The sequence below is a fragment of the Delphinapterus leucas genome, chromosome 19, assembly GCF_059928025.1.
Source record: "Delphinapterus leucas isolate spDelLeu-1000000601 "Yukka" chromosome 19, BTC_Dleu_Yukka2, whole genome shotgun sequence".
Lineage (NCBI taxonomy): Eukaryota > Metazoa > Chordata > Mammalia > Artiodactyla > Monodontidae > Delphinapterus > Delphinapterus leucas.
Genome location: NC_143147.1, coordinates 62,749,322 through 62,889,575, shown reverse-complemented (window position 1 = coordinate 62,889,575; position 140,254 = coordinate 62,749,322). Strand labels below are relative to the sequence as shown.

General features: G+C 50.1%; 5 protein-coding genes and 1 pseudogene across 17 annotated transcripts; 3 read left to right on the top strand and 3 right to left on the bottom strand.

Moving 5' to 3' along the window:
- The first annotated feature begins 2,180 nt into the window (after positions 1 to 2,180).
- On the top strand, positions 2,181 to 5,238 carry GALR2 (galanin receptor 2). Its single transcript, XM_022589888.3, has 2 exons — positions 2,181 to 3,059; positions 4,330 to 5,238. Exons 1-2 carry the CDS (start codon positions 2,692 to 2,694, stop codon positions 5,153 to 5,155), a joined length of 1,194 nt encoding a protein of 397 aa, XP_022445596.2. The 5' UTR covers positions 2,181 to 2,691; the 3' UTR covers positions 5,156 to 5,238.
- A 1,162-nt stretch (positions 5,239 to 6,400) lies between these two features.
- On the top strand, positions 6,401 to 10,030 carry ZACN (zinc activated ion channel). The gene is given in 10 exon segments (XM_089901666.1): positions 6,401 to 6,509; positions 6,571 to 6,604; positions 6,606 to 6,695; positions 6,843 to 6,886; positions 7,004 to 7,111; positions 7,374 to 7,543; positions 8,319 to 8,443; positions 8,575 to 8,780; positions 8,885 to 9,048; positions 9,492 to 10,030. Coding segments are annotated over 10 exon segments (1,221 nt in total). The 5' UTR covers positions 6,401 to 6,417; the 3' UTR covers positions 9,680 to 10,030.
- A 579-nt stretch (positions 10,031 to 10,609) lies between these two features.
- Positions 10,610 to 28,506, bottom strand: EXOC7 (exocyst complex component 7). Of its 9 annotated transcripts, XM_022589532.2 has the most exons (20): positions 28,381 to 28,503; positions 28,112 to 28,177; positions 26,774 to 26,958; positions 26,483 to 26,588; positions 23,987 to 24,209; positions 21,855 to 22,022; positions 18,853 to 18,945; positions 17,896 to 17,964; positions 16,774 to 16,919; positions 16,354 to 16,506; positions 15,984 to 16,082; positions 15,523 to 15,585; positions 15,180 to 15,246; positions 13,056 to 13,121; positions 12,635 to 12,755; positions 12,325 to 12,420; positions 11,530 to 11,593; positions 11,270 to 11,311; positions 11,029 to 11,162; positions 10,610 to 10,783 (listed from the first exon to the last, which is right to left on the bottom strand). In XM_022589532.2, exons 1-20 carry the CDS (start codon positions 28,438 to 28,440, stop codon positions 10,681 to 10,683), a joined length of 2,124 nt encoding a protein of 707 aa, XP_022445240.1. In that variant the 5' UTR covers positions 28,441 to 28,503; the 3' UTR covers positions 10,610 to 10,680. The 9 variants fall into 9 exon arrangements, with proteins under 9 accessions (XP_022445240.1, XP_022445235.1, XP_022445244.1 ...); XM_022589527.2 differs by having other exon boundaries at positions 16,354 to 16,919; positions 28,381 to 28,504; XM_022589536.2 differs by lacking the exon at positions 18,853 to 18,945 and having other exon boundaries at positions 28,381 to 28,502.
- Positions 28,507 to 49,846: 21,340 nt separating this feature from the next.
- Positions 49,847 to 58,473, bottom strand: FOXJ1 (forkhead box J1). The gene is made up of 2 exons (XM_022589526.3): positions 53,603 to 58,473; positions 49,847 to 51,940 (listed from the first exon to the last, which is right to left on the bottom strand). The coding sequence occupies exons 1-2, from the start codon at positions 54,098 to 54,100 to the stop codon at positions 51,173 to 51,175; spliced, it is 1,266 nt and encodes a 421-aa protein (XP_022445234.2). The 5' UTR covers positions 54,101 to 58,473; the 3' UTR covers positions 49,847 to 51,172.
- A 119-nt stretch (positions 58,474 to 58,592) lies between these two features.
- RNF157 (ring finger protein 157) lies at positions 58,593 to 138,258 on the bottom strand. Of its 5 annotated transcripts, XR_002646837.3 has the most exons (20): positions 137,833 to 138,250; positions 115,531 to 115,649; positions 84,864 to 84,952; positions 79,407 to 79,553; positions 78,841 to 78,958; positions 78,309 to 78,375; positions 77,960 to 78,003; positions 77,326 to 77,373; positions 75,332 to 75,403; positions 74,675 to 74,834; positions 74,427 to 74,539; positions 72,070 to 72,308; positions 71,231 to 71,339; positions 68,823 to 68,934; positions 68,175 to 68,347; positions 67,817 to 67,888; positions 66,913 to 66,961; positions 64,710 to 64,820; positions 59,076 to 59,255; positions 58,861 to 58,969 (listed from the first exon to the last, which is right to left on the bottom strand). XR_002646837.3 is itself a non-coding variant. In XM_022589522.3 (19 exons), exons 1-19 carry the CDS (start codon positions 137,918 to 137,920, stop codon positions 58,848 to 58,850), a joined length of 2,052 nt encoding a protein of 683 aa, XP_022445230.1. In that variant the 5' UTR covers positions 137,921 to 138,236; the 3' UTR covers positions 58,593 to 58,847. The 5 variants fall into 5 exon arrangements, 4 of the variants coding, with proteins under 4 accessions (XP_022445230.1, XP_089757782.1, XP_089757781.1 ...); XM_022589522.3 differs by lacking the exon at positions 59,076 to 59,255 and having other exon boundaries at positions 58,593 to 58,969; positions 137,833 to 138,236; XM_089901655.1 differs by lacking the exons at positions 58,861 to 58,969; positions 59,076 to 59,255 and having other exon boundaries at positions 60,157 to 64,820; positions 137,833 to 138,252.
- On the top strand, positions 124,020 to 128,366 carry LOC111182845 (NHP2-like protein 1 pseudogene; annotated as a pseudogene).
- Positions 138,259 to 140,254: the final 1,996 nt, after the last annotated feature.

The window sequence follows — 140,254 nt, the reverse complement described above, 5'->3', positions numbered from 1 at the left end:
GGAATATTATTCAGCCTTAAAAGGGAAGGAAATTCTGACACATGCTACAACATGATTGAAGCTTGGAAATATTGTGCTAAGTAAGCCAGTTACGAAAAGATATGGTATGATTCCACTAATATAAGGTATCTAGTGTAGTCAAATTCATAGAAAGTAGAATGATTGGTTGCTGGGGGCTAAAGGCAGGGGAAATGGAGAGTTATTGTTTAATGGGTATAGGCTGTCAGTTTTGCAAGATCAAAAAGTTCTCGAGATTGGTTGCACACCAATGTGAATATACTTAACACTACTGAACTATACACTTAAAATGTTTAAGGTGGCAAACTGTGTTTTGTATATTTTACCAAAAATTAAAAATAATTTTTAAAAAAGTAAGTCTCCCAAATGTCTATCAACAAATGAATTTGATAAACAAAATGTGATTATCATACAATGGAATATTATTTGGCCATAAAAAGGAATGGAGTACTGATACATGCTACGTTGTCGATGAATCTTGAAATCATTAGGCTAAGTGAAAGAAGGTATACACAGAAGGCCACATATCGTATGACTCCATTTATATAAAATGTCCAGAATAGGCAAATCTATAGAGACAAAGAGTGGTTGTGTAGGGCTAGGGGTGGGAGGCAGGAACAAAAACATCCTAAAATCGATTGTGGTGATGGTTGCATAACTCTGTGAATATACTAAGAAACAAATGAACATTTTATGTGCGTAAATTGTATGGTATGTGAATTATATTTCAATAAAGCTTTTTTTAAAAAAGCAAGTCAGGTGATGTTAGTCCTCTAGTCAAAAGTCTGCAATGGCTCCTCTTTTTAGTCAGACTAGAAGACTTCCTTGCAATGGAAAAAAGTCCTACATGCTATGCCTCTCACCTTCTCTCGTGCCAATCTCCTTCTTGTTCATTCAGCTCAAGCCATACCACCCTCCTTGCTTAGGGACACGGGCACACTCCTGCTTTAGGGCCTTTGCACTGGCTGTTCTATCTGGAATGCACTTCCCTTGTCTATCTGATAGGCTAGCTCCTTCAACTCTTTGCTCAAATGTCACCTTCCTAATGAGGTCTGCTTGACCACCCCATTTAAAATTGCACCATCACCACCACTCCAGTACTCCCCATTCCCTCACCGTGATTTACTTTTCCTGCAAGTACTGGTAATTGATTGATAACTTGAGTTATATTTGTCTCTTCCCTGCTAGAAAGGAAGCTCATGAAGGGCCTTGATCTGTGTAGGGCTCACTGGTAAATCCCAAGGACCTAGAACAGTGCCTGGAAAGGAGTAGGTGCTTTATAAACGTGTATTCAATAAATGAATGGCAAGCATCTCAGAAACATGAATGGTTATTATCTTCCTATTCAGTGAATAAGCAGGCAGGGCAGAGCTGTGAATAAGGTTTCCTTACCAAGAGGAGCAGGTAGCTGGGCTCCTGAGGCTGAGATCCTGGAGGGGAAAGCGGAAAAAGAATGTTTTTGACTAGGACTCAAGGAACAGGGCAAGGAAAGGAGAAGCAGAGGTCAAGCTACAGAAGGTAGTGATGTTCAAACCCAGTTTTAAAATTATATAGAAACAGTGATGATTCTGGGTCACGGAAGTTTGATGCCTAGTATGTCAAAATCAGAAACAAATATTTAAGTTGTTTTTTTTGCAACCTAAACACCCTCCTGGCTATCTAGGAAAATGCTCCTGATGCATGGTCCTCTGCTGTTTTGTATTTCCTTTAAGTTTCCCCTTGTTGGATATCTGAATAGGGTAAGGAGAAAAAGAAGAAGAGTTGGATTCTTCCAGAGTCTACCAACTGGCCTCAGGTCTCTCACACACATCTCATTCCATTCTCACCAGAGCCCTCTGAGAAGGCGTTATTAGCCCATATTGTAATATTGGGGAAACCGAGCCACGGCGCCAGGAACAGAGCCTGACACACAGCAGATGCTCAATAAATTTTTACCGGACTGAATTGGAGGGGGAGACGCTCAGTGAGGGAAAGAAGGGAATGAAATCCTTCCACCATCCCCACCGCTGTTCCTGGGAATTAGAAGTGGGAAGAGGCGTGGGGCACATGGCAGGGCCGTCCCACTCTGCAGTTCTGGAAAACGGCAGCACTCCCATCCGCCTCCGCCCTTCATCACTCCCACCCCACGCTTTAGGGGCCACCTGGAACTCTATCGAGGACGCCCCCCAGCCTGCCCCAGGAGGTCTGGCGCGCCCGCCAGGCTGCAGGGAAGTGCCGAGGCGCACGGGGTAGCGGGCGAGCGCTCCCGGCAGGCGGTCCCTCCACCACTCCGGCGTCTGCCCCGGAGGTCGGTTCGCTGCTCAGCCCGGCACAGCCCGGAGTCGGAGGCTGGAGCGCGCCGACGACGCCGGAGGGCCGGGGAACAGACACTGGCGCGGCCCTCCGCCCCAAGGGTGGGCAGCCTGTGCCTTGGCCGGGGCGCGCCGAGACCACTGGACAGCCCTTCCCCCAGCGCGGCCGGCCGCCAGGGGGAACACCCCACCCTTCGGCTGCTCGCTCCTTCCCCTGTCCCCAGCGCACCCGCTTCTCCTGCCCCAGCCTCAGCGAGACTCACTCCGCCCGCAGCTCCGCCGAGTCGCTCTGGGCGCTGCAGCGGCTGAAGCCGCCGGAGCTGAGCGCTCGCCAGGACGCAGACGGCTGCAGAAGTCGGGGCAGCCCCGGTGCGGCGGCACTATGAATGGCTCGGGTGGCCTGGACACCGAGGACACGAACGAGGCGGGCGGCCGGGGTAGCTGGCAGCCTGAGGCGGTCATCGTGCCCATGCTATTTGCGCTCATCTTCCACGTGGGCACCATAGGCAACTCACTGGTGCTGGCCGTGCTGCTTCATGGTGGCCAGGCGGTCAGCACCACTAATCTGTTCATCCGCAACCTGGGCGTGGCCGACTTGTGTTTCATCGTGTGCTGCGTGCCCTTCCAGGCCACCATCCACACCCTGGACGACTGGGTGTTCGGCTCGCTGCTCTGCAAGGCGGTGTACGTCCTCATCTTCCTCACCATGCATGCCAGCAGCTTCACACTGGCTGCCGTCTCCCTGGACAGGTGAGCTGGCAGGCAGGCTGTGGCTGGAGAAGGGGGCTGGACTTGAGCGTCAAGGAGGGATGTGTAGAAAGTAGAAAAGAACACTAGGAAGGCAAGGGAAGCAGGAAGGAGTGAAAGACAAGCAGGCGTGTAAGAGGAAAAGGAAGAGTAAGAATGGGAGACCTCCGTGTCTCTCTGTTAGGTGCATCCTCAGGGGCTTCAGGCTGGAGACCTCAGCTCTCCAGCGCCACTGGCATCTGACAAAGCACAACGTTTCTGGGTGCAAAGCGTTTTTCCCCGGGCTGGGTCTCCTCTGAAGCTCAATGCCCCTGGGAGGCTGGGATGGGAGGGATTACTGTGCCCAATTTACAGACCAAACCGAGTTTGTAAGTGATTTGCTCAGAGTTGCCCATCCAGTAATCCTGTGCGTGAAGCCATTGGCCTGTCTCCTGGCGTCAAACTCGGGCGCCTCCACCTCGCTGGCCTCCAAGCCACAGTTTGTTCTGCACAGCCGACTCTGGTGCGGACTGCAGAATTTGGGTCCTTCGTGAGGGCCCATGCCAAACTCCGAGCAAGCATGCCCGAAGCTCCCTAGCTCGGTCCCACAACCTGACCAACAGGCCCGGGGGGAAGGGCAGGAGAGGAGCGGGCCCAAGGGTCCCCCTGGAAGCTGAAGCTTGAAAGGACACCTGGGGGATTCCTAGGGAGGGAATCCTGGTATCTCCCTGGCCCCCTCCGTCCCCACGTCCTCCCAACCTTCCCTGGACAGGCAGCGAGGTGAGGCCACATTCCCCATATACCTCCCAGTTCCACTGAATGCCAAGTGTGTTGGTTCCAAGAAGAGAGCACTGATGGGACCCATAGAACTTCGGCTTCCCTAAAGAATTCCCTCGCGGTACCTTGCCTGACAGTGTCTCCAGGCTGTCTCCTAGGGCCTCAAGGCGCCTGGGTCCTACCTCTCCGGTCACCGTCACTGGTGAGTAATCACAGCCTGCCGGAGCCCCAAAGTCGGTTTAATCTTCGGGGTGCCCTCCCGGGTGGAATCCGATTGTGGTCGTAGTCTCAGGAAGAGCAGATGAGTGGCCTTTCCTGCTGCCGGGTCCCGCCCCACATGTAGGCGCGGCTGAGGGTGTCCGGGATGCTCTGTGTCGCCCTCCGGGCTTGTGCGGTATTACCGTGCGCTACAGACATTTCTCGACTGTGAGCGTGGGGCTCGAGGTGGAGGGGTCCGGCCCTGCCTCCGCGAATCCGCCGGCACACCAGACGTCTCCCTTTCTGGCCTGACCCGCAGGTATCTGGCCATCCGCTACCCGCTGCACCCCCGCGAGCTGCACACGCCTCGCAACGCCCTGGCGGCCATCGGGCTCATCTGGGGGCTGTCGCTGCTCTTTTCCGGGCCGTACCTGAGTTACTACCGCCAGTCACGGTTAGCCAACCTGACCGTGTGCCACCCGGCGTGGAGCGCGCCTCGCCGCCGCGCCATGGACCTCTGCACCTTTGTCTTCAGCTACCTGCTGCCCGTGCTGGTGCTCGGCCTGACCTACGCGCGCACCCTGCGCTACCTCTGGCGCGCCGTCGACCCGGTGGCCGCCGGCTCGGGCGCCCGGCGCGCCAAGCGCAAGTTGACGCGTATGATCATCATCGTGGCCGCGCTCTTCTGCCTCTGTTGGATGCCTCACCACGCGCTTATCCTCTGCGTGTGGTTCGGCCGCTTCCCCCTTACGCGCGCTACCTACGCGCTGCGTATCCTCTCGCACCTTGTCTCCTACTCCAACTCCTGCGTCAATCGTATCGTCTACGCTCTCGTCTCCAAGAACTTCCGCAAGGGCTTCCGCAAGATCTGCGCGGGCCTGTTGCGCCGCGCCCCGCGCAGAGCCTCCGGCCGCGTGTGCGTCGCGGCCCAGGGCACCCACAACGGCAGCATGCTGGAGCGCGAGTCCACCGACGTAACGCACGTGAGCGAGGCAGCCGGGCCCTCTGCTCCTGCGCTGGCGCCTCTTAGCTGCCAGTACTCGAGCTCGGTTCCCAGCCTGTCCTGGCGGGACCAAAAGGCTCCCAAAGCCATCTTGACAGTTAATGTGACCCGAAGGCACTTAAGGAGTACACTTGGGTGTTGAAAGATTGGAGTCAGAGGTCGGGGGATCGTGGAGGGAGTTTCATCTGTTAATAAAACACGCAATCCATTCCGCGTGCATTGGCGCGCCGTGTCTCCGCATATCTCGCGAGGCTCTACGACTTCACAGGGGAGCTCCGGATAAATGAGGGCAGGGTGCCCTGCTTAGTTACAAGGAAAGAGGGCGGCCCGCACCGAAGGCGGCAGAGTTAAAGTCCGTGTAGAAATCCCTAACTGAGGCTGGGGAGCGCGGGACGACCGAAGGCTCTTTGCACGTGGCCATGCGGAAGCGCCAGGTGTATATAGATCGGGGAACCAGCAGCCGCCGGTGAGCGCGACAAAGGCGGGCTGAGTGTTTAAGCGCGCTCGATAAACCGGTCGATGACAGACTTGGACACTATGTGTGTTCCTAGTAGCGTTCGTGCGCCTGCGGGTGGCGAGTCCTTGCCTGTTCCCAGCTCCCTGGGATCCCTTGGAGTCATGCCAGCCAGAGCAGTGCCTACCCACCTTCAGCCTTTGGGTTTCCTTCCTTCACTGCAGCTATCTGGGATCTGGTCTCCAAGGGCTTGGTTTATCCTCAGGCCAGGAAAGTCACCCGCACACCCGTCAGTCCTGCTCTGGGGCGCACAGCAGCGGTTCTAAGGCACTGCTGGACCGGGGCAGGCTGAGAATCCCGCCCCGAACAAAAATGCCCCCGAGCTTTGGTCAGGAGCTAGCCTCTACCTGTCCCCAGGTTTGCCCCACTCCCGGAGTTCTTGAGCCAAGCTTTTTGCGTGAAATTAGTTCAGTGTTTGAGGAGAGGCAGGATAACCCAAGGGTGTGCCCACTTCAGGTCTTTGAGCACAGAGCACTTTGGTAAAGGTCTGGGTATTTAGCCAGGCGGTGCCCGCGGTGGAAACAGAGGCTGCACCTGGCCAGATTGGAAGGACAGTGTCAGAGAAAAGTGTGTGTGTGTTTGGGCAGGGGTCCCACGCTTCCCTGGTCTGCTTGATGGGTCTTGAGTGTGATGTTTGGTTCCAGGTGGTGGAAATGGAGCAGGACCGGGAAGCATATAGGCAGGTGCTAGGTGGGCGGGGCTGGGTCCTGAGCTTTGTCTTCAGGTGTTTGCTGAACCTGGGGTGGGGGTGTGCCAAGTCCAAGGCTCCAGGGCTGGTGCGCAGAACAGCTGCCTCCAGCCAACTGCCCAGTCGCGCAGAGAAGTGACTGAAGTGGAGGTCGTAGCTTGGCGCTGCTGCTCCGTCCAGCCCCTCCGAGCAGCTGCTGCCAATGGCCCTGCGGCTCCTGATCCATCTCACCTTCCTCAGGCTCAGAACCCCACTGTGGCTCCAGCGTGTCAGCGGTTGGCAGGTAGAAAGCGTAGGGTCTTGAGCTTTGGGATTTGGGCCCCAGGGCACTGGGTGACCTCGATCTCCATCCCTCAGACTGGCCATCCTTCTTCAACCTCAACTCAACCCCAGGAGGTTCAGGAAACCATCCAGATTCCGAACGGAAGCGCGCCCCTGCTTGTGGGCGTGCAGGTGTTTGTGTCAAACGTGTTTAACGTGGTAAGTGTCCTCAGGCTGTGGAGGACTCGGGGGCCCAAGCGCTGAGCTAGGAATGGGACAGGACTCAGCCTAGTGAGTGCTGGGGCCTCCTTCCTTCTTGTCACATAGTACCCACCCCCGAGGTGACCTGCTGCCCCCCTCCCCCAGGACATCCTGCGGTACACAGTGTCCTCCACGATGCTGCTTCACTGGTGAGCACCCACCACCAGTGTGGGGGCAGGGGTTGAGGAAGGGAGACCTCTGTAAGCCCAGCACAGAACCTGCCAAGCCCAGGGGCACGTATATACGGAGAGTGGGAGCCTTAGTAGCATCCTTGTGTCCCTAGTCCTGGCTGGACACTCGCCTGGCCACCGGCAGGGCAGAGTCACGCTGCCCCGGGACTCTCTCTGGACACCAGGACTCACTATCCGGGAAGTGTAAGTGAGGCGGGGGTTCTTGTCTCGGGAACTAGGCAGGCATAGCCCTCGCTATTCCCCATCTAGGGCCGGGAGGTCCTCTTAGTGAATATCCCCCTCCTGGTGGCCCTGCCAGACCGCTGGCACAACTCCCATGCCTTATGGTGCCCCTTCTGGAACCCCGAGAGCAGTGGATGGCAGCTGGGCATATGCTGGGGTCTCCCCCTCCTCCCCCTTCTGAGGAGGAGCTGGGCCTCTGGCTGTGGTACCTTTCCCTCTGCAGGCTCTGGGTGAACTGGCAGGGCCAGAGCCCACAGGCCCGAGTGGACCGGGATGGCCACATCGAGCTCTACCTGGCCCTCACCACGGAGACCAACTGTGACTTTGAGCTTTTCCACTTCCCCAGGGACCAGAGCGACTGCAGCCTCAGCTTCTTTGCTTTTGGCAACACTGGTGCTGACAGGACAGGAGCTGGGAGATGAAGGGAGAGGGGAGCCTCTGGCCTCCAGCGAACACCTGACACAGGGGTCCCGGGCCTGTGTTCACACCAGTCCACCCCCAGGCTTAGGGGAGCTGATCCTTCTGCTTTCACCGGGCACCTCCCACTCAAACAGCAGCCCCACCTCCTAGTCCTCCCCTGCTCTAGGCCGTAGCCCCCCTCCAGTCTTCTCTTCTCCCCCATCAGCTACCCCAGAGCAATGCCCCCAGCAGCCAGGGCCGAACTGCACACTTGTGTCAAGCCCAGAGGCTCAGGCTGCTGCGGGCTCATTCCTGGAAACATCCCGAAGGTGTAGCCACCCAGTGAATATCCCACAAGCTCAGCAGGTGACGTCCAGCTCGGCGGCGAAGTCCCATCCTTCCCTACATCCCTCCCCTCTGGGAAATACCACAGCTGCCGCCCCATGAATCCTAATTATTTCAGGTGTGAGATGATATACTGGTGAATGAGTCTGTGACCATGTCCCCCTCCATGAAGTGGTGCATTTATTTTTACAATGAAAATTCACCTGTGAATCTGATAAGGCCCTTCTTCTAACTGGAGAAAACTTGGGGTCTTGCGAAATCCGGTTTGGAAAGCCCTTGTACAGACCAGTTTCCAAGTCTGCCCCCAGCAACCAACACAGGGCTCCAGCATCCCTGGGCTCCAGCTTGTCCCTGCCCCTACTCGCAAGAGAGATGCGGGGGCAGGGGTATTTCTAGTTCACCGTTCTCACCCCCACCCCTTCAGTGATGGAGCTGGAGTTCCAGGCCCATGTGGTGAATGAGATGGTGAGTGTCAAGAGGGAATACGTAGTTCAGGATTTGAAAACCCAAGTCCCATCCCAGCAGCTGGTGCCCTGCTTCCAGGTGACGGTGAGTTGGGAGGTGGCTGCCGAGGGCTGATGGAGGCATCAAGGATGCACAGCCAGAGGCCGTGACATCACCCTTCTACCGCCCACCCCTGCGCAACCCCCACTGGAAAGTCCCGACCTTCGTCCTTCCAGTTGCGCCTGCAGAACACAGCGCTAAAGGCCATCATAGCGCTCTTGGTACCCGGGGAGGCACTGCTGTTGGCTGACCTGTGCGGGGCGCTGCTGCCCCTCCGGACGGCGCGCGTTGCCTACAAGGTGACCCTGCTGCTGGGCTACCTAGTCTTCCACTCCTCCCTGGTTCAGGCCCTGCCCAGCTTCTCCTCCTGCAACCCGCTGCTCAGTAAGGCCCACACCCTCGCCTGGCCGGGGGCAGGACCACCTTGTGCTGGGCCCACCTCATTCTGCCCGCACCTGCTGTCGCCCCCTCCCTGCCCACCTCCCCGGTTCACTACGTCACTGCCCTGCTGCTGCTGCTCTTCAGCACCACGGAGGCCGTGCTGCTGTCCGTGCTGCTGGCCCACAGCAACCTCAGGGCTGAGAGCAGCCCCGGCCCAGTCCTGAGCGGGGAGCGGCACGACTGTGGGAACCCAGGGCCCAATCCTGAAGGTGGGCAGGGCCTGGGGCCCGTTCCTTGGGGTCTGCTGAGGAAAGAGGCCTAGGGGCAGAGCTGGTGGGCTGGGATTGCGGGTTACCAGGCTGTTTAGAGGTTCCTGCATCCACTCTGCTGGCTCCACTGTCCCTGGGTTCCACCACGGCTGCCCTTGGAAGCAGCAGGTCTGGAGCAGGGAGCAGGGTTAGCCTCCCTAAAGGCCCGGGTGACTTCAGACTCCCTGGGATAACCCTCTGCCTTGCAGAGCCTCTCTTGTGGGACGTTTTTTCAACTCAAGATGACCTAGAATGGGCCAGACCCAAACATTCATTAGTTGTGACTCTAACGAAGGGAGAAATACAGACTGGCACCTCCCGGGATTCACCCTTCTGCTCCTGGAGAGCGTGCATGTCAGGTGAGCCCTGAAGTACACCTCCTTTTCCTGCCTCTCCCCACACAGAAGCCTCCAGAGGAGTAAAGGGGTCCAGGAGGAGCTGCACTGAAGCTGCTGACCACATCTTCCTGGTGTACGTGGCAGGGGTGCTGTGTAGCCAGTTCATCTTCGCTGTGCTCTGGACGTGGGCGACATGCAAGTCGGACCCAGCCCCTGGTGAGGCTGCACCCCACGGCGGGTGGCCCAGGCTGTAAGGGGCAGGGCCTGGGGCTACAGACCTGAGGAGTTGGGCTGTGACAGGGTCTCAGGAAAGAGGGGGGAGGGAGATCGATTCTCTTCCCTAAGCCTGGAGGACCCCAGGCCACCCTGAGCTCTCCCTTCTGTTAGCATGCAAGCAAAGAGTGTGGAATAAACCCATCATCCCAGTGCAAGGGCGCCTCAGGGGTCTGCCTTCACTGAGCTCAGCTGTTCACTCTTGTCAAAGGAGGTGGGGCCCATCTCATGCCCCCGACCCCCACTCTGCCCCAGATCGTCTCACGACTGTTCACTGGTCACCCAGTCCCCACATGCAGCCTAACTGCTCCTCTGCAACCACTGCTGCTTGGCTCCAGGCACGGGGTTGTCAGAACTCCTTCTGTGAAGTCCTGCGGAGCGCTGGCCCCCAGAGGGCAGGGGACAGAGCACTCCCGCTCCAGCCACCGGGGGGATGCCTCGGGGGCAGAACCCCCCCGACTGCAGGACTGCGGGGATGGGGAATGCGGTCTCTGCACTGAATCCGAGAGCGGGTCAACCCTGCTTGCCTTTCTCCAGGCCCTGTGGCTGCAGTGTGGCATGCTCCTCCAAGCCCAACCCTCACGCCGGGGCTGAAGGGGGTTCTCCATCCCCAAGTCGGAGCTGGTCCGGGGGTGGGCCTGCTCTGCTCTCCTGCTCCTGTCCACATAAGGCAGCTGAGGGCACAGACCTCTGTCTTCCTTCTCTGTCCTTCCTGCCTTGAAGCCGTCACGTGGCCCCTGTGGGCCGCAGTCAGGGTCATGAAACCCAAGGTGCGGAGGAACCCCAGAGTTCCGGGAGAGCGCTGCTTGTGTGGGGAATGGGGGCCGCGAGAGGAAGGGCAAACCAGGACCCGAGGGCTCAGGGACAGGGCTCCTGGTCGGGGTGGTGGAGAAAGATCCCAGGGCCCAGAGGCAAGTTAACACTGGTTTATCTGTCTGATAACATGGCTGGTCTGGCAGAGCCAGGCAGGGGTGGTGGCGGCTCAGGCGGAGGTGTCAAACAGGCGATCGATCATGTCGCCCACCTGCTCCACACGGTACTTGATGTACTTCTCAGGATTCTTGGTGAAGGGCACGCTGCCATACCTGACCAGGCGCTGAGGTCAGCGGGGATGCCTAGCCCCTCCCCAGCTCTGCCTCAGCCTAAGGCCCTCCCGATGGGGTGCCCCTGGGTGATGTCCGGGTCTGGCCCCACACCAAAGCCCTGGGCACTGGATCTGCCACCCAAACCCACCACCCTCTCCAGGTTTCCTTGAAGAAGAGAAGGGCCCAGTGGTCCAGCCGGGGCAACGGGGAGCGTGGGGCTGGGAGGGCAGAGACGGAGGGCTAACCTGTGCAGAAAGGCCCCGTAGGTCTCCTTAACAATGTTTTTCTGGGCTTGGCGGATCTTGTCCCTCTGCTCCGTGTCGGGAATAGCCCAGGCCTTCTGTATCTTGCACAATTCTTCCAGGCCATCGTTGAAGCCCTGGTCACCAAAACGGTGGAAACAGAAGTGACCCAGAGACAAAGGTTTGAGTCTGTGTTGCTACAGTAGCAGCAGCGATCAGTGGAGCGGGGAGGAGCCTGACTTACCTTAAAACGTTCCTTGATCACCTGCCGCTCCTTGTCCCGAAGCTGGGGGGCCAGGGGAGACGGCAGAGAAAGCGTCCCTCAGAGCAGGATCGTCCTGCCCCTGCTCCTTCCCCAAACCCCAAGCCCAGCCCTCTCCCCTGCTGCCCGGATGGCCACAGGCGTCCTTTGCTTTCTCATCCGTTGTCTGTTTTTTCCCAGAGACACAACAGAAAGCACCACATCTGCTAGACATCCCTTCCCAGCCCAGGCCTTCAGCCCACCTTGACTCCGGGTTGGAACACAGGTAGGTTCTTCTCAGCGATGTAGTCAGTCACCTTTAACCAACTGCCAGGCAGGGAGGGAAGCAGAGGGCAGAGGAGGGACAGCCTCAGGCAGCTGCTCCCTCCCTGGGGCTGGACTGCTTTGTTTTTTAAAAATCTCTTGATCTACTGGGGGAGAGGGTGAGGGCAGGGATCAGTGTGGGTCATAACTAAGCAAAACACAGCTGAGATCTTTTTCCTTGGGAATAAAAATGTTCAAGCTGCTCGCTTTTAAAATTAAGGACAGGAAACAGAACATTCAATAAATTGAACAAACACTGCCAACTACACTTCACGTTGATATCATGGCCAATTAAGATGGAGAAGCAGATGAGAAAAGAGGGAACGGAGGACAGATAAATGGGAAAGCAGAGGGAGGTACGGTCACGGGGAAGAAACACAAAGGGAGAGAGAGACGCACAAACTAAGAAACAGGAGGAGAGAGGCAGAGACAGCCCTGTAGAGTGAGGCTCAGCCAAGTTCAAGGGACCTTGTGAGCTTGCTCTTCACCTGGTCTAAACGTTACCCACATCTCTGACGGGCAGGCCTTCAACCATCTTAGTCGTCACCCTTGGCAACTACCCTTCTCCACCCCACGAGTGTGATTAAAAAACAAGTAGAGGATTGGGGTCCACAGGGTGGCAGTTCCCCGTCACTGAGCCCACTCTGACTGGGCCCGGCATCCAGAGGCTCTGAGAAGCAAGCGTTACTGGTGGGTACACAGGTCGGGGAGCAGGAGGGTGGGAGGAGGCCCACCTGCGCTGGTAAGTCTGGATCTGCTGCTCGATGTGCTCACGGTAGGAGCGCTCGGCAGTCTTCTGGGTCACGGCCACCAGCTGGATCAGCTCAGACCTGGGGTGGGAGCAGGCGAGAGAGGAGAGGACGATAGGAAGGCTGCCGGCCTCTGCAGCAACACCAGTGGGGCCTGCCTCCCACCTCCCTGGGTCCTGGGACTGTGAAGGGTAAAGCGGCATCCTCCCTGCCCTGGACACGAGGGGCACAGCCAGCCCCGGCAGGCCAGGCAGCGGCAGGTGAGAGCTGCAGACCAGCGCCCGCAGCCACTTACTTCTCCAGGGCCTTGAGGATGTAGTTGTAGCTGTTGTGCAAGAAGATGGCGCTCAGAGCCGGGTCCTCATACACCTTGGACTTGCTCAGCAAGTTCAGCTGCAGGTTGCCCAGGACTTTACCTGCACAGGGCAGGATGTGGTCACGCCTCCCGTGGCAGTCTGACCCAAGTGACCCAATCCTGGGGCCCACAGACCAACTCCCACCCGTCGCTCCTTGCTCCTCCCGGACTCTAGACCCCACCAGCCTTGGGAGCCTTTTGCCGAGCCCCCGCGGCCCCCCAACCAGAGGTCAGGCTGCGATTCTAAAAGTCGGGGCGCTGGTGCTCAGGAGCGGGACCGGGACTAGCAGGAGAGCACAGAGAGGAGACGGAAGGGAAGAGGCGGGAGGCAGGGAGGCTGCTGGCTGGCGGCCGCACTCACAGATGTAGGTGCTCAGGAGGCGCTTGCTGAACTCGGAGCTGTAGCTGGTGGCTGAGGAACTGGTCTCTGTGAGAGGAGGGGTCCTGTTACCACAGCAGTGGCAGCAGCCGAGACCCTCTCTGGCCTCCCCTAGGCCCGCGGAGCGGCTGAGGAAACCCTGGGAGGGGCCGAGCCTCCCGGGGACGTGCTGAGCTACAGGGCTCCCTTCCCGCTGCGGGGGGCGCTCCCTGGGACTCTTCCTGGAACCCAGGGCCGGCGCCTCCATGGTCTCGGCTGGGGGGGGTAATGAGCTGGCCCAGGGCCGGCAGGAAGGCTGGCAGGACAGGAACGGGACCGCCTCTGCAACCCAGCCCCCGACCCATGCTGGGGGTACCGACAAGGCCCACTTCTCCCATTTGTCAGCAACAGAGTCTTAGAATAGGCCCCCCATGGCCTCTCCCCCTTCACCCCCACTGCCCACAACCTCCTCTACCAGGCCCTTCTGAACAGAGACTTGCTGGCTGCACAGAGCAGAAAGCCAAGGGGGGAAGGGAGCGGATGGGGGAGGAAGGGGCAGGGAGGTGCTGGACCAGCTTGAAGGGTGCACTCAGGGTGCTGGACACAGCAGGATGCTGCCTGGAGAAACCCAGAGACAGAAAGTGGCCGTCAGGGAGCTGAGAGGGTTGGGAGCACCCGGAAGGAACCGTGTGCCCTCTGACCCCGCTCCTACTGGGGTCCCGAGTCTGTCCAGGTGCCTCTGTCCCCAGGGAACCTCACTCAGGGGGCTTCAGAGGGGAAGGATGGGGCTGCGGAGCCCTGCTGCTTACCTCGGGGGTCTAAAGGAATATTGTATGTGTCCCCAAGAACTACGCAGTGAGAGGCAGTGCGCACAGAGGGGAAGGGGGGAGAGACAAAGGAGGGAGAAAGATGCAAAGTGCAAAAACAGGTTAGAAACGGCCGCAACACCCGAGCCAAGCAGACCACTCCCCGCGACGCCAGAAACAGACAGCAGGACAGCCCAGGCTGGACCCCTGAAGGCCAGCGACACACTGGAAAGTGGACATCTGGAGAACCACAGGCCAGAGGCTGCACCTTGGCTCCTTGCCCCTAGACTGGGGGGAAAAGGGAAGGCCTGGGGCCCAACAAGCTGGGCTGGGTCTCAGTGCTCGGAAGCGCGCTCTTCCCCACGTGCTAACCTCCTGAGCCCCAGTCCCAGGACAGCAGTCACAGTCACGGGAAGACACCAGGCTGGCCCTGAGATGCCAGCTGTAAGGGGTCAGCTGTACTGGACTAATTAGGAGGAAAGGCAACACAAGAGGAGGTGGGGAAATGCAGGAGGGGTGGGGCTCGGAGGAAAGGCAACACAAGGGGAGGTGGGGAAATGCAGGAGGGGAGGGGCTAGGGGGAAAGGCAACACAAGGGGAGGTGGGGAAATGCAGGAGGGGTGGGGCTAGGAGGAAAGGCAACACAAGGGGAGGTGGGGAAATGCAGGAGGGGTGGGGCTAGGAGGAAAGGCAACACAAGGGGAGGTGGGGAAATGCAGGAGGGGTGGGGCTAGGAGGAAAGGCAACACAAGGGGAGGTGGGGAAATGCAGGAGGGGTGGGGCTAGGAGGAAAGGCAACACAAGGGGAGGTGGGGAAATGCAGGAGGGGTGGGGCTAGGAGGAAAGGCAACACAAGGGGAGGTGGGGAAATGCAGGAGGGGTGGGGCTAGGAGGAAAGGCAACACAAGAGGAGGTGGGGAAATGCAGGAGGGGTGGGGCTAGGAGGAAAGGCAACACAAGAGGAGGTGGGGAAATGCAGGAGGGGTGGGGCTAGGAGGAAAGGCAACACAAGAGGAGGTGGGGAAATGCAGGAGGGGCGGGGCGGGAAGGGCACCTCCAAACAAGTGAGTTCTGCTCTCCAGAGTGAGGACAGCGGAGGGAGCCGAGAGGGGATGGAGGCCAGGAAAGGTAGTCAAACCCCGGCTGCTTTCCTGATGCTGGGCCCAGATGGCCCAAGCAGCTTGGGGGTCCCACCACAGGCCACATCTCCTTCCCACTCCACAGGGCGGGGGAAATCTCCTCACCCAGAGGGGGCTAGCCCCACGTCTCCAGGCCAGAGGGAGGAGTGGGGCACGGGGCCCCGCTGGGAGGTGCCAAGTACCTTGGGAGGCCAGCATGGCGCCCGCCGTCTCCTGGAAGTCCAGGAGCTGCTGCAAGAAAAGGATGGCCTGCGTGGGGAGAAAACAGGTCCAGGAAGAAGGTCAAGGGCAGGACCCAAAGGTCGGATCACCTCCTACAGTTCAGTTCACCCCCTCTGACCATTCCAGGACAGGTACAGGGCCAGGGGCCTGCCCAGTGAAAAGGGTGGCTGCAAACTTCGTGCTTCACCCTGTGGGTTTGGCCTCCTGGGAAAGGCCGTGTCTGCTGGGGGCACTAAGCACCTTGCAGTCCATCCTGCCACCTGCGCCCCCTCCCCGCCCCAGGAGCCCCCGGGCAGCACCTACGTTGCTCGTGAGCTCGTGCACGGTGCCGTCCTTGGGCATGTTGTACTCCTTGTCCGGGTCGTTCTGTGGGAAGAACAGCCTGACTCCCTGAAGCAGCTCCCGGGGAGTCCCGCGCCCACCCCACACCCCAGTCTGCGGGTTCATGGCGCCACCTCCTGGCAGACAGGTGTCAGGATGCCCCTCGGGCACAAAGGTGAGCGGGACAGACATACGGACATGACTACATGGGAAAAGCGGGGCAGGAGCTTGACGCCTGGGGTGGGGGCCTCTGGAGCCCCTGGGGAAGAAAGGGGGGCCCGTGGGCACTGACAGGAGACTAGCGGCACGGCCGGCTTCCCCACAGGGCAGGCCCGCCCCTCTTGGAGGCCTGCTTTCAGAAAGAGTTTCCAAGCCAGGTCACCGGCGGCCCTGCCCACAGCCTCACGGGCCGTCCTGCACGGCAGCGGAGGGAGGGAGAGCACCTTGATGTTGTCAGCGAAGTCCTCCAGCGCTTTGGCTCCAACGGTCTCCATGGAGGTGATGAGGCTGGGCAGCTTGTTCTTGGTGCTGGCCGCCGTCCCCTGAGGAAGCACATGGCTGCACAGGGCGCAAGAACCCGGCTACAGGCTGTGCCTGGGGCCCTGCTCCTTCCCGGCCCCTCACCCCAGGGGACTGTCTCCCCTCTTCACTCACCCTGAGAGCACCTCCACATGCCCGGGGCCCCGAGGAAGCTGCTGCCATTCACCCTCGGAGCGGACCCGTGGGGGTAGAGAACACAGTTCTCCTGGGGGGCCGTGCCGGGCAGCAGGATTCCTCCTTCCGGGGTCCCCAAGGGCATCCTCACCCACATACCTGGAGCACCTGGTCAAACTCAGGCTTGGTCTGCTTGAGGTGCCGCAGGATGGGGAAGACGGTGAGCACAGCCGAGAAGTCGTGTCGGATGATGGCCTTCCGGGCAGCAGCCACGATGTTCTCCCCTTCAAGCATCAGCCCGTCCAGGGCATCCTGAGAGAGCGGGGCAGGGAGAGGGCTCAGGGGAGGGGGCAGACAGCCGGTTCCCAGGGACGGTGAGGGCACCTGGAGGGGCGTGGGGGAAGTATGCCCCCAATGGGGAGGTCCCGACCGGGACACGCCGCCCAGGACAGATCCCCAGGATGGGAGGTGGAGGTGGTGGCTGGAGTTGAGGGCTGTGGACCGCATGCCCGGACCGAACTCAAGCTTCTGCAGTGACAGCTCGTGCTGGGGCATCTGGTCAGGGCCCAGGGGCAGGACCTGTATCAAAGAGTCAAAGGTCTTTTTCTGATGGTGCTCAGGGATGACGTCCGTCAGCAGCTGGTACTCGCTCTGGGCCAGCTTGACAAAGGCACTGACGCAGTGAATGTAGGCGTCGGTCTCCACGTCCAGCATGTCATCTCTCCCTGGGGGGAAAGCAGTGCCCCTGAGCTACTGGTTTGGGGCAGACCCTCTCCCTGCTGGGGGGTGGGGCACGAGTCTCCCCAGTTCCTGGCCTGTAGCCAGACTAGCAGCAGATGGGGAAGACGACTGTGCTGGCAGAAAGCTGGGAGAACTCCAGCAGGCCCGGCAGGGTTCGCGAGGAAAACCGGGCTGAGTCCAGCCTTTGTTCCAGAATGTCAGGTACGAGAGGTGTTGGGGAGATGGATAAAAAGGATAAGATCCCCCAATCGACTTCCTGGATAAGACACGCCTGACCCCAAGACTGAGGATTCTGAATTGTACTGGGAAGAGGACACCCAGGGATGGGCAAGTGGCCGCGTCCACCTCAGGGAGGCAGGCACAGTGGTCGTCCATGTCCGAAAATGCTGGGCCTCTGGAGCCAGATACCAGCCCCGCCAGGCCTTCTGGAATGTATAAAGAGGCGGTGGGCTCTGGTCCATAAGGCTAGCTGGCATGGCGTCAAAGCTGGAGATGAGGCAATGTGAGCCTCAGAGGGGGAGGGCTCCTTGGTTGTCAGCTGCCCCAGCAGGAGACAGGATCCCGCTACTGCATTGCAGGCTGGGGCAGGGGTGCCCGCAGGCAACCTGGTCCTATGTGCCGAGGGACGGGCTCCGAGGAGTCAGAGCTTTGGAGCCATCGCTGCAGTCAGGTGTTGATGCTCCCTGCCCTCCAGGGGCCCGCCTGCCCTCTCTGCCCGCCTTCCGAGTGGCGGCAACTTCTGCCCTTGGCCCAGGCCCTGAGAGCCAGGCGTGCACTCCCACCTGGAGAGAGGCAAGGGGACCTAGTGCCCAAAAGAGAGACAGACCGGAGAGAGAGAGAGGCGAGTAGGCCGGGCTCATCCTTGGAGCGGAGCGGCCGGCTAGGCCAGGCCGGAGCAGGCCCTCTGGGGACGGCCGTGAATGCAGCGGCGGCTGCCCTCGGCTGGGCTGCAGTACTCACCGGCCAGTGGCCCGTGCTTGTCGTTCAGGGCCTCGGACAGGTGCTTAACTCGGAAATCATGCTCGTGACCTAGCGAGACGTCGGCCGCAAACACAAGCAGCGTTTATCCAGGGGCGGGGTGGCTGCCTCTCGGGGGACTGGGAAGAAGCCCTCGACCTCCGGGGGGGGATGTGAGATGGGGTGTAGGGGAAGGGGCATTGGAGAGGGCTCTGAGCCCCTCCTCTGCCTCAGACCACCTTGGGAACAGCCATTTCAAGCGTGACTTGCAGTGCCCCAGGCCATCCTCGGGAGCTGGTTTCCCCACGCCTGGAGGCTGAGAGAAAACCGGGTTTCTGAAGCGTTTCCAGCAGCTGCGGAAGGTCTGATGCTCAGCCCCAGGGGGTTTATCTCACCATATTTGGGGAGAGATCCAGTTAGAGAAATGTCACTGCCCAGTGAATGGGGACAGGCTTCTTTTCGCCCCCAGGGTCATTCTTTTGAAGGTGGATCTGGTCCACTAGGGCAGGGCTGTCCTTCCTCTGATGGGAGGGAGGCAGGGACATGGTGTACGGGCTGCCTGTCCCCTGTGGCACATGCTCGCCTTTCAGGTGGAGGGGGGCGGCCAGGAGGCCTCGGCCGCCTTGGTCCTGCCACTGCTGGTCTGAGCGTGAAAGGGCTGCCCGTGACAAAGAACTTTCTCTGAGTTCAAACAGGAGACAAGGACAGAGACAGGGAGGGGAGGGAGCGGGAAGCCTCCGGGAGGGCAGAGCCGCCGTCAGCCAGACAGGACCAGGCTGAGGGCCATGAAAGCTGCCCCCGAGCCAGCTGGGGTCAGAGGCCCAGGACCTCAGTTCCCACCCCTGGTCCCCTCTCAGGGTTGCGCCCGAGGCCCTCTGGGGGGTTGGAGGCTCTGCCCTACCACGTGAGTGGACACACGGTGGAAGAGGAGGGAAGAGGAGAGGAACACAGGATGATTACCTTCCAGAGGAATGAGGTTAGAGCCCCCCTTTTTCCCATCTAGACCATGCTGGGAATACTGTTTCAGAAGGTTCTGAGCCTTACGGATCGTCCCTGTCACCAGAGCCACACAGAGAGGAGATAAGAAGACCTAGGAAACGAGTGAGAGAAAACAGCAGCAGCCCTCCACCTACCCCCCAGGCCCACGCCCACCCCCAGCAGAGAGCACGCCCGGGTACCATCTCTCCCAGCAGGCCTCTTCCGGGCCCGCCGGAGGCCCCGCAGAAGGAGATGGAGGAACGGACACATTTCGTTCCCCCGGTGGAGCTCCTGATCCTGCCAGTGACCCTCATCGTTCCAGATCTGAGTTCATTTTAGGAAGTGCAGAGGGTGAAGGAGATGAGATGGGCAAAGATCCACCAGGAGACGCCAAATATAAAAAACAGTACTGAGTGGCACTTAACTCAGAAATAGACAAGGGCCTGGGATGGAGGAGCTAGCGATGGAGCCCTCACACCCAGAAGGCGAGACCAAGTGGCAGAGCCTGGGGGCACCTTGAAGCAGGCAGGCCCATGGCTCCTCCCCCAAAGGGCAGGCAGAGTTCTCCGGGCATGCTCAGTGCCGGGACGCGGCCAAACAGTAGCCAGAGGAAAGCAGCACCCAGGAGTTGGTGAAATGGGACTGAGCTTCCTGGGCTAGCAGCGCCCAAGACAGAAGGCTTGGAGACCCAGAGGCAGACTGACCCCATACACCAGGGGAGGGACCCAAACCACCAAAGCAATTGGGAAAAACTCAAAAGCCAAAAAGAAGTTAATAGGAGCCATCACACAGAGAGCAGGAGGGAGGGCAGCAGGAAAGGGCACATGCTCTTGGCATGGGGGGAAAAAACCAACAGTTAGTATCACAAGTGAGAACAATGGAAACAAAACTGCAGCGCCCACAGCCTCCAGGGTCAGCTGCCTCTGTGGGAACGAGACATCTCAGGGCAGAAAACGTGGGGAAATAAAACAGCATCTAAAACAGATGTGTACAGCTGCCCTGTTAATAAAATGTACTGGGGCAGGGGAGGCACCCATGAGCGTAGCTCCGTCCCTCTTCCCTGGGGACTCCCAGGTGCCCCCTCGCATCTCTGAGCGCAGCGAGGCTCCTTGGGGCCTGGCAGCTCCCCAGAAGGCTAGCGGAGAAGGGGCAGCGTCTGAGCGGCTCATCTCTTTCTGTTCGCACCAGCCGCAGTTAGTTACTAATAACCAAGTTTGGGGCCTGGGCTCAGCATCTGTCTGGCTGGGTTCTGCCCCTTCAGTGAGCAGCCCCGCTAATGAGCGAATCAGTGCCCGGCCCCGCAACCGACCAGGAGCAGGCGGGCCCGCCGCGCCTCCAGGAGCCTCGCCAGTATGCTCGCGTGGACGCAGGCTGGGGGCACTGATCCGGCAGCCGCCAAACCCACCAGGAGCACAATTACCACGAACGACGCTGAGGTCGGTGTTTCATTACCCACTGAGGCTTCCCTGCTCCTCTCCTCAAGAGCTGGGAACTGATGTCCCAGCGGCCTGATTCCCTAGTTCCTGACGTCAGTCCTGAGCCCCCCAGCTCCTGACAACTCTTGAAACCCCACAGAAACCAGAGGGACGCTCAGAGCCCGAGTTTTCCTCTTGGGGCTCTAAGCCAAGCTAGATTAGGTAAACTGGGGGCCCCGAGATCAGATCCCTGCTCCCTGCATGGCCAGCAGCACTCCTGGATGCAGTCTGGGTCCTGGGGCCTCCACTGGGCCCATCAGAGAAGAGACAGAGGGGAAGAGAGCACAGACTCGCCAAGGCCCAGGCAGCCTTGCAGCCTCCCGGAACCAAGGCACAGAGACGGACAGGCCCAGGTGCAGGCAGCTGCGGCCGCGCAGGCTGGCTTAGTAGAGTCACCGTTTGTGGCAGGTTCCCCAGGGGGTCAGCCAGGATATCCACACTGGAGGGGGGAGGACAGTGCTCTTCCTGCTGGGGCCACCCAGATTCCCTTATGCTCTACTCCCTTGCACCCCTGCGGGCACCCTCGGCTCCGCCATATCTCCAAAGCCTGAACAAAGGCCTGAGGAAGAGCAGGTGCTCGCGGCGAGTGTCAACAGGCCCCTCGTTCTCTGAGGGGCAGGCAAGGAAAACGCTGTCGTGAGGGGCGGGTCCCACCGGTGCGTGTGCCCACAGCAGCAGCTGGACAGGGAAGGCTAGGGTGGGAGCAGCCCCCAGCCTCACTGGCTCTCTCTCCCTGGGGCCTGCAGCAGCCCCTCACCCTGGAATACCCCAGCCTCTCGAGGGCCACACCTCTCAGCAGCCAGACACAGCCAGGCTTGCCAAGCAGAAGCTGACACACAGGAACACTGTTTACCTGGAGCATAGACTACAGGGGACATGATGACGGGAAGAAGGACAGACAGTGAGCTGTTCGCCCAGGACACCGACGTCCACGGCCCAGGCGTCTCCCACCTCAACACCCCTCCCTTGACTCTCCCACCGCAAGGCACTAACTTCGAGTGGAGCCCAAAAGCCGGATTAAGTTCTTTGGAGAGGAAGGCGTGGCATTATTTTCCTTTCTGGGTGACTGTGAAGGTGTAAACTCTCCCCTACCCACTTCTTCAAGCCACCCTGGCCTTCTGCAATGTGACAGCTGCAGTGCCTGCCCCTGTCCTGTCCACGGTTTTGGCGGCAGCAGCAGGCCTGGCCTCCTGATAGGACGACGCAGGGAGGAGAAGGGGGTCCAGCAAGGGGCTCTGCCCCGGCACCCCTGTCAGCCCACCTCTCCGTGCCTGTGACCCTCCACTCCAAGGACACTTATGTAGCCCCCAGACTCGGCTGGGTAGAGAGGAGCTCACTGGGTGGGGCCTTGCTAGGTGGGCAGACACCTGCTTTCTGTCCTGCGTACCTATAGTTGGGGGTCGCTGTGAGGTCAAGCTGTAGCGGCTGCTACCCCCAGGGTGGGCAAAGGCAACCCGGGTCCCACAGAGCTTCTGTCTGGTTCTGAGGTGGGCCAGGGTGGGGTCTCACCTGGCCGCTTGACCGGCTTCTTGGTAGGTGTGTCCTTCCTCTTGTTGGGGACAGCAGGGGAGTATGGGACCCCAGATGAAGAACTGCTCTTCCGGAAATGCTCCTTCAGGCCTTTGATGGAGCGGTCCAGCTGGCTGGAGCGGATCTGGTAGTAGACGTTCATGAAGTCTGAGGAGAGATGGGCGACAGCTGGGGTCCCTGCCTCTGCCTGGCCCCAGGGCCTCCCTCTCACTTCCAGACGCAGCTCCGCAGGGCAGCAGCAGTGCCCACCACTGTTCCGTGATAACCCTTCCCAGCGGCCTCCCACATGGCCTCGTCCGTCCCAAATCAAAGGCTTAAAAGGGAAAGTATCCCCCAACAGAACCAACAATTAGTTGTTATTTTTTATTTTATTTATTTATTTTTGGCCGCGCCATGTGGCTTGTGGGATCTTAGGTCTCCAGCCAGGGGTTGAACCCGGACCCCTGGCAGTGAAAGTGCCAAGTCCTAACTACTGAACTGCCAGGGAATTCCCTGTAAGGTTTTTCTTTTCTTTTTTTTTTTTTGGCCATGCCACGCGGCATCTTCCCTGACCAGGGATTGAACCCATGTCCCCTGTGCGGGAAGTGCAGAGTCTTGACCACTGGACTGCCAAGGAAGTCCACAGTAAGGTTTTTTTAGATAAAAAAAATGTAAAGTTTACATCCGGCTTCAACTTGCTAAGGGGTCAAAGGATGTGAGCAATTTATATGCGGTAAAGAGACAACAGATGTCACTGAATAAAAAAACACACCATTTCTTTAGCCATGAATGAAATGCAAATTTTAAAAAATTCGAGGATTGTGAAAGCCCTGTCAAAAAGCTAAGATAAATGAAGCTAATGAAGAACAAACAGCTGTGGGATTTTCGATGGGTCGGTCGACTGGCCCCACCTACCCGGAGAGGAACTCGAGATGGCAAGAAGGTTACAGATCCGTTCAGACAGTTCTGCCTGATAACTGTACCTTTGAGAAAACGTCTCAGAGAACTTCCTAAATAAGAAAAGCAAGCCGTACAACTGTGCTCATTGCAGCACTAACTGTCAGCACTGGAAAACTGGAAAATCCAAAAATGCAAGCGAGCAAGGAAAAAGATACGAATGCCGCGGTACACTTTAGCAGCTCCCAACAAGTGTGTCACCAATGTGAAAAATGGAACAGAGCACTGAGGCTCTGACTGAAGGGGACTGAGGGGTCTGGAGGCATCCACTGGCCTCCCGCTTATCCCAAGGGAGCCCCCGAAAAGCTCCTGCCGAGCCCTCGGCTCCCACAGTGCAGCTCATGAGCCACAGACGTGCCGCGCGGTCAGTACAGGCGGCCCTGAGACCTGGCACCACAGAGTCCTCGAGGGAAGGCAGGGACAGTGATAACGCACACTGACAACTTGGTATGTGTACAAACTAACAAAGAGACGAAGAGTGTGGAGGGCTAAAAAGCTTAAAATTGAATATTCATTACAGGTGGGTTTTTTTTTAATTTTTTGCTTAACTTGGGATTTAAAAAAAAATCCTGGGACTGGATTTAAAGAAATGATGGTACCAACATACCATGGAATATTATGCAGCTGCCAAAAAGAATGAAGCAAATATACATGTACTGATACGGAACACTCTCAAGACGTATTACTAAGTTGAAAGCAAAATAAAAAACAAAACAATCACAGGGGAGTGTTTAGTATGCTCCCTTCCACTTGGGAACGAGGAGCAGATACACACATATTTATTCTCTCTCTCTCTCACACACACGCAGTGGCATAAAGAATTTTTTGGAAGGGTATAAATAACCTTAACAGTACTCATCTTTGGGTTATGATACTGTAAGCATTAGGGAAGTGGGGAGATGGACTTTTGCTTTTCACCTAAGCCTTTCTGTGCTACTTGAAGTTTTTATAATTAGTCAAAAAAAGGAAAGAAACAGGAAGGTAAGGTATATAAAAAAAGCTTGAATTTAGCTAGATTCATAATTTGATACATAAGCTGTAGACTTATTCCTCATATTGTTTCCTACTAAACTCCTTTGTTTTAAAAGAAATGCAGGTGGATTAAAGAAACAAAGGGCAAAGTCCACTCCCTCTGGCCCTGCCGCCTGGGCCCCCGCCTCTCCAGGACACCTCACCTTGGTTGCGGCCATATTCCACCAGCCAGCGGGAGATGCGGATCACGTCCTGCAGCACACTCTCAGGCAGATGCTCTAGGGGCACCTCCTCCTGTACCTCCAGGTCGTCCTCACCGCTGATCAGATCCAGGATGAGCACAGGGGACACGACCTTGCTATGCCGGGTCATCAGGCTGCGGAACTCGGACTCCAGCGACTCCTTCCCCCGCTCGAACAGCAGCTTCTACAGGGAAGAAGGAAGGAAGGGGGGAGGGGAAGAAGAAAGAGGGCCCACCGGCTGTTCCAGCATTCAGCAGGCCCTCGCCTCCCCATCCCCTTCCTTTGCCTTCCTGATTCTGGGCCTCGGCCCTCCTCTGCCTTCACTTCCGTTTTCCCAGAGAATGAACAGTGAGAAGCTTTGCTTATTTCTTTCCCTTGTGTTCTCTCAAAATCTATGTTCATAGTGAAACCCAGAGTTTTACAAGAGGCAGGTGCTTCACAGATATCAGCTGATTATTTTCTCATTGTACCATTAATTTGTGTTCTTGTTAGAAAAGGGGCTGCAAAAGAAAAAAAATAGATAAACTGGACTACATCAAATTAAACACTTTTGTGCTGTAAACGATACCATCAAAAAAGTGAAAAGACAATTCACAGAATGAGAGGAAATACTTGCAAATCATGTATCTGATGAGCGAAAGGTATCCAGAGCAGACAAGAGAATTGAAAGCATATGTCCACACAAAAGTTCGTACACAAGGGTTCATAGCAACACTGTTCATAACAGCCAAAAAGTGGAGTCTCCATCAAGTGACGGATGGATAAACAAAATGTGGCAGATCCATACAATGCAATATTATTCAACCACACGATGGAAGGAAACACTTCCACACGCTACCACATAGATGAACCTTGAAAACATTATGCTAAGTGAAGGAAGCCAGGCACAAAAGGTCACATATTGTGTGATTCCATTTTCAGGAGAAGTCCAGAATAGGTAAATTTACAGAGACAGAAAATAGATGAGTGATTACCAGAGGCTGGGTGAATGGGGGAGGGAAGGGAAGAAGAGTGGCTGCCAATGGATTTCTTTTTTATAGGCGATGAAAATGTTATAAAATTTATTCCGGTGTTGTTGCACAACTCTGTAATTATACTAAAACTACTGCGTTTTATACTTTAAATGGGTAAATTTTATGGTATGTGAATTATATCTCAGTAAAGATGTTTTAAAAATAGAGAGAGGAGTTGGAGCATTTCTGCTTAAATGAAAAGTACGTCCTCTAGGGTAAACCTATAGCATATTCTTTGTATTCTCCTTCTCCAATCCACTCCCACACCCAAGTTCTAGCACAGAGCTCTTCACTCTGTGATCCAAACTTGGTAGAGACCCTCAAGAATCAAGTTCTCCAGCCCCTGGCACCCCAATCTCTGAGTCCACGCTGCCCACCCAAGGGCTGCAGTATTACGGTTTTACTGGTGTGTGCCCACTGCGTTACTGGTGTGCCAAGGTATTGATCTTGTCAGTCCTCCGGGTGGCCAGGTGGCGCTGTGCGCAGCCAGAGACCACTGGCTAGTTACCACTTTACCCCAGTGTGCCACACAAACATTCTCATTGCCGATGGGGCCACGATGGGAGAAAAGCTGGGAGGCCCTGTTCTAAGCAACAGCTTTCTGGGTGGGAGAAAAGCCAGTTTCCCATCTTTGTTCCTCAGCCCACCCCCTCTACTGGGTAAGACACACGCCTCAGGGCAAGAGCTGTGGTGCCACCCCAGGAAGGTGTGCCAGGTGACTGGGGGTCCAAGCTGGCCTGCCCTCTGATGTTCCTCAGTGGCTGGGACGTCTGGGCCTCTGCTCCCACCTTTTCTCCTGTCTGCATTCTCTCCTTTCCTCAATGCATTGAGTAAACCTCACTTCCCAGCCCTTCTCCATCTCCCTCTGGTGATCTAATAAAGACCCCAAAACTTAAACACAAAGATACGACACCAAAAAATTGAATATGAAAACATGAATGCAGGTCCCCTCACTAGTCAAATTCATTGAGTCAGAAAGTAGAGTGATGGTGGCCAGGGGTTGGTGGGGAGGAGAAAGGGGAGTTAGTGTTTAATGGGTACAGGGTTTCAGTCCGAGGTGATGAAAAGAATTCTGGAGATGGTTATACGACAGTGTGAACGTACTTAACGTCACTGAACTGTTCCCTTAAAGATGGTTAAAACGGCAAATTTTATATTATGTATTTTTTGCTACAATAAAAAAATACCCATGCATTTATAAAAATCAAATGTTAAACTTATACTTCATATTTAACTTATAATTTAGTTAAATTATTAAGATGCAATAAAAATGTATACCTGTGATTTCTGAGACAGGGATCTTAATGCCTACAGTATGTGTATGGTATTATATACTTCTGTTTATTCTACTGCATTCTCTTTTAAGCTGGTTCAGTGTCTCTCATGAGACCAGGGCCGTGACTGGTGTCGCCAAACCTCTCACATCACTCTGCTGGCCCCTTACCACTTTGTTGAGCTCTGGGCTGTCTGGGCTGTTGTCCTGGAAATACTCCACAGCCTTCTGAATCTTGGCCATGCTTCCCAGGTACTCTTCCAGCCTGCCTGTGGGGCTGGAAAGGAGAAAAGTCCTATTAGCATGGGCAGAAGGAAGGACCAAGAGAATGGTATTTGGAAAGGGGAGAAGAGAATTAACACAGGGGACTCTAGGCTCAAATATATTCTACTTCTTCCTTCCAAGGCCTACAGCCACGGGTCCGAGAGGCGTTAGGAATGTGACCTTCTGGCCCTAGCTCACCCCTCCCTGATGATCTTCTCAGTGTCACTGGCCACATGGTAGTAGCTGATAACGTGGTCCAGACAGGACAGAGTCTTCTCAACATTCTCCTGCAGCCGCTGCAGGTTCTCCGTCTGTTTGTGCACAGGGATGATGGAGTTCTCCAGCTTCATAAGGCGACTCTCAAAGGACGACAGGATAGACACCTGCGGGGGGAAGCTCCGTGCTCTCAGGCCTCGGGGCTGTCCCAGCACTGCTTCTGCCACCCACCAGGTCTTTGGCAATTGCTGTCTCTTCTCTGGTTTTCTAGACAATAAGCTCCATGAGGGAAGGGACGGGGTACACCTGTTCACCGCTGTATCCCCAGAACCTACCATCTGCCTGGCACATAGGAGGTGGCCCAAATAAACTGGCTGAAGTTTGATTTGAAGGCAAGTCAAGCATTAAATTAACTCCTCCTCAGATAATCACCTCAGGATGGCTTCCCTTCCACCCTTTGAAGCCAAATCTCAATCTCTATTCCCTCTGATGCTTTCCTGGACTGAACAGGAAGTAGTTTCATACAGGGTAGCCTCAAATGCATTGCTGGTACCTTCAAAACCCTTTCTCTCCAAGAGTGAATCTCATTAAGTAAGAACTAGCACCTGGTGACTGTGTTACTAAATACATACTCAAGTTTGTATCTGCTCGGTTTGTGCTTTTCCAGTCTTCTCTAGGAAAAAGGAAGGAAACTCTTATTTACTGAGGACCTATTGTATACCAGGTGCTATGCAAAATGCATCTCCATGCATTAGCTTCTATGACCTTCCCAGTTACACTGGAGGTTGGCATCGTCTGTTTTAGCAGAGGAAGTCACTGAGGCTCAGAGTTACCTGTCAGGGGCCACACACAAATAAGTGGAGGGGCGAGAACTAGACCCCAGATCTATCTCTCTGACTTCAGAGCTCATTTTACACCTCGAGCCCTCTGGGGTGAAGGCTGAGTCTTTTTCTGCCCTCAGTAATCCCAGAAGTGGTAACCCAGCCGTCCAACCCTCACTTGAATTGACGATGATGCATGGCCAGTACCCAGCCCACCTAAGTCAGTCTCACTAAATGTCTGCAGAAGGAGAGAAGGAAGAATGGAGAACTTAGGCAGAGAGCAGAAAGCCCAGGCCAGTGGGGGCTGCAGCATCCTCAGCGAAGGGGCGGACAAGGGGAAGGGAGTGTTAAGAGACGCGTCACACTGTTGCTAGAGAAACCCACAGCTTACCACCACCACTACCCAGACCAGCGCCCCCAGGCCTTAGGTACCGGAACTACCGGGTCGCAGGGTTCTCCTCCTGCGTCTGGGAGCCCTCCCAGCTGAGGGGTTACTCACCATGTTCTTGGTGAGCTGGTCGCTCTTCTCCAGGCTGTCTCGGATGAAGGACAGCGTCTCCTCCTCCTGGGGGGAGCGCAGGCAAGGACATCACCAGAAGCCGAAGGCTAAAGGAGACCACCGCGTCCTAGATCCACGGCCTCGCCCCTTACTAGGTCTCCTCGCAGGGAGGGCCCCCTCCCACTCCCGTCGCCTCCCCCAGTAGAGGCCCGGCCCGGATCTCGACCCCTCCCTCACCTCCTCCCCCGCCGCCCCAGCTCCAGCCCCACCTGCTTCAGCTTGTCCTCGATCTCCCGCCGCCGGGCGGACGCCTCCTGCGGGGGTATCATGACTTCGACCCTCCCAGTGGCTCTCACTGCCCAGTACCTCGCCTCCGGGTGCCCTCTCGGCTCCCGTCCCTGTCACACCCACTTCCGCCCGCGGCCCCGCCCCGGGGCGCGCTGATGTGCCATGTTAGGCGTGGCGAGCTGAGTGCGCCTGCGTGCAACTCAGTACCGGGGGACCGGGCAGGTGGCCATCTTGGGTGTGGCAGAGAACGGTGTTCGGGTTTGTCCTTGATGCGGGTTTCCACCCTCAACAGAGAAGGTTCTCTTGAGCGGCGTTTTGTCACAACAGTTGCAACTCACTTGCCGTCTTCGTGGGAAGGCTGACTCTTCTCACAAAGATCAATGACGAATTCGTTTCTCCAGATCGAAGTCTGGATCCAGGCATCGATGGCGCATTCCCCACAAAGCACAGCAAGCACAGCACACAGCAGGCGCCTAATATGTGTCCATTTAATGAACAAGGGGCCTGTGTATTCTTGTCCCCCTTCGGCTCAAAAGCTCATGTAACGAGCCCTGTGTGCAAGCCCTCGGCTGGGGACAGAGTGGTCGCCCATGGTCCCAGCGGCACCCATAACTACAATTCTGCCTTGTGGAGGGGCTCAGCCAAATTCCTGTGGCAGGAGTTCTCGGAGCGTCCATCCCAGGGATTTGGATGGGACGGGAGAGCAAGCCCCAAGCTCCACCGGAAGGTGTCTGTTTTGTAGAGAACTGTGTGGTTTTATTTGCTGGGGGTGAGGACCCCGCTGCGGGGAGGGCACGGGTGGGAGTGCTGAGGACCTGGGCGGGTAGAGAAGTGGCTTCAGCGGGGAGTTTTCCTACATTTGGAAACAGTGCAAGGGGAAGGGTGAAAGAGCCCAGACCTGTCTGAGGGGTTGGGGCCCAGGTGGTGGGGTCAGTTAAGGAGAGGTTGAGGCCTGCCTGCAGGTATTCAGACACACGGGGAGCATTGCTCACAGGGCCTTTGAGGAAATCAGAAAGGCTTGGAGAACTGCTAGGGCCCCTTCTGCAGGGTGCCAGAATGTCTCAGTTCCTCTGCCCAGACTCTCCTCTAAGTACAGCTCTGGGGCGGGAAGGGGGACCTGGATCAAGTTTCCTGCAGGGATGGATGTTCCGGATCCACCACCAGAGCCAGCTCCTGCAAAACCTAGTTACTCCCTCCTCCATCCCTTCCCTGCTCACCCTGTCTCTGCCCCCAGCCCTGGGGAAGTAAGTGGCCACACAGCTTTGTTCAGTTCGTCTGTGGACCCGACATCCAGGTACAGGTAGATAGACAATGAGGCATACGCTGGTGGGCACCAAGCCATAGGGTTCCCAAGGCCCTCCCAGGACCCAGTTCCACAAAGAGGAGAAAGAAGTGGGACGGAGAACCTGGAGGGGGATTAGGCAGCTCTTCTGGGGCAAGAGGACAATTTCAGATCTGGTGGGTGGCCGTGAAAGTGCTGATGAAGGAAATATCCAGGAGGTGCAGCCCTGTCGCAAATGAGGGAGATAAAAAGGCAGAGTCCTTGTGTAAGGATACCTACGATGATTTCGCTGAGGTGGTCCTTGTGCAGTCCTGAGAACTAAGTGAAGGGAGAAGTTTAAACTGCTAGGTGCAACAGTAAAGAATAAGTGGGCTAGAGGGCAGGAATTCCCTGGCGTCCAGTGGTTAGGACTTGACACTTTCCCTGCCACGGCCTGAGTTCAATCCCTGGTGGGGGAACTAAGATCCCACACGCCGTGTGGCACAGCCAAAAAACCAAAACAAGACAAAAAAACGCTCCAGAAAATATTGATAACATCTTGCTCTATAGGTCTCAGGAAGAAATCCTCTATGGGGCTTCCCTGGTGGCACAGTGGTTAAGAATCCACCTGCCAATGCAGGGGACAAGGGTTCAAGCCCTGGTCCGGGAAGATCCCACATGCCGCGGAGCAATGAAGCCCGCGCGCCACAACCACTGAGCCTGCGCTCTAGAGCCGCGAGCCACAACTACAGAAGCCTGCGTGCCTAGAGCCCATGCTCCGCAACAAGAAAAGCCACCGCAATGAGAAGCCCACACACCGCAACAAAGAGTAGCCCCCGCTCGCTGCAACTAGAGAAAGCACGTACGCAGCAAGGAAGACCCAACACAGCCAAAACTAAATAAATAAAATAAATAAAATAGTTAAAATAAAAATCCTCTATGGTTGTGAACAAATACTTTGAGCTTTGTACATTATCACCGCAATTTTGTAAATAAACTACATATGTGTGTGGGTTTTTGTATTTTCTCCAATTTCCTTCTCTAAGGGTAATTTGGTAGCCAACTCAATTGAGAGCCTTCTGTTTGCCCATCTCTGTTACAAGCCCCACCTTGTGTTATCTTGTCTAATGCTCACAATAAACTCACAAGTCAGGCAAAGCTATTGTCTCCCTTCTGCAGACGAGGAAGGTGAGGCTCAGAGAGGTCAGCTGCGCTGAGTCAACACAGCTGGCCAGGACACGGTACAGCTAAGGCTGTTCTCGGTCTCCCCATGCTGGGTAGCTCAGGAGTTCTGACTGTTGTTATGCAAAGCTGCCAGTCTGATTTTCAAGAAAATCCACTGTGAAAAGCAAGTTATTATATTTATAGCAACCATATCTAGTAAAGGGTAGACAGAATGAAAAGATGAGTTCCAATGATTCCCAACCCAATGTCAGGCCGATGTTGACAAGTGGACATTGACTCAGTAAAAGCTGTAATTCCCCAACTATGCTTAGCACAAGCTGCTTTAGCAAAAGGAGCAAGTGGTGTTTCAGCTGCAGCCTCAGGAGCTTGGCTTTCATTTGCAAACTTGTTCAGAACACAAAGGTGCAGGTCACCAGGGAGCCCTCAGCTGCCCACTCACAGAGATGCTCTTTCCACAGGGAGGGGGGAGGAAGAGCTTGCTCCCCAATAGCCTGTTCTTTTTTTTATATATATAAATTTATTTATTTTATTTATTTATTTTTGACTGCATTGGGTCTTCACTGCTGCGTGCGGGCTTTCTCTAGTTGCGGCGAGCAGGGGCTACTCTTCGTTGCGGTGCGCATGCTTCTCACTGCGGTGGCTTCTCTTGCTGTGGAGCATGGGCTCTAGATGCGTAGACTCCAGTAGTTGTGGCACACGGGCTCACTAGTTGTGGCTCATGGGTTTAGCTGCGGGCTCTAGAGTGCAGGCTCAATAGTTGTGGCTCATGGGTTTAGTTGCTCTGCTGCATGTGGGATCTTCCTGGACCAGGGATCGAACCCGTGTCCCCTGCACTGGCAGGCGGGTTCTTAACCACTGCACCACCAGGGAAGTCCCAACAGCCTTAGTTTGGTAACTTCCTAATTCCGGACTTTGTGCTCTTTCTGAGGAATTAGCTATATAATTCCTCCAAATTAATGTTTCCTGGCCCTGCAGCAATATTGAAAATGAATACGGTATGACATAACAGCCACAAAAGCAGATCACAAGCGTATATGTTCCCTGGGATGACAGCCATTTAAAATATGACAGATGCATTGCAAAAAAAAGTCAGGAAAACACCACAAAATACTAAAGGGGCAAGTAGAGGAGATGGATGATTCTTTTTCTCTAGTTTCTAAAGATGGTGAGTTTAAATTACCTTTCTATAAAAACACTTCTAAGAAAACAAATCTAGGGAATTCCCTGGCAGTCCAGTGGTTAGGACCCTGTACTTTCACTGCCAAGGGCTCAGGTTCAGTCCCTGGTCAGGGAACTAAGATCCCACATGGCCAAAAAAGAAAAACAAAAAAAGGAAGAAAACAAATCTTCATTTTTTCTGTAGTGATTAAAATTAGTCTCTTTTCCTCATTTAGAAACCACCAGCCAGCCATCAACAGTGCCATCTGACAGAGTGGTCAGGAGGGTTTTCTTTCTTTCTTTTTTTTCCTCTTGAAATCCTCTTATATATAAAATGAGAGAAAGGACCAGGGTGCCCAAAGCCCAGGGATGGGCAGCCTTTCTCATGCTCTCGTATAAGGCAGAGACAGCAAAGGAAATGCTTAGCGTCCTTCAAGCCACCTGTGGGCTCAAATCTGCAATTTGGGTTTAAAACTGCTCTTCAAATTAAGTGTAATACTTATTCAAGGTTAAAAATTCAAACTGTAAAGAAGGTATAAAGTGAAGAACAGAAAGTGTCCTCCTCCTCCTTGGCCCCAAGCACCTCTGTTCAAGAAATAACCGCAGTTATGACTTTCCAGATGTGTCCATACAAATCCAAGCCTATTATAAACAGAATAAGCTAATATCCTTAGAAAAAAAAAAAAAAGCCACAAATGCTATCTCATTAAACATACCATTCTTGTAGCCTGCATGTCCACTTAACAGTATACCTTGACCATCTTTCAATAATAGTGTGTATTCTTTGCATAGTCTTTGCATAGTATCTCACTGAATAGATATTATATATCGAAGCAGTCTCTATTATTGGACATTTAGGGTGTTCCCAGGTATCTTACTACTGCAAACTCTGCCCCCGTACGTACATACACTCTGCTCTCAGCCTTCTGAGAGTGGAATTGCTAAATCAAAATGTACACCCCTTTTACATTTGTATAGATACGTACAAATTGCCATCCAAAATGGTTGAACTAGTCTATATTTCCAATACCGATGTACAGATGTGCCTTACACTCCCTTAGACCGCCTTAACCCACACTAAATATCACCAAGCTTTAACATTTTGGCCAAAATCTGATAGATGAAAAACGGCATACCATGTTTAATTTTTTTTAATATTTATTTATTTGGCTGCTCTGGGTCTTAGTTACAGCACAGTGCCATGAGCGGGATCTTCATTGTGGCATGCGGGATCTTTAGCTGTGGCAATGTGGGCTGTTAGTTGTGGCATGCGGGCTCTAGTTCCCTGACCAGGGATCGAACCCGGGCCCCCTGCATTGGAAGTGTGGAGTCTTAACCGCTGAACCAGCAGGGAAGTCCCTCATGTTTAATTTTTGAACTAAATGGAAAGGAAAATAAAACTTATAAGAATGTGTGGGATGCAGTGAAAATAGTGCTTAGAGGGAGATTTATAACATTGAATAGATACATTAGAAAAGAAAGATCTAAAATCGGTAATCTAAGCTTCCACCTTAGGAAACAAGCATAATAAAAGCAAATTAAATCTGAAATAGGCAGAAGAAAAGAAATAGAAGACAGGAAGTTAGTAGAGAAAGTCAAGAAAATCAAAAGTTGGTTCTTTGAGGCAATTCCCTGGTCCAGTGGTTAGGACTCTGCGCTTTCACTGCCACATGGAGCGGCCAAAAAAAAAAAGAAAAAAAAAAAAGTTGGTTCTTTGAAAAAATGAATAAAATTGATAACCTAAAATTGATAACCTAGTCAGGCTAAACAAGACAAAAAGAAGACACAAACTACTAATATCAGAAATGAAATATAGGTCATCATTACTGATCCCGTGGGCTTTAAAAGGATAATAAAGGAATACAGTGAACAATCCTATGCCCCTAAATTTGATAACTTAGGTGAAATGGACCAATTTCTTGAAAGGCACAATCTCCCAAAACTCACACAAGGAGAAATAGATAATAGGTCTATATCTATTAAAGAAATTGAATCAGTCATTAATAAGCTTCCAAACTAGAAAGCACCAGGCCCAGATGGTTTTACTGGTGAATTCTACCAAACATTTAAAGAAGAAATGATACCAACTCTCTACAATCTCTTCCAGAAAATAGAAGCAGAGGGAATACTTCCAAACTTATTCTGTGAAGTCAGAATTACCCTAATGCTAATGTCTTTAACTAAGAGTGAAAGACATTACAAGAAAGAAAAACTATAGACTAATATCGCTCATGAATACAGATGCAAAAATACTCAAAATGTTAGCAAATAGAATCCAACAATGTATAAAAATAAATTATACAGCATGACTAAGTGGGATTAATTTCAGGTATGCGGGACTGGTTCAATATTTGAAAATCAATTAAGGTAATCCATCACATGAACAAGCTAAAGAAGAAAAATTATATGATCATATCAACAAATGTGAAAAACAAAAGAGCATTTGACAAAATCCAATATCCATTTGCAATAAAAATTCTCAGCAAACTAGGAATAGTGAATAACTTCCTCAATTTGATAAAAACATCTACAACAAACCTACAGTTAATATCATACTTAATAGTGAGAAACTAGATGCTTTCACTGTAACACTGGGAGCAAGGCAAGGATGTCCTCTTCTTACCACTCCTATTCAACATCATACTAGAAATCCTAGCTAATGCAATAAGAAAAGAAGGGGCATATGGGAACTCTGTACTTTCTGCACAATTTTTTTCTGTAAACATAAAACTTCACTAAAAATAAAGTCTATTAATAAAAAATCTTCCAATGGCATCTCATGTTCAATTTTTTTCTTCAATTAAAAGTAAGTTGAGGGACTTCCCTGGTGGCACAGTGGTTAAGAATCTGCCTGCCAATGCAGGGGACACGGGTTCAAGCCCTGGTCCGGGAAGATCCCACATGCCGCAGAGTGACTAAGCCCGTGTGCCACAATTACTGAGCCTGAGCTCTAGAGCTCAAGTGCCACAACTACTGAGCCCACGTGCCACAACTACTGAAGCCTGTGCGCCTAGAGCCTGTGCTCTGCAACAAGAGAAGCCACTGCAAGGAGAAGCCCGTGCACCACAACAAAGAGCAGCCCCTGCTCGCTGCAACTAGAGAAAGCCTGCGTACAGCAGTAAAGACCCAACGCAGCCAAAAATAAATAAATAAATAAAATCTTTTTTTAAAAAAGTAAGTTGAGGGACTTCCCTGGTGGTCCAATGGTAAAGAATTCACCTTACAATGCAGGAGACAGGGGTTCGTCCCTGTTCAGGGAACTAAGATCCCACATGCCGTGGGGCAACTAAGCCCATGTGCCACAACTACTGAGCTTGCGTGCCTCAACGAGAGAGGCTGCGTGCTGCAAACTACAGAGCCCATGTGCTCTGGAGCCCGTGCGCCACAACTAGAGAGCAGCCCGTGTGCCGCAACTAGAGAGAAACCCGCACGCTGCAACGAAGACCCAACACAGCCAAAAAATAAAATAAAATAAATAAATATTTAAAAAAATAAAAGTTGAGTATCTTTCTTGTTTAATGGCCATATTAGTGTTTCAGAATTCTTTATATATTAAAGAAATTAGCCTTTAACATTTATGTGGAAAATTTTTTTTCCTTTTTTGTTATTATGTGGCTTAGTTTTTTGTTGTTGCTGATTTTTTTCTATTAGAGTTTTAATTTTTTAATTTATTCATATTGATCAGACTTTTTATTTTATAACTTTTTGGTTTTGTGCCTTGCTTGGAAAGGCTTACCCTGGTCTAAGCTTTTTTCTTTTTTTATAAATTAATTTATTTATTTTTGGCTGCGTTGAGTCTTCGTTGCTGCACGCGGGCTTTTCTCTAGTTGCAGCGAGTGGGGGCTACTCTTCATTGCGATGCACGGGCTTCTCAAGGTGGTGGCTTCTCTTGTTCCAGAGCACAGGCTCTAGGCACGCGGGCTTCAGTAGTTGTGGCACGCAGGCTCAGTAGTTGTGGCTCACGGGCTCTAGGGTGCAGGCTCAGTAGTTGTGGTGCGTGGGCTTAGTTCCTCCGTGGCATGTGGGATCTTCCCGGACCAGGGCTCGAACGCTTGTCTCCTGCACTGGCAGGCGGATTCTTAACCACTGCGCCACCAAGGAAGCCCTTTCTTTCTTTTTTTTTTTTAAACGTTCCTGTTTTTTTCCTACTAATCTCTTCTTTTTTCTTCATCTGCTTTTTTTTTTAATGTTTACAACATTGAGCCATCTGCATATTTTCCTGGATGGATACCCAACTGTCCCAATATCATTTTTTTCAATAATTACTCAACCACTGGTTTGAAATGCCACCTATATCATAAATAACTCCCCATAGATATTTGGGGTATATTCTATTCAAATGAACTGCTTTTACCTAAGTCAGCACCAGTACCAAACCAGCTAAGGTAATGTAGCTTTATGACTTAATTATATTTAATTTAATTTTTGGTGGGCATACCCTTCCTTCTTGGCCTTTTTTTTTTAATCAATAAAAACTTCTTAGATATTCTAATTTTGTTTATTTTTTTCAGGTGAGCTTTAACATTATTTTCACAACTGCAAATTGAATGTCCCCAAAGTAAACTGGCTTGAATGAAGGTCCTCAAAAAGGCTGGGACATCACTTGGGGATCCATGCCTGCTTGAGGGACTGAGGCAAAGTGGGCTTGGAAAGGGAGGGCTGGAAGGCTGGACCACAGTCCTTCCAGCGGAGCCTGTTCAGTGGCCACGCCAAGAAGAAGGACCTCACAGGCAAGAGCTGGAGCGAGGAGTGGCCAGGACACGGGAGCCTTGCTGAAGGCAGATCAAAGGCAGGCATGAAGCAATCGTTCTTCACAGTTGAGTGACGAAAGCGAGAGGAGAGCTAGGTGACAGGAAGACCTTGGGCCAGCCTTCTAAAGGGCTGTCTCCAGCACCCAGCCTTGGCCTGACACAGAGAGGACGCCCAACCAATCTGTGAGGAACAAATAAGTGTGTGACAGCTAAATCCAGGAGGGCAAGGGAGGAGCAGGGGCCTGGAGGGAGGACCAAAAGGGTGAGAGAAACTGACGGGTATGTGTTCCAGAACGGGCAAGCAGGGGAAGGAGGGCAGGTGTACTGTTTTGAGGCAACCGTGAGACTACCTGCCCTGAGAATTACAGCAACACACTCAGGAGGAGCAGAAACACCCCACGGAGATGTGGCTGAAGAGAATCCCTGACCCTTCCAGTGACGCCCTCTGGGGACCCCCGCCCCAGCCTCCCACCCTCACTTGTCCCCTTACCCAGGGGAGGTGCCAGGAGAGGTCTGTGGAGCAGGTGGGGGTCTGGCTTTGGACACGTGTTCCCATAGGAGTGTGTTCCACGTGGTGGCTGACCCCTGTGGCAATCACAGCCAGGGTGATAACGGCACAGAGAGGGGGAGTGAGAACCAGGTGTGAGGTCAGATGGGGCTCATCTGCTCCCAGCCCTGCCACCCATGAGCCATGTGACTTCAGCCAAGGGAGCGTCCCTCTGAATAACATTTCACAGGAATTAAGTGACACAGCAAATATAAAGGGCCCGGCACACAGCAGGTGCTCAAGGGATGTTAACCAGTGCCTACCCCAGACCTTCCTTGGCTGGCCTTTCCAGCTATAGCTGGAGTATATTAGGAAGTAAATTGATTTCTGCATAGAAATTTTTTTTTGGCTGTGCTGTGCAACTTATGGGATCTTAACTCCCTGACCAGGGACTGAAACTGTGCCCCCTGCAGTGGAAGCGTAGAGCCCTCACCACTGAACTGCCAGGGAATTCCCCTAGAAATGTGTTCTGAGATCCAAATTGTTGATTTATCTAGCACCTTTGGAACCTCACCAACTCCTGCTGTCTGCCCCCCAAACAGTCCTGAGTCACCGACAGCATCCTGAGTGGCCTGGCCCTGGTCCCATCCACTGAGGTCATTCTTAAAGATCAAGGATGCACCCCAATGTTCACTGCAGCTCTATTTACAATAGCCAAGACATGGAAGTAACCTAAATGTTCATCGACAGATAAATGGATAAAGAAGATGTGGTATACATCTATTCTACATACAACAGAATATTACTCGGCCATAAAGAATGAAATAATGCCACTGCAGCAACATGGATGGACCTAGAGATTATCATACTAAGTGGAGTCAGAGAGAGAAAGACCAATGCCACATGATATCAGGTATATGTGGAATCTAAAATATGATACAAATGAACTTATTTACAAAACAGAAACAGACTCACAGACATAGAAAACAAACTCACGGTTGCCAAAGGGGAAAGGGGGGAGGGATAAATTAGCAGTTTGGGATGAACATATACACAATACTATACATAAAATAGATAACCAACAAGGACTTACTGTAGAGCACAGGGAACTCTACTCAGTATCTTGTAATAACCCATAAGGGAAAAGAATCTGAAAAAGAAAAAAAAAAAATATATATCTGAATCACTTTGCTGTACACCTGAAACGAACACAACATTGTAAATCAACTATACTTCAATTAAAGGAAAAAGGACGTAGTGAGAGCCAAATGCTGGTGGATTGTTTAAAGAGCGGAGGCCACAAGGCACTGGCTGAGGGGAACACACGAGTGACACTGACCACATTTTACAGACCAGGAAGTAAGCCTGAGGTATGAGCGCTACCATGTGCCGGCACCATGCTGAGCCTTTAAAATGGTCACCTCCCAGAATCCTCACAACCACCTGTGTGTCCTGCGGGGGGAGGTGAGTATTTTTGTTTTCATGGGAGCGGGAACCAAGGTGTACAGAAGTGTCTGGAAGGTGCCAGAGCCAGGAAGCAGATGCTCCATTTTTATCCTTCATCATGTGGCAGGCTGGCTCACACAGGTACATCAGAATGACCCTCCTGGGACGAGCTGGAACACTCTAGGCCCACAGCCACCATCCCACCTGGGGAGACCCTGAAGGACTCAGCCTTTCGGGTCCCAAAGAGAGAGTGTGGGTCAAGGAGGCACCCAGCTACTTCCCTGCTGCTGGAGTCTGCGTGTCACAGCCCTGCCGCTGTCCCTGGGCCTAGTGAGCCTTTCCCTCCAGGACATCAGGGATCCTGGTCGCCAGGCAAGAGGCTCTCCACTGTCTGGATTTGGAGGGGGACCGACACTTGAGGGAAAATTTCCCACTCGCTTTTTAAACTCTTTTAAAGCTCTCATCAGTGGGGCTTGGAGGACGGCAGGGATTTGCTTCTGATCCCGGGGTTAAGGCCTGGCAGGAGGCCGGCTGGGGAGGTCCAGTCCACCAAGGCCTGATGATTCCTCGTGGCTACTGCTCCCTCCCTGTCCCTTTACTCCTGGCTCGATTCCCCCACCTCTGTCCCTGTCCTAAAACACACGTTTCCCTCCATTTCAAACTGCAGACTTCCCAGCACATCCCTGTGCTAACTCTGGAAAAATGGGTGAAGAATTTTGAGACTTTTCTGAACTTATTTACAAAACAGAAACAGACTCACTGACAAACTTATGGTTACCAAAGGGGAAATGTGGGGCGGGGAGGGATAAATTAGGAGTTTGGGATTAACAGATACACACTACTGTACATAAAGTAGATCATCAACAAGGACCTCCTGTAGAGCACAGGGAACTCTATTCAATATTCTGTAATAAGCTACATGGGAAAAGAATTTGAAAAAGAATGGATATATGTATATGTATAAAGGAGTCACTCTGCTGTACACCTGAAACTAACACAACATTGTAAATCAAATATACTCTAATATCAAATAAAATTTTAAAAATTAAAAAAAAAAGAAAGCAAAACAAAAATTAAAAAACAAAACAAAACTGAGACTTTACTCTTCCTTCTACCTCAGCTAGGGACAAGTGGGCCGCGAGGGGGCGCCCGACGCCCACCGGTACCTTTCCACTGCGCCCCTCCCTCCGCACCTCCGAGAATGTCCGGGGGGTGCAAGGAAACGAGGAGACAGGTCTAAAGGCAGGTGGATGGATGGAAACAGAAAAGGCGGGAGCAAATGGGGCCCTGAAAAGGAGAGGAACGTGGAAAGCAAATAAATGAGGACAAAACTCGAGAGGACACGGAGAAGGGAACCTGAGGGAAGAGGGGCACTAACAGGGTGGCTGGGGCCGACGTTCGGGGCCCTTCTGCGGGCTCCCCTCCCCCCATTTCCCAAACGGGCCCCGGAAGGGGCGGGCCGGGCCGGCGGGCAGCGGTGACGCCAGGCGCTGGCACCCACCGCACTCCGGCCCCGAAACTCCTGGTAACCGAGGACGCCGGCGGCCGGGCTGCGGTTCTCGGGTAGCCGGGCGGCCCGCGCGCCCCCGCCGCTCCGGGCGCGCTCCCGCAGCCCCGCACACGCGGGCGGCCTGCGCGCCCCCGCACCCTGCAGCCCCGGGCGCACTCGCGTCCCCGCAGCCCGGTTCCCGGAAGGCCCCTCTCTCTGGGTGTCGCGTGCCCGGAACGTGACTCAGCGCTTTCTCTGCGCCTAGAGCGCCCTGACCCGTCTGGCCTTTCTGCGCCTAGAGCGCCCTGACCCGTCTGGCCTTGGGCTTGGGGGAGTGGAGACCCCAGCCTCAGGGATGGACTCACCCGCATCCTCCCTCTGCCTGCCGGCAGGGGCCTGGAAGCGCCCTTACATAGGCCCTCCTGCCAGGCAGGTGAATCTTTGTGGGGAGGGGCAGGTTCAATTGTTTTTTTCATTAACCCCAGGGGCTACTGTAGGCAGGGGGAGAAGGAGAGGGCAGCGTGTCTTAAGGGGCTCGCAGCCTGCGCAGGGTGCACTGGACCCCTTCTGCTGGCTTTTTAAAATTAATTTATTTAATCCAGTTTTATTGAGAAATAATTAACATACGTCACTGTATAAGGTGTTGGGACTTCCCTGGTGGTCGAGTGGTTAAGACTATGCACTTCCAATGCAGGGGGTGTGGTTCGATCCCTTGTGGAGCTAAGATCCCACATGCCCTCCGGTGCAGCCAAAAACACCCCAAAAAACAAAGGGTGTACAGCACGATGGTTTGATTTACACATACAGTTGATCCTTGGAACAACATGGGTTTGAACTCTGGGGGTCCACTTATACCTGGATTGTTTTCAATGAGTACATACTACGGTAGTACACAATAGTACTGTGGATAGGGAGGGCCAACTGTAAAGTTCTGTGTGAATTTTCCACTGCCCCAGGGTCAGTTCCTCTAACCCCTGCTGCTCAAGGGTCAACTGTATTGCGAAATGATTACCGCAGTAGGTTTAGCTGTCATCCATCATCTCAAATAGGATCAAAAGAAAAGAAAAAAAAAATTCTCCTTGCAATGAGAACTCAGGATCTACTCTGTTGACAACTTGCTTGTCTATCACATAGCGGTGTTAACTAGAGTCATCATGTTGTACGTTACATCCCTAGTTCTTTTTTTATTTTTTTTTTAACTTATTTGTGGGTCTTAGTTGTGGGATCCTGAGTTGCAGCATGTGGACTCTCAGTTGTAGCACATGGCATCTAGTTCCCCGACCAGGGATCAAACCCGGGCCCCCGGCAGTGGAAGTGCAGAGTCCTAACCACTGGACCTCCAGGGAAGTCCCCTGGTGCACTCTTGGGACCCACTTGCTCTGTGCATTTGGTCTTCTGTCGTGTGCTTGCCCTCCGCACCCAATGGAAGGGTCTTCCCATCTGTCTGAGATTTGTTGAATGAGTGAATGAGCACAGAGACCGGTGACGGGCAAATGCGGTTCTCAGTGTACACCACCGGCAGGGCACCACACACAATCACATCTTCAGCAAGGGCTTTTTAATAAGGCCAAGGAAGAGGGGTGAGCTGGGAGTCAAGGCCTGGGGTCCCTGAGGGCAGGGAAGACAGGCTGAGCTGCCTTTCCTCTGGCTCTCCACTGTCTGCCCAGGTCAGAGTGCTGGCTTCTGGATCTAAGTCACTGTGAGAAATGGGGCGTGCACTCCCACCCCCTCCATCCGTTCCGCCATGCTCTGTTGAGCACACACCATGTGCCACTCCCAACTCCTGGCAGGTGCCATGGAGAACCAGGCACTGCCTCTGCCTTCCTGGAGCTCCCAATCCAGCAGGAGAGGCCCATGCTGCCAACATGGTGAAATAAAGGGCACTGGAGGGCGGCAGTGGGTGGAGAGGCGGCAGATGTCCAGATGGGTCCCCCAGCCAGTAGCGCCCAGGAGAAGCCAACCTCATCTGTGCTGACATCCTCAGAGCTGGGTCCTCTCTCTTAGTTTCCTCTTCTGCAGACACCAGAAGTCTCCTAATACTGCCTGCAGATTAAGGTCTATGCCTCTGTGACTGAGGACCATTCCAGCTACCCCCTCGCTCCCGCAGAGGGAACAAACAGACCAGCGTTGCCCCTTCATCCCCCGGAGTCTGGGCTTGAAGATCCTGGGGTCTGCCAGAGGCCCAGCCAGCTGATGTGGTGGGCTCCTGGAGCTCAGGGCTCAGCCCAAGACTTTCCCCAACAAACTTGAATTCCAGACAGCAGCCAGGAGCCCCGAGTTGGGCAGTCTGTGCTGGCAGCAGGGGAAAGGCATGAGCACCAGGCAGGAGGAGGACAGAACCCCCAGAACTTGTCCTCTGACCTTGAGTCATGCAACAGACTGCTGGGGTGAAGAAGGAAAAGGGGTTGTAATGGAGGTCATCCCCCAAACTGAGTTCTAGGTCCACCAAATAAAAGGGTTCAGGGTCAAGAGCGGACCGTGGTGGGTGGGCTTTCCAGAGCTCTGGCCAGCTGGAGGCAGAGCCATTGGCTGGGGACACTGCTCCAGCCTGCCCCACCCTTCCGTGAGGATATGTCCCCGCTGGTGCTGTCCTCAATTCGGGTACCAGCCTGGGGACCCCAATATGTGTAACCAACTGCCTTCTCAAGCAGAAGTGCGGAAAGGGTTGGTGTGAGTTCTACCAGGATATTAGGGTCCTTCCAACTGGGGGACCACAGCTGGGGACTCATGATGGGACCCTGAAACTAGGTCCTGAAAAGTTACGTAGGTGAAGGGGGAGAGTGGGAGGGTGTTCGCGCAGGGCAGAGGGCAGGGGTAGGAGACAGAGGAAGGAAACAGTGATTCTGGGCGGTACATCAGTGTGACTGATCACGGAGGGAGGGGTAGGTGGGAAGATGAGTGGCGAGCAGGGGAGGATCCTGATGGTGTTTAGAGTCTTCTGTAGGCGAGGGAAGTCATTGTAGGGCTCTCAACAGATGAGTGACATGGCCAGAAGTGTACTTGAGAAGAGTCTCACGAACCCTCCCCTGCACTGAGCCAGCCAGCCGGGTGTCCACCTGCATGCCCTTTCCCACCTCCTCTCCTTCTGCCTGTAACTCCTGTCCTCTCTGCATCTTGCTGGATACCCCTGCTGACCCTTTTAAGAATCAACTCAGCATGGTCCAGTGAAGCATGGCAGCTGGGCCACACATGTTTATGTCTTCTCTTCCCAAGCGCCATTCAAATCAAAAGGCTTTTTTTTTAAAGCCCTACTACAAAAAAACCCTGAGACTTCTCTGGCGGTCCAGTGGTTAAGACTCCACACTTCCACTGCAGGGGGCCCAAGTTCGATCACTGGTCGGGGAACTAAGATCCCGCGTGCTGTGTGGTACAGCAAAAAAACCAAAACAACAACAAAAAAACCCCACAAAAAACCTTGTACAAGAATGTTCATAGCAGCTTCATCTACAATAGCCCCAAACTGGAAGCAGCCCAGGTATCCATCTAGTGGAGGATGGATAAACAAATTGCTCTAGTCATCTGATGGAATACTACTCAGCTGTGAAAAGGAACAAACTACTGATGCATGTGACAACGTAGTTAAATTTCAAAAATAATGTGTTCAGTGAAAGAAGCCAAACACAGAGTAAAAGTGTATGATGCCATTTATATGAAATTCTAGAATAGGAAAAACTGACCTATGGCGGAAGAAATGGAATTAGTGGTTGTTGCTTGCAGAGTGGAGGGGCCAGGAGGGGCTGACTGGGCTCTGCTCACACAGTGTGGTTCCTTTTCCAAGCTGAGTCTCCTAGAACCACCCTTCATTACCCAGAGGCCTCTCAGCCACCCCTCAACTGTGCCACGTGTGCTTCAAACTCTCTGTACCCCCAGCCTAACTACCCCCCCCCTTCCCTTCTCTTTCATGCTGCATTTCCCACTCAGGGGACGATGGCACCGCCGGCCACCAGTCCCCAGTCATCTCTTGTTGTGGCCTCTGAGCCCTGAGAAAAGCCCTCTGCCTGATCGTGGGAGTGAAATTGGAGAGTTGTCCTGGCAAGACCACGCCGCCACCCAGCTCAGTGGGTTGGGAAATCTCTCTAAGAACAGATCTCACCCATCTTTGTGTCCACGCAGACTCAGGTCCACAGGTGAAAGGAAACATTGACCAAGCAACCAGGTGATGACTGACCAGGGTTTCCAGCACCTGGGACCCTGGCCTTCCTCCCCGCAGCTGGGAATCCCCCTGAGTCCTGCCAGCTGGAGGCAGACGTGCCGGAAGGGCTGGCCCGTTGCAGAGTCTCAAGGGCCGAGGCTGGCCTCCCCTTGTTCCCGTTCCTCCTTTTCGTGTCCCTGGCTCCTGAGTGCCCTTCCATGTCCCTCCAGATCTCTCCTCCCTCCTTACTCCCATTGCGCTGCCCTCTAGCTGGAGCGGGAACCAGAGGTCCCCACAATCCTCTCGTGCCTCCCGGCACAGCCCCCGCCCCCTCTACTCCTCACCCCACTCCCGCCCTGCCACCTTCTTCTTCGCTCTGCAAGCAAGAGGCACTGCAGAGTGACCGCTGCCCTGGGCTGGGGCAGAGCTCACCCTTCCTACCTCCTCTGAGACCCTTTGCCTTGTGCTGCCACCAGAAGGGTCCATCCTTGCTCTCCCAGCATCCCGTCTCCCCAGCATATCTGCAATTCACCCTCTCCCCAGGCTAGCCCCTTCCTTCCTTCAAGCACACGCAGGTCACCCCATCTTAAAACAGCTTCCCTTGGTCCTGTCTTCACCACTGCCCGCCCTCTCCTTCCTTTCACCCTGATCTGAGCTCGGAGTTGGCAGCCTGCCCTCAGACTCTGGGTTCTACCCCTGTCCTGCTAATGAAATGCCCTGTGGGAGGCCACAGGCCTTCCCTGGGCGAACGCTGGCTGGCTTCCTTCCTTCCGGAGCCCACTCTGGCCTGTTGACTCTCACTGCAGGCTCCGTGGGGCGGGGCCAGCCAGGAACAGGTGCGTCCATGTAGGTGTGTGTAGGGGGCAAGGAGGGGGGGAGGGGTGGGGGAGGGGGCTCCCTCCTGCCCTAATGGTGGCCCTTCTCCAGGCTCCTTACTCTCTGCTCTCCTCTCTGGTCTCCCTTCTGGAAGAGTCTGTGCACCTGGGCTGCAGCCTTTACCTTCACCAGGTCCCTTGGGACTGTGTCCTAGTCCTGGCTGTATCTCCTTCCGGTTTTGAGCATCATATTTGTTCACCAACAGATTCCACCGTCTCCGCTGCATAACCTGGGGTGACCTCCACAGGACAGGACTAACGCCATTGTCATCTCCCCCCTCCCCCAAATGGCTCCACTCCGTTTACTAATTCACATGATTATTCGTGGCCTGTGAATTCAACAAATGTCTGTCACTCTCCACTACTTCACACTGCCCTCCATTTCTCTAGGTGGGATTCATTTTCATTTTGTAGCCACATCTTTGGTTGTCACTTATACCTGTCTCTTCCCAAGTCCCTTTGGAGGTCACCACGGGTCATCTTCGTGGAGGGGTCTGGGAGGCGACTTGTCCTTCAGATAAAAGCTTCCTGGGCCCAAGGGTGGCAGGGCCTTTGAGCTGAGCGTTTGGGTGGGGGGGCCAGGGTGGGGATTGCCCTCTCTTCGTGACCTACTTCTCCCTGCATGGAGGTCGTTGGGCCTAGTTGCTGTTTCTCTTCCTCTTTGCCTGGGAGACCCTTAATCCCCCTCGCAATAGAACCCACACATGAAATAGAGCCGGGGAATGTGGCTGGGGGTTGAGCCCCAGCCCCCTGTGAGGCCTGCCCGCCACACCTGGACACCCCACCCTTCTCTCCAAAACTGGCCTTGAACTGTGGGCCCAAGCCCACCCGGCCTTGTGGCACAGTGCCAGCTCTGGGCCCAGCCTCTCGGGCCATCTCCATCAGGCCAGGCTTCATCTTTAGCCAACCAGCAGGCAGCAGGGGCTCTCGGGCCCTTCACAGAGCTCCCAGCCCCAGCTTGGACCCTGAGTAGCTGGGCTCCACAGCTGTCGAGCTCAGTGGCCCCAGGGCCTGTCCTGGTGCACAGTGGGGCGGGCCCAGCAGGGACAGCTGAGCTGGGCACAGCTCTGACCTGGTGACCTTGTTGTCGGGTGCAAACATGTCAAAGGCCATTTGCTGACCCTGTGGACTTGCGTGGGGCAATAAAAGATATGTGTGTGAAGGGGTTGAATGTTGGTTTCACCACACCAACCCTGCATCTCGGGCCTCTGTGATCCTTATTCCCAGGGCCTGGGCTCCAGGAGAGTCTGGGACCAGAGGAGCAGGTGACAGTGAGACAGGCCAGGCCTCTCCCACTGCCCTCCGGCCCTTCCCTCTTGTCCTGTATCCCCTCTCCCTCCCCCCTCCCCTGGCTCGCACCAGCCACACGTCCCACTCAAGCTTCAGGTGGCACTCAGGGTCCTACTCCCTCTTTTATTACCTCACCCAAGCCCACAGAGTCAGCAAGGGGGGCCTCTTAATTGTTTCCAGAACAGGGCAGTATGGGGTTTCCTCAGAGGCCCCCCTGACTGAATGCTCTGCACCCCTGGGGGCATCAGGAAGCACCCCCGGGCCCGGGGATAGGGCTTGGTATGCAGAGTGAGGCAGGAGGGGGGGCGCGGGGCGGTCTGGGCAAGGGGGCAGAGCCACTGACAGAAGCGGGGTGGCTGGGTGAAGGGGAGAGAACAGTTGGCAGCCTCTCAGCCTCAGCTTAATTCCCTGGGCGAAGAGCAGCCCTGGGAGGGCTGCCGGCAATCCACTGCGGCTTCAAGGGTCTTGGGGGCCGTGGGTAGGGTGGGATGTATGCAAGCAGCCTGCGCTCCCCACTCCCTGGAACTCTTGCTTTCCTGGGAGCTCAGCGAGCTGCTTCCTTCAAGGAGAAAGGGGTCTGGGGCTCGGACCCAGGCTGCTGTCCTGCCCTCAGATCAGCGTCTGGGTGACAGGGCTCTGCTGGGAGCTGGAGTGGGGGGCAGCAGCGAGACCTGCGGCCCCGTCTCCCGCCTTGGTTAATGTGTACCCCGCCTCCCCTGCCCTGCCACTCAGCCTGGTTGGCTTCTGGGGGACCCGGCCCTTCAGCTGCTCCCTCCGGCTCCTGCACTCACAGGGAAAGCTCAGGCCCGAGCATTCCAGTCACGGTGCCTCTGACCTGTCCCACCTGGGTGCCTCAGAGTGGGCTGGACACACGTGCCCGAGGAGGAAGGTGACCCCCCAGGGCTTCCGTGCACCTCCCTGGCTCACACTGGCCCGCGCAGGCCCAGCCTGGGTGGCCTCAAAAAGCGCCCTCCCCTGTCCCAGTGCCTCCCCTCCCTTGTCACCTGTGTTTTCCTCTTCATCACACAAGAATGTCAGCGGGACCCGGGGCCACTCTCCCACCCCATTGTTAATGCAGCCCCTCTCCACAGCCCCACCCCTGACAGGCCCAGGCCTGCCCCGCAGGGCCAGCCCACTCCCCCCTGCCGGGAGTCCAAATACACCTGTTTACCTTTGGGCCTCAGCCCGGGATGGAAGCTCGCCTGACTCCTGACCATCTCCTCCCACCCGCCTTCACAGGCCTTCTTTCCTGCCCTCCAGCTCACCTGCCTCCTTCTGCAAGTCTGGGTCCCCAGTATGTTGAGGGGGGCAGAGGCGGGGAGAAGAGTGTTTCCTGCCCTCAGCTCAGCTCTTCAGGAAGCCTGGCGCGTTTGCTTCAGGCCAGCATGGAATCCCATCCCGGGGGCCTTCCAGTCACTGGAGCTGGGGGTGGCCTGTCCCGTGGAACAGGATGTACTCTGGGCAGACGGGGAGGGTCCCCAAAGTCTGAGTTCCTGCCCTTTCCCCCTCATCCCTTTCCTGGCTGGGGATACATGGAGGAGGGAGGGGAGGGAAGAGGTGGAAAGTTAGGAGACAGAAAGGTGGCTTCTTGCTCTGGGAAGGGACTGTACCACACCTGAGGGTGAAGTGGCTGAAGGGCTTCTCACCTCAGAAGTGGAGATCAAAGGAAATGCGAAACCTGCTCAGAGAGCTTGAGACAAGGGCTCAAAGCCACACAGTGCAAAAGAGAAAGGACAACTCAGTGCAACATGGGGTCCTGGATTGGGGTGTTGGAATGGAGAGGAGCATTACTGGGGTGATCTGCAAGATGTGAATGGGGTCTGCGGTTAGATGGGATTGGCAGGTCAATGTTAATTTCCAATGTTAATTGTGATGGTGGTACTAGGATTATGGAGGCGTGTCCTTGTTCTAAGGAAATACACGCTAAAGTATCGTGCTAATGGGGCATCCTGTCTGCAACTTACTGTTAATGGTGCAAAATATATATTGACTGGGATTACATTGAATTTATAAATAAATATGGAGTCACTGAACGTCTTTTTAAAAAAGCCACCCAGCCAAGGGCCAGAGCAGGGGTGAATAGGAGGGACAGGAGCCACTCACGCTTCCCACCCCCTCAACCGCCAACCCCCAAACGCTGCCTGCTGCAGGGGTGTGTGAAGCCCTGTGTTCCGGCCCCTGCGGAGCCCCCTCTTAGCTTTGGCTGCTTGTTGGCAGCATCCACGGACCCTTAAAAGTGCCAGTGTCTGGGTCCCACCCCCAGAGACGCTGGTCCCAGGCATAGGGATTTTCAGGAGCTCCTGGTGATTCTTCCTGGCAGCCAGAAGCTTCTTCAGCCTTTCCTTAGCTGGTAGGCAGTTCTGCCAGCCCCTGACCTTGCCCCTCCTCCCCAGCATGGGCCCAGGCAGAGGGTGAGGAGGGGGGACAGTGACAGGCCCCACCTGTCAATCCAGGGTATACCCCTTTTGGCGGGGGGCTGAAGGCTGATCCTGGGGACCAGTGGAGAGGCTGGAGCCCCCATGTTCCCCCAGTGCCGGTGGGTGGTGGGGAGAGGGAGGGAGCCGTTGCTTAGGGGGTGAAGGGAGTCTCAGAGGGAGGCTGGGGCAGCCTCCTCAGCGAGCGGTGGGAAGGGGATGGGCTGCCTCCTGAGCTCGGTAAGGCCCCAACCCGGCTGGCCCTGCAGTGTGTGCACCCTTCTGAAATATTTGGAATAATTAGCAAGTGAAAGCAGCAAGTTGGCGGGGGAATGCCAGGTTGGCCTGGAGCCAGCCTCCAGTGCAAGGAAAGAAAGGGGCTTCGGGAGAAAGGGGCCCCGTGGATGCTGGGCAGGATTGTGTAGGACAGTGCCTGTGTGTGTGTGTGTGTGTGTGTGTGTGTGTGTGTGTGTGTGTGTGTGTGTGTGTGCGTGCGTGAATGTTGGGGGAAGGGGCTGTGCACCACAAGGGCATGCTGGTGGGGCCAGGTGTGGGCTCAGGGGAGAGATGGGTTCCAGGCAAAGCTGGGGTGAGGGGGTTGAAAGATGCCTGCTGAGTGTCACATATTTGCTGTGCCTCAGTTTCCCCATCAGAACTCTGGTACGTTGGTTCCTCACAGGCTGGAGCTGTAGGGTCTAGGCACCCCGTCTTCCGTCTTCCCTGATGGCCTCCCTCAGCCCCAACCTGCATTGGAGGGAAGGTGCTGGGCGGGGTGAATGGGCCCCAGGGTGGCAAGTGGGGCCCCAGGGGCTGGGGCCCTCTGACCTCACACCCTGTCCCTTCAGGAAGGGACCAAGGGAGGGAGGAGCTGGACACGGGCCCAGGCGAGGACTGCAGGCGAGCCTGGGCAGGCCCTCGAGGTGGGCGAGGTGGGGGACGTGAGCCGAGCCCTGGGCAAGCTCGGCCTTTGTGAGTGCCCAGGGCCAGGGAGGGGGCTGTGCCTCCTTTGCCGCCTGCTCCTGGGGGCTGTGGGTACAGTCTCCCCGTTGCACAGATAGAGGTGCCGAGGCCCTGGCTGCAGGGGACCCCCGAAGACTGCCTCTCAGCCCCTTTCTCTCTGGGGACCCAGAGATCATGGGGAGTGCATCAGGGGGCACTCTGCAGGCCTTTGGTGCCTCCCATCTTCCTCCCAGCCATTCCCCCTTGGGCCTTGGCCTCTCCAAAACTGGCCCATGCTTTTCCCCAGAGAAAGTTGCAAGCAGGTTCATTTTGAGATTTTTTAAAACTTTATTTTTTAAAATTTTTTTATTGTAAATAACTTTCCATGAAAAAGGTTAAATTGCCCAATGGGGCAGGAGGGTGGATGTGGAATGCAGCCCAGGGGGCTTAGGGTGGAGCAAGATACTCCCCCACAGGAGTGCAGGCAAGGGCACAGGGCCATCCCCGCTTCCTGGTCCCAGTAGTTCTAGCAAGCACTGCGTCCCTCCCAGTTAAGCCTCCCCTATAGCTACACTCACTACATTAGCCTGTCTGTCCCCTTGCCCTCTGCAGCTTGGCTGCCGCAGCCCCTAGGGATGCCCCAGAACCCCAACCCCCCCAGCTCTCAGCCTCACGTTGGGCTCAAAGATTAGGGATATATACCCTCTGCCCCACCTCTAGGGATGAAGCCAGAAGACCCCAGAGGCCTTAGAAAATCTCCTGGCTCCACCCAGCACCCCGGCCTCATTTCTGTCTCCTCACTCTTCCGCACTCCCTGGAGCTGCACCTCACGTACTGCCGGCCCCAGCCCCAGGGAAGCTCTGCCAGGAGAGGCCTCTAGGGCGTTTAATTTGCAGTCACCTAGTCAGCATTTGTTGTACCTGGGAACTTTCTCTGGATAGAGACCTGGGGAGGAGAGCGGGAGAGAGAGAAGCTTCGAAGCTAAGATGCTCTGGGGCGGGACCTGTACTGATGCTTCCAGCTTGGCCAGGGCCCCTCCAAGCCGCAGCTCTCATAGCGCAGGGCCCTTAGTGTGTCCTTGGGGCAGGGAAGAAGTGGATCAATGAAACACTGTGTGTATGGGGGACTGGGCAGCGGAGGCAGCAATTTTGGTTCTGGGCCCCAATTCTCAGCCTGCTGGACTAGAATCTGAGGATGGCCTGGGCTGGGGGCCGTGTGGCCTCACGGGGTGACCGGGCCCAGCCCCTGCCTGGGCGGTAGGGTGTCCATGGGCCTGCACTGGTGGGGGGGGGGCAGTCTGGGCCCAGACTTGGGCGCTGTCTGGAGGTGGGGCAGGGCCTGGCTTCTTACAAGAAGGCGCCCATGCTGGCCCAGTCATGCAGGTCAGAGGCCAGGGTGGCATCCCCGGCCTCAAAGAGGGGCTCGGGGGGCAGGCAGCTACTGCCACTCTCGTCCCAGGGGTGCTGCAGGAAAGATGTGGCCAGGAAGGTCTCGTCGAAGTCCAGGCTGTTGGTAGCCTGCTCCACCGGAGGCCCCCAGGTAACAGGGCAGTCGATGTGGCGGCCGTGGACGGTGAGGTCCACGTCCCCGTGCAAGGCGGGGCTCAGCGGCGGGCTCAGCTCCAAGGCCTCCAGCGTGCCCAGCTCCCCGCCCAGCGTGCCGGCGTCGAAGATGGCCTCCCAGTCAAAGTTGCCCTTGAGGGGTTCCAGCTCGCCCTGCTCCTCCTGGGTCAGCAGCAGGGTGCTGGAGGGCCGCGGGACCTTGGCCACCCGCCTGGGCAGTGGCTGTTTACGCTTATGCCCCAGCCTGCCCTCGCCCGCCTCCCAGCCCGCCTCCCCAGTGGCCTCCTCGAACTCGCACAGAAGCTGCTGGGCCTCGGTGTTCACGGTCAGTGGCCCGGCCCACAGGGCGGCGCTGGGCTCGGGCGCGGCCTGGCGGGCAAAGGCTGGGTGGATTTGGACTGGGGGCAGCCGCCGCTTCTTGAAGGCCCCACTCAGGAGCCGCTCGGCGTACTGGGGGTCGATGCGCCAGAAGCCCCCCTTGCCTGGCTCGTCCTTCTCCCGAGGCACCTTGATGAAGCACTTGTTCAGGGACAGGTTGTGGCGGATGGAGTTCTGGACACAGGGAGACAGGAGAGAAGGAAGACAGCTGGGTGAGTAGGTGGGGTCAGTGATGGGGGGGTTCCTAGCGCCACTGCCAGTCCCGCCACCGCCTTCTCTCCGATGGGGGCAGGGGAGACAGAGGCGCTGTTCGGACCGGGAGGCTCTGGGACACCAGCCACAGGGCACCAGGAGCTGGGAGTGCTGTCGGGGGCTTTTGTTCCCTGTTGCCAGGATATCTGCCTGCTCAGTCATCCGAGCCCTGAGCCGCAGGGTGGCTCTCAGTGCCACCCTGTCCTGCCCTCCCTCCCTCACCCCGCCGCTTGCGGCCTCTGGCCAAAGGCCTTGGCTCCCCCAGGGCCTGGACGGCCATCTCCCTCTGCCTGGGCCTGGCTGGCCTTCTCTGTTTGTGAAATGAGTGAGTGGGTGTGAGGGTGTGTGTGGGTGGGGGGGGGATGAAGTGTGGGAGGATCTGATGACTTTCCTTGTTTGTAGAGCCGGCTGCTGGCCTGGGCCCTCACGCCCCATGTCCCCCTCCCCCCACCCCAGGCTCTGAGGCCTCAGTTGATTACTACCCAGCCAAGAGCATAGCGCTCATTCCTGGGGCCTCTCAGGCTTGGGGTAGGGTGGGGGGTGGTGGAGGGTCTCTGCTTTCTCACCAAGGTTACAAATGGTACCTGCCCCAGGGTCAGGGCCCAAGCAAACGTGGAATAGCTGTGACCACAGGAACTGTGGCCCTGTGCCGCAGGGAAGGATCTGTGCATCCTCAGGGTCTCTGTCCCCAAGTAGCCCCTGATTCTGATGGTCGAAGATGTTCAGGGCAGTGTGTGCCCAGCCTTGAATCACCATCCTGCCTTGTTCACGCCTGGGTGCACAGCCCAAACCACGCTGGGGCACAGGGGTCTGGGGCCTGGTCAGTGGGGCCGGCAGGTGAGTAGTGCCCCCTGGCAAGACTGGGATGTTTACACGGTGGCCTGGGCCCCCTGGCTGCTCTGTGCCAGGTTCCGGAGACTTGGAACATGAAGCCAGTGTGGGAGGCAGGAGCCCCTGTGGAAAGCACCTGGCTGAGGTAACTGTCCCCCCAGGGAGGTTGATGAGAAGAGGGGGAGGCATGTAGGCAGGAAACCAGGGAGGGGTTGGGGTGGGGGCTGGCACAGCAGCTTTAGGAAGGCCCCGTAGCCCTTCCACTGGGACACAGCTGGCCTTCACACCCCACAGCACACCCCTCTCCCCTCCCAGACCCCCTCCAGCCAACTGAAAGCAGGCAGGATGCAGAGCCCGGCGGGAACGATGCTCTGCTTCCAGTCAGGCCCTGACAAACTGACCTTGAGTAGGGTAGTGTCTAGGAATTCTAGGACCTGGGACAAAAATGTGTCCCTCAGTCCATCAACCTACCCTGGGGGGCTGTGTCCACGCATAGTTCGGCCCTGGTCTTTGGGCTGAGCCTGCTGGATGAGTGACAAGTTCTTTCCACTTGAACCTCTATGTCGGCACCCCTAAAGCCCTCTGAACATCCTCCCTCCTCCCTCTCTGAAGTCAAAGGGGCAGCAGTCCAAGCACTGGGCTCCCTTGAGGTCCTTCCTCGACGGCCTTCCTTCTCTCGGGGCCCTGGCCGTACCGCGCCTCCTTGGCCTGCGGATCGCGCGGGCATGGGGAGGGAGGGAGGGCCTCCCCTACCTGCCAGGTGGGGTCAGCGTGGCGGAAGTAGCAGAAGTTGTCCGTGATCCACTTGTAGATGGCCGACAGGGTGATCTTGGTGGCCTTGCTGGCCTGCATGGCCATGCAGATGAGCGTGGCATACGAGTAGGGCGGCTTCACGTTCGGGTTGGTGGCGTAGTCCACGTCGTCGGGAGGCGGGGCCTGCAGCCCCGAGGGGGCGCTCCGCGACGTGCACGACGACGTGGGCTTGCCGGGCGTGTGCGGCTGCCCCAGGCAGGCGGGGTCGGCCGCCAGGGGAGACCCCGGCGCGGCCGAGCCTGGCACCTGGTGGTAGCCGTGGGGGTCGGTGCCCCCCGAAGGCAGGGCGGGGGCCTTGGCGTTGAGAATAGAGAATTCCTGCAGCCACTGCAGGCTGGTCAGGCTGTCATCCAGGGCGTCGGACTCCTCCAGGCCGCCTTCCGGTCCGGCCTCCTCCGATGCCCCTGCTCCCGAGACGCGTAGCCAGCTCTCCGCCATATCTGCGGGGACTCTCCGAGGGGGCGGTCAACATCCACGAGCCGAGCCGAGGGTGGCCGCCGAGCTCTCCAGCCCGCTGACTCCCGCGGCTTCAGTTACACAGCCTCCCGGAAGCGTGCTTCCATCCCGCGATGCGGGGGTAGCCTCCTCCGAACTGAATGTGGTGCCTGCGGGGACCATAGCGGGAACTGAGCCCTCTTTCCCCACTCCCGAGGGGAGAGTGTGTGCGAGGCGGGGAGGCTCTTACTAAAATCGTTCCTGCAGCTGGGGAGGATCTTTTACTGCCGAGGTCTGGGAAACAGAAGCTGTGCCCGGGGGTCCGACCCACACGGGGGTTCGCCTCGCTCTTTTCCTCTTTGATCTTTTAGAGGAGGCTTAATTAGCCAAACGAGGGAATAGTGTAGGGGCATGCGAGGCCACCCCCTTCTCCCTCAAAGCGGGAAATTAACCCCCCTCTCTCCCTCCACAACAAATGGAAATGGGGCGAGAGAGTCCAGGAGGGCAGTACGACGGGGCGGGGGGCGGGGGAGGTCGTCTGATCTTTGAAAAGGGATAATAGGATGGGGATCAAGGGGAAGGAAGGAAACAAAACAGAGAGTTATAAGGGGGCGGGAAGTAAGTGTCCCCCAAACTCCTCTGATGTCAGTCCCCGGGCCCACCACTTCCGTCGGGGACGGATGGGAGAGCGGGCTGGTACCGACGCCCTCCCTTCCCACGGCCTGCAGCCCTCCCCGTCCCTTACCTGGCTCAGAGCGCAGCCCGGGCCAAAGGAAGGTTCTCGAAGAAATTCCTCCTACCGCCCACCCCCACCGCGGCTCTCTGACCCCAGCTCGAGGGCCCAGCCAGTAATCCTCGTCGCCCCCAACGCCCGACGGCGCCTGTCTGAACGCCAGCGGCCCGGGGACCGGCATTAAGTAGCCGCTCGGAAGGCTTCTCCTGCTGCCATGGCGACGCCCCGCCCATATAAACAGCTTCCGCTTCTGCCATTGGTCAGGGTGTCTCCAAGGAGACCGCGGGCTCTTACCACTCTCTCAGGCGGTAACTCTCTTCGAACTCCCTCCTGGCCGCCCTCTCCCGCGCCACCCAGCTCCCTACCCGCCACCGCGTCCCGGCTCCGCGCATTCCCGCCCGAGGGCCCCGCGCAGGGCTCGGAGAGGCGCGCGGCTCGGGGCTCCCGCAGAGGTCGCGGGAACTGTACTCCGCCCCACCCACTTCCCATCTGGGCTGATCAGAGGTGTCGACGGCTCCTGGGACGCAGCCTGTGGCGCGGGGGCCAAGGCTGGGTGCATGCTTGGGGGTTTCCTTTCCTCTCCTCTGGGCTGCGAGTGGCAATTCCTCACGTTTCTGCGGCCTGTCCCTGTCTCCCGACCGAGTGTCGTCTTGGTGCCCGCAAGCAGGTCTGACTCTCCGATGCCACCTGCCGCTCAGGTCCGCAGAAACCGCAGCCCCGGTCGCAGACACCCCAAGGTGGCTAGGGTAATCCAGTGTTTCCCGGTAAGCGCTCCCTCCCCGCCCCGGCCTCAGCAAGATTCCCAGAAGCTGACATTCCAGAGGCTTCTTCGGAAGTGCTCTCCCTCCTTTCCAGATAGCCGAGGAAGCAGAGCCGGTGGGTGAAACTCAGAAAAGCCGTGGACTTGCCAAATTCTCTTACTGGGGTCATTTGCCCCACTAATTTCACCAACCTTCAAGTGACGGACTAACGGTGGACTGTGGTCCTTCCTCCTCCCTTCCCCCAGCCTCCCTCCAGTCACCAGCATTCCTGCTCTTCAATTATTGAGGAGCTGCAGTTGGAAGTTCTCCGGTTGAAGGGGGTGGGGGTGAGGGCTCCTTATCAGGCCTCTGTGCAGGAGCTGTGCCCCGGGGGATGGTACACCAACTCCCACCCAGAAACATGTCTTTCCCTACCCCTTGCCCTCTCTCACTCCTCCATGTGCAGCTTGTCTTGAGTAAAAGCATTAAAAGCGTGCTGGAGAAACTTTCACAAATAAGCCAACTGCGCAGTTAACAGCTCTCCTTCCCTTGTGAACAGTTTTATTCATTTTTAAGAATCATGCAGCAACCCATAAATATTGCATCCTTGACGTCCCCACTGTAGTGTGCCCATGAGTGCACTCCAGGGAGTGAGGGTACACAGATGGCACAAGAGTACACGCATACTTACACACACTAGGTGTGCAGATCCTAAAGCAAAGTGAGCAACCAGCATGCCAAGGTCAGGTGAACAGGACACAAACTCTCCCCAGGTGAGATGGCTTAACGTGTGTGGATCCGTGCCCAGGAGATGCCCCAGCGTGGGCATGACCTCTGGTGGGATGGGACTGGGGAGGAGAAGGAAAAAGGGCTCTGTGAGAAGGCTGGGATCACCGCACCACTCGGAAGTGAGCTCATCGGTGAGCTCCGACCTGAGTGTGGCGGGAAGGAGCCCCAGGCCTCCGGTTAGTCTGTGTCCTTGTGTGAGAAGCCAGGCCCCGTCATATTCTCTCTGGGTCAACTGCTAACAACATGACCATCTCCAGATGATGACTGGGGCAGCTGCCCTGGTCCCTGACCAGGCTCTGAGCCCTGTTCCCTGATCCCAGCCCTTTTGGATGGGATATTTCTGCTCGCCAAAGAGCTAAATGAGGCCAAAGAGGTGAGGGGATGGGGGAGAGAGCAGGAACTGTCTGAGAAACAGGAGTGAAAGGCCATTTCTCACCCGGGTATGTCTTGGTTATGGAACCAAGGCCTTGAGGAATCTCTCTGAGCCTCTTCCTGGGAGAAGACAGACCCTCCAGAAAGGGTGAAGACAATGGCTTCCTCTTAGGGTTCCTGGCCACCGTGGCGTCTGTTTACCTGCATCTCCTTCATCTCAGGTAACACCACACTGTGAATACTACCTGCCGGGAGAGGAGGTGGATCTGTATGCCACCAGCCCAGGCTAAGGGAGCGCCCCCTTCGCTAGTGCTTCTGGGGCTCAGACTTGAAGGAAATCAGGAAGTGGGGTTATTGCTCGAATCTTCAATATGAAAGCGGCTGTAAGAATGTTTCGGGGAAAGAAAGGACATTAAATGGGGCCTGAAAGAGCAGAGTCCACTGCAGGATTTCAGAGCGGGTGGACACGGGAACTCAAGGCAGAAGCTGAGATTCAGGCTTGGCTCATGTAGTGTCTGTCAGGACCACAGGCCTCCCCCTGCCCACCCCCAGGGCAGGATGTGAATCACAACCACCAGGCAGTGAGGGTCACCACCCACCTGGCAGGGCAAGGAAGCCACACAGGAGGTGCAAAAGATCCCCCGGCACTGGGCTCTCTTTGAGGCCTTGGGAAGGACCCTGAAAAGCTCTTCTAGGGCAACAATTCCAACTACTAATTCAGGCCATCATGGTGGGCATAGCCTAGGGCTCCGTCACATCTCAGCCTCACAAACTGTCGGATCCCACTTTGCTTCTCAATCTCATGCTCCACGAAACCACCACCTCTTCCAAAGGCCAGCAGACAATGCATCTATCAGAGAGCTATGAGGAATCCATTGATAACACTAGTGTTGAGAGACGAATACCCAACAGCTTACGGTCTTGCTGTTTCAGGCTGTTATTTATATGCCCTACACTGGACTGAGGTGGGGTGGACATGTGGTTTGAACAATATCTCTAAATCTCTAATGAGCCTATGGAAGGCAGTACCTCCCCCTCCCCCCATCAGGCTCAGCTGATCTGGAGGACAGGGGAGGAAAACCGGTGGGGTGGGGAGCCTCCCAGACCACCACTGACCCCAGCTCAGCCCTTCCCCCAACCTCCTTTGGGGTTCCTGGGCACCAGATGAGAACCACCGGTCCACCCCTCTCTCAGACTACTTCTTCAACTATTTAAGAAAAGTGGGGTGGAAACGGGGGCGGCAGGGATAAGAATGCCACCTGCCAGGGCGGTAGTGATGAAACGTGATAATATACGACACTCCCTAACAAGTGCCTGGTACATAGAAGGCGTCAAAAATACCTTTGCAGTGTCACCTTAGCATGGAGCCCCAGGCCTTCCTGAGTGCACCTGATCATAAATAACTCCCCGGTAGGTAATCATTTAACTGAGGGATTCTCAGATTCAAGGCCTCCTTCCTAAGCAGACAAGACACACGAGGCACAGCCTCTGCTACCAGAAGCCAGAACTGTTTTCCCAACCAACCTTCTGGTGGTTGCCACTGCTTCTTGTCCTTGAGAAAGGAGCTCCTAACGCATTTTGAGGGAAACCCCACTTAACAGTGCAATATGGCTTTCCCTTCTCACAGGAGTCATCCCCCAACGCCACCCCAAACGGCAGGCTTCAGATTGGTTATGATGTCCCAGAGACTAGAAAATGCCAGATGGGTGTTTATAATGAAGTCACCCAAACTCTTGAGTCTTCTTGGTCTACCTCCTAAGGAGAAAAAAAGATGCACGAGAAATAACCAGTCTGTGGACCACAGCTCCACCTGAGGGTCAAGATACAGTGGAAACATTCCAGAGACTCTCTGCAAAGGGTCTCATGAGCTGCGGTTCATTGAGTGGCTTTAGCCCACAAAGAGAAAAGAGGCTTCCGGTCCCTTCTGAGAGAGGAAGGATCACGGTTGTGGAAGATGAGTCTGGGAGAAGGGGCAGGTGCCCTCAGCATCCAGCTTTCACGTGGGTCTAAAAAGTCTCCATGTGTTTTGCTGAGGATGCCCAGGAGGTCAGTGGTGCCATGAGGCCAGGATGGGTGTGAGGACGGGAGGAGAGCCCTGGTTCAGGGGCTAGGGCTCTCAGATGGCCAAAGGACCCCACACGCAGAGCCTGTTCTCAGGGTCCTCCAGGCTGGCAGAAGATAGGCGTCGGCGCTGTGTGTTCCGACGACTGACCACGTTGTCATCAGCCTGCCAGGCACCTGAGAAGAGGAAAGGAAGGTTACCGGACCTTTGGTTTGGTCCAGATGGTGTCTCTGGCAGGACAGTCCGGGAGTTTGGCACGAAAACTGGCAGGATGCGCGTTACCTGGAACTCCCACAGGGTGCAAACCACAGCACGTGAAACTTGGGAGCACTGGCGACCACTGGGCTAGGGACAGTCATGGCCACTGTGGCCCATTGATGGAGGGACATGCAGGATGGTCCTTGTTTTGTGAGCTTTGCCCTAGGATCCACTTTTGTATCTTTATTTGGTCTTGAAGTTTGCCTAAGTGTTACAGGAAAAGAAACTGAGTCTGGCTGAGACTTTCACGAGAGCAGGAGGAGACGAAGGGGAGGGAGAAGAGTGTGTTAATTTGGGCTCAGAGTTAGTGTTTGCTGTGGGGGCCAGGGTGGGGCAGGAAGTGATGGGCTGCCCAGCAGGGTGCCAGGGACCAAATGGCATGGGGGAGAACAGAGTGGCGCCTGTTCCTCTCTTTCTGCACCCGAACAGCCCACCAAGATTTGCTATCAGCTGGTGCCACCAACCCCAGGAGACATTAGCTCCAGAGCTTTGGGGTCCCCCGGGTACCATCCGCAAAACTCATCACCTTCCCCCCTTGTACTGCAGTTCCCGCACAAGAAGCACCGCTGCCCATGCTGGAAACCCACTCTTGGTGCTTCTCTCTCCTTCGTGCTCTGTATCCAATCCATTATGACCTCCTGCTTGTTCAAGCTCTAGTAATGTCTAAATCTGTAGTCAGAAAACCGGGGTACAGCCCCAGCTTGTAACGTACTGACTGTGTGACCCTGGGCAGGTCATTGTACTTGGAGCCCTGGTTTTCCCATCCATCAGATGGGAGACGAGTACTTACCCCCCCCCCAGGGGTGCTGTGAGACAAAGCGAGGCGACATGGGAGAGCGGTGAGCAGGGCGCCTGACTCATAGAATGTGCGCGACAACCAGCCGCCCCCCAGGCCTTGTTTGTCCTCCCAGCCCACAGACTGGCTCCATCTGATTCATTCCCTCCAGTGCAGCGAGATGCCCCTTCTGAAGGGAGAGAATGAAGCCCTAACCCCCTGAGGTTGGGGAAAGCCTTCCATCCTCTGGCCGAGGGCTGCTGAGCTGCCTCTCCCAGCACCTGCCCCCAGAAGGCCCCCCCCCAAGCCAGATGGGGTCCAGCGTGCTCCGAAGTGCTCCCCCCCCACCGGCCTGAACCACCACCCAATTTCTCACGCCGTGTGGAAACTGCTGAACCCTCCATCACACTGTGATCTCCTCCCGGGCAGAGCCGAGAGCCATGCCTGGCCCATCAGAGGGCTCAGTTTGTGGATGGAGCTGGCCGACCCTGGAGGGTGGGCGTGAGGCTCACTGCGTCACGTTTGAGGGAGGCCACTCACGAATGTCTGGGGTCAGCTTCAGGTTAGGCCAGCCCAAGACACAAAACCCTTTAATGGCAGAAACACTAGGATTAAGCGGGTATAAACTGTGTATTTCCCATAAATGTCCTGGTACGATAATCCGCCCTAAGGCTCTAATAATAGTCTGTGGAGGTGGACCCCAGGGGAAGGGGAGTGAGTGGGACAGGAAATTTTTAGGTATCTCTCGCAGCCAGACGGAATGTGGGGATCTCTATTCCCTGGGGGCACATGGGAGTCCGGCACATGGGTCCACAGTGCTTTTCCCCTCTAAGGGTGACAGGATGAAGAGCAGGCAAGATTGCCCTTTTAAGTTAGGAACCCCCAGATGAAATAAGTTGTTCATTCATTTGGTAGATCTCATACTTATTCCTCAGTGTTTATGGGGCAGGCCTCCGGAACTGCGGCTGTTTGGTAGGAACGGCCAAAAGCAAATGGTAAACAGGAGAGAAGACACACACACACACACACACACACACACACACACAGTCAAATCAAAACACTGCCACAGCCTCGCCACCACCACCACTGGCTGCTAGACTGCCTGGCTCTTAATTCATGAGTCCTTGCTACAAACACCACCGGTCCAGATTCTGAGCCAGGGCTGAAAACTGGCTCCTTCTGAAGCAGCCTCAAGACTCAGACCTGAAGTCTCTGTTCTCCCGGCTTCTTGGTACAGTCGGTGGTGCTCTTTCCTCTGAAAAGGCTTCTGCCAGACCCTCGGCAAAACCCTGCTGCTCCGCGCATCCTGGATGCAGAAGGTAAGCCTGGAAGGCGCAGGAGGACTTCCTGAGCGAGTGCTACCATTCCGTCCAGCTCTCAGCCAGAAAAGGGGGCCTGGAGATTCAAAATCCTTCACGGGAGGTAGAGAAAGGTGGTTCCCACTTAATTCCAACCTCAGGCTCAGAAATGGGGGAGTGAAGAGACCTCTAGAGGCAGATTTGGGGAGCACATCTAGGGGGATTCCGCACAGCTCTTTCCTGCCTCTACCCAGCCACTAATTAAATTTAAGGTCTGTAACAGTTCCACCATCTTGTAGAGTTTCTCTCCAGGAAAAGAGAAAGTTAATTCAGATTTTTCCTTAGTATCTGCGAAGCGTAACCCTTCCTAGTGGCGTCTTAGTCTTGGGCTATTTCAGGTCTCCATAAGTACTTTTGTTTGTTTTTGGCTGCGCAGTGGCTTGGAGGATCTTAGTTCTCCGACCAGGGATTGAACCAGGCCACTGCAGTGAAAGTGGTGAGTCCTAACCACTGGATTGCCAGGGAATTCCCTCCATAAATACTTTTAGATTTCATCGGTATGCCCACTCCCGTCCAATGCCGTCATTTAAAAACATTTGTATCGGGCTTCCCTGGTGGCACAGTGGTTGAGAGTCCGCCTGCCGATGCAGGGGACACGGGTTCGTGCCCCAGTCCGGGAAGATCCCACATGCTGCGGAGCGGCTGGGCCCGTGAGCCATGGCCGCTGAGCCTGCGCGTCCAGAGCCTGTGCCCCACAACGGGAGAGGCCGCAACAGTGAGAGGCCCGCGTACCGCAAAAAAACAAAAACAAAAACCACATTTGTATTTCCACTAATAAACCCAAATTATCTTTGCTTTTTCCCATCACACTCCCCAGAGCCTTTTCACAGAATTGTCACTGGTCCCCTGACCACTATCCTGCCGCCTGTGTGATACTATATCAGATTCCTCGGAGCCCCGTCTACCTAGCACGGCCTCGCGATTCTAATCGGCTCACCACCTACAATGGTCAACTCAGATTTTCTCCCTTTGAGAACCTTGCAGAACAATCTCAGAACATACCATCGCCCCCCCTTGGTCTTGGGGCCAAAGAAGACCCAGAGGCTTCTTAGGGGAAGAGGGGCTGGAATGACACAGGTGCTCTCTCAGCGTCACTCCCACAAGGGTGACGAGAGCAGCGAGAATGGGGACCTGAGCCACCACTGCCGCCAGCTGGGGCTCCTGGCAGAGCACGTGTGGGCCTGGGGAGGGTGGACCATGGGATGCTCCCTGGGTTCCCTCCTTGCGGGCGCTCCGTGAGGGGAGTGGTATCCGTGTGGGGAGGGAAACAGCGTGGAGAGGGGGACCAAGTGCCTGAGAAGCTGTCCTGACGGCCAAGCCAGCCTGAGGCACCTCAGTCATAGGATGGAACTTTGAACTTACAGCTGAGCGTGGTGAGGCCTGTTGATTCCACGGGACCTACCAAAGTGGATACTCCTGTCATTAACCCGACAGATGCTTCCAGAGAGCTCCCCAGCACTTTGCTACCAGTGTGATGCTAACAGCAGAACCCGAGAAACATTTTACCAAGAGAGCAGATGCACTTCCTTCTCCCGTAAGAGCCCTTGAGACCTCGGGGTGAGGCTACGATGTGACCCTCAAGTCCCTCTCCCGGCAGCCGCCACCGTCATTGGGTTTCACGTCTGGCCTGAAGGGTGAAGCCAGTTTAATCTGAGAATGGCTGGCTCCCGAGATCACCGTAAGGAAGCCCAGGCACTGTCTTCCTTCCAGGTCTCGCTCCCCTGCTGCAATCCCAGAGTGGAATAAACATCCACCAGCAGCTTGGCCAGAAGGAGTTAGGGACAGGAGGAAGCAGAGGCCTGGGGAGTTAGGGACAGGAGGAAGCAGATGCCTGGGGTCAGCTTCCACCAGCATGGGTGGCTGAAACAATCCCAGTAGCTCTCTCTGCCAAAAAACGGGGGTTGGTGGGGAGCCGCTGGGGGGAGGCAGGAGCCTAGATTCCTCTCTTGAAGCCCAGTGAGCGGCTGGCCGGCACAGCTGCCACAGACACAGGGCGGAGAGAGGGCAGAGATGTCATCTTCCCCAACTAGTGACCAAGACAAATCCTGCCTGTAACCTTCGCCACAGAAGCATTCCCGCTTTTGTGGAACAGGGATTCATCTATTCTCACAAATATTTCTTTTTCCTGGAAAATTTCAGCATATTAAAATACAGGCTCTTGCCAGTTAGGAATGGAAGCCTCAGCGAGAGCCCCTCGGATGTGCGCACGCCCAGCAAGCTTGGGGTTGGGTGTGGGTGAACACGAACTTTCACACGAAGTCTGGATAACATAAATGAGTTTCAAAATAAACAAACTGGACAGACAGACGTACGTTTGGCAAAAAGACATGAGAAACAAATGGACAGACAGAAGCCAGGTAAAGAGTGGGAAGGCAGGAAGTGAAGTGTACCCTGGACCTCAGCCGCTCTGGCCCAGGCCTGGCTGGGTCAACGCTAAGTGGGAAGGGACCGGAGAGCCCTTGGGAAGGCTGTGGGAGGCGTCTCCGGGGATTACGGCTTCCTCCACCACAAGCCTGCGTGGGGCCAGAGGGGTGAGGACCTGGGTCTTTTGCAAGCTGATGGAGAGTGGCAACCACAGGAGTTTGTGTCCCTCCAGCGCCTGTAGCCACGTCGCCAAGAGAGTAAAGCACTGGACCCACGACGAGACGTGGCTGTCCTGAAGCTTAAACATGTCCAGGGCATGTTTAAGAGATTACAAACCACGCAACATGAAGGCAGTCTCTGCCGTGAACCCAGGAGGGGCAATTTCGACCTAGTCCACTGGGCAAGACGTGGCTTTAGAGCCATGGTTGGTGGAGCCCTTGGTGAGCACGGAGCAGAGGGACATCAGCGCCCAGAGTGTGACTGACAGGTGGGCTCCTCCTGAGAACTCATCCCAGATTCAGTTTACTGTCATGAGAAGGAATATGGAGCACGTTGACAGCCCTGATTGAATTTATAGAGTTAGGGCTCCAGGGAGAAGAGTCACCCTCGACCCCTGATCATTCCATTGGGATCCAAATCTAGGGAGCACAAGGCAACTGGTAGCCCAGGGCTCACTGGGTCACAGAGCTAGTCTATAAAACGCTGGCTTTGAAATTCCTCTCTGATCCTAACTAAACACTCTCCTCTGAGGAGCTACAGGTTCCCTTTTCAAGGGCTCAGGCTCTCTTTCCAAGACCTTCTCACAGAGGCCGTGTCTGCCTTAAACTGCCTGTTGATGGAAACAAGACCAGGCCCCCTGCCATGGCATCTGCAAGATCATGATGGAGGGGGCACGGTCAGGCCAAATCGGAAGGATTTGGAGGGATTTTTGCGCCTTTCTTCATGCCCAAATAGTCTCGCTTAGAGCAGAGTCGCTTTTTGCCCAAGGACTCTCCCGAGGCCGCCTCACTTCCTTTCAGCAACTGGCTCCCAGCATCTTAGCAAAGCCCATGCCTTCTTGCAGGAACTGTAGGGCAGGAGATGGGTGTCCCAGGGTGAGAGCAGGGGTGCGAGCAGGGGAGCGTCTCCCACCAAGTTCATGTTCAGCAGACTGCCACTCACCGGGTAAGCAGACCTCAGAGCACAGCTTATTGTCCAGTGCTTTCACGCTGGCGATGTCAAAGTCATTGTTATTGTCACACTCCATACCTAGAAATGCGAATGTCCTCTGGCCTGTAACGGAGTTAAGGCAGTTAGAGAGGGCCTGGCTGTGTTTTTCTCTGCTTTGCTGTCCTTAAAATAAAAATCTTAAGGATGGAGACAAAAAAAATCAAATCATATGTTAAATAAAAGACAATAATTAAGTGGGTAAAGAGTGGACAATAAAGGAAACTGTGTGGGTATGTTTGTGTTCTCGCTCTGTTTCCTTAACTGGCCCCTTTCCAGCCTTCGTTCCTGGGAAATCAGACCCTGGGGAGGTCTGTGGGATTCGGACACGCAGACCCGGGCCCAGAGCAGAGCTAAGCCAGGCTGGAAGAGCTAGGAGAGCCACGGGGGAAGCGACCCTGGCTCCGGCCTGTGTCTGTTGGTGGACGTGGGGTGTGTTTATGACCACAAGACTCTGCGAAATGACTAATACATAAAACGGCAACTAAAGCTCTTTGGTTCCATAATTTTGCACCTCAAATCAAAGAATCGCTTCGTTCGCAAAATTATGATTTATTTTCTTTGAGACTTAATTTGCTCTTCTGAGTATGTTTTAAGGGGCTGACCAGAAACCTACAGTCGTGTAAGATGGGAAGCGGACAGTTTTAGATGTTATTTTTTCAAGCCCCCCCACCCCGCTTTGTTTCCTTGGTGAAAGGGAGAGGAAGAAACATACATCTACTGCGTATGGCATGTCAGGGGGAAACCACGTATGGAATGTCAGGTGGAAACCACGTACTGCCCTGTGCCTTTTAGGAGCAAATATTCTATGGGGGGGCGACAATCACAATGGAGAACTCGGAGCCTTGAGCCCTGAAGACATCAACCGAGGGGAGGCGGCGCCCAACCCCGGCTTGGCTGGCGCACGCGTGCGGCAGAGGCACAGCCTGGGCGACCACCCCTCCTCCGGCACTCCTTGGCCAGGCGAGAGTGGTCAAGTGTGCATGCGTACCCCTGCACACCACACCGCCCCCCAAGCAACTGCCAGGGCCAAAGCAGAAGCGACTAGCATGCCATCTGCATCCAGGCTGGGATCCAGGTCTGCTCTGGAGGTTGCCCTTCTGCGGAGGCACCTCAGAGGAGCAGAGGGAAGAGACACCGGTTCCTGGGACGCCTGGTCCTGCACTCCCAGGTGGGATTCCCAGCCCGCCCCCCCTGCTTCCTTGCTCTATATGTAGGTCGTTCCTTCGCTTCTCGGCTTACTAGAAACAAAGTTCTTCCGACTGAAGATATAATTGACCTTATTTACAAAACAGAAATAGAGTCACAGATGTAGAAAACAAACTTACGGTTATGGGGGGGAGAAGGGAGGGGAGGGATAAATTGGGAGACTGGGATTGACATATACACACCACTATATATAAAATAGATAACTAATAAGGACCTACTGTAGAGCACAGGGGACTCTACTCAATACCCTGTAATGGCCTATATGGGAAAAGAATCTAAAAAAGAGTGGATATACGTATATGTATAATTGATTCACTTTGCTGTTCACCTGAAACTAACACAACATTGTAAACCAACTATTCCAATTTAAAAAATAGGTACTTGAGGCCTGAATGATGGTAAAGAGAATCGTTCCAGTAGCCTACAAACTCTAGTCTACGCTGAGCTGCTAACGTCTCTTCACCTCACCTTCGCTGTGCCGCCAGGGCTGTGATCCTTCTGCTACTGTAACACCAGCCGTTTTCTTCACTAAGGCAGGACAACCTACTGCCTAACAGTCGGTTCCCCCAAGGGGAGGAAGCTGTTCTCCTGCTGCAGCTGAACTTTGGGGCTGCTAGAGCAGTTCTGTGAGACTCAGCTGAGAAGCTGAAGCAGGAAGGAAGGTGATGGGAGTTGCCCAAGAAGCCTCAGGACCTAACCTACTCAACGTAAATGGAGAATTACATGTACCTTCTGTAGCCTTGGCTCAGAGGCCCAGAGAGAGCCGGGAAGGGTGCTGAGGTCCTCAGATACCCTGCTCGCTTTGATATTCCATCAAGAAGACAACCTTGCCCCAAAGCCACACCCTTGAGCAGTGCCACCAAGTCACACCAGGGCCCCTTTCTGTACCCTTTAGACAATACCCGGGAAAGAAATATAATAAAAGGGAGCAAAAGACCAGGTCTTTTACCGTCTTCTTGTGTGGGTGATCCGTCCTCTTCTTCTAGAACATCATTTCCCTAGGACAGAAGGAAGGCACTATGAGTCCAGAAAGCAGTGAAATGAGTCTATTGATTGTCAGAAGACAGAACTAATCACCCTCATGGTGTCTATACATTCCTGTCCGTGTGAGATGGCTGGGAGGCCCAGCAGAGGCAGATTTTGTTTGGCGAGGCAGGATCGGCCTGTAGGGACCAGGTCTGAGGCACGTTACAGAGGGACCCTAGGACTGTCAGGAATACCCTTGGTCATAGTTTAGCTCACACTGTTTCTCTCAGGTGGAAATAAAAGTTGTCAAATGAAAAAGCAAACCGTGAGATCATAAAACTTTCAGAAATCCTTTAGGATCCCCAACCCTATCCAGATACTCCTTTGAGAACATCTGGCTCAAGAGAAAGTTGTACAGTCCCCACTGTGAGCTGGGCGTTCCATATACTTCGGCCACACCTCCGTCAGAGCACTTCTCACGCTGAGTTATAACTCTGATTCCTCCATCAGACGGAGCTCCGGGATGGGTGGACTGGTGGGGGGTGGGCAGGCAAAAGCCATGTCACTCGGTCTTTGTGTCCCCCAGTGCCAGGAAGATGTGAGATGCCTGTCCCAGGTAAATACTAAGTGAATTGGAGGGCAAACACACTCTCAAGGGTCTGGCCTGGAAGACTTCCCACTAGAACTCACCCCACGCCTACTACGCTGAGATCAGCGCCCTCTGCTAATCGGACAGTCCCTCTGCTCTGCACCCTGCCTCTAACAGGTCCAAGTGCACCCCCTTGGAAGGCTTCTTCCAGAACGGCCCCCATCCTATCTGCATCCGCTGCCAGCACCGGCAGTCCCTCTGACAGGGGAGGGGGCACCAGCGTCCACCTTGCTCTCACCTCTGCATCCTGCTCTTCGGCGGCGGCGGCGAGGCCCGCGAAGTTGCAGTCTGGAGACGCCGCTGGTGTCACCTGCAAAGGAGCGACAAAAGTCAAGGTGCAGATGCCACCGGCTCTCCTACCCAGCTCGCCTGGCAGCAAACCCAAACCAAGTCCTCAGGACAGAAGTGGTGCCACACGGAAGATCACATCTGAGGGAGTCTTTGATTCAACGACACGGTACCCTGTTTTCCGGGGCTCCCCTCCCGAGCACTGGGGGGCTTTGCCGATCTCCCTGGCAGGCCCTGGACTGAGCTCCTTGGGACTCGAGTACAGAGCAGAGCAGAGCGGCGAGGGCGAGCCCATGCTCCTCTCTTACCTCTCCTTCCTCTGAGGGGGTCCTGCTGGAGGCCCGGGGGCAGGGGAGAGCCTCCCCGTCCTCTTCCGTGCCAGGGGCGACGTAGGAGCCGGACATGGAGGAGACGGTGTCGGTGCTGATCTGGGAGGACACCATGGACATGACCGACTGGGCCAGACTGCTGCTGGCAGGGTCTTTGGAGACAGGAGTTGGAGGAAGGACACGGAGGTCAGGCCCGGCTGCTGTGAGAGGACTGGGGGCAGAGCTCTCTCGCTGCACCCAGGCAGTGAGGATGCCAGCGGCCTGGCCTTGCCCTCACCAAATAGGGTTTAGGTGGAAGGTTTTCCAAGGTTTGGCTCCTTTACGTTTTAGAGCTCCAAACTCAACCTCAGGGATGAGGGATTTGCTTTTCCCTGTCATAATGTTAAAGAAAACCTTACGACAGCAGGACTGGGAGTGAGCTACCTGCTTCTCCCCCAGCTCAGCCGCTAGACCGCCCTCTCATTGCAAGAGAGTGAGTCTCACTTCCTCTCAAGCCGGGGCCTGTTCTGTCTGCTGCTTAGGTATTAATTTGCTGCTCCCCAGTCCATCCGGGAGGAAATATTAGAAGCACTACGGACTCGGCTGACGGGGAAGGACCTGCAGTTGCTCCCGCCCACCATCGCGTACCTTCTGGGGAGGAAATCGTGGAGGAGAGAGGCGTCCCCGTGCAGGACGACTGGTCAATAGCTCCTGACGATGACAAGGTCAGGTTCTCACTTTCTGGGGTGATGCCACATTCCTGGGGGGAAAAGAAGTAAGCGCCAGTCAAACATGTTAGAGGGGAGGGGTCAGGGCAGGGGGCCTGGGCGAGGGGGAGATCGGGGCAGGGTGGCAGGAGGCGACACGCAGAGGGAGGGCCGGTTCCTCCTCTCATCACTTCTATGCAGCCCTGACCCTGAGTGGCTGTCTCCCGGGGGGGGGGGGGGTGCGTGTGTGCAAAAGCACATCCTGCCCGAGGCCCAGCAGCTGCTGGAGCCACACAAAGACCGCAGCTCAGGTGACACAGGTCACCCAGCAGCTGTGACACGGGAACACCCCAGGTTTCCCCAGGATTACAAACAGCTCTCCTTCTGAAGGGAGAGAGCACAGAACCGGCGGAGGCCCCGGTACCTGCTGGGCTTCTCCTCTGGGATGGAGGGTTAGTTCCAGCTCGATGGATCTAATACAAACACCGCCTGCCCCCCAGCCCGCGCCCAGCACCCCCATCAGTCACCTGGGCTCGTAACCTCCGTGCACCCCAGGGCAGATGCAAAGGCCTACTGATTCTCTCTCTACAGCCTGTGTTCTCTCTTCCAGGTCTTCTTTTCTTAAAACCTTGGTTTATGGGCTTCCCTGGTGGTGCAGTGGTTAAGAATCAGCCTACCAATGCAGGGGATACGGGTTCGAGCCCTGGTCTGGGAAGATCCCACATGCCGCAGAGCAACTAGGCCCGTGAGCCACAACTACTGAGCCCGCGTGCCACAACTACTGAAGCTTGCGTGCCCAGAGCCCGTGCTCCGCAACAAGAGAAGCCCATATGAGAAGCCGCAATGAGAAGCCCATGCACCGCAGTGAAGAGCAGCCCCCGCTCGCCACAACTAGAGAAAGCCCGCGCGCAGCAACGGAGACCCAGCGCAGCCAAAATAAATAAATTAAATAAATAAATTTTAAAAAAAAACAAACCTTGGTTCAGGCAACCCTCCTGCCTGGCTTGGTCTGTCTCCTGCCTAATCCAGTCTGCACACCTCCGCCAGGTGGGCCCTCGTGAAGCCACGTTCCCACTGGACCACTGGCCTGCTCAGGGCCCCCACTTCTGCTCTGTGCTTCACGTGTACTGTCCCTGCCGCCAGGAATGTTTCTCTCACCTGTCTCTTCGTGTCTAAGAAATTTTGACATTCAGCTCAAACGGTGCCCCGCCATCACACTGCTTCTGGCTCCCTCCACTTAGCGCGATCCTCCACGGCACGTCAGTGTCTCTGTTTTGGGAGCACTTCCTTTCTCTGGTTAAAATTCATTCACTCATTCAACAAACACTTACTAACACCTATGTGCCAGGTGTGGTGTTGTTATTCATGTACATGTCCTGTCTCCTACTGGACCATGGGACAGGGACCGCTTTTCCTATGCTCCGCTGCACCTAGCCCACCGCCTTACCAGGGGTGGGCTCGACAGCCCACTGACCTCTGTTACATAAAGCCAGGGTAGAGGCGCACAGGGTAGAGTATCCCATCTTCCACTCAGCCGCCCAGCTTTTCCACTGGCTGCGCCTGCGTCCAGAACCCGCCCTCCTCAAACATCTGCCCAGTTCATCTCACCTCCTCTGCCCATGGACCACTTTTTTTTTGCCTGCAACTGCGTGGCATGTGGGATCTTAGTTCCCCAACCAGGGATCGAACCCACATCCCTTGCAGTGGAAGCACGGAGTCCTAACCACTGGACTGCCAGGGGAGTCCCCTTGTCCATGGACCACTTTTTTTTTTTTTTTTGGTACGCGTGCCTCTCACTGTTGTGGCCTCTCCCGTTGCGGAGCACAAGCTCCGGACGCGCAGGCCCAGCGGCCATGGCTCACGGACCCAGTTGCTCCGTGGCATGTGGGATCCTCCCGGACCGGGGCATGAACCTGCGTCCCCCGCATCGGCAGGTGGACTCTCAACCACTGCGCCACCAGGGAAGCTCCATGGACCACTTTTTAAAGCGAGCCTCCCGACCCTTACGTGACACACAGATCCCCGGTAACACCTGACACATATGTTTTGTACTGACTGTCTTTTGTGTCCACCCCACCCCACCCACGAAGCCTGTAAGCGCCAGGAGGGCAGGACTTTAGTGTGTCCCCACTGCTGCTGTCTTCAGCATAAAGGATCGTGCCTGGTCAGTAACACAGGCCCCGTACACTGGTAAAAGACTGAGTCTGGTGACACCTTTGCTGCTGTCTCAGAGAGTGTTCAAAAGGCGTTTGATGAATGAATGAGAGCAGACGGGCCGGAAGAGGCCAGCAGGCAGGAAGGAGAGCACCTGGAGTCCGAAACCAAACAAGGAAGGACACTGCACATCACCTCTCTGAGATGCTGGGCTGACAGTCTCTGAGACAGGGGCGTCTCGGATTCGCTGCATGAACGCTCATCTTCCTCTTCGTGCAGCACAGAAGAATTCTGGGAGATGGACCTGCATAAGCCGGGAGGGAGAAGCAGCTGCAGCCAACGCCCCTTAAAGAACAGAACTCGCCTGCACTCCCATTAACCAGACGTCACAGGGAGAAGAGGGCCCTGAGGGGAACCGAAGGGAACCTAAATCTTAGGAAGGAGGGAGCAGGGGCGTGAGAAAGGGCACCAGAGGGTCTGAGACCTCTTCTGGGCGTCGGAAAATCGGAGTTTTACCTTTAGCTCTTTCAAACAATTGTGTCTGAACTGGGCGAAAACCACTGACATGTTTAGGGTTTCAATATTTTCATGTGTAAAATACCCTCCTTTCCTCTGCCGCGGAAGCTTATTATGACTTGCTCCTAGTTGGATGTAAACGCCTAAGAAACACAGATCACAAGGTCCCTTCGGTCCTCAGACTAAGTGATGCTCCCAGGGGCCTGAATGACCCTAACGCTGTCATCGTCCCTATACTCCATACTCTCCTCCCACAACAGAACCCATGAGAGGTTCGTCCGTCTGGATCCTCCTAAGTACCCATGTACCATCTTATCTTCCTCTCCCAAGGGATGGGATAACTACCCCTCAGGTGCTAGCCCAGGTCTTCAGTGCAATGAGCAGCTCTGGGAACAGCCCAGAGGGTCTACACTGCCCTGGGACTTGGGACTCGAGCCAGCACCGAGGAGGTGAAAGATGGATTGAAAGCACCTCATCAAAGACCCCAGGGCCAACACTACTGCATGCTGGCTACTCACTTGGAGAGACTGTTTCCGAGCTTGAGTCCTGGGCTGCTGCAGTCGGACAGGCGGTCGAGGGGGGAGAGCGTCCGGACAGGAGGCAGGTGGCCGTCACTGCCGTAGGAAGGCAGCATTCCCGGGAGGTGTCTGTCTCCAAGCACGTGGAGTGGGGGGACCGCTGGGGATGCGGTAAGGGGCCCATTGAGGGCCTCCAGAAGAGATACCACTTCATAACCCGGTGGAATGTTCTCTGAGGACTAGGGGAATCAGAGACAGGTTGGGAAATTAATTAAATACTCTTCGTTTTATGGTATGAGCGTGTTCCTTCCTCTGCATTGGAAAAACGCTTTCTTTTACATCTAGTCTGGGGCTCTGGCAAAGGAAAGCTGCATTAGAAGCAGAAGAAAGATAAATTCTCAGAGAACCGCGTGTTCCTTGACGCTGCTTACTGATGAACTTCTTCTTAATACTGTTTATTTTTTCCGATTACGGTAGAAATATATGTTCATTACAGGAAATTTGGAAAATACATAAAAGTGGAAAGAAGGAAAAAAGTCATCAACCATCAAATCACCCAAAGTGATAACTTTTGTTAGCATTCTGGTGTTATTTTCTTCCAATGTTTTTTCCTCTGTACTGTTTACACAGTTGTGATCAATGTGTTAATGATCATTTTATACCCCGCTTACCTCACAGAACATAAATATTTTCCTTCACATGCATCCCTTTTCATAGATACCATACATTTCCTTACTCTTCCATTGGTGTTGGCTATTTAGCTGTGTCCATTTCCTACTGTAAACAACACTTTGATGAACATCTGTTCATCTATCGTGCATAAATCTCTTTTTCTCAGATCATTTTCTGGGTATTAAATTCTAAGACCTTAGATTACCAAGTACAAATGTTTTTAAGGCTCTTAATATATACCGCTGTTTTGTTTATTTTCAGTGATCTTTCTAGTTACACCCTTACAGGCAGTACAGACTACCTGTTTTAATTGCTTCTCGGCCAGCATGGGGTATCTTTAAAAAAGGAAGTTTTTAAAGGTGAAAGGTGAAAAATGGTCTCTCATCTTAATTTGCATGTTGTTGATTTTTAACGTGGTTGACTTTTTAAAAAATGACTGTTGACCAGCTATGTTTCCTCTTCTGAGAAATTTTTTATATATCCTTTGCCCATTTATCTACTATTTCATTCAAGTGAGTTATGGTAAAGATACTAGCCTTTCCTCTGATGCAAATGTTGTGAGTACATTTTTTTTCTTTAGATGATTTGCTGTTTGGTTTTAACTTTGGTCATCTTTTACACATCTAAAAAAAAAAATTTTTATGCGATAAAATCTACATGTTCGGGACTTCCCTGGCGGTCCAGTGGTTAAGACTCTGCACTTCCACTGCAGGGGGTGCGGGTTTGATTTCTGGTCGGGGAACTAAGATCCCACATGCCGCGCGGCGTGGCCAAAAAAAAAAAAAATCTACAGGTTCTTTTTTTGGTAGCATTCCATTGTTTTCAAGCTTAGAGAGCCCTCTCCCATCCATAGTCAACTAAAGAATCATCTATAATTTATTCTAGGTTTTTAATGTTTGGCTTGCTCTGTTTTTAGTGCAGTTAACTAGTTACTCCGCCTGGAATTTGTTATCTGGTAAGAACTGAAGTGCTAAACTCATTGTTCCTCCCTAAAGCACTACCTAATCATTCCAATACCATTTAGTGAATAATTGGTAATTAATCTCTTCCACTAGCGTGTTAACCTAAAGACAAGACCTTCTGATGGGAACATATGTATATGTACAACTGATTCACTTTGTTATAAAGCAGAAACTAACACACCATTGTAAAGCAATTATACCCCAATAAAGATGTTAAAAAAAAAAAAAAAGACCTTCTGGTCTATAACTACAAAGCGTGGAAGCTTGACACCATCACTTACACCACGAGACAGAGGTGAATTATTTCATCTACGTGGCTCCCAGTCCCTGAAGCCACGAAATAAGACAAAGAAAAACAGTTACCTTCTCGGAGGATTCAGATAAAAATGGTAAATTGTATCTAAATCCCAAACAATCATCCCCTTGTTTCTGCTTGGGGGCGTTCCAGAGCTGGACCCCATCCCCACCCCCATCCGCCCGGACACTGGAGTGAAACAGCAAGCTGACAGCTCTAGGGATGCTAAATGTTAACTGGACACTGAGTCCCCAAGGTGGAAAGGGGAGCTTTTAATGATCAGAACCTCATTTTCCACTGCACTATTGGCTGGTTTTTAACACAACATGATCTCGGCCAGCTTACTCAGTACTTCAGAATGCCAAGGTTTAATTACTTGCCACAAAGTCACGTGAAGAAGGACAAAAGGTGAAAAAAGCCCAACTTACTGAATGCTCTTCTGAGTCGGATGTCTGGGATGAGAGGATGGGGTTAAAGCTGGTTGGGGACAGAGGGCCCAGTTTCTTCCTCATGGCTCTGATCTGAAGCAGTGCCCGGAAGGCTGTGAAGAAGAAAACAGGCCATCAGGACACGGTGATGCAGGAGTCGGGACGGACAAGAGCCCGCACAGAAGCCACGACCCCTTCTCCCCCCCGAGGGCTGACCTCGGGGACCCAGCAGGGCCTCCGGGGCTTACGCAGTCGGCAGATGGGGCAGTTGTTGGCCTGGTAGCGCAGGGTGTCGGCGCAGGTGTTACACAGGCAGAGGTGACGACAGGGCAGAATCAAGGTGTCCCGCACGTCTGAGAGACACACCACACACTCGGCACTGTTGTCGCTCACTTCATCGTCAGCCACCTGGCCGGGGGACAGAAATTGAGCCAGTGTCACAAAGACCCTCACGCCACATACCTTCTTTCGAAGGCAGCCTGCCTGCAGAGCTGAGACAATGCACTTGGTGAACTACGTTGAACTTGGGAGTTTACCAAGTGCACTGGCACACACTCAGTTTCACTTCTTCTGGCAACTGTTTGTCTCAAGCTCGTCCTCGGAGGCTGAGATCTGGTCCTGTCTGAAAGTCGGAGCTGAAGGGGCCCAGGAGGCCACCCAGGGAAGTGGGGAGCAATGAACTGAGTGAGCAGAGCCCTGCCGAAGAACCGATCCGAACCAGCCTATATTCTCATTTCCAACGTTATATAAGTCTAAACATCTGAAACGAGGAAGAAGGAATACCCTTCTAGGACCAAGTGGATTCCAGAGCTTGGCATGCTAAGTTCCCAGATCCTGGCAGGATCAGAGAAGTTCTCACTCTGCCTCCTGGGAAGAGTACATTCAGAACTGCGGAGGGAACTTGCCTTACACTCTTGCGTGTTGTACTTGTTTTCAATTCCATAGATCTCCTGAAGGAGGTAGCTGACCCCATCCACCTGAAGAGCCAATGGAAAAGTTCAAGGGCAGAGGCTGGTTCTACCGAGAGACGAGTGGGAACTCACCCCCCACCCCCCAACCTCCTTCGGTAACCAAGGACTACTGATTCACAATGAAAAAAATCAAAGGCCTAGAAGAGTAAAGGAGGCTCTTATTTACTCATGTGTTCTCTCTGGGAGGGGAACGGAAATCAAATGCTTCATTCACCCGCCCTTATGCCCAATAGGGAACGTGCGCAAATACAACAGTAACACTCGTACTGCAGGTCGCTATAACGGACAGTCAAGGAAGGCGGAAACTAGGAAAAGGATGGAAGACCACGTGTCAGAAGCATTGGCTATGTAATAATAAAAGCTAAGTTTAGACATTACAAACGGGAAGCAATGTGAATGGGAAAGAAAGAGAAGAAATGGGCAAGGAAAAGAGGGGAAAATGCAGAAGCAAAGAGAGAGCAGGACCTTGAAGGAGGGGCCGATTGTGCCCCCTCCAGGGCCACGGAGCCACCCCATCTCCAACACGCAGCAAAATATGACCTCTGTTGGCCCTGCTCCTTAAAACCTCAACTTTGGGAACTGCCTGGCGGTCCAGTGGTTAGGACTCAGCGTCCTCACCGCCAGGGGGCCTGGGTTCAATCCCTGGTCGGGGAACTAAGATCCGGCAAGCCCCGAAGCACAGCCAAAACACGCCCCCAAAAAACCAAAAAACATTAGAACCTCAACTTCAATGCCCCGTTTGACTCCCACTAGCTTGGGCCACGTTGGTGCCAGAGCTGGCCCCTCCCTTGTTTCCTTACGCCTGCCTACCCCTCTCCCCTGCCCCCACCCTGTCCCAGTTATCCCCGCCCCTAAGGCCCAGCCTGTCACCGATGTCGCATCCCACTCTCCAGTCTGACAAAGGCTGTTGCTGATGCCAATCTAGCGACAGAAGAAGAGATAAACCATTTCCCTTGAGCTACCCTAGCCTTTCCATCCCATCCAGGAGTCCTGGGGAACCAGGCCTTCCCATGAGGCAACTCACTGAGGTCAGGCCTTTCCAGGCCGTACCCTGGGCTCAGGATCTGTTATCTCCTCTGCCTCTCTTAAAACTTGCTTTAACACAGTGATTATATTGGAAAGGACATTATCAACAAATTCATACTAAAGTATTACTGACTACTATTGACCTCATTAAGGGTGGAGAGCACTTAATACCTGAAAGAATGAATGATGTAGAATTTCAGATATCTGTCACCCATCTGCGGGGGTGGGGGTGGCGGCTTTCTTTGCATCTCAACCCGAGGTCTACCCTGCCCCCCACCCGACTGCTCCACACCCTTGTGTGATGACACACCTTCCCTTGGCAATGCCACTGACACCTCTCCCCTCCTTGTCTTCCGTGACCCTCCTCCTGCCTCTGCAAGAGTGGAAGGAAAGTGCTGGCACACAGCGGGGGTTAGGACTTCCAGCAACATATGCATAACTTGCCTGATCATTCTGGAAGGGGGCGGATGGGCAGCAAACTTGGAATGTGAGAAAAGGAATGTTGGGATAAATTAAGCCAAGAGCTCCAACTGGCCTTGAACTGGACCCCAATGCTTTTATCCTTTAGCTGGAAATGTCTCTCACCCTGGCATTTTAAATAAAAACATTCTCCCTAAACCTAAAGTCAGGAGATAAATCTTGTCCTTTCATTTTCTAAAGTCCCCTGCTCAGATAATGGCTACCTCACCACCAACAATTGGGGAACAACAGAGATATCAAAAATCAGTATTCCTTTCAGGCCACCCAAGTAGTTTCCAACACAGAAAAGCATTCCCTGTTTGCTTTTCTTCTTTGATTTAAAAAAAGGGGGGTGGTGGTGGAAGGGAAAGAAGAGTGCTTTAGCAAAAGAGTGGAGAGAGAGAAGGGGGTACACCAACAGTCCCTGGCCCTCGAATACTTACTACTTGTTTCTGTTTGAGGGGCTTGACACAGAAAGTCCCATCTGTGTGCTGGAGGGAAAACACACAGTTATGAAGGAGGGCAACGAGGATCAGCTGTTCTTTTGTTACTTCTCTCAATTACACACCTCCTGGAGGCCCCCCCAGCCCCCACCCCCCGCCCTGCCAGTGTGGAATGACAGACTCCTAATGCGGGAAGGGTCTTCAAGCACATAGTCTAGCCCTTCTTCTTTAAGAAGAGGAAATGATGGACTTCCCTGGTGGTCCAGTGGTTAAGAATCGGTCAGGGAACTAAGATCCCACATGCCGTGGGGCAACTAAGCCCGAGCGCCGCAACTACTGAGCCCATGCACTACAACTAGAGAGAAGCCCTGGCAGCACAACGAAGATCCTGAGTGCCATAAATAAGACCCGACGCAGCCAATAAATAAATATTAAAAAAAAAGAAGAGGAAACAAGGCCTAAGGAGCTGAAGGTCATGCAGCCAGTTGGTGGCGTAGCCCCCGGTGTGGTGCTTCCCCCAGCTCCCTGCGCAGCCTCCAAGCCCAGGCAGCCAGCGAACAGGGCTCCACGTGTCCTCACAGGAAAGACAGAGCAACATGTACCAAAGTGAGGCCCTGTAACATTACCCACTGACCTTTTCAAAAGTGCCCAGCAGGACGTGGCAATGGCCAAAATACTCTGAAACAAATAAAGGCACGTGGATGAAGAAGAAGAAAGCCCACAACACACCTCGATTCCACTCACCTTCCCCGGGTCCCACAGTCTGGCAACACGAACCCTCTGGCTGTCACGGGAAGGGGCAGGTTATGTCACCCAGTAGGACTCTCGTTGCCCGAGAAGCGTGGGAGCAAGAGTGCGTGGGGATGTGGGAACTGCCTGATACCCACGGGGGAGGCGTGCTGTTCTGAGGCCGCAGCCGCTGCCAGGCCTGCACGCTACACACGGGCACGTGTGCAGCCCAAGAAGACAGGAAGCACCCGTACCATCTCCTTCATCCACCACAGCATGGACCACTAACGGGTAAACCTCTCTGTCCAGGTCAAAGCCAAGCTGAAAGAAAAGGAAAAAGAAAAAACAAAAGGGACTTAACACACTTAAAGGGCACAGTAATCCATCAGAAAAGGGAGGTCTCGTCAGGAAGCCTGAACCTCATCTCTGCACCTCTTCCATCAACCTGGTTAACTACCTAAGTCCGTGGAATTGAAGGCCACCAGTCTCTTTGTAAAAAATCCCCTAGATGTAAAGGCTTCTAACCTGCAGGTCTTTCCTTTGGGCATGGCTTTCTCAAAATATCCTGGGTTAATGGGCTACTCTGGGATAGAAAAATTAGATGTATCCTTCCCAGGGCATGAAGACGTTACAAGGCTGAAGGGGAGCATGGCCTTCGAGTACCCGGGCCCATCCTTTGCTGCTGGCCAGGGTCCTGAGTAGCTCCCACGCCCTGTGGGTCTGTGGGCAGAACCTGCCCTGCACTTTCTCCCAGTGGCCGGGCCCCTCTGCCAGCCGGCAGCTCACCTCCTCTTCAGCCCACTCGGAGGGGTCCACAGTGTGGGAGGGCAGGCAGAACTGCTGGCACACTCCACGCTTGTAGTGCACCGTCTCTGACTGCAGGCTGTTGTCTTTGGGGATGTAGCTGTTGATCAAAGTGGGAAGCAAAGCAAAAGTTACTGACAGTTTCCTCTGTCTCATGCCTGTTCTCAGTTATCAACAGGTTCTCAGTATAGAGTGGAAGAGAAAAGAGAAGAAAAGATCTTCTTTATAATCTCTTTCCTTTGCCCTTGCTTGGTAATGCTATTAAAGTTATCTATTCAACCCACATATCCACAGAAAGGTAGCTTAATAGATTTTTAACAGCATCATGATGACCTGAAGGACTATGCTGCTATCTGTCACTGTACCAAGATGACACAGTTTGAAGGGGAAAGGTGAAAAAGTAAGGCTGTGTAGAAGAAAATCCAAATTCAGCAACCAGCTCTCACCTGGGTGTAGAAAAAGAATGTTTTCCTCCACAGGTGAGCACGTCAGGCACAGACCCTAACCTGTCTAGGAAGGACGTGGCTCCCCTGGTCTTTTGTTCTTACCTGGCAATCCCATTCTGGAACTCTTCGGTGGCCTGATAATAGATGGTGATGGCCACCCGAGCATCCGTGTCAAAGGTGAACTCCACGTTGTAGTGGACTTTCGCTCTGCTGGCCTCTTCTCCCGGGGTCTTCACTTCCTCGGCACATCTAGAAAACCACAAAGACTCAGCATTTGGGAGTAGCAAATTAATATATTCAAAGTAATCTTTTTTCTTTTCTTTTTTTTGTGGGATCTTAGTTCCCTGACCAGGGTTGGAACCATGCCCCCTGCAGTGGAAGTGCAGAGTCCTAACCACTGGACTGCCAGGGAATTCCCTTCTTTTTTTTTTTTTTTAATATTTATTTATTTGGTTGCACCAGGTCTTAGTTGCGGCTCGAGGGCTCCTTAGTTGTGGCATGCGTGTGGGATCTAGTTCCCTGACCAGGGATTGAACCCAGGCCCCCTGTATTGGGAGCAAGGAGTCTTATCCACTGCGCCATCAGGGATGTCCCTTGTTTTCTTTTTCTAATTGAACGTATTGTGGGCTTCCCTCTGTGATCATACACTTTCCAACCTCATTTTGAATGACGGCAGAGCGCTTTGTTACCACTATCAGGGGGCATTTAGGGGATTTCTGATATTTCACGGTGCCACAGTTAACATCCTTGTGCGTTTGCCAGGCTTTACAAAAAATAGTTTTTAATTTTAATCAAAGTTACTAATCACATAGTTTAAATAGTTTCCACAAGGCTTGTGACAAAAAACCAGCAGGTCTCTTTCTGTCCCTTTTCCTCTTCTTTAGAGAAAACCGCCTTTACCTCTGTAGCTGACCATTTTGGCATTTATCTGCATGTTAATTTTTCAGTTTTAGGCATTATCTATTGACCTCCTACTATGGAAATGAGACTTTCTCTTTCCTCACTCTGCTCCATATAGGGACACCCCTTCCACCATGTGATACACCATGATTTTGTTAGCTCAGGACATCTTCGTCTATACGACTGTGAGTCCATCAACATTATTCACAGCTCAGCCACAGAGTAATCTCTAATAATTTTTCCTTTCCTGCATAAGTTTTTCTTAGAGCTTGTGCTCATTTTGCTTTTTTTTCAGTTGCTTAGTCTTTTATGCACTAGTCACTAATTCAAATTCAAACTCTTTGGCTGTCTACATCTCGACGTTCAGACGTACCAGGTATTCTGTGCACCTTGTCTTCTTGAGCAGGACACTTATGGAGCCTTCTGACCTGCTCCATCTGGACCCTGATCCCTCCATACCTGCACATGGCTGCCACCCTGGAATCTCCCTGTCCCATCTCCCTGTGTGTCCCTTTTGCCTCTCTCCCGGAGAATCGCATGCTTCCTGCACCTCCTGGCTTCCTCTTTCTTGGGTTACGCTTTCCTTTTGCTGGAGCACAACTTCCAGTAGCTTCCTGAAAAAGGGTGTGTTGGAGGGATAAACTTTTCGAGAGATTTTATTATACAATCACACGTCATTGAAAGTCTGGCTGAGGGAATTCCCTGGTGGTCCAGTGGTTAGGACTCGGTGCTTTCACTGCTGAGGATACGGGTTCAATCCCTGGTTGGGGAACTAAGATCCTGCAAGCCACGAGGCCAAAAAAAAAAAAAAAGTCTGGCTGAGTAAAGAATTCTGGATTATAAATACTTTAAAAAAGTCATTTCAGAGCATCACTGCATTATCTTTTAGCTCCCAGGGTCGCTTTCATCCTCGATTGGGCTGAGCACTCGGTGGACCTTTGTAGAAACTCTTTAAATTATGTACATCATCGGTGATTCCTTCCTTCTATGTTCTCCATTCTCTCTTTCTAGAACCATTCGTTGGCTGTTGGACCTTCTATTCTTCGTATCTTTCCTCTTCTGTTTTCCATAGCTTTGCCTTTATGCTCCACTTCCTAGAGCATTTCAACTTTTCTTCCGATATTCTATTGGTTTTTTCATTTCTACGTTTTTAAGCTCCGAGAGCCTTGTTTGTTTGCTAAACGCTTTGTGTCACTGCGTCCGTGAAATAAGAAGGCAGTATCTTCTCTATGTCTCTGAGGCTACAAATCAAGGTTTCCTCTTCCTGCACAGTTTTTATTTCCACTTTTTCCCCCTGTTGGCTTGTTTTACAATTGTCTTTCATACGATAGGCGTTCCTTATACATCTGAGAATCTTTGGTTGTCTGCTCATACTAAGACATTTAAACCCCCTAATTGTGGTCCATGGGGACTTCCCTGGCGGTTAGGGACCGCTTGCACTACAGGGTGCAGGGGTTCGATCCCTGGTCAAGGAACTAAGATCCCTCATGGCACGCGGCCAAAAAAAACCCAAAAATCCTGATGGGAACTGAGTGCATGGTGGGGCTTGGGGATGCTAGGCTTCCCTGGGGACTCATCTGGGTCTGGTGAGGGATCTCCAGCACCAGTCTCTTTGGTCTTCCCACCTGGGGGCGTCTGATTGTCCAAAGAACAGTTTTCCTCTCTTCTAACAATGGCCTGGCTGCTGGCATTCTGGGCTTAGAGTTGGGGTTGGGGGGCAGGCTGGAGGGCTCAGCATCCAACGTTTCTGAATTCACTTAACCCCCTGATTTCAGTACTGAGTCCAGCCCTTAGCTGTGCCTCGGTCCCCCAAGTCCAGAGATTCTTTGTTTGAACTTTTCCAGTGAGCATCGTCTGCCAGCCTTTTGCCAGGGTGTGGGAGGGTAGTTCTGGCTGTGTAGTCTAAGGGAGGGGGGATCTGAATACCTCTCAAGCAGACTTTCCACTAACCTCCCTCCTTTTAGCACCCCCCACCCCCAAGATGTCCAGAGGTACCTGGAACTGCCAATTCCTGAGCCTTCTGGGGGAAACCACAGTACAAACTGGTGATTCTCAGCTTTTCCTTCTGTTTGCTCAGGATCCTGATTTCTCAGGTTTAGTAAGTTATTTAACATTCATCACCTGTTTCCAGTCTCTAAAATTTTTTTAAATTAATTAATTAATTTATTTATTTTTGGCTGCGTTGGGTCTTCGTTGCTGTGTGTGGGCTCTCTAGTTGCGGCGGGCGGGGGCTACTCTCTGTCGCGGTGCGTGGGCTTCTCATTGCGGTGGCTTCTCTTGTTGCGGAGCACGGGCTCTAGGCGCGCGGACTTCAGTAGCTGTGGCTCGAAGGCTCTAGAGCGCAGGCTCAGTAGTTGTGGCACACGGGCTTAGCTATTCCGCGGCATGTGGGATCCTCCCAGACCAGGGCTCGAATCTGTGTCTCCTGCATTGGCAGGCAGATTCTTAACCATTGCGCCACCAGGGAAGCCCCAGCCTCTAAAATTTTGTTGCCGTTGCTCCTTTCCCACTCTCCCAATTTTTGTGGATTTGTGCTGTTTAAAAATACTCATTATTGTTTAGTGGGGTTTGGAGAGGAAGCAAAGGTACATGTTCAATCCTCCACCTTTACCTGGAAATCTGAGAATCAGAATTTACTTTAGTCCCATCTCGGAAAAAACAAAATCAAAACTCACCCTTCATCTTAACATTTATTGATCACCAGGTGCTTTCCCTTTCATTATCCCCTTTAATTTTGACAACAGCCATGAAAGGTAAGGTTGGTTCACTATTTTACAGGTGAGAACCAGAAGCTCAGAGCAGTTGCCTCATTTTATTCTAGAGCTGCAGCCAGGCTGCCACGTTCGAGGCCAGGACCTCAAGGGGGCTCAGACCCCTGAATCCATCTCCATCAAATACGCGAGCAGACCGTATGTGATGAGAGAAACAAGTAGCCGGAGCAGCTGACAGCTGGCAGGCTCCCGAGGCCTCAGTAGCCTCCATCTATCCTGCTGCGGCAGGAACTCCCCAGTGGAGGGGGGACGGCCGGCTGCGGACTCTTCTGCAGCAAAAGAGTTTCCCCTTGGCTGCGCCGTCCCCAGGGTTGACCCCGGGGGTGCGAGCGGCTGGGGAGGCAGTTGAAAACCTCAGGGACAAATAAAATATTAAAAAACTGAGACAGAAAACAGATTAGTGGCTGCTTAGGCCGGGAAGAGGGGTTTCGGGGGGAAATGGGGGATGATGAATAATGAGTATCGGGTTTCTTTTCGGGGTGATGAAAATGTTCTAAAATTAGATAGTAGTGATGGTTGCACAATTCTGTGAATAACTAAAAATCACTGAATCGGGGGACTTCCCTGGTGGCGCAGCGTATAAGACTCCGCGATCCCAACGCAGGGCACCCGGGTTTGATCCCCGCTCAGGGAACTAGATTCCACATGCATGCCGCAACTAAGAGTTCACATGCCGCAATTAAGAGTTTGCATGCCACAACTAAGGAGCCTGCCTGCCGCAACTAAGACCCGGTGCAACCAAATAAAAAAATAAATACTTAAAAAAAAAAATCACTGAATTGTACACTTTAAATGAATGAGCTGTATGGTATATGAACTATATCTCAATGAAGTGGTTATATTTTATTCCTAAAAATTTATTTTTTGACGTGGGCCATTTTTAAAGTCTTTATTGAATTTGTTACCATATTGCTCCTGTTTTATATTTTGGTTTTTTGGCCTCGAGGCATGTGGGATCTTAGCTCCCTGAGCAGGGATCGAACCCACACCCCCTGCATTGGAAGTCTTAACCACTGGACCACCAGTGAAGTCCCCGAAGTGCTTATATTTTAAAAAGATGATCAGAGAGAAATAAATTCCCTGACCTATACAAGCATAAAATGCTCTCCGAGTCATCTTCCTTTGTCAACTGAGAAGAATGTGGGACCTCTGGTTTGCCCTAACCAAACTGTCTCCCCAGGGAACCAGTGAGTCTTAGTAGACAGACTTGCTATCTGGAGAGCAGCATCTGTTTAAAAATCACATTATCTCTGGGACTTCCCTGGTGGTCCAGGGTTAGAACTCCGTGCTTCCATTGCAGGGGGCCCGGGTTCAATCTCCAGTCAGGGAACTAAGATCCTACAAGCCTTGCCATGCTGCCAAAAAAAAAAAAAAGGAAAGAAAAGAAAATTGTGTTATCTCAGGGACAGCACAAAGAAGACAGATGATGGTGACAATTAGCACTGACAGTGGCGATTAAACAACAAACCCAGTGCAGCAGAGGAAGGGCACATGAGATTAAGAATAAATTAAAAAGGAAATATAGGCAATAAAATAAGGATTTCCTGCACCAAGTTCAAACATCCCATCTTCACACAGGCTTGTCGAGGTATCTGCAGAATTCACTTTCTCCTCCAACTGTTCTTTTTCTGGAAGGTTCACCAAATCGGGGTAATCATGACAGCTTCCAGGAGAGTGAAAGTTCTTCCCAAACACCGACTATCAGAGAAAGTTCTGAACAATCTAGGTGCGGAGACCCCTCATGCAAGCAGCCCACGGCCCGGAGGCCTAGAGGCCGGGCTCTGGGTCTGGCAGAAACCGCTCTGTGGGTCCCCTGGGGAGTCGGCTGCCCCTTCACGAAGAAGGGCCCCTGGAACCTGGCCCCCGCCGGCTGGGAACTTGAACTTACTTGACGAGTCTTAGTGTATCCTTTCGGATGTTGATCAGGCTTCTCAGAGTCTTCACTGGTTCTTGGGGAGGAGGGGCAGCGTAAGGAAACTGTGTCGGAAACAAAGTGGGAGAAGACTGTGTTTAGAAAGACGGATAACCATAGTAAGGGGACGTGCTCGAGGTCACAGCTACTGGGAGAGCTGGGATCCGACTTGGTGTCCAAAGCGCTACATTTATCTGCTTTTCCCATTAGATGAAGCTTATGTGAGTCAGCATTCAAAATGCGGACACCTAATAAAAACTCCCACTGAAGTTCCAAATACCAAGGGACACACGGTGGCCGAGTTAATCACAAAAGGCTTTTCCACCTGACCTTACACAACGGGGAGCCGGACCTGCAAGGATTTTCCTTCAGTGAAGCCACATGGTGTCTGAGGAATTTACGAACTGCAAACACAAGAGAACCCCATCACGTGTACAGAGTGGAGGCCTGCAAACAGTGAAGAACAAATTTCCTCCGCAGCTGATCATATAAAGCAGAGTTTTTTTAAAACAACGTGAGCCAAAGAGCTCTTCTGGGGTCATCAAAGGTTTGTGGTTGCCCATCATTTACCTCACGCTTTCACTCTCTTTCCCTGTTTAAACACGTGGGTTTGGAGTTGTGAGTTGATGACAATGAGGAGATAAGAAAGGGGACACAGTAAAACATTCCATTGGGAACTGCTTTGAGAAGATTAAGAGTGATTTAAAATGTTCCCGCTATTCTTATAACATCATTTGGGCAGTAAACATTTTTTACATATGATTCCCAGAAGACCTACTAGTGTCTGGAGCTTTGCAAAACCGTGGTCCTCTTAGCTCTGAAGAGTCTACCCCCTCATGCTGGTCTCAGAAAACAGAACGTCCACATGAAACGCTGTGTCTTCACAGATTTTTGCTGTTTTACTTGGGAAACATACTTGAACCTATGGTACGTCTGATTGTGTGTATTCAGTGTGATCCCTGATACTTCACGTGCATGAATGTGACCCTTAAGAAAATGCATTTAATCCAGACCATCAGCTGTGCATTCAGATTGTTGCTTTGTGGGTATCGTGCAGCAACATTTTATTTTTTCACTGATACCTTAAACGTATATTCTGGTTTTTTTTTTTTTTTTGGCCATGCAGCACATCTTGCGGGATCTTAGTTCCCCGACCAAGGATCGAACCCCGGGCCCTCTGCAGTGGAAGTGTGGAGTCCTAACCACTGGACCGCCAGGGAATTCTCACCTTAAACATATATTCTTTTAAAATATATGACAGTTGGTTTTTCTGATTACAAGGCAATACACGTTTAAGAAGAAAACTTGAAAAACACAAAAAAGTACAAAGTCATCCATAATTTCACCACTCAGTGATACCAAAGTTAACATTTGCAGAATGTGTCTTTTGGGATAGGCATCCATCCACCCACCCACCTCCTCCCTCCCTCCCCCCGCTCTATTTCTCTGCACTGTTTCAAACTGTACCTACTCTTTTATTGTCTCTCTTTCACTTAGAAAGATGTGGCAAATGTTTTAAAGTCTATAATTTGACAATATAACTACACACATTAGAGACAGGGGCCTGCTTTAATCAATTCCACATTATTCAGTGTTTTCAGTTGGTTTTACTTTTTTTTTTTTTTTCCCTGATATAAATGTCGTGGTGAATGCTTTGTCCCTACATTTCTGCGTGCCTCTTTGATTATTTCCTTAAGACATTCCTAGAAGTGGAATTACTGGATCAAAGAGTAAGCATATTTTTAAGACTTTTAAAACTATTTTGCCAAATTGTTCTCCGGAAAAGCTGATTGCAACTCTGCCCTCCTGCTTGCAGCGTATCAGGAGGCTTTTATACAGGAAAGCTGAAATCCTATAGTTCAGATCCCATCTGTGGCCCATTTCTCCACACACCCCCCACCCCCTTTGCTGGGCTGTCACACTAAAAGAATTTAAAACAATTTTTAAATAAGCTTAAGCAAAAAGTAATTAGGCAGGAAAACCCAACACAAATGCTTGTCTATTCTAAAGCCAAAGTAAATGACTTTGGGATTAAAATTTTTTTCTGGAGTAGCGAAGTTAATCATATTCATTTGCACGGGTACTTGGGAGTTATCCTTAACTCCTACCTGAGTTCAAAAAAACACAGAGGTTTTCCCTTCACTCTTTGCCCTTTCCCCTCTATATCCTCCCTACCTCCGCAAAAAAAAAAGAAAAACAAAAGGAAGGCGGGGGGGGGGGGGGGAGTTAGTGTTCTTCACCTTCCGTTTAGAATATTACATTTGATGATAACTGGCAATGGAACACAAGTTATTCGCTGCTCAAGGAAAGGCATCCGTGGGATCAATTGTTTATATACATAAACTATCCTTATAGTATAATAAATCCACACTTACATTTTTAGCTCTTTACCCTCTGCCCCGCCAAAAGAAAACCATTGAAAATCTGTTTAGGAGAAACTAATCCTGTTTGTAGGCTCTTACCTACCAAAGCTTCTGCCTTAGTGGCCATTCACGTACCCAATCAGAGTCTATCGGCAACACTCAGTGCTGGGTGTAAAGAGAGATTTAAAGTGGAAAAGATAAGGTCCTGCTCTTTCAGGAAGCGGCATTATAAGGACGATGATATAGTTACACAAATAACTGTAACACTAAACAGAAATGCCACAAAAAGGGCAACGATACAGGAAGTGATCGCTTCTGGCTGAGGTAATCCAGAAGGCTTCATGGAGGAGGTGGTATTTGATCTGGACTCTTGAAAGATAAACGTAATTTGTAAATTCAGAGATGACAGGGAAGACAGAGGAGACAGCAGGAACAGAGGCAAACTAAAGAAAATACTCTGCTCTTAGAGTCGCCTCCCCTACCTCTCTAGGCCAGGTTAGCCCACCATGACTCTAAGCTTCTTCGTGATCTTCGCTTTTAAAACGATCATTTATTGAGCACTTACTAGGTGCCGGGCACTATACTAAGCTCTTTACATACATTATCTTAGTTATCCTTGGAACAATCCTGTGAGGGAGAGATGGTTGTTCCCTTTTTGCAGATAAGGACGTTGACATAGCAACAGGTTCAGTAACACCTTCCAAAGTCCCACAAGTTTTAGGGAGAAGAGTTGAGGTTTGAACACATTCTACCTCCATCTTTCTCTAAGATGCTCCTGGATACAGCTGCTTAACCTAGAGATGACGAAGGGATTGAAGTACCAGTTATTAAAAGATCTGAAAACACTAACCTATGTCTTCGTTCATCCTTTTTTCTTAGCAAGGCACTGATGAACTTTTTTGTTTGCCTACAGTACCTCTTTAACACACGCACCATTACTGTATTATATTTAGAGCAAAAAAAAGTATCTTAGTTGACTTCAGGACCAGAGATTTCACTCCTATGCTAACAGATACGTGTGACATGAAAGCAAAGTAACATCCTCTTGGGACCGAAGGAGATGAAGATCAGGACGGACTCGGGTCCAAGCACCGCCCCGAAGGAGCCGCTCACCGGTCATTCCACTGTGCTCAGAACAGCATCAATAACCGTTTCTCAGTTCACATCCACAGTTTCCACTTGCTTTCTTATGACCTTGGAACCGTAATTTTCTCAGCCCCAGTTGTACCTCACTGGGGAGTGAGTGATGACAAGAAAGGTCAGACAGAATTTATTTTTCTCAGATGCAAGCGCTCTGGCACAACTGGGCCAGTAAACGGGAAGAAGTGGCCTTTTCTGTCTTGCACACAACAGGCCGCCAGGCGCACAGATGGAGGAGGACCCACAGGCCTTCTGCAAGCCGTACCCTCACTTCTTGCCTCAAGCTCAGTATGGGCTTAGGAGACGTCTTCCCGTTTCTCAGACAACATCCTGGAGCAAATAAACTCTCACCACCTTACGAAGGACCTTAAAAACAGCCTCCAGAATTCTCTTTCACTTTTCATAATGAAGACAGGCTTATAAAGACTAATGTGCAAAGAATGAAATCGGGTCTGCTCAGGGACTTGTGGCCCAAACCTGCCGGGTCAGTAATGTGTTGACAGAGAATTAAGGCTCAGGTTCCTCCACTCTATTCATCTAAGCAGAAATGCTGCCAGAAGAAAGCCCTCTTAATGGGGTAAAATTTGGGTAACTGTTGTAATGACAGCTTGCCAATGCCCATCCATGAAAAAAGAGAACATAGGGAGACGTTTACTGAGTACTTACTACAGGCTGAGCATCATGCTGGGTTCTTTAGATTTTTTTTTCATTTTACTTTATTTCATTTATAAAATATATATAACATGAAATGTATCACCTTAGCCATTTTTAAGCACGCAGTCCAGTGGCAGCAAATGCATTCACATGTCCTGTGCTATCATCACTACCATGGAGTTCTGGTTTAGATACATTCTTACTTAATATTCTAAACACTAATAGACATGTCGGCCATGCCCATCAGACTGTAAGCTCTTGGAGGAGAGTCTGAAATGAAGGAGGACCTCAAGAAATATGTTCGTTGACTGGATAAATGAAGAATATCAGTATTAACACCCCCACTTTGCAGATAAAGAAACTGAGACTCAAAAGATTCACATAATTATTCAAGGTCTCAGGGCTAATGAGTAGCAGAACCAGGATTTGAATCCAAAAGCCACACTGTTTGTCCTGCAGCTGCCTTGGCTACAGCAGGGCAAGGCTACATGTTGTTCTGATCCCAGGAGTGTTCCAGGTACCTGAGTAGAGTGTAGAGAGAGTCTGAACGTTAAACGATCACTGCAAAAGGTACCGAATCCTGTTCAGGTTCTAGAGGCTGGTCGAAACTCTCTGGATTACACCCTTATGCTTAGGCAGCAGTACATACAAAAGCATATCTAATGCCACACTCCTTTTAAATTTTAACAGGAGTATCTAAGGTCTTCTCAGAGGAAAGCTTTCTTGGAGCACTGTACGACAAATTCCCTTTGTCTGTGAGAGCTAACAGCACCTGTAGAAAACACAAAGGTATATTCAGGGTGTGACGTCAGAGAACATCAGCAGAAGCAGGGGAGATGTTCATCACTGTTTACCTTCTGCCCAAGATGCTCCAATATGTGTTACTGATAGATATTCCTAAAGCACAGTGGTTTCTCCTCTAAATTATTTTCAAAGAACAAAGACATCTACCAATTCATTCAACACGTTCACTATGCCCTGAGCGCTATGCTAGCCTGGATTCGGTGATGGACCAGGCACACCTCTCTTAGTTCCACCTGTAAGGGGCCCACAACAGAGCTTGCATCTGGCGCCCCGCACTCAGGTACCAGCAGCGAACCGCCCCCACCACCCCGCCCCCGCCGCCCCGCCCCCGCCCAGGACCGGCCTGCTTGTGTCCGCGCTGAAATAAGCCTAAATCTCAGAATAATTTAAATCCCAAGCACCTCAAGCCCAGGATGGGGGTATAGTACCCACTCAGCCAGAGGAACTCTTTCAATGGGCCCCAGGGGGTTGGCGATCAAGGCTCATATGAATACAGAGCAAGCGCCTCTTCGACCTTTTATCCTGGTGCTCGTCAGTTTCCTTGTTAGTTTTCCTTACACCAGCAAAGTGCCACTTGGCGGCCAAATGTGGAACTGCCGGTTTAGATAGACCGGATATGGATATGGGTGTGTGTGTGTGTGTGTGTGTGTGTGTGTGTGTGTGTGTGTGTGTGTGTGTGTGTGTGTGTGTGGCGGGGTACACATACGTATATATTCATATACACATATATATATGTATGTATATATCAACCATGTATCCTAGATTTTCTAACCATTCTAATTTCAAGTGTTTTGTTAAACTACCCCCCCATGTCTGCACTCACATTTTTGCTGTAGAAAATATGGTCCCAGTGCATACGCGATAAAAGGATCTTACTTCAATTGTAAATTATTGGGTAATTCCCAGTAGTCTGTAAAAGGGCCTATAATCCTTTCATTAAAATAAATAATTAATTTCCATAAAAAGGTTCTTTTTAAGGTACATAATTTGCTAACATTTGCTATTAGATTCAGGCCTGACCATATACACACATAGCATCCTGGATTTGGCCACTGGGAACTCCCTCAGTTGGCTCCTGTGTCCTTTTGACTCGCCCCATCACCTTTTGAGCACTTCCTTACTTTCTGGCACCACAAGATATTCCAAGTTCATGTTGTGTTTTTCTGTCCCCTCCCTGGAATTGATCATGTCTCCAAGGATCCCTGGTTCCTTTTTAGAGACGTCTACCTCAGACCACCATGTATTCACTAATCTTTTACCAGTGAACACTTGCTCTGCTTCCAGTTTTCAATATTACAAACAATGATGCAATAAACATTCCCTGAAAGGAAACTTAATAGGAAAAAGGAGGGGGGGTGATGTAAAAGAAAAACAAATGAATATGACCTAATGCAGTTTTTACTTAAGAAGAAAAAAGCCCCAAATACCAAAAATCTGCCTCTGAAGAGAAAGGAAATTATTTTTAGGCAATTTATGACTAAAAGAGAAAAGTACTCATTTTACACATAGACATGTAATATTTGTGTCAGAGAAAGAAATAATAGTTAATATGGAAATCAACATCTGGGATCATATGAAGAGCTCATTTACAGCACTCATTTACATAAGCTCTTGCTTTTATAGATTTTAGGGGTTTTATATTTAAAATTCAGTTCCTTCCATTTGATGCCTGGTTATTTTCTCAGCTTTCTCTACTTCCCCTCTTCTCAGCTATGTAGTGTGTCCAAGACTTACCAGTGGATATATTTAGACTTGTGATACTTTAACATTTTCTTAGATCCACATCAGGGAGAACAGTTTACTCTGGTTGAATGATGTGAAATGAATACAAATTTGCCTATTTAACCAGCTGTAGCCCTGGGACAGACTGCATTGTGCCTGCTGTCCACCAAAACATCAATGAGCTATATTTACAGCAGTAAAACCCCTTTTCACTAATTTTCCATCCAATCCTCGTGGGGAGTCTATCACCCATGTAGAAAGGCTGGTGACCACAAAGCTGACAAGATGTGAAAAGACATTTTTTTCACTCAAATCAAAGATGTGAGGGAGATACCACGAGGGTGTCACATGATGACCTTAACTCAAAGATGCTCTGTGTTCAGGTTTGGTTACCAAAGGGATCCACTCAAGATGGCAGTCTATTTATAGTCTGTTAACTCCTCCGCTGGGTCCCCTGGCAGGGTGCACATGGGACCAATGTCCTGGCTATATGACATCACCTCTAAGGTTGATCTTTCCAAAATATTTAAACCCTACTACGAGTATGCCCAGTTAACCAGTTCTCTTTGATAACGAGAGCATGAAAGATCCACTGCAGAGAAAAGCACCCATCACAAAATCGCCCTGGTCTCTGTTAACAACCGTCACAGACCCATTTTCTCCCTCTACTTATGGTTTGGGTCTTGACTCATATCGTTCAGGAGTACTCAGACCGGGCAACAGGTTGCGGTACACTCTGACATCAAATGCACCTCCAGGGCTATGTGTGCTGCTTTGATGACAAGTGAAACCTACTCAACTTCTGGTTCCCCTGACTGAAAGCCCCTCCCATCGGGATAAAACACTACCCAATCATCCTGTACTTCTACAATAAAAGTATCTTTCTGAAGATGAGCTGCTTTTAGATACAAAGGGTTCTGCCTAACACCAGCTAATTTTAAGGAGAGTTAAAAGGGAAAAAAGTGCTTTTAGTAAAGCAGACACTGTCATCTTTTCCCTCCAGCAAGTTGGTAAATAATGACTAATGGTCAGAGAAACGACTCCTTTCAGACCAGCACCCCATTCTAGATGCCTGACTTCCAGATTTCATCTGGTCAGGAGGCTGGTAACCCAGCTCACAAGTAAGAATCCAGTTTTAAGTAAGAGATTTTGAGATGCTTAATAGTGCAGGTAAAGAATATGCCCAAAGCACCAGTATCAGCCAAAACAGGTATTTTAGTTTTGGTTTTTTTTTTTTTTTTTTTTTGCAGTACGCGGGCCTCTCACTGTTGTGGCCTCTCGCGCTGCGGAGCACAGGCTCCAGACGCGCAGACTCAGCGGCCATGGCTCACGGGCCCAGCCGCTCCGCGGCATGTGGGATCTTCCCGGACCGGGGCGCGAACCCGTGTCCCCTGCATCGGCAGGCGGACTCTCAACCACTGCGCCACCAGGGAAGCCCTAAAACAGGTATTTTAAAATACACAACAATAAAGCAGAAACTAACACACCATTGTAAAGCAATTATACTCCAATAAAGATGTTAAAAAAATTTAAAAATAATTAAAACAATAAAATACACAACAAATATATTTTTTCCAAAGAAGCATATGAATGTTCTAATGCCACCAAGTATTAGTTTTCCAGTCATTTTATTTAACAGAGGTGTTTTCGGTAGGCCAGTTATTAAGAAGAGCAAGTGGACCGAAGTCTTCCTCAGTCTATATTTTAAAAACTAAAAACTGTAAGCTGGTCTTCAAGTTGAAAAACTCCAAGCTGCCCACCTGTGCCCCTCCTGAAATATACTGACCCTAAAACTATCTCTGTAAGAGCCAAGATCAATTACAAGAGTTTCAAGTCTCCATCTCTCATATTTCTGGAAGGAAATATGCTCTGAGGGACTTCCCTGGTGGTCCAGCGGTAAAGAATCCACCTTACAATGCAGGGGACGGGGGTTTGATCCCTGGTCAGGGAACTAAGATCCCACATGCCATAGGCAACTAAGCCCATGCGCCACAACTACTGAGCTCATGCGCCTCAACTAGAGCCCACGTGCCGCAAACTACATAGCCCACGTGCTTTGGAACCCGTGCACCACAACTAGAGAAGAGAAAAACCCGCACGCCACAACTAGAGAGAAGCCCGTGCACCAGAACGAAGAGCCCGCACGGCTCAACGAAGATCCCGCGTGCCGCAGCTGAGACCCAATGCAGCCAAAAATAAATTAAATAAATAAATAATAAATAAATCTTTAAAAAAATATGCTGAAGTCTGCTATGTTAGGAATCTCAGCTTCAGAAAAAGAATAGTATGAAATACAGAAACATTTAAGTTTATAAGCCAATCAAATACAGAATTCTAAGCCCAGGTAAGGTCAGTTTCTTTGGCTAAGCTACCTATTTGCAGATACAGCCCTAGGCCCAGGAAGAAGGCCATTAGTAATTCAAAAACCCTAATGAGATTTTATTTTGGTTAGCTCATCATGAGATATGGAAACCCCATATAATTAGAACAAAATAGCATAAAATAAAAACCTGTATGTTATAAAGCAGAAACTAACACACCGTTGTAAAGCAATTATACTCCAATAAAGATGTAAAAAAAAAAAAAAAGACCCAACACAGTCAAAAAATAAATAAAAATAATTACTGTTGTTTATAAACAAAAACAAAAAAACCCTATAGCATATGTATGATAGTTTTAATTTCTAAATTGTTAATACTAAGATCTGTAGGGACTTCCCTGGTGGTCCAGTGGTTGAGAATCCGCCTTCCAATGCAGGGGACAGGGGTTCGATCCCTGGTCGGGGAGCTAGGATTCCACATGCTGCAGGGCAACTAAGCCAGCACCCCACAACTCCAGAGCCAACGCGCCACAACTAGAGAGAAGCCCACACGCCTCAATGAAAGATCCCGCGTGCCACAACTAAGACCCAATGCAGCCAAAAATAAATAAATAAATATTTAATTTAAAAAAAGATCTGTAATTTGCAGCGAATTTAACAAGGTAACAATCTGTTTCACTTTGCCCTGCTAAGCTTCCAAAAGTCTTGAGAGCTCTGATTATTCTTCACTCACTCCTTAATAGCAGTGCGTAGGACTGGTTAAGAATCCACCTGCCTGTACGGGGGACACAGGTTTGAGCCCTGGTCCGGGAAGATCCCACATGTCAGGGAGCAGCTAAGCCTGTGCGCCACAACTACTGAGCCTGTGCTCTAGAGCCCGCGAGCCACAACTTCTGAGCCCGCACGCCACAACTGCTGAAGCCTGCGTGCCTAGAGCCTGTGCTCTGCAACAAGAGAAGCCGCCGCAATGAGAAGCCCGCGCACCGCAATGAAGAGTAGGCCCTGCTCGCCGCAACTAGAGGAAGCCCACACGCAGCAACAAAGACCCAATGCAGCCAAAAATAAATTAAACAAATAGCAGTGAGTAGCCAAGGTTATATAAACCAACTGAACTAATTTCTTTGGTTTACATATTAAATATATATTAAATATATTAAAGTCTAAGCTCACTTAAAGTCTGTCTGTAATGAAATCTAGAGCTAGAAGTATAACTCTTATGTTCTAGATGGTGAATCTCAGAGACAAAATACAAGTATTTACAATATATCATGCACAGAGTCCAATCCCAAGGTTGATTCACATCACTGGCTTCTCTCTCATCCTGTGTTCCATCCTCATCCCTTCCTTGACCTCCTACCTGACATCTCTGTATCCCTCCACCAGTCATCTATCACCTCTCAGTCCATCCTTGTAAGTCTTCACTCCTTTAACCACATCCTTCAACACCTCCAATTTTCCTATTCTCAGCCAACACTTCTCTATGGCTCTTCCTCTTTTTACTGATTTCCTGCATGCTATTAAGACCCTGGGCTTCTGAGCATCTTTAAAGGCTTGTCAGAAGTGATTCCAGTTCATCAAGAAAAAAACAGGTGTCCTAGCATTAACCATAAGCTTTCTGAGACTAAAAGGAGCCAAGTTCCAAGTTTAAACGTAGTGCAAAACACAGGTGGCAAAACGGATAATGATTTCCCAAGAAGCAATACGTGGTCATATCTCCTAACACACTTGGTCTGGCTCCTAGGTTTACAATTCTCAGCCTGGCCAATTCAAAGATTCTTTAAGCACTACTTAATAATCTGCCAAGAAAGCACAGCCCCAGGATTAAGTGGGAAGTTCAGCAAGAGGATTTAGTGACTGGCTTCTAAACAAATCAATTATGGAAAAGGAAAGATTTGTAGTGGGTAAACCTGACAGACACCACCATCACTAAGCGATCAAGGTTGCCATCACTGGGAGTATGTCATGAACTGTTATGTGCCTCTGATATGATGTAATAAGGGCACTTACCTCTGTGGTATTCTTTCCGCAAATCCATAACCCTCGTCTAATCGCAAGAAAACATCAGAAAACCCAAACTGATGGGAGTTCTACAAAATATCTAACTAGTACATCTCAAAACTGTCATGGTCATGAAAAACAAGGAAAAACTGAGAAACTGTTAAAGATTGGAAGAAATGAAGGAGATGTGACAACCAAAGGTAACTGGGACTAAAAAAAGACATTAGTGGAAACACCAGTGTAGTCCTAATAAAATCTGTAGTTTTGAAAAATAGTAATGTACCTATGCTAATTTTTAGTTTGGATACATGCTCCATGGTTGTGTAAGACGTTAACATCAGAGATAGCTGGGTGGAGGGAATATGGGAATTCCCTACTACCTTTGTAATTCTTCTGTTAAGTATTTAAAAAAAAAAAAAAAGTTCAGCAAGAGAAGTGCTGAGAGGAAATGGAGAGCAAAGGATCCCAAAGTGGAAGGTGTAGGTCTTGGCCCTTGTATTAGTGGTCGTGCAATTTTACACAAATTGCTGTACCCTACTAAGTCTATTTCCTCACGAGTAAAATGTGCTTCATAATAGCTACCTTATAATTTGTGAGATTAAAGGTTGTATTAGGGACTTCCCTGGTGGCACAGTGGTTAAGAATGCCTGCCAATGCAGGGAACACGGGTTCAAGCCCTGGTCCGGGAAGATCCCACATGCCGCGGAGCAACTAAGCCCGCAAGCCACAACTACTGAGCCCTCCCGCCACAACTACTGAAGCCCGCGTGCCTAGAGCCCATGCTCCGCAACAAAGAGAAGCCACCGCAGTGAGAAGCCCACGCACCGCAACGAAGAGTAGCCCCCGCTCGCCACAACTAGAGAAAGCCCGCACTGCAACGAAGCAGCCAATAAATAAATAAAAATAAAAATAAAGGTTGTATTAGTCCAGTCAGGAAAACAAACCACACCAGGTATTTTAACAGAGAATTTAATCGAACTGGTTAAACAGGCAGGCACCGGAGAACCAAAACACAAAAAGGGGACACCGAGCTGACACAGAGTCACCTCAGGAAGCGGCAACAACCCCTGGGGCTGAGGGAATCAAGGGGAGAGGTGGGGGCTATCAGCCTAGAGGCCCCCTGGGGGTGGGACTCTGGTCTCTGGGTACCACCCTTTCTCTTCCTCCAGCCCTGCAGACTCTCTGGCGCCCTCTGTTGGCAGAGCCTGGAAATGGAGAAACGTGGCCGAAGAGTCCCTGCCCCAGCATTACGCAGCCCAGGTTAGAGGGTGGTTTGGGGCTGGGAGACAACAGCTGAACTGTTAACTGTGAAACAACTTTGTAGACTGTAAATGTTACCCACTGGTTCTTATTATTTTCATTACTTCTATTAAGTGCCTGAGCTAACTCTCCCTCTTTTTTTTTTTTTTTTTTTGCCACGCCACGCATCTTGCGGGGATCTCAGTTCCCCGACCAGGGGGTCGAACCCGTGACCCCTGCAGTGGAAGCACGGAGTCTTAACCACTGGACCCCCCCAGGGAAGCCCTCTCCCCTTCTTTCTTTAAAAAATATTTAACAGTATGGATTAACAGAGGATATGCACCTTTGGTGTTAAAAGTATTTAAATTTTTAATAAATGGAAAATATGGGACTACATTCTATTCTATAATTATAGCAACCTTTACCACAAAGCTCGCTTTGTCAGAGCTGTCTTCTAAAGATAAAGCATATGCCTGATTCATTTCTGTAATAGTCAGGGCTACTATTTTAGTTGAGTGAAATAAGTGTGTTGCTCAGGGATGCTATTTACATGTAACCGGGCTATTTGACCCAGAAGTCTTTGACTTGTATAGACTTTTGTAAGAACATTTTCATTACAATTTAAGGCCATTATGCATCTCTTTAAAAGCTGAAAAAGTTAACCAAATTTTTCTTTGAAATGCAACACCAATACATATAGTTTCCCGTAAGCCGGGGCGGACCCTGAAAACAGGAAACAGAGGTGAGAGCGTGCACACTTAGTTTCAGTAGGTTTCAAAGAAATCTCGAGGAACTTCCTACAACACAGATGCTTTAGTTTCACTGTTGAAAACCGCAGCAGTTCTTTACGCCCTGGTTTGTTAAGAAACACAGCCTTAAGCAACAAACCAAAAGTTCAAGTGTTTAGCAGCACTTTCCAAGTCAGCAAAACTTAGGTCACAGAGCAAAGTTCCTTTCTCAGAGCTTCTGGAAGCTCTGTCTACACTTCATTTATCACTTCCCTCTTTGTGTGTCTGAGCTTCCCGCGAGGTTATAAGCTGGAGGGCAAAGTCTAGGTCTGAGATATCTTTGTATCACCCACAGTGATTAGACCAGCACGCATAAAAGATAAAACTAGGTATGTGTAGACTGAACATATGAATCAGGTCTTCAGAAGAGCACAGCGTGTGCCCATGGTGACCATCCGGGTTGTGCATATTTGCCCCGAACGGCAGGTTGGCACAATTAGTACTCACAAAATAACTAAACAACAGATGCCATGGGTTTTTTGTTTTTTATTTTATGACCTTGTTATTGAAGCATAGTTGATTTACAATGCTGTGCCAATCTCTGTACAGCAGAGTGGCTCCGTTTTATGCATGTGGACAATCGTTTCTTAATATTCTTTTCCATTATGGTTCTTCCCTGCTGCTGGGGTACTAGGAGGGACCCTCTGGCTGAGGGCTGCTGATGCAGAAGCAGTGCCGCCCCGCCCCCCGCCACCCCTCCCCGCTACTGCCACGTGCACACACGGCGTCTGGGGCACACGTCCACTGCCTCTTGTTGGTACGTGGCCATAAGCAGGGGCTCCCTGGGCCACATGGACACCAGGCCACAGAGAGCACTGGCATGTCTGTGAATCACTCCTTCTTTCCAAGACATTCCTTTTTTTTTTTTTTTTTAAAGTCAGGTTTATCGAGGTGTAATTTACAGCCAGTAAAATTCGCCCGTTTTAGTGTACAGTTCTATGAATTTTGACAAACGCATACAGCTCTGTAACCACCATTGTAATCAAGGTACAGCACACTTCCATCCCCCCGCAATGTTCCTTCATTCCCTTCTGCAGCCAACCCCTCCCTGCACCCAGCAGTGCCTAGCAACCATTCATCTGTTTCCCATCCCCACAGTTTTGTCCTTTCCAGAATGACAAGACACATTCTTTCCATGCTTAAATAAAATAGCCAAAGGCCTCACTGAACTCTGCACAGATCACCGTATGTTCAGCTGCCCTATGAGCCCCTCGTGTATATCTGGAGGGGAGAACACAGGGTCTGGTGGGTGCAAAGGGCAGCAACATTCGCTGCAGTGTGGATGACTTCACAAGCTCTACAGAGCGCAGGACGCGTCTTCGTGAGCTGTGAAGCAGCTCTTCTACATCCAAAGACAAAGACCTCTTATTTTAAACTGTCTCTCTATGAAATATCCGGGTTCCTTCTTCCATGATCGTATGGTACAAGACACAACCAGATTTCCTTCTGGTTTGGTTGAGCTTTTGGTATTAAAAGAAAACATAAATTACTGTAGCTGAAATAGAATATAGATTAATAAGAAAATTCTGGTAAGCTAAAAAGCTTGAGTTCCAGTAGAATGTCCTTCCAGCCTATCAGATTTGGCTTGACCGCACAGTGAGTTATTTTGTGCCTAGCAAAATACTGAACTTTTACTGAGTTCTTTAAGAATCACTCAAGAGTTTCCTACACAACTTCAGGCTAACATGAAGCGGAGTACAAAGAACGTATAAATGCAAAAAAAGGGACAATTTCGAGTCCCCTGGCAAATTGAGAGCGAGGGAAATTGCAAATTACCTTCTAGCACAATACAAGGTCACATTACAGCTTTTTTTTTTAATTAAAAATTTTTACGCACAGAAAATCCTTGCCCTATCATTTCAAAGCCCCAAATATACTGCTTACTCATTCCCTCTCTACTCTATGTAATAAATTATTTTATATTATATCTTATATTTCATATTAGATATATAAGGGGTTAGCTATCAAATTTTGAGATGTATAGGGCTTCCCTGGTGGCGCAGTGGTTAAGAATCGCCTGCCAATGCAGGGGACGCAGGTTCGAGCCCTGGCCCGGGAAGATCCCACATGCTGTGGAGCAACTAAGCCCATGTGCCACAACTACTGAGCCTGTGCTCTAGAGCTCGAGCGCCACAACTACCGAGCCCGCATGCCACAACTACTGAAGCCCGTGCGCCTAGAGCCCATGCTCTGCAACAAGAGAAGCCACCGCAATGAGAAGCCCACGCACTGCAACGAAGAGTAGCCCCCGCTCACCGCAACTAAAGCCCGCGTGCAGCAATAAAGACCCAATGCAGCCAAAAACAAAAATAAATAAATTTATTAAACAATTTGAGATGTAGTTTGAAGAAATGATAGAGAATTTAAAGTCAAACAGTGCTTCCCAGCTCCCATCAGCACAGATTTGAAAATGTGAAGAAATGAATGCAAAGGTTTAGGACAGACCTCCCAGCGCCCACAACAGATTAAACACTTGTACTGACTTCTGCTCCCTCTGAATTCCCACTGAAATGACAGCAAAGGGATTGAAAGAGAAGAAAAAAAGTGTAAAACCACAAGAACAGAGAGAATGGGAGAGGAAATAAACAATTGGAAGCTGTATCACACACAGACAAGTGGAAACTGATTTAGGAGAACAGAAAAGGCTGAAATTCGAAACGGCAGAAACATATTTATGTCCAGAATCCCAGAAAGGCTTAGGAATTGGAGGCAGCAGGTCGTCATAAAAGCGGGGTACACTGAGGTTTGAAAGAGGAGACTGGGAAGGTCTGAATGAAGAGCATTTCGACTCTGAGATCTTTCCCCAGATGCCAGGTGGCCAGGAGGCCACCTGTCCCCTCTCTAAGAGAAGACGTTTACCAATCAGAGGATTTGACAGTCCCAGGGACACCGGGCACAACCAAGGGCAAGGGAGCTCTTTGAAAACACGGGCCTAAGTCAAGGTCTCCATACGGAGGCTTGCTGAGACCACACAGCCCCTTCCCCGCTCATCTCCTGGAACCCGGCCGCAGATTTTCAACCCCTTCCCCTCTGTCCCCCACCCCCAGGCTGGACATGAGTGGATTCTTCACTGGAGAAACTAGTTACCGTCGCTTGATTTATGACAAAGGCGATCCTGCAGTGCCGTGAGAAATGATGGATGGTCTTTTCCACGGTCGGTGCTGGGTCAATTTAAACAAAAGAAAAAGGAGGAAAAGAACCTTGGTCCCTACTTCACAGCACACCCCAAAATCAATTCCAGATGGATGACAAGCCTAAGTGTGAAAGGTTAAACAAAGCTATTAGAGGAAAACCAAAGCATCTTCATGATTTTGGTATTTGAAAGATTTCTTAAATAGGATACAAAAAGTGCTACCATATAAGAAAAAAACTGATAAATTGGACTATATTAACATTTAGAACTTCTGTTCAACTAAAGATACTGGGAAGAGAGTGAAAAGGCATAATCTTCAAAGTTGCTAAGAGACTAGATCTTAAATGTTCTCACCACAAAAAAGAAATAATAATTACGGGCCCTGATGCTGGTGTTAGCTAACACGTTGGCAGTAATCATATTGCAATAAATAAATTTATCAAATCAACACATTGTACACCTCACACTAAATTAATTAGTATTCATTTTTTATTTTTGGCTACGCTGTGCAGCTTGTGGGATCTCAGCTCCCCAACCAGGGATTGAACCCGGGCCACAGCAGTGAAAGCACTGAGTCCTAACCACTGGTCCGCCAGGGAACTCCATAAATAAATTATTTTTAAAAAGAGAGAGTGAAAAGCAAGCAGAGCCTAGGAGAAGATATTTGCAATATATTTACCTGAGAAAGGACTCATGTTTTTCTTATTATTTCCTCACTAAGAAAGAAAAAGCGGCTCAGCTAAGAGAAGAGATTTGAACTGACACTTCGCAAAGGAGGGATCCAAACGGCCAATAAATATATGTAAAGGTGCTCAACCTCATGAGTCATCAGGAAAATGGAAGTTAATTCTGCACTCCCACCAGAAGGGCTATGATGAAAAAGATGCAAAATGCTAGGTGCTGGGGACTCCAAACACTCCTGATAGGAGTACAATTAGTATCGTTGCTTTGGAAAACTGTTTGGCAGTAACTTCTACAGTATGCTGTGCGCCCCAGCAATGCCAACTGTGGGCGTACTCCTACACATACGCGTACACATGCTGAACAAAATACACACAACATTGCGTTCGTTTGGGTAGTGAGTACGTTCGTTGTTCAATAAAGTCCTTCGTGAACGTGAACACTGTCTCAGTTTCACTTAAAACCGAACGAGCTTTTTGGCCAACCCAATAGAAGGTTCACGACAGCACGGCGAGGGGTACAAAAGGCCAGCCCCCTGTCCTCGAGATGGGGGGATTCTGCGGTGCAAGCTGTACTCCAGAGCTTTCCCGAAGGGCCAGGCTGGAGCAAGTCTGTGCCAAGACCACACTGCTGCTTAGTTTTGCTCCCCTGCCCCATCTGGCTTCCGTTACGCCCCTTCTCCAAAGAGCACTTCTTCAATAAAGAGTTTTCACAACAATCTCCAGCGCAGGTTTGCTTCCAGAGTCTGCCTTAGACCAGGTGGCATCAGAAGTTGCCTACGGAAGTGGATTCAGCAGGTGGGATTCTGGGGGTGGGTCGCTTACCAGCCAGATGGCAACATGGACCCATCCGTGGGGTGACGGCCCCTGGGGTGCTGTAGTAGTGCGACCCGTGGCTGGGGACGCACTGACTGGTTTAGCGTCTCTGGTACAGGAGGTGCGGAAGAAATGGTCACGAGAAGGACTGTGGAACTGGGCGGCTGTCGTTAAGAGCCGTCTGCCCAGTGAAAACGGAAAAAGACAGTCTCGGATACAACAACCGGCTACTTGAAGCCAAGTAAGACAGTCAGCCAGCCTAAAGACACTAACCTCCCTCAGGCTCAGGACCTGATGCTAAGAGGTGGCAGCTCTAAGAAGGCTGAACTCAGCCCAGGCAAGTCTCCTACGTCAAAGTCAGGGCCCTGTTGGAAAGGGTGAACTCTAAGGCCTGAGATGGGGATGTCTGTATCTATTTACTTGAGAACTGCGAACCCCAGATTCTCTGGGCCCGCAAAGTGGAAAATAGAGGAATCCCCCTTGCTTGAAGACCACGGCAGCAGTCTCGAACAAGACAAGCCTCTTACAGGACACCGCTTGCCCTACAGTGGACTGCCCCCATCTTCCTCCTGGCTGCATCACTCAGTCGGGGCCAGCTGGGCCGGCTAAGAGAGGAGGGGTTATTATTCCAAACATCCCAGGGCACCGGGCTGACGCACGTGTTGGCAGGAGCTGGAAGGATGTGTGGGTCCTGAGGGTGCTGGTCATGGGTGTGGCCTATAGAGCAGAATGAGGAGGAGCTGCTGATCCGAGGACATCCTCCCATGACTCAAAATTAACACCCTGGCCAAGGCCTGGGTCTCATAGGTGCTGGGGGAGGGGGCCTCTTAGGAGCTTGGAAGAGCAATGGACCACACTAAGTGATTCCAGAACTGGCACAGACGTCTTTGGAAGCAAAGACCAAAAGGTTTGGAGGAGCCACCACACTAGAATGGGTCTGCCACAAAAAGCAGGGAAACCCATGAGCTGGCCGTACCCTTTGGGAGGGCCCGGGAGATACAGCCTGAGTACCAAAGCCTAGACTCTGCCTCTTATGTTGGTTACCAGCACTGATTCTGCCTCACGGATCAGGGCCCTCTTCATTATTCTGGCTGCAACCTGAGATCAGACCTCATCAGATCTCATCTGGACAACTGTAATAATAATAGTCTCTTAATTGATTTTCTACATTGTCGTCTGAGTGATCTTTCAAAATGTATATTAAATGACTCCCAGTTTATACCCCATGAATGGTTCCCCATGCCTACAGGATAAACGTCCAAAGTTTGCAGGAAGGCACACAAGGCCCCTTGGTCTAGGACAGGATCCACAGCCTTATCTCTTGCTGTGTCTCCCCTGCACCCTCTGGACCCTATACTTTAATTTTATTGAATCACCTGTAGTGCAGAGCTGTCACCTTGGTTAGATGCTTCTGTGCCTTTGCTCTTCGGCTCCTCCTCCAGCTCGTGCATATGTCCTGGTTATAAAGTAAGTTCCTTCAGGCAGGGATTTCATTTTATCTTTGTATCTCTAGTGTTGAACATGAGCCTGAGGATGATAGGGGTTCAGTCAAATGAACCCCTATGAAGGAATGACTGACTGAGTCAATCAATCAATGACTTGTGTAATGGGGGGGGAGATCAACGTGGGCATGGCCTCATGATTATCGAAGAAAACTATCTTCTCAACTAGGACAGAAACCAAAGTATGATAAGAACGGAGAAGAAACTGTTTCCTTCTCCTTCTCTCCTTTCTTCTCCCAGTGCATAATTTTATAATCCAAATTGATTTTGAAATTCTTATATTGGGAAGGTAACCCACTAGGTCAACAGCTACTAAACACTGTTCTTATTCCTCATCATCTCCAGCAAAGTTTCTTGTCCAGAGAATTTTTTTTCCTTTCTCTCATAATTTCAGGCTACATTACAACCCCTCTCTATAGCCCTAATCCATGAAACTATACCCTGAGGCCTACACACCAGACACACAGAACCATGATCCCTGTCTTATATCCCCAAGCAATGCAGTAGATCTAATATGCAGCATCCTATTAGTTAAGAAAGGAGCAATTAAAAAAAAAAAAGAAATCTGGGACTTCCCTGGTGGCGCAGTGGTTAAGACTCCGTGCTCCCAATGTAGGGGGCCCAGGTTCGATCCTTGGTCCAGGAACTAGATCCCACATGCATGCCACAGCTAAGAGTTCCCATGTCACAACTAAGACCCAACACAGCCAAATCAATAAATAAAATAAATAAATATTAAAACAAACAAAAAAAGAAAAGAAATCTAGGCAGCAGTTTCAAACTATCCTCCCAAAGGTACTTATCAACTACAAAGGGAAAGGTGGTAACTCTACCATGGAGAAACCCATGGTGAATTATATCTCAATAAAGCTGTTATTTAACAAAGTAATGCAGATGTGACCAGGGTCAGGCATAGAGTGGACTTCCAAGGTGCTGGCGATATTCCATTTCTCCATCTGGGTGGCGAGTCCAAGGGTGTTTGTAGTTTCTTTACCTGTAGATATGTGTTTTATATGCTTCCATATAAATATTTCACAATTCACAAGACAAAAATGAAAAGAAAAAAAACAACAATAGAAAGTAAATTAAAAGCAGTTGGGGCTTCCCTGGTGGCGCAGTGGTTGAGAGTCCGCCTGCCGATGCAGGGGATGGGGGTTCGTGCCCCGGTCCGGGAAGATCCCACATGCCGCGGAGCGGCTGGGCCCGTGAGCCATGGCCGCTGAGCCTGCGCATCCGGAGCCTGTGCTCCGCAACGGGAGAGGCCACAACAGTGAGAGGCCCGCGTACCGCAGAAAAACAAAAACAAAACAAAACAAAACAAAAAACAGTTGGGTTTTGTTTCCAGAAAAGATAATTTTTTAAAAAAGGAACAAAAAAATAAATAAATAAAAAATAAAAAAAGGAACATACGGCAGAAGCAGTCCTATCAGCTGATCTGACTTCTTTGCGGGCACCCCCTCTCACCACTGGGACCTCAGCATGAAGTGTAGCTGCCCTGGATAGTGTGACTCGCTGGCCTCTGTCATACCAACGGGACCCCTGTGCGTCCCATGATCCATCTACTACAGAAACCCATCTCCATAAAACAGAATTCCCAGGGTGGAAAACTAAGACAGAAGCCACTAAAAATCCTCTTCTTAGTGCCAGGTAGCAAACGCTTGGACCCAACCAACTAGCTTCCAAAGTTGTCTTTTTTATGTTATAACTTACTATCCAAAGGTGGAGCTAACGTTACACCTACTGTTAAGTCTCATATTTTATGCTTTCATTTACCTAAAAGAGAATCTATCCTACTCTGCATGTAAAAGTAACCAGCTTTCTCACGTTGTCTCTGGAGTCAAGAGACAGTTGAAACTAACTCTTGAATAAGATCTACAATTTGGTTATATTCTCTCGGTATTTGGAAAAATGACTAGGATGTTATCTGTACACTGCAAAGTAGTCTTCGTTTATGTATTTGATATTTATTCACTGAGCGTCAGGAAACAACTTTCCCTAGAAGAAGGTATTTGAAATGATTTCTTCATCTTTATTAAGAATTAAAAGGTAACATAAATAGGATTTTTTGGGGGGGGAAGGATATAAAAACAAGTTAAATTTCAAAATTGAAGCCCTACAATAATTTCATTAAAATAAGTTCCTAAAACTGAATGGTCATTTCTTCCCTAGGCCAATACTGGTGTGCATGTGTGCCTTAAAAACTGAATGTAATACTCATGTTAATAGCAGCATTATTCATAACAGCCAAGGGGTGGAAGCAACCCAAGTGTCCACTGACAGATAAATGGATAAACAAAATGTGCTCTATCCATACAATGGAATATTATTCAGCCTTCAAAAGGAAGGAAATTCTGACACAGGCTACACCATGGATGAACCCTGAAGTCATTAGGCTCTGTGAAATAAACCAGTCACAAAAAGACAAATACTGTAAGAACCCACTTAGATGAGGTACTGGAGTAGTCAAATTCTTAGAGACAGAAAGTAGAACGGTGGTTGCCAGGGGCTAGGGGGAGAGGAAAAGGAGGAGTTAGTATTTAATGGGGACAGAGTTTCAGTTTTGCAAGATGAAAAGAGTTCTGGAGACCGGGTGTAGAACACTGTCAATGTACTGAACTATATCCTTAAAATGGTTAAGATGATACCTTTTATGTTATGTGTATTTTGTCACATTTTTTGAAAAACTGAAAGTAAAAGATCGAGAAGATCACTTACTGAACTGAGCAGGGTGGTCACCTCTGGGGAGAGCCCAGAAGTAGGGAGACATGTATTATAAAAATGCTGTTTTTAAAAAATCCTTACGTAAAGCTGTCTGTAAAGCCTTAAAAGCATTTAAAAAGTATGAATATTTGGGCTTCCCTGGTGGCGCAGTGGTTAAGAATCTGCCTGCCAATGCAGGGGACATGGGTTTGAGCCCTGGTCTAGGAAGATCCCACATGCGGCGGAGCAACTAAGCCCGTGAGCCACAACTACTGAGCCTGTACTCTAGAGCTTGCGTGCCACAACTATTGAAGCCCATGTGCCTAGAGCCTGTGCTCTGCAACAAGAGAAGCCACCGCAAGGAGAAGCCCATGCACCACAACGAAGAATAGCCCCCACTCGTCTCAACTAGAGAAAGCCTGCGCACAGCAACGAAGACCCAACGCAGCCAAAAATAAATAAATTAAATAAATAATTTTTTTAAAAAGTATGAATATTTATTCCCTAGTTTAGCTCTTTTATAATCTGGGTTTTCTTTTACTCTCAGGTTGTTAAAAGCAGGCCACATCCACACCTAATCTGACGTTTCTAAAGCTGAACCATCGCAGCCTGACACCCAAAGGCTAACGCTCCATCCCTCTCCATGCTTATTCTGATGTTTTTCTCATTTTCCACAAGCCCGTAACCACTCAGCAGACCACATCCTTCTTGCAGTTCATTAAAAAAAAATTAAAACCATTATTCTACGAATTTCCTTAATTTTCCTACCGCTATATATTCTCCTCTATATATTTTATTTCCTTCCTGTGCTCAGCAGTAATCCCTTCTCTATTTTTAGAAAAAATTTAAATGCTTTTAATTAAAAAGTGAAACCATGTTCACTGGGGAAAATTCAAACAACATAGAAGAATATGAAGGAAGTACCTCCCCTCACTGATGCACCCCCAAGAGTTACCCCATCACAGGTTAAAATGCATTGTGCTCATGTATTTTTATGCACCTGTAAATATCAACATAAATGTACGCATATATTTTTATACACTGTTACTTTTATCAGAAATGAAACCAGGGACTTCCCTGGTGGCGTGGTGGTTAAGATTTCGAGCTCCCAATGCAAGGGGCCCGGGTTGAATCCCTGGTCAGGGATTAGATCCCACATGCATGCTGCAACTAAGGAGCCAGTGAGCCGTAACTAAGGAGCCTGCCTGCAGAAACTGAGACCCAGTGCAACCAAATAAATAAATAAATATTAAAAAAATAAAATAAAGAAATGAAACCAGGTTCTACATTATATACAGGAACTTGTTTTTTTTTTGGTAAACGATGTGGTCATAGATATATTTTCACCTCAGTGGATACAGCTCTACTTTATTTTTGGCTGAATACCAGTTCATAGTATAGACACACTATAATTTATTTAACAATTCCTGCCTGACGTGTGGAAAACCCACACACACATCTGGTGTCAAAAGTGAATCAGGAGGGAATTCCCTGGTGGCCCAGTGGTTAAGAATCTGCCTGCCAATGCAGGGGACACGGGTTTGAAACCTGGTCTGGGAAGATCCCACATGCCGTGGAGCAACTAAGCCCGTGTGCCACAACTACTGAGCCTGTGCTCTAGAGCCCGTGAGCTGCAGCTACTAAGCCCGCGTGCCACAACTACTGAAGCCCGTGCTCTGCAACAAGAGAAGCCACCGCAGTGAGAAGCCTGCGCACTGCAACGAAGAGTAGCCCCTGCTCACCACAACTAGAGAAAGCCCGCATGCAGCAACAAAGACCCAACGCAGCCATAAATAAATAAATAAATACATAAATAAATAAATACATAAATAAAAAGTGAATCGGAAAAAAAAAAAAGTGAATCAGGGGACTTCCCTGGTGGCACAGTGGTTAAAAACCGCCAGCCAATGTAGGGGACATGGGTTTGAGCACTGGTCTGGGAAGATCCCACATGCCATGGAGCAACTAAGCCAGTGCATCACAACTACTGAGCCCGCGTGCCACAACTACTGAAGCCCGCGCACCTAGAGCCCATGCTCCACAACAAGAGAAGCCACTGAAAGGAGAAGTCTGTGCACCACAACGAAGAGTAGCCCCCACTCGCCACAACTAGAGAAAGCCGGCGCATAGCTAACGAAGACCCAACGCAGCCAAAGATAAAATAAATAAACATTAATTAATTAATTTTAAAAATGTGAATCAGCATTGTAGTAGAATACTGAGAGCAGAGGAAACACACAGGAGTATGTTTTTCCTTTACATGGGCACTCAGAGAAGTGAAATAGCTGGGCCACAGCTGAAAATTTACTAAATATTGCCAAACTGAACGCCCAAAACAAAAACAGTTGTAGTACAATTATAAAGGAAGGAAGAAGGAAAGAAGATAGCAGACAAAAGGCAAAAAATCCAATCTAATACACACACACACACACACTCACTCGGAAAAGAGGTCCACTCCTTCCATGGACTTTAGTGCTATGGACTCATGTCCCCCTCCCCCATTCATACGTTGAAGCCCAACTTCCAGTGTGACTATATTTGGAGATGGGGCTTTTGGGAGGTAATTAGGGTTAGATAAGGTCATAACGGTGGGCCCCTCAAGATGGGATTAGTGGCTTTATAAGAACAGAAATAGAGATATCAGTCTCTCTCTTTTTTTGTCTTTTTGGCCACACCGTGCGGCTTGCAGGATCTCAGTTCCCCAACCAGGGATTGAACCTGGGCCATGGTAGTGAAAGCCCGGAATCCTAACCACTAGGCAACCAGGGAACTCCCAGTCTCTTTCTGCCATGTGAGGACACAGTAAGAAGGCAGTCATTGCAAGCCAGGAAGAGGGCCTTCACCAGCAACCCAGTCTGCCGGCACCTCGGTCTTGGATTTCTCAGCCTCCAGAACTGTGAGAAGTGAGTACGTGTTGTTTAAGCCACCCAGCCTGTGGTATTTTGTTACGGCAGCCTGGGCAGATGAATACAGGCTCCAAGGCAGTAGATACTGGGGTACTTGTGACCAACCGGTCTGGTTACACTGGGGCCTGGGCACAAACCAACCTGCAGACAAAACCCGTGCAGAGCATCCCATTTAAGTGGTAGCTGCCCCCAGGGGCTCCTCCTCCATGTACCCTGACTTAACTTCTCCCCTTCCCTCAACTCACACTGCCCACAACTTTTGAATCTGCACCATCCTTATTTTTTAATGCCACTATCCTAGTTCAGGTACTTTTCATTCTTAACTAAAACTACGACCTCTTAACTGGTCTCCTTAATCTCCTCCCTTTCTGATCCACTCTACACTGTGAGTTGATTTAAAGAGTTAACTTTCTAAAATGGAAATCAAATCACAATAGTTGTCATTATTTGGATTCTGAAAATATTTCAGCAAGATGGATAGTTTTTTAAACTTTTTTTTTTTTAATTTTTTGGCTGCACCGTGTGGCTTGTGGGATCTTAGTTCCCTGACCAGGGACTGAACCCAGGCCTGCAGCAGTGAGAGCGTGGAGTCCTAACCACTGGACCACCGGGGAATTCCCAAAATGTTTTTTTTTTTTTTTGCGGTACGCGGGCCTCTCACTGTTGTGGCCTCTCCCGTTGCGGAGCACAGGCTCCGGACGCGCAGGCTCAGCGGCCATGGCTCACTGGCCCAGCCGCTCCGCGGCATGTGGGATCTTCCCAGGCCGGGGCACAAACACGTGTCCCCTGCATCGGCAGGCGGACTCTCAACCACTGCACCATCAGGGAAGCCCCAAGATGGGTATTTTTATAGATGGGGAAACAGAGGCTCAGTGATGGCCAATACCTGAACCTACACCACAAAGCTAGTCAATGGCAAAGCCACTCATGACTACGACCTTCTCTACTGCCATAGAAAAGGATAAGCTTCTCAGTACAATATTCACAGCCCTTCGAACACGGGCCCAGTTTGTCTTTCCAACCTCATCTCCCACCAACATCCCTCATGATCCAGTCCTTACAGACTACTTGCCATTCTGGAAGCCCAATGTACACTTCTGCATCTTTGCGCTTCCTTGCAGCGCTTGTTAATTCTGCCTTAATGACCTTCCCAGTCTCCACCCAGGAAGTCCTGCTCATCACTCCAGGTTCCAGGACTCCTCTCTCAGAGCCAGTTCCCTGGGCGGAGGGCATCCCCACTCCCCTGCGCTTTCAGATTACTCTGGCCCTGTCTCTCTCGGAGAACTTACCACGATCCATCACAGTCAGGGGCAATCTGCCCACCCCACTCCGCCAGAGCTCCTCGGGGCAGGAGCCAAGTCCTTCTCACCTTTGCATTCCCCGTTGCGAGCACAATATATGACTCACAGATATTTACTGCGTGAATAAACGGCACCATGGTTAACACAAAGCTCTATATGTGTAAAATCCTGCTTCATAAATGGATATATCGCCAAGTTCCTTTAACTAACTTGCTCTCCCTGCCCATATGTGAATAAAAGGGTTCAGTTTATGGCAACTGGATTTAAGCACAACTTTGGGGTACATCTCTATGAGAGGAAGAAGGAAAGCCCACCTGTGTGCGCCTCGGTTCTTAACACCAGCTGTGCAGCCTGGCTGCAGGGAGCGTGAGGAAGAAGTGACAAAACACACAAGAGGTTGTGGAGTATTAGGGGCCCAACGAAAACTCAGCTGCTTCCTCTCAGATGACAGGAGAGGTCTGAACTCTGGAGAGTCAAGAGAGCACTTGATATCTGACAATCCTAATGTCCCTAAGCCTCCAAATAATTTAGAGTGTTAGCAGTAATTTACCTCAACAAAATAAGATCTAATGCAATAAAGGACCAAAAAAATCAGCACCAGCTCTTCTGCCACCTAAGAAGGGGAGGAATGGCCTTTACTCAACTGTGATGTACAAACACAACCATCTTATCTCCTCTATATAGGGACCAGGGCAGAAAGCCCTTCAGAAGCCCTGTTCACTACTTAAGACAGTTGCTTAAAAACCAGTGGGTATTCTCTCCACCCAGAGCTATCAGTAACTGCAGAAATAACCAACCTGAAAGCCTAGTGAGTGCAGGTAACATTGCTCCATACCTCTTTGCATCCAGCAGTTGCAATGCATTTTTCAAGCATGACATTCCTATAAAGTCAGAACTGCCTCCACTTTACAAGTGGGTGATTTGAGAACCTGAGTGATGGACTTGCCAAGGTTGCGAAGAGTTTAAGGTACGTAAAACTTCCAATCTTGATTCCAACCTCTCTTCAACCATCCTTCTATATATACACACACTCTTGTTCTTTAAATCTGACCTGAAGACTTGATAATACATTTGACTTTGATGGATTATCCTAAGTGGGAGATCAGCTCCAGTAAAAACTACAGGCTGAGCGATAACTGAATGGTACTCATCTTAGTCTGATCGTTCAGAAATGACAGGAAAAACAAGACCCAGAAGCCAGGAAGTCTATGGCATTTATAATTTAATCTAATAATTTATTTCAACATATTTTGTCCCCATCTCTCTGGAAAGAGGTGCTGTTCCTGCCTGAAGCTGCTGGATGGCTTTATAAGGCTGTTTGCTTTCCTCTGCAACCTGACGCCCATTTACCGACACCGAGATACGTTACTAGAGAGTAGAGGTCAGCTCTGCAGAACTCAAGCGACCAGTCAACCTTCAATCGATGGGCCTTCCCCTAAACAAGCTGACCTGCGGTAACGGCAAACTCCCCAGGTCAGGTCAGCAGGTGGAATTACACACCAGCTATGGACTCTGTCAAGAGACACTCAGGAGAACATGTCATGGCCATGTTGGCTACTTTCGGATGGTTGTCTCTCCATATCTCACAAACCTCACTTGATGATCTACTTAGACAGACTCACAGACAGGACATGCGCAGGGGTCCTGAGTGCACCTCACCTGACCAGCAGGAAAGGGCAGAGGACCCCAGGCTCTGGAGCTGGACTGCTGGGATCAAATCCTGATTTAGTCACTTCCAGGCTTTGCGATCTTTGTTTCAATTCTTTGTGTCTCTTTGTTCTTCGTCTGTCAAATCAGGACCCTACTCGTTAGGGTGAGAACGCAACGAGAGAACACGTACGGAGAACTTAGCACAACCGGGCCTGGCAAAGGGTAAGTGTCCAATAAATGTTAGCTATTATTATTATTAACTAAGAAAGGGGGAAAGCAAAGGGAAATGTGCTACATTTCTTCTGTTTTCTCTGCTTCTACCTCCCTCTTTGAAGTGACCCTGATATGCTTCCTTAACATGAAATCATGATGTCTTTTGAGAACATTTGCTCTGTGCAACATGAAGCATAGTTAATGATTACTTCATAAAAACAACAACAGAACGGCCAGTGTTGATACTCCTTTGGGAGAGAGCCTGCAAGTGAAGGTCAAGTCTGCTCTCCTGTGCTCCTGGAAGAGCTCATTCATTCACAGGCTCACAGAGAAGTGTAAACAAGGCGGTTAAACTTTGCGAAGGTTCGTTAGCTGGCATAAACCTCAAAATGAACCTAAAGAAGTGTTCCCTTGTTTTAAAATCATCTTTGGGACTTCTCTGGTGGCGCAGTGGTTAAGAATCCGCCTGCCAATGCAGGGGACACGGGTTCGAGCCCTGGTCCGGGAAGATCCCACATGCCGCAGAGCAGCTAAGCCCGTGCGCCACAACTACTGAGCCTGCGCTCTACAGCCCACGAGCCACAACTACTGAAGCCCGCGTGCCTAGAGCCCGTGCTCTGCAACAAGAGAAGCCACCGCAGTAAGAAGCCCACACACCACAACGAAGAGCAGCCCCTGCTCACCACAACTAGAGAAAGCCACGCACAGCAACAAAGACCCAAAGCAGCCAAAACTAAATAAATTAAATAATCTATGGCCTGAAAAGGTAAAAAAACAAAACAACTACACTATTTTAAAGTACATAAACTATTCTGACACCAGAGGAAAGAAAAAAGGAAGGAAGAAATGGACGCAAACAACAAGTCCATGTGAGAAGAAAGGGCATTTTCCAGGCATAAGCTGACTCTCGGTGAATGAGGAAGAGTACTTAACTGGCTCAATCAGAAAAAAAAGATCTTTCCACTCTAATGGCTAAGGTAGTAGCAGCAAAATCAGAGAATAGACATTTGGTAAGTGTGAGCTGTCAGAAGTGAATCTGAAGCAGAAAGGACTTGGTATTTTCTAAAGTACTATTATTGGACTAAGAATTAGAAGGTGTTGAAGGGGCGGATTGTCACCCCAGATAGAAAGGAAGAAAACAATGTAAACCACCACCAACAACAACAACGTTTTTTAATTAAAGCTCCAGATGGAAGATCATCACCAGATTAACCTTCCTAAAAAGCAAACAAACAAACAAACAAAATAATTTCTCCAGGGCACTTATCTGCCTAAAAACCTTCAGTGTTCCCCAGAGCCTACAGGAGAGAGTGGAAAACGTCTCGAGGTAATGGAGTCCCCACCTACCTTTCCAATCTTGTTTCGCCATCAGGAAAGGTCCACTCCCGCCAGACTGGCTTCCTTATTTGTTCCAGGGGAGGAACAAACCATGCTCATTTCAGCTTTGTATCCCCAGCGCCTATCACAGTACCTGGTACACAGTAGTTTCTCAGTAAATGGTTGCTGATTCAACAGAAACGTGAATGCTTTCAGGCCTGCGCTCTGCACCTCACTCCCGGGAAGCCCCTTTCCCACCCGCCTCGTGAAAACCCAGCCATCCTCCAAGGCCTTGTTCTCCACACCAGCACTGAAGCATCTGCCCTTGCCACTCCCCTCCCCCACTCCCTATTCCTACAGAACCCCATCCCTTCAGACCCTGAGTGCTGTTGAAACATTTCCTGTTCCTATGTTTTGTCTGCCCCACTAAACTAGGAGTTTCTGGAGAAAGGCAGGATATTTTGAAGCAATGAGAAGCAGTGGAAAGGTTATGGATCTCTGGCTAGGCAGATCTGGTTATGTGACTTTGGGAAAACTTTCTGTAAAGCACTTCGAACAGGGCCCGGAACATAGTATGCACTTCATAAAGGCTCTTCATCTCTCGGAACCTCAGTTTTCTCACAACCTCACTTCTCTCGCTTACAAAATGGGATTGATAAGAAATCCTCTGTCAGGTGGGTCTTTGTGAAGATTAGGAATAATGCCTGAGAAGTCTCTAGGGCCTTCCTTAGCACACAGCAGCCACTCAATAGCCATATGGAAGCTATTATTACAAAGCCTCAGGCTGGGTGCAGAGAAAATGCTCCATAAACATTTATGGAATGAGTTGAATGAATGGAGAGAGAGACAGTCTGATAGCAGATCAGATATCAAGGGGAACTTTTTGAGTCATTCATTCAACAGATCTTTATTAAGGGCTTATCATAATGTCCCAGGCTTTGTCCTGGGTGCTGGGATGCAGCAGTAGGACAGCCCTTGCCCTGTGAAATGTACCTTCTGATGGGGAAGGCAGATAATAAACAGGAGGAGACAGAAATAAATGCTTATATGGTATTAAGTGCTATGAAGAGGAATGAAAAGCAAGGTGAGGGCAAGCTAGGGGCTGGGCAAGGGCAGTCCGCAGAGGTAGCATTTAGGCAGAGCTTCAGATCCCTAGGAGAGCTGGGGTTTGTGAGCTGTCCTCGCCCTCAGGCAGACTCTGTACTTTTCCACGGGGCGGCCTCTAGTGCCAGGAGACCCTGATCCATCAAAGAGGCTGCGGTCTGGCTCCCAGGGCCCCTCTTAACTCAGACCAAGCTACAAACACTGCTGAACCAGCAATTACAAACTTATTTTGACAAGAACATTTGACTTGGGCCACTTAGCCCCGCGTGGATGTAAATGGATTACAATCATACCGCAACTGGTCTGTTCCCCAGAAAGTTCAGATCGCTGTTCTCTCCAAACAGGTAGCCTTCGGGATGAGTTGAATCAAACTTCTCTCCTCCCATAATGAAGTGGCTGGCAAAATAGCTTCCTAGAGGGCGAGAGACAGAAAAATCAAACAGAAACCAGTCAAACTAAGCCAAGCGAAAAAGCTGATGCGGGAAAAAAAAAAAAAAAAAGGTTAACCCTTCAACAAACAATTAGAGCAACTTCTAACCTTAGGAAAATTTTCTTCTCTTGATTGGGGATAATGGCACAAAATAAGCAAAATCATAGCAGTGAGAACCCAAGATACCAAATATAAAATAGACCACCGTATTCCTTGTGACATTCTTAATTGAATCTTTACCATGATCTGCCTATGATACCATGAAGCAAAAGACCAGAAGGCCCCACCATGCACATGAACATATAATGTATGAACATATCTATGTTTTTTATATATATATATGTTAATGAACATATATATGTGTTTTGTTCCTGATTTTTTTCCTTACACTGGAAGCGATTATTCTTTGTTCTCCACCTCTTCAGGAATCTTAACTGCAGGTATCAGCGTGCATACACACATACGTTTCTTTGCCTAGATTTGTCATAAGCCAGCTCATACCTATACACCGAAGTCTCAGCACCTACCTACCTATGTGTATACCTCCATAACCCTCCACAATGAAGGCCCTTTGTTTTTCATATTTGTTTCATAATGATTGTTTAATAGGAAAATACAAATTTAAATAATACTGCCCCAGGCTTTACCTACCTACTACCACATAGATTATGTAGTTTAATTGGACAGGTTTAGTGCTATGAAAGATACAGACACATACACAAACCCTAGTCTCAAATTCATTAGCAGTGCTGATGGCCAAGGTTACAGGGACATCAGTCACACGGGCTCTCTTTGCCCCACCTTGACCAGCTAGGAGGCAGGGATATTTTCAACTCTACACTAACCAGATGCAATCAGCAGTCAGGGTCAGAATCCCCATCTGCCTTATCCAGATAGAAGGAAGAACCGTGCCAGGACCTGATGGCACTAAGTCACCAGGGGAGGCTTAGGTAACACCACACATTCCATCTGGGAACACTTTCCAAATCTGATGATTAAACGAGTGCTTTTCATAGAATGGATAAACAACAAGGTCCTACTGCATAGCAAAGGGACTATGTTCAATATCCTGTGATAAACCATAGTGGAAAAGAGTAGAAAAAAGAACGTATGTATATGTATAACTGAGTCACTTTGCTGTACAGCAGAAATGAACACTTTGTAAATCAACTATACTTCAATTAAAAATGCTTTTTAAAAAAAATATATCTTTATTGGAGTATAATTGCTTCACAATACTGTTAGTTTCTGTTGCACAACAAAGCGAATCAGCCACATGCATACACGTGTCCCCATATCTCCTCCCTCTTGCGTCTCCCTCCCACCCTCCCTATCCCACCCCTCTAGGTCATCACAAAGCACCGAGGGGATCTCCCTGTGCTATGCGGCTGCTTCCCACCAGCCAAATATTTTACATTCAGTAGTGTATATATGTCAATGCTACTCTCACCCCAAGTCCTCAAGTCCATTCTCTATGCCTGCCTCTATTCCTGCCCTGCAACTAGGTTCATCGGTACCATTTTTTTTTTTTTTAGATCCCATATATATGTGTTAGCATACGGTATTTGTTTTTCTCTTTCTGACTTACTTCACTCTGTATGACATACTCTAGGTCCATCCACCTCACTACAAATAACTCAATTTCATTTCTTTTTATGGCTGAGTAATATTCCATTGTATATATGTGCCACATCTTCTTTATCCATTCATCTGTCGATGGACACTTGGGTTGGTTCCATGTCCTGGCTATTGTAAACAGTGCTGCAATGAACATTGTGGTACATGTCTCTGTTTGAATTACGGTTTTCTCTGGGTATATGCCCAGTAGTGGGGTTGATGGGTCATATGGTAATTCTATTTTTAGTTTTTTAAGGAACCTCCATACTGTTCTCCATGGTGGCTGTATCAATTTACGTTCCTACCAACAGTGCAGAAGGGTTCCCTTTTCACCACACCCCTTCCAGCAAAAAAAATGCTTCTTAAGCCACATTTCTATAATCTAATTCTCCCACAAAGGCAAGCTGTTCAAAGTGAACGACTCCTACCATAACATACTTCATCGATGCTCTCATACACCCCAGTTCTTAGATTAATACAAAGATGAATCGGCAAAAGTCTTCTTTACGTGTTATACGGCTCAGGTCAGTGTTTCAATGTTTTAGGTATACAGCAAACTCTAAAAAAAAATGAGATTCAGCACTTTCAGCCTGTGAAGAAGCCACAGCAAGGAAGGCAGAGAAGAACGTTCTAACAGAAAAACGGAACCAAATGTTCATTTTTTGGATTTTCTACACATGGAGCTGCTTTAGTCTAGAAACACTTATTAAAACAAAACGTGGATAAAATCACTCGCCACAAAGTGAGGCAGTTCTTTCATTAAATAACAGGCAGGAAAACCTTATTTGAAAGTAACAGCTGCCAAAACCAAAGCAATCACTGAGGAACCCTTGAAAGTTACCCATCAAAACGAAAATACACAGGGCAGCCATCTGCAGTGATACAACAGTGCGATTCATCATTTAGGAAAGCTTGGTTATCAATTATTTATGTCTAGCACTTACTAGCCCTATTTTCCACGTGCATAATTTATAGAGAGGGGAGGTGCCTAGTTGCCATAAGCAGAGGCAGCCATCTCAAAGAATCTGTCATTTACTGTTGAACCTTAGTAAAATATATTTTTTATACATTAGACATTATACATTTATTACACATTAGGTGACATTAGAAAAGGGAAAGATGTTTCAACTGATGGATGGATGGCTTGCCCAAATCATGAATAAAGAACCGGGAGAAGCAGGTTTGGTGTCTGGAGTGGTACAGGTTGAGTTCAATGTGGGACACGTTGAGTTTCCAGTACCTGGGAGCAGTCAGGTGAGGGATGTGGGGACAATGAAATCCACGGAGATTTGATCCTAGCAAGAGAAGAGCACTAATGGCTTCAGGGTTAAAGTGTTAAAGATGACAGTGTTCTAGTGGAAATGCCATTTTTTGGGGGAGCTGTGACATTAAAAGAAATTATCCAGAAAGCAGTGCAGAGCTAACTGTAGCCTTGCCTGGCATTAGAAATCAAGAGCACACGTATACCAAGACCTAAAATTAAGGTCAATAATCCACAAATGAAAAGGGGATTTTTCATTTCAGGAGAAGCGTCAATGCCAAGTTCCTGGGAAAAGCTGATCTTCCTTGGTGCACTTATCATCAGGTAAAAGGAAAATTAAACTTAAGACAACCGAAATTTTGTTTTTTCCTCTCTTTGAAATGCACCTCGCTAATAACCCCAGTTAAGACTAGAGAGAGAGCAAACTTGCTATCTGCAGCCTAGCTAAAGCATTCTGCCTGTTTGCCCAGGCTGCCCAGAGGTGTGGATCAGGGCACAGTGACCGAGAGCGGCCACATCAGCAGATGGGAACACCAAACACACTAACAATCCTTGAAAAAAATGCCTTCTGGACAATTTGCACACATTTTTGCTTCTTAGTAAAAGCGCTCTTAGTGAACTGCGCTCTAAAAATCAGAAATGGTAGGGGAAAAAGAACTGCACTAAAACACTTCTTTGCCTATTTGCTAATGGGAAAAAACACACATGACTAGTAGATAACCTGCAAGCTTTCCATTATTAGTTGGCTATAATTTCTTAACCAAATTATATTTAAAACAAAAGGTATGAGTGGGAGGGGAAAAGGGGAATTAGTGTTTAATGGGTACAGAGTTTGTTTTGCAAGAAGAAAAAGTTCTAGAGATTTTAACACTAATGGACTGTACACTTGAAAATGGTTAAGATGGTAAGTTTAATGTTATGTATTTTTAACCACAATAAAAATAAATATCAAGAAAAAAAAAAACAACCATAAGGTATGGCCCAGAATGACCAGTGCTAATACAATATTTTTTCAGTATTTTAAAAAAAGTATTAAAGAAAAAAAGGCATCTAGACAAACAAAAATCAAATTACTTACAAGGGAAGAAAATTACACTAGTACTGTTCTTCCAGATCAGCACTGAACAAAAATACGCTAACACGGGACTTCCCTGGAGGTCCAGCAGTTAAGACTCCACGCTTCCACTGTAGGGGGAGTGGGCTCAATCCCTGGTCCCGGAACTAAGATCCCATATGCCGCGTGGCGTCGCCAAAAAAAAATATATGTATACCATGAGCCATAAATGCAAGCCACATATGTTATTTTAAATGATCTAATAGCCACATTTTTAAAAAGTAAAAATAAGCAAAATTAATTTGAATATATTTTATTTATCCCAATGTTGGATATTCCAATATCCCAATATACCCAAAATATTCTTTCAATAGGTAATCAATATAAAAACTTTTAAGGAGCTATTCACATTCTTTTTTCAACTATCCACGAAGAAAAATACAACTATTTGTTACTCAGCAAGAGAACAAAGAGAAAAATCTTAGAATTCACTAACTTAAATAACTTACCCAGTGAATTAAGATATTAGGGCATATTCCTAACATCACAATGAAATTCAGTGTTGCTCAGTGAATTCCAGAATTTATGTCTGTCCCAGTGAGATATTCGGACATTTGCCACCAAACCACTATGTATTATCACATCACGCAATAAAGGGTAGTTAAACCTCCTTCCCGTCTTTCTACAACTCTGTATTTAAAGGGTTTCCTAAATGTTAACAAACAGAAACTCTAATTTTATTCTAATTTAAAATAACTTTTCTTTCCAAATCTATGATATTACTGAAATATGTTGGTCTACAGAAAAAGGGTTAGGGGAAAAAACCCAACTGTTTAGGCCTCTAGGTAATAGCAATTTATTTATTGTCATGGCATGATTCCAAATCAAAGATTTTAAGGTTTTTGAAACTTTATATTTTATAAAACTAACAAAATTCAAAGACGCTGCTGAGTAAGCAATAAAATTGTGATAATTTGTATAGAGTAAAAGATGAAGCAAAATATATTTTGGATTTTAGTCACTATCTCATGCTAATTGGGAGTTTTTATTGCAAGATCTCTAATCAATCTTCCCTTCTTTTGGTATTTTTTAAAAAATTGAGGTCACAGTAAAATAAATTAGATATCCTGCCTATAAGTGAAAAATACTAATCTTCACCTATTTACTTTTGGACCAATGGAGTTATATCCTTGATTGTTGTAGAAAATGGAATTGTACTTAAAAATAACTTCATACAAAATTAAAATATGGGAAAAAATTTTAAAAATAAATAAAAAGAAAAGGAAATAAAAAAGAAAAAATTAAAATATGGAAAAACTGGCTATGGAAATCCTATTATGTTTTCATATATTTGAAAAATCTTCATCTACATGGCATTTCAATAACATACTTTAAGCTTAAGGTCACAAAAATAAAAGGAAAGTAACAAACTTGTATTTAAACATCTCTAACTGTTCAAGTCAATTCTAATGCTACAGTGCTGCTTTTGTTATTCATGTTTTTCACTTATTTAAAAAAATTATAGGGACTTCCCTGGTGGTGCAATGGTTAAGAATCCACCTGCCAATGCAGGGGACAGGTGTTCGAGCCCTAGTCCGGGAAGATCCCACATGCCGCGGAGCAACTAAGCCCGTGCGCCACAACTACTGAGCCTGTGCTCTAGAGCCCTCAAGCCACAACTACTGAGCCCACGTGCCACAACGACCGAAGCCTACGTGCCTAGAGCCCGTGCTCCGCAAGAGAAGCCACTGCAATGAGAAGTTCACGCACCGCAACAAAGAGTAGCTCCCACTTGCTGCAACTAGAGAAAGCCCGTGCCCAGCAGCCACGACCCAACACAGCCAAAAATAAATTAAATAAACAAAATTTAAAAATTATATAAGTAATACCTGTCTTTGGCAAAAAAAGTAATACAAAGAAGTACGTAATTTAAAAAGTAATAATCCAACACTATGAAAGGTAACTCCATTATTAACAATCCATTTGCAGCCTTCCAGATTTTCCTATACATATATAAACACATTCAGGTTTTCTGTTTTGCTTTATTCTGATATTTAACCTAATTGGGATATTACTGATATTGATCTGCGTGTTGCTTTTTTCCCTAATGTACTGTAGGCATCGTTCCAGGTCTGTACTTATGGATTGACCTCATTGCCTCATTGTTCTTTTTTTTTTTTTGACCCGCTCGCTCCGAGCAGCTTGCGGGATCTTAGTTCCCCAACCAGGGGCTGAACCCGGGCCTCAGCAGTGAAAGCACCAGAGTCCTAACCACTGGACCGCCAGGGAATTCCCGACCTCATTGTTCTTAATGACTACATAATAACCACCCCTTATTGAGGGCTTACTCTACACCAGTGTTGTACTAACAAGCATTATATAGGTTATCCCTCAAAATCCTATAAGGTGGGTGTTACTAATTTTTTTTCTTTTAATTTTACCAAAGAGGAATTGAATGCACAGACAGTTTAAGTACTTTGTCCAAGGTCACACAGCTAGTAAGACGCAGTGTCAGGCCCCAAATCCAGCTATTTTTATTCCAGAGCCTGTGTGTACTCTTAACCATTACACTGTAATCCCAATGAGTGCCCAGATTGAATTAACTCTTTCCCTACTGATAAACACTCCCTATTCTTTCTAGTTTATGTGGCTTGCCTGCTTTTTTTTTTTTTTTTTTTTCCTATTTGTTTTTACATCTGGAATTTGTCCTCACGGACTGTATGGGATAAGAATTTTTTTTTTTCCAAATAGGAAATTTTACTAACACCATTTACTGACTATTCCATTTCCCCCACTAATTTGAAATGCTATTTTTATCATGCTATATATACCTAGATCTGGATTCTATTCTATTCTGAACTAGTACAATATAGTTTTAACAACTGTAGCTTTACAGTATTTACAGCAAGGCACATATCAATGGACCCAAACCTTTCCCACATTCTCAAGTCCCCAAACCTGACCCCTCTACCCGTCTTCCTTTTCTTTTGTGGCACTCCCTCAAAACCCTTCTCCAGGGACTTCCCTGGCCATCCAGTGGTTAAGACTCCGTGCTTCCACTGCAGGGGGCACGGGTTCGATCCCTGGTTGGAGACTATGATTTTGCATGCCGCGCACAGCGCAGCCCCCCAAAAAACCCCCAAACCCTTCTCCATTACAAAAGTTTCATCACCTTACAACCGCCCCATACTTTTATTCATACTTTCTTCCCGTCTCAAGAAGATATTCCTCTTTTCCCTATTCCAAGGTTAACTTCTTCACCTGGGTTCTCATTCCCAACTGCCTCTATGTCCTCCAGACCTCATCAAAAACCATCGTTCTTTCTCAAGATTTCTATTCCCCTCTCTCCGCTGGCCACTTGCCTCATTCTACAAATGTCTTCCCTCCCTGACTAAAAAAACAAATACAAAAACAAGTTCCATCTGCCGTGCCTTAAGACCCACCCACTCACCCATCCATCCATCCACCAGTTCATCCTCTGTCTACTCCCACCCCACATCCAACAACTCCTCAAATCTTTTTTTTTTTCCCCCTCAAATCTTTACAACAGTTTCCACCACTGCACTGAAACTCTTCTCTGGAATACCAAAGAGGCCAACTGTCTTTTCCCACAATTCATTCACCTTACGAATGCTCAGAAGACTTCAACACGAATTTCTGAGTCTTCTTCTTCTTGCCCCACTTTTCCACCCAGCCCCAAACATGGATATGTCTCTAAGAGCCCCATCCTCTGCTTTTTTTTCATTCTTCCTCTCTCTCTCTTCCTCACAGAATCAAAGCAAAGGCTTTGACTTAAGACAGAGCTGGATTTGATCCTGATGCCACCGTCCACTAGCTGTGTGACCTAGGACAAATCATTTAACTTTTTTGAGCATTGGCTTTATTTATTATTTTGGTTGCAACGGGTCTTAGTTGGCGGCACACGGGATCTTCTCTGCGGCGTGCGAACTCTTAGTTGCGGCATGCATGCGGGATCTAGTTCCCCAACCAGGGATCGAACCCAGGCCCCCTGCATGGATTCTTACCCACTGGACCACCAGAGAAGTCCCGCATTGGCTTCTTTATTTGTAAAATGGAGATAATAATACCCCTTTCCAAGGATTGCTGTTGGGATCTAATAAGATAACATTTATGCAGCTGGCTAGGCCCAGAGGGCAATTAATACACGTTGGCCCTCCTTTGCCATCCTCAACTCCCAAACCTTTGTCTCTGATCTTTCTTTGGAGTTTCAGTCCAAATCTTTAACCACCTGCCGTATCTTTTTACCTGGGTATCCCTTCTTTGCCTCAAACTCAGTGAATAACCTTTTCTTCTGGAAGGAGGTGGAATGAAAGGCATTTTATCTTAAGAGTTGGCACCAGAACTCCTCTTAGGGAAGGCTTGATCTTTTTTTGGAATATACATTCATGAGCTACTTAGAATGGAGAATGGCACGCCAAAAGTACGGGTGCTTTTGTTGCTTGTTAATGGCACTCAAACTACTTTGTAATTTGTTTTATTTATTTATTCATTTATTTATTTACTTGGCTGCGCCGGGTCTTAGTTGTGGCATGTGGGATCTTTGTTGTGGCATGCAGGATTTTAGTTGCGGTGTGCAGGATCTAGTTCCCTGACCAGGGATTGAACCCGGGCCCCCTGCGTTGGGAGCACAGAGTCTTAGCCACTGGACCACCAGGGAAGTCCTAGTAAGTTGTTTTTTTTCTCAGGGGAAATAATAAAGAGAAGAGTCCAAAAAAGGAGAGGTAAGAGGAAAAGAGACATTAAGACAGAGGAAGGCCGGGATTGGTGAGCTGAAGAGCCAGTAAAACTCCCTAGTTGACATACAATTAGGGAGTTTGTATTTCTCCAATGTAAGCCCAAACTTCATCATCCCCCTACAAATCTTACTAGAATCCACACTTTGGTTTTTTTTTTTTTTTTTTGCGGTACGCGGGCCTCTCACTGTTGCAGCCTCTCCTGTTGCAGAGCACAGGCTCCGGACGCGCAGGCTCAGCGGCCAAGGCTCAAGGGCCCAGCCGCTCCGTGGCATGTGGGATCTTCCCGGACCGGGGCACGAACCCGTGTCCCCTGCATCGGCAGGCGGACTCTCAACCACTGCGCCACCAGAGAAGCCCTAGAATCCACACTTTGAATACTTTATGTGAATGGAGTACTTTGGAGAAACTGAATAATGGACCGATGTTACATTTGTTATGAGGCCAAGACAGCAAGCTGGAGCTCCGGGGCCAACATGGTCACAACATGTCACCTGGGAATTCACAGAAATCTCTGAGGGGGCATCAGAAGTCTGTACTCTGATTTGGGGGAATAGGTGGGTTTCTGTCTAATCTACCTAGATTATTTATTTAGTTAGTTAGGCCGCGCAGTGCTGCATGCAGGGTCTTGGTTCTCTAACCAGGGATCGAACCCACGCCCCCTGCAGTGGAAGCGTGGAGTCTTAACCACTGGACCGCCAGGGAAGTCCCGAACCTACCTAGATTTTGAGGAGCGGTAAAGCCCTGGCCGACATTTGGGAATCAATTCAAAAGCAGTTTCTGCTCCCTATTCCCAATTTCTGTCAACGGGGCCTCACTTCTCTGGCTCCCAAGCTAAAAACAGTATAGGCATCAAAGCTACAAAAACACTGAACATGTGCTTCGTGCAAAGCACCCCGTCAAGACCTCAGCCCTTTCCAAGTTTGATTACAGTGAGTTACCAGGTAACTTTCCTAGCAAGTCTCTATGCTTCCAGTGTTTTCTCCCCACAACCTATCCCTCTAAGAGATAAATCTTCCTTAAAACACCATTTGCTTCCTCTCAAATTTGGCTCCTACCTGTAATTCTGTAATCTATCAATACCATCGGCGACCTTTACCCACTACTAATACTATTCTCCACATTGGACTATTGGAGAGCTCTACCTGCCTTCAAAGTCTACCTTCAAGGCCATTAGCTCTCAAGAGCCCCACCCGTAATGATGAAGCTCTTCTCTTTATTTTATTCAATTGGCATAAACCAGTCAGTACTGTTATTTCTAAAAACAGCTTTATTGAGGTATAATATACACAGCATAAAATTCATCCATCCTACAATCGACTATCACCACAATCCCGCTGAAAATACCACCCCGAAATGCTCCCTCATGCCAACCTACAACTAATTCCCACTCCCATCCCCAGCCTTAGGTAAACACTGTTCTGCTTTCTATCTCTACATATTTGCCTTTTCTAGCCACTTCATATAAATGGACTCATACAATAATACATCGTCTTGTATCTGGCTTCTTTCACTTGCCACAATGTTTTTGAGGTTAACCCGCATTGTGGAGCGTATATCAATAGTTCGTTCCTTTAAATTGCTGAATAGCATTGCAATGTATGAATATACCTCATTTTGTTAATCCATTCACCAGTTGATGGACATTTGGATTATTTCCAGTTTTTTGGCTATTATGAGCAATGCTGTTATGAACATTTGCATACATATCTTTGTGTGTATCTATGTCATTTCTTTTGGATAGATTCATAGGGGTGCAATTGCTAGATCATAAGGTAAATTTATGTTTAACTTTTTCTATTTATTCATTTATTTTTGGCTGTGTTGGGTCTTCGTTGTTGCGTGCAGGCTTTCTCTAGTTTCAGCGAGCGGGGGCTACTCTTCGTTGTGGTGCATGAACTTCTCATTGCAGTGGCTTCTCTTGTTGTGGAGCACGGGCTCTAGGCGTGAGGGCTCAGTAGTTGTGGCACACAGGTTCGGTAGTTGTGGCTCGCGGGTTCTAGAGCGCAGGCTCAGTAGTTGTGGTGCACGGGCTTAGTTGCTCCGCGGCATGTGGAATCTTTCCAGACCAGGGCTTTAACCCATGTCCCCAGCATTGGCAGGTGGACTCTTAACCACTGTGCCACCAGGGAAGTCCCTAACTTTTTAAGACACTCCCAAACTCTTTTCCAAACTGGCTGTTACCATTTTACATTCCCATCGACAATGCACAAGGATTCCAATTTCTCTGCATTCTCACCAACACTTGTTATTGTCTTTTTTATTGTTGCTCTCCTAGTGGTTTTGAAGTGCTATCTCATTGTGGTTTTAATTGTGTTTCCCTAATAACTACTAATGCTGATCATCTTTCCATGTATTTATTGGCCATTCCTATATCTTCTTTGGTGACATGTCTATTCAACTCTTTTGTCCATTTGTAAATTGGGTTGTCTTCTTAATACTGAGCTGTAAAAAGTTCTCGATATATTCTGGAAGTAAATCCTTTATGTGTTTTGCAAATATTTTCATTCAGAAGGTGGCTTGTCCTTTCATTTCCTTAACGTTGTCTTCTGAAGTAGAAACATTTTTAATTTGGAAGAAATCCAATTTATCAGTTTTTTCTCTTATGGATTTTGCTTTTGGCACTGTATCAAAGAACTCTGCCCAATCTGAAACAAATAAATAGTTTCTCCTATGTCTTCTTTTAGGGGTTTTATAGTTTTAGCTCTTGAATTTAGGTCCATTTTTAAAACAGCTTTGGGACTTCCCTGGTAGTCTAGTGGGTAAGACTCCACTCTCCCAATGCAGGGGGCCTGGGTTCAATCCCTGGTCAGGGAACTAGATCCCGCATGCCACAACTAAAAGATCCTGCATGCCGCAACGAAAATCTCACATGCCGCAACTAAGACCCAGAGCAGCCAAATAAATAAATAAATATTTTTTAAAGTAACAATAAAAAAGTTTTATTGAGCTACAATTCACATACCATATAATTCACCTATTTAAAGTGTACCGTTCAATGGTTTTTTAGTATATTCACAGAGTTATACAACTATTCACTACTATCTAATTTTAGAACATTTTCATTATCCCAGAAAGAAACCCATTAGCAGTCACTTCTCATTTCCCCCTCCCCCGGCCACTGGCAGCCACTAATCTACTTTCTGTCTATGGATTTGCCGCTTCTGGACACATCATATAAATGGAATTATACAATATATGGCCTTCTGCCTCTGGCTTCTTTCACTTAACATCAGTGCTTTTCAAGTTTCATCCAAGCTGTAGCAAATATCAATACTTCATTCCTTCTTGTTGCCAAGTAACACTCCATTGCATGGATTTACCACATTTTATCAGTTGTTCCATTCACCAGGTGATGAACATTCGGGTTGTTTCCACCTCTTAGCTATTATGACCAGTGCTGCTATGAACATTCATGTACATGTTTTGGTGTGGATTTTTTTTTCATTTTTCTTGGGCATATATATATTATGTGTGTGTGTGTAACATATGACTGTAATTGCTGAGTTATGAAGTAATGAACATTTGAGGCACTGTCAAACTGTTTTCCATAGAGCTTTCTGCAGCGGTGAGGGCTCCAACTCTGACATCGCCTGTGCTCCTTGACCAATGACAATACCGTGGAACTGGAGCCAAGATTGAGGCTGATGTAAATCTGAAGGCCTACCCTCTTGCAGATGCCCACCTCACCAAGAAACTACTGGACCTCATTCAGCAATCACAAGCAGCTTCGAAAAGGAGCCAGTGAGGCCACCGAAACCCTCAACAGAGGCATCTCTGAGTTCATTGCGATGGCTGCAGACGCCGAGCCCCTGGAGATCATCCTGCACCTCCCACTGCTACGTGAGGACAAGAACGTGCCCTGTGTGTTTGTGCGTTCCAGGCAGGCCCTGGGGCGAGCCGGTGGGGTCTCCAAGCCTGTCATCGCCTGCTCTGTCACCATCAAAGAACGCTCACAACTGAAGCAGCAGATCCAATCCATCTAGCAATCCATTGAAAGGCTCTTAGTCTAAACAGGTGGTCTCTGTCAAACTCCCTGCTGACTCCTACCCCAGGGGTTATGTATCATATTGTCTGTTAGCATCTAGTATTTCCAGCTACCTTCTATGGTTATAAAAGATTGTAGCGCTAAATCTGGAAAAAAAAACCAAACTGTTTTCCATAGCAACTGTACCGTTTTACATTCCCACCAGCGGGGGACCAGAATTCCAATTTCTCCACATCCTCACCAACACTTACTATTTGTTCTGTTTTGTTTTGTTGTGGTACGCGGTCTGCGGCCTTTCCCGTTGCGGAGCACAGGCTCCGGACGCGCAGGCCCAGCGGCCATGTCTCACGGGCCCAGCCGCTCCACGGCATGTGGGACCCTCCCGGACCGGGGCACGAACCCGTGTCCCCTGCATCGGCAGGCGGACTCCCAACCACTGTGCCACCAGGGAAGCCCTACTATTTGTTTTTTAAATTATCACTATCCTAATGGATATGAAGTATTATCTAACCGTAGTTTTGAGTTGCATTTCCCTAACAGCCAATGATGTTAAGCATCTTTTCATTGTTGACATGCTTACTGTCCATTTGTATATCTTTGTTGGACAAATGTCTACTCAAGATCTTTGCTCCTTTTTTAATCGGGTTGTCTTTTTGTTTTTTGAATTGTACAAGTTCTTTATATATTCTAGATATAAATCCCTTACCATACATAAGATTTGCAAATATTTTCTCCCATTCTGTGGGTAGTATTTTCATTCTGTGATCCATTGCGAGTTAATTTTTGGTCACGTGGAGAAAGGGTCTAAGTTCATTTTCTTGCTTGTCAATATCCAGTTGTGCTAGCACCATTTGTTGAAAAACCTATCCTTTCCCTGTTGAATTGTCTTGGTACTTCTGTCAAAATCAACTGAGCAGGGCTTCCCTGGTGGCGCAGTGGTTGAGAGTCCACCTGCCGATGCAGGGGACAAGGGTTCCTGCCCCGGTCCGGGAAGATCCCACATGCCGCGCGGAGCGGCTGGGCCCGTGAGCCATGGCCGGTGAGCCTGCGCGTCCGGAACCTGTGCTCTGCAACGGGAGAGGCCACAACAGTGAGAGGCCCGCGTACCGCAAAAAAAAAAAAAAAAATCAACTGAGCATAAATATAAGGATTTATTTCTGGCTTGCAATTCTGTTCCATTGATCTACATGTTGTTTCTTTTAAGTTATTTTTTCTTTTTTGATATGGACCATTTTTAAAGTCTTTGTTGAATTTGTTACAATATTGCTTCTCTTTTATGTTTTGGTTTTTTGGCAGCAAGCCAGTGGGATCTTAGCTCCCCGACCAGGAATTGAGCCCGCACCCCCTGTGTCGGAAGGTGAAGTCTTAACCACTGGACAACCAAGGAAGTCCCTGATCTATATGCTTCTTGTTGTACCAATACCACACCATGGCTTGATAGTAATTTTTGAAATTGGGTAGTGAAAATCCTCCAAGTTTGTTCTTCCTTTTCAAAATTGTTTTGGATATTCTAGGTCCTTTGAATGTCCACATACATTTTAGAATTGGCTGGTCAATTTCTTCAAAAAAGTCTGTTGGAGGGCTTCCCTGGTGGCGCAGTGGTTGAGAGTCCGCCTGCCGATGCAGGGCACACGGGTTCGCGCCCTGGTCTGGGAAGATCCCACATGCCGCGGAGCGGCTGGGCCCGTGAGCCATGGCCGCTGAGCCTGTGCGTCCGGAGCCTGTGCTCCTCAACAGGAGAGGCCACAACAGTGAGAGGCCCGCATACCGCAAAAAAAAAAAAAAAAAAAGTCTGTTGGGATTTTACCAGAAAATGTACTCAATTTTCAGATCAATTTGGAGAACACTGGCATCTCAACAATACTGAATTTTCCATTCCATGAACATGAAACGTCTATTTATTTAGATCTCTTTAAACTTTTTTAGTTAAAGCATCAATCTCAGCAACATTTTAGAATTTTCATTGTACAAATCATATACTTACTATGTGAAATTTATTCCTGAGAACTGTATTCTTTTTGATGCTACTGGGAATGGCAATAGTTTCCTTAATTTCATTTTCAGATTATTGCTTGTATATAAAAGCACAGTTGATTTTTGTGTGTTGATCTGATCTTGTATCTGCAATGTTCCTCACTCATTTTTTAGTTCTAGTAGGTTTTTTTGTGGAATCTTTGGTATTTTCTATACATAGGATCATGTCATCTATGAATAAAGACAGTTTCACTTTTTTCTTTACAATCTGGTTGCCTTAAATTTTTTAAAAAATGTGTTTGTTTGTTTTGCCTTATTGTACTAGTTAGAATCTCCAGTTAATACTGAATGGCAAAAGCAGGCGTCCTTGTCTTCTTCTAGATCTTAGCAGGAAAGCATCTGTATCTCACCTTTAAGTAGAGTGGTAGTTATGAGCTCTTCGTAGATGCCCTGTATCAAATTGAGGAAGTACCCTTCTATTACAAGTTTGCTGAGTGTTTTTCATCTTGAAAAGGTGTTGGATTTGTTAAACGTTTTGTCTGCATCTATTGAGATGATCCTGTAGTTTTTATTCTTTATTCTACCAATATGGTGTATTAACACTGATTGATTTTTCAGATATTAAACCAACCTTGCATTCCTGAGATAGATCCCTGGTCATGGTATATTCTGTATTCTTATCTATCTCTGTATGCCTGCATTCTATCTTTGATACTAGATGATAAGCACTGAAATTTTGGAAGGAGTGTAATTTTTATTTTTTTATTTTTGGCTGCATCAGGTCTTAGTTGTGGCACACGAGATCTTTCATGCGGCATGTGGGCTCTTTGTTGTAGCTCTCAGGCTTACTTGCCCCGCGGCATGTGGGATCCTAGCTCCCCGACCAGGGATCGAAACCGTGTCCCCTGCATTGGAAGGCGGATTCTTAACCACTGGACCACCAGGGAAGTCCAGGAAGGAGCGTAATTTTTAAATAATGATTTTTAAAGACTGCAATTTTTAGACTTTTAAAAATATGTTTTCCCAGCACAAGCACTCTTTCAGAAACTAAAAACTTGAGCTCAGCACCTATTTAGCAAGAATAATTTGTTAAAATAAGAAGCCACTGGGGGGGACTTCCCTAGTGGCGCAGTGGTTAAGAATCTGCCTGCCAACGCAGGGGACACGGGTTCAAGCCCTGGTCTGGGAAGATCCCACATGCTGTGGAGCAACTAAGCCTGTGCACCACAACTACTGAGCCTGCACTCTAGAGCCCGTGAGCCACAACTACTGAGCTCTCGTGCCACACCTACTGAAGCCCGCATGCCTAGAGCCCATGCTCCACAATAAGAGAAGCCACCACAATGAGGAGCCCACGCACCACAACGAAGAGTAGCCCCCCGCTCGTTGCAACTAGAGAAAGCCCGCGCACAGCAACGAAGACCCAATGCAGCCAATAAATAAATAAATAAATTTATAAAAAAAAATAAAAGAAGCCACTGGGAATTCCCTGGCAGTTCAGTGGTTGGGACTCTGTGCTTTCACTGCTGAGAGCGTGGGTTCAATCCCTGGTTGGGGAACTAAGATCCCATAAGGCTGCGGGGTATGGCCAAAAAAAAAAAAAAAAAAAGAAGCCACTATGACTGTTAATTTTTATGTCACCTTGGCTAGGCTATGGTGGTCAGCTGTTCGTCCAGACACTAATCTAGATGTTGCTGCAAGGATATTTTCTGGATGTGATTAACATTTATAATTAGTTGACTTTAAGTAAAATAGATTACCCTTGATAATGTGGGTGGGCTTCATCCAATCAGTTGAAGGCTTTAAGAGCAGAAACTGAGGTTTTCTGGAGAAAAAGAAATTCTGCTTTAAGACTAACATAGAAATCCTGCCTGAGTTTCTCATCTGGCAGACTGTCCCACAGATTTCAGACTGAAGAATACAACGTCAACTCCTGTCTGAGCTTCCAGCTTGCTGGCCTGCCCTACAAACTTTAGACTTGCCAGCCCCCACAATAATGGAGGCCAATTATATGTATTTACCTCCCATTGGTTCTCTTTCTCTGGAGAACCCTGGCTGATACAGCCATCAGATAGCTTATATTGTTAATCCTCCCTTCTGTGACCCACATCATGAATTACAAAGTTGATTCTGAGGGCTTCTATCCTGCTGATTGCCACAGGCATCAAAATCGCAGGATCAGAATCTATACACTGGTGCACAGCACAACGCATGATAAATACATAGCAGGTGCCCAAGAATGTGCACTGATGGTAATAAACAGAAAGAGAAAAGAGATGCTAAAGAACAAAAGAACACAACCACCATCACATAAGTAAGTGAAAGGCCCCAAATCATAAGACAAAATCAAGAAGCGAAAGAAATCAGTCTGCTCTTAATGAAGTAAAGTACAAATAAAGCAAAAATACTGGAGGTTTCGAAAGTAGAAGAATTACCACGTTTTAAGTGTTCAAAAATAATACTGGGACTTCCCTCGTGGCTCAGTGGTTGAGAATCCGCCTGCCAATGCAGGGGACACGGGTTCGAGCCCTGGTCCGGGAAGATCCCACATGCCGCAGAGCAACAAAGCCCGTGCGCCACAACTACTGAGCCTGTGCTCTAGAGCCCGTGAGTCACAACTACGGAGCCCGCGTGCCACAACTACTGAAGCCCACGCGCCTAGAGCCCGTGCTCCGCAACAAGAGAAGCCACGGCAATGAGAAGCCCACGCACTGCAACGAAGAGTAGACCCCGCTCGCCGCAACTAGAGAAAGCCCTCGCGCAGCAGCGAAGACCTAACACAGCCAAAAATAAATAAATTAAATAAACAAATTTATTAAAAAAAAAATAATACTAGCGTTTGAACTCTTGATCTTGATGATTCCATCATTAAATGGAAGAACCTTTACATTTTTTATGGTATTAAATGTATTTACTATGAATTTCAGAAACCTACTTAATTTTAGGTAACGTACCAATCAAAATGTGCCAAAACCAAATAATTCTTTATTCTGCAGTAAGTTCCATCTTTGAAAGCCCCTGGTTTCGAAACGTCTTTACCTGATGCTCCTAAAAGCTAAGAGAAACTTTTATAACTATTTGATAAGCGAAGGCTCAGTACCCACGCTTTAGAAATGTGGTCTGCCCTAGGACAGACCCACTTGACAAGCATATGTGTACTCCAGTATAACAAAAATTTGGAAAATGATGATGTTAGCTGCTCAAGACTCTGATTACCATTCTGAATTTTTATAATAGGTTTCCCTCTTAACACCTGAGCAAAATGAATTACTCCTATTTTCCAAGTTGCTCAAATATGTAAGAGAAAAATGAACTAGATTTATCAGGTCCTGAATTAAAATGGATTAAATTGTCTTTATAGTATGCGTATTTCTTCCTTGACAGAGAAAACAGAAATAATGACTCTTATCAACATGGGGACCCCTTTCAAAAGTCGGGCCTACACGCGTAAAAACAACCACCTCAGCAAAGCCCTAACTTTGCTGAACCAACGATCGTGGGCTTTGAAAGAAGCAAAGGTCTCAGAGAAGGATTTAAAAGCACATATGGTTTCTAACTCAAAAATTACAAAGGCACGACCAAATGCAGAACAGTGCTATAAATAGCTTTCTATGATAATGTAGAAATACTCTACAGAAACAAACTCCCATCGTACCTTCTGCTATTTAAATGAGTAATATTTATGTATTTATTAACAAAGCCCCAAATCACCTAAGAACATATGTATAACATTAATCATTGCTGCATTGTTTGCGATAGGAAAAGACTGAAAAAGAAAAGCCACTCCCAAATGTTCACCAATAGACTATGTTAAAAACTGATAGCATGTGCACACAAAGGAATGTTACACAGTTGTTTTTTTTAATAAAAAGAACAACAACAAAAAACCCTCTCTAATATGGAGATAATATAAAAAGATCTCCAATATGTTTGAAAGTAAACAAAACAAATACAAAACAAGGTGCAGAGCAGTCTAAGTAGCATGCTATGCTTGTATTTACACAAGAAACTCTGGAAGAATTCCAGAAAGTGGTTACGTATGTATGGCAGGTGTATGGGGAGGAACTGGGTGGATGAACAGCTACAGTGAGAACTAGACTTTCACTGTACGCCTTTTCATTCTTTTAAACTTTGAACCACGTGACCATATTACTTATTCAAAAAAATAAATAATTCTAAGTAATTTTAGGCTATTTTATTTTCACCTATCTCTATTAAAGAAAAAAAAAAAGCTGTAAACCCAAGTTCCAACATGAAATCGGCTGTTCTCAATACTTTTTAATGTTTCTAGCTCAATGTGCATACAAAACTAAGGGGTTCCTTTAAAAATACAAAAAAGAGGGACTTCCCTGGTGGCACAGTGGTTAAGAATCCGCCTGCCAACGCAGGGGACAAGGGTTCAAGCCCTGGTCCGGGAAGTTCCCACATGCCGCGGAGCAACTAAGCCCGTGTGCCACAAGTATTGAGGCTGCGTGCCACAGATACTGAAGCCCGCCTGCCTAGAGCCCATGCTCCACATCAAGAGGAGCCACCGTAATTAGAAGCCCGTGCACCGCGATGAAGAGTAGCCCCACTTGCCGCAACTAGAGAAAGCCCGCGCGCAGCAACGAAGACCCAATGCAGCCAAAAAAAAAAAAAGAAAGAAAAAGCAATTTCTTCTGGGCGCTGTGACCATCATTACAGGGACAGATGACCATGCGCTTGCTGAAACAACTACTCCAAGGCCATGGAGTAACAGAGACTTTCCACTGAGCCAGAGGGCGGTCTCAGCTCAGCCAGTTTAGTCACCTGGAGAAAACTGACTCTGCTATTTGCTTTGTTCTACTTTCCGTACTCAAGATAGGGAGACTTCAAAATCAACCCTGTCTGATTCTTCGACAGGGAGACAGGCCTCTGAGTTTTGTCTCAATTCTGATGCAGAATAGCCTCCATTCCACAAACCATCAAGGACAAGTTCAAAATTCAATTCCTTGAAAAAGGCAGAGGCTTTGGTAAGAAGAGCATTAACTTGCTGGGTAACCCTGGCCTTACCAGTTCATTTTCTTACCGGTGAAATGAATGGGTCTGGGGCCAAATTCTCTGCAAGGTTCCTTTGGGTCTAAAATACTATAATCCAGGGACTTCCTCAGTGGTCCAGTGGCTAAGACTACATTCCCAATGCAGGGGGCCTGGGTTTGATCCCTGGTCAGGGAACTAGATCCCACATGCCCCAACTAAGCGTTTGCATGCCGCAACTAAAGATACCACACGCGGCAACAAAGATCCCGCACACGGCAAGTAAGAGCTGGCACAGCCAAATAAATAAATAAATTAATTAATTAAAAAAATAAAATAAAATACTATAATCCAATAAAGAGTCAGGTAAATCTAAAGATCAGATGCAGGATAGGAGATGCCTCTAGACTACAGCATATTTTCACGTACACAAAGATTTGCTGACTGGGACATGAATGTTCTGATTCCTATTTTCCGTGTTTTATCTTAAACATACATAATTTGGTCCACTTGATACAAAGATTTCTCTCATGCAAAAGCTCTGACTAAAAATGAGTTACCAGAGACCTCCCTGGTGGCGCAGTGGTTAAGAATCCACCTGCCAATGCAGGGGACACAGGTTCGAGCCCTTGTCTGGGAAGATCCCACATGCCGCGCAGCAACTAAGCCCATGCACCACAACTACTGAGCCTGCACTCTAGAGACTGCGAGCCACAACTACTGAGCCCGTGGGCCACAACTACTGAAGCCCGTGTGCCTAGAGCCCGTGCTCCACAACAAGAGAAGCCACCGCAATGAGAAGCCCGCACACTGCAACGAAGAGTAGCCCCCGCTTGCCTCAACTAGAGAAAGCCCGCACACAGCAACAAAGACCCAACACAGCCAAAAATAAATAAATAAATAAATTTATTTATTTATTAAAAAAAAAAGAGTTACCATTAGGTAAAACTTTTAAAAGATTGATAGAGTGGAGAGGATGATTTAAGACTGTAGGTATGGAGGGTGCTGGTTAAGAAAAGTTTTAGTTTGGTCCATTATCCTTTGATTATCACCATCCAAGATTCATACCTGTGTTAATATCCTTTGAGGACTAGCCCTCCAGTGATTTACCTTTGCTCATTCCCATAAGTGAAGGAGGGGTGAATACTCTTCTGAGGCAGCAAATTCTACTGCAAACTCCAAGCCAGCAAAACCTGCTCCATATTCTGAGCAATAAAAGCTAAGTGATTTCAGAAAAGAAAAATCCAAAATACTTGTGCATATTTTTGTCTACTAAAAAGCAAAATGCATGCTTCCTTTAGCACTGGTTTCCTATAGTCATAATCAGCTAGAGCTTTATTAAAACACTAATGATGCATGGCTTTATCTTAGACTGTTCTAAAGCAGCTCTTAAGCATATTCATGTCTGCAAGGATTCACTGTTTGGCACAAATCAGTGAGCAACACAGCCCTGGCAGGCGCTCTGCAGGGTGCAGGTTCATTGTCTGGTCCCTGCTTTGGGCTGGCACAAACTGGACAGACTGCTGAGAAACCAGCTCATCTCATTACTATGTCTTTATTCTCCTGCTGCAATTCTGACATCTCTCCAAGATCACGAAAATCCTCATCAGGTCCTAAGCCAAAGAGAAGATGATAGCCATGCGCCCCCAGAAGTCTTGAGAAAAGCAAGGAAAAATAAAGAGCAGAGAGGTCACGCGCCAGCGGTTCAGAATTGGCTGGTGCTCGATCCACCAGTCATCCTCTTTGTGCTGTCAAAATTCTCCTACACTTCCAATATTTATGCTACAAACCAGAGGCTGGAGAGATTCACCTTTTTAATGATTCTGAAAACAAACATAATACTTCTCTACATTTTAAATACCTGTGCCCTGTCCCAGAGCTATCCTCATTCCAAAAACCAGGCTTGCCACTACTTTGGCAAAGCGGCAACCCGAGTTGACTCTGATACTTGATTCCTTAACGTTTCTGTTAAACACCTTTCTTCTGACAGCCTCTTAAAAAGCACCAGTACAGCCAACGCATTTTCGGCCTCCATCCTCCAGCAGGCGACGGGAGCTTTCCCCTGAGAAACCTAATTCAAACCTGTGTCTGTCCCTCCCTCTCCGGAGGCCACCAGGGCCAGCACCTGGCACAGGCGCCTGCTTCGGATGCCAAGCCCGCCTGACCTAACCCTCAGCTCCCGAGGGGAACAGACCACCGGGCGGGAAGGAAGGGACGCAGCGCTGCGGCCAGCGGGAACCCGGCCTGCGCCGCGGACACCCCGCCCCTCGGGAGCCGCAGTGCCCCGAGCGCACGTCTCTGTCACAGGACCGACTGCGTGGGGGCCGCTCCCGTCCCCCGGTGGAAGGGCTGCCCGCTCCAGCGACCCGGCCAAGGGCCCTAAAGCACCCCTCCAGACCTCCTCCAACACCTCCCACCCTCCGAGATCGCTCTGCAGCGACGTCGGCCTCTGCGTCCCCAGGACCCTCGGAGCCCTCGCGCGGGAGCACCGCGAACTCCTCCCGGCCCTGGGTCGTGCTCACCGGACTTGGGCGGGTAGCGGTACACGGAGTTGGACGGGATGTCCACCTCCTCCACGCCCGCGTGCTGCCGGCTGGTCAGGGCCCCCATGGCTGCTGCGCCCGCGCCGCCCTTGGCGCCTCACCGCGGCCGCTCGCCCCGCGCCCGATGCGGTGGTCGGCTGCCCGCCGCGGACGGCTCCGCCTCGGTGCTGCGGCTCTGGCGGCGGGGAGCCCCCGGCGCGCCGCGCACCATCCTCCGCCGGGCCCCGCGGCGGCGCCTGTGCCGAGGGGGGCTGCGGGCTGGGCCGGGGGCGCCGCCGCCGCCTCAGGCCTGGTGATGTCAGCGGCGGCTCGCGCGCGGGGACCGCGGCGGCCAAGGCCAATGGCGGGGCGGGGCGGGAGCGGCCGCGCCGCGCCGCGCCAGCCAATGGGCAGCGGGACGCGGCGGAGCGGCGGCCGGGCGCGCGGGGCCGACCCGGGGCTCGCGGCCCTCCGCGGGCTGAAGGCGCCGAGGACGCGTTGCCCCGCGGAGCCCGCTGACCCCGTCAGGTGACCGCGCGGGAGCCGCCTCCTCGCCGCGCTCCAGGCCGAGGCCGGGAGTTTGGTCACCATTGTCCCCCAACATCCGAAAGGCGCACGCGGCTTCCCGGCCCGGGGGAAGCCTTCTCCAGCCCCACCCCTCAGCATCTTCCAAAGCCAGTGGTCAGAAACCCCGCAGAGGGGCGCCCCCAGTCTCCCAGCCGGGCCAGTTCGGGTGGGTTCGCGCCCCCAGAGCCTCAGCCCCAAAGGGGCTCCCAGGGGGCGGGGAGATTGGTGAGCGCTGGGGACCCGCTAGGACGAGGTCGCCATTCCTGTCACTTAGCTCCTTTCAAAGCGCAGAAAGCTATACCTGTTCCCTGTTTATGGGTCCCTTGGGCAGCTCATGTAGTCCTGAAGTTAGGGGACCCTCAAGCCAAAGTAAGATCAAGACATTCAACCCCGGACTCTGCAGGACCTTTCGGAAACTTTGGAAAGGCCTGCGAGCGAGGGGAGTCGACGCAGTGGGACGCGAGTGGGCCAGGCAGAGCAGGGGCTCCTCTGGATGAGAGCACACACCCAACAACAGTGGGATGCTTGGACAGGCAGAAGACGTCACTCCAGAGCTTAATTACAGACATTTGTGTTTTAAACCTTTTATTTTGTGTGTGTGTGTGTGTCTGGTGTTTTTTTCTGAGAGGGTGGACTGATCGGCAAGAACTTCAAGTGCTAGAACATGATTCCAAGAGCGTCTCTACACACAGTACAGTTTGGGGCCTCGAGTTCCCTTGATTAGGTTTGCAAAGCCATACCATAGAGTCTCTTTCCTGATTGTCTTTTGTAGTTTTCATCGCCCTCTCTTCGGCTTCAGACCTGGTGACGAAGATACTGATGCCCAATTGCCTTGGTTTTCTCCAAGGTCCCCAGGAAGGCAGGAACACATCCCTGTCATTTTTTTCGACTGATGCCGAGGAGGGCCTGAGCGACAGGGCAAGTCCCTGGCCCAGACGAGCGGATGGGCAGCCTCTCCCAAGTACCAGGTCTCCCTAGAGGAGTTCAGAGCCTTCCCCCCCGAGCCCTCGACCCTCATCGCTAGAAGGCTTTTGGACATACCTTTGGAAGGGACCTCCTGGATACTCCTTTCACCACACATAGGCCCACCTTGTAACTACTGGGTAAAGGGAAAATACAAGTCATCTAGAACCGCCTCAAAGCAGAAGGCCTTCAGCACATCACAGAGTAAAATGTCTTATAATCTTAGACCCTGTTCAGAAGCCTTTGTCCTTCCTGCCCTCAGCATTTGGTAAAGGGGGCACCATCTCCTTAATGGGTTTACCCATGTCTTCAGGTTTCTTTGTCCCAGCCAGAGCCAGGCAGGTTGTGGCTCAGTGAGGCAGCTCCATCCCGTTGCTTGCAAGGATCTGTTCTTGTCCCTGCCTAGGGTCATGAGACAGAAGAGAAAAGGAGGGAAAATTCTAGCTCACAGAGACTTTCTGTGAATTGAATTAGAGTCCCACCGTCTACTAATCACATAATGTTACAGTTTTGGAAAAGAAAACCTCTACCGGTACTCAGGGTGCAAGCGAGATAAGCAAACCCTTGGAAGAGCCGCCACTGCATTCCTCCCAGGTCCTTCCTTGGTGCCTCTTGACTCCCTTGCCAGAGATCTGGGCCAAGGAGAGGCCCTGAGGGAGAAGATGGCACAGACAAGAGGAAAAATCCAGAAATGACTCCCATCAAGAGAGCCATAAAAATACTTTTAACTTGAACAAATGGTCTGGGGAGGGGTGGTGCAGAGTGCATAGGGAAATTACATGCAAATACCATGCATCCTTTGGGTGAATAGCCTCAAGGGGTCCTATCCATTTCCACGCTGTGGATGCAGCCCAGCGGAGAGCCCTGCGTTTAAAGGTCTCAGGGGTTTCCT

What these genes read in the sequence shown, in the direction of transcription:
- EXOC7 (XM_022589527.2), bottom strand. Translation starts at nt 28,440, where the DNA reads ATGATACCCCCGCAGGAGGCGTCCGCCCGGCGGCGGGAGATCGAGGAC. An exon ending in TAACCTCATTCCTCTGGAAG is followed by an intron (nt 17,965 to 18,852) that starts GTAATCATCCTG and finishes ACGTCTCGCTAG; the next exon opens with GTCACGAGCATGATTTCCGA. An exon ending in TGCACGAGCTCACGAGCAAC is followed by an intron (nt 15,247 to 15,522) that starts GTAGGTGCTGCC and finishes CTCCCCACGCAG; the next exon opens with GCCATCCTTTTCTTGCAGCA.
- RNF157 (XM_089901655.1), bottom strand. Translation starts at nt 137,920, where the DNA reads ATGGGGGCCCTGACCAGCCGGCAGCACGCGGGCGTGGAGGAGGTGGAC. An exon ending in ACAACACGCAAGAGTGTAAG is followed by an intron (nt 74,835 to 75,331) that starts GCAAGTTCCCTC and finishes TCCCCCGGCCAG; the next exon opens with GTGGCTGACGATGAAGTGAG. An exon ending in CTGCCCCATCTGCCGACTGC is followed by an intron (nt 74,540 to 74,674) that starts GTAAGCCCCGGA and finishes TCTTCTTCACAG; the next exon opens with CCTTCCGGGCACTGCTTCAG.
- FOXJ1 (XM_022589526.3), bottom strand. Translation starts at nt 54,100, where the DNA reads ATGGCGGAGAGCTGGCTACGCGTCTCGGGAGCAGGGGCATCGGAGGAG. An exon ending in ACGCTGACCCCACCTGGCAG is followed by an intron (nt 51,941 to 53,602) that starts GTAGGGGAGGCC and finishes CCCTGTGTCCAG; the next exon opens with AACTCCATCCGCCACAACCT.
- GALR2 (XM_022589888.3), top strand. Translation starts at nt 2,692, where the DNA reads ATGAATGGCTCGGGTGGCCTGGACACCGAGGACACGAACGAGGCGGGC. An exon ending in GCTGCCGTCTCCCTGGACAG is followed by an intron (nt 3,060 to 4,329) that starts GTGAGCTGGCAG and finishes CCTGACCCGCAG; the next exon opens with GTATCTGGCCATCCGCTACC.